General features: G+C 47.3%; 4 protein-coding genes across 6 annotated transcripts; 2 read left to right on the forward strand and 2 right to left on the reverse strand.

The window, feature by feature from the left end:
- The first annotated feature begins 11,784 nt into the window (after nucleotides 1-11,784).
- On the forward strand, nucleotides 11,785-60,867 carry GOLGA1 (golgin A1). Of its 3 annotated transcripts, none has more exons than XM_083160984.1 (24): nucleotides 11,785-12,073; nucleotides 21,222-21,514; nucleotides 21,695-21,785; nucleotides 23,972-24,046; nucleotides 27,857-27,954; nucleotides 28,948-28,980; nucleotides 29,434-29,562; nucleotides 30,872-31,041; nucleotides 31,571-31,682; nucleotides 33,267-33,362; nucleotides 34,602-34,727; nucleotides 36,600-36,695; nucleotides 37,103-37,198; nucleotides 38,666-38,761; nucleotides 39,138-39,290; nucleotides 40,132-40,227; nucleotides 42,304-42,393; nucleotides 43,210-43,312; nucleotides 43,634-43,794; nucleotides 50,325-50,477; nucleotides 51,946-52,005; nucleotides 54,255-54,410; nucleotides 54,633-54,719; nucleotides 57,262-60,867. In XM_083160984.1, exons 2-24 carry the CDS (start codon nucleotides 21,380-21,382, stop codon nucleotides 57,340-57,342), a joined length of 2,493 nt encoding a protein of 830 aa, XP_083017110.1. In that variant the 5' UTR covers nucleotides 11,785-12,073; nucleotides 21,222-21,379; the 3' UTR covers nucleotides 57,343-60,867. The 3 variants fall into 3 exon arrangements, with proteins under 3 accessions (XP_083017110.1, XP_083017111.1, XP_083017112.1); XM_083160985.1 differs by having other exon boundaries at nucleotides 11,785-12,051; XM_083160986.1 differs by lacking the exon at nucleotides 23,972-24,046 and having other exon boundaries at nucleotides 11,786-12,073.
- Nucleotides 60,868-64,795: 3,928 nt separating this feature from the next.
- ARPC5L (actin related protein 2/3 complex subunit 5 like) lies at nucleotides 64,796-78,737 on the reverse strand. The gene is made up of 4 exons (XM_083160987.1): nucleotides 78,254-78,737; nucleotides 69,003-69,074; nucleotides 67,791-67,967; nucleotides 64,796-64,982 (listed from the first exon to the last, which is right to left on the reverse strand). The coding sequence occupies exons 1-4, from the start codon at nucleotides 78,398-78,400 to the stop codon at nucleotides 64,920-64,922; spliced, it is 459 nt and encodes a 152-aa protein (XP_083017113.1). The 5' UTR covers nucleotides 78,401-78,737; the 3' UTR covers nucleotides 64,796-64,919.
- A 25,128-nt stretch (nucleotides 78,738-103,865) lies between these two features.
- On the forward strand, nucleotides 103,866-110,904 carry RPL35 (ribosomal protein L35). Its single transcript, XM_083160988.1, has 4 exons — nucleotides 103,866-103,989; nucleotides 106,159-106,295; nucleotides 108,160-108,241; nucleotides 110,720-110,904. Exons 1-4 carry the CDS (start codon nucleotides 103,987-103,989, stop codon nucleotides 110,867-110,869), a joined length of 372 nt encoding a protein of 123 aa, XP_083017114.1. The 5' UTR covers nucleotides 103,866-103,986; the 3' UTR covers nucleotides 110,870-110,904.
- Nucleotides 110,905-113,340: 2,436 nt separating this feature from the next.
- WDR38 (WD repeat domain 38) lies at nucleotides 113,341-134,247 on the reverse strand. Its single transcript, XM_083160989.1, has 9 exons — nucleotides 133,988-134,247; nucleotides 131,032-131,152; nucleotides 129,378-129,494; nucleotides 125,363-125,460; nucleotides 123,705-123,785; nucleotides 119,563-119,685; nucleotides 118,554-118,703; nucleotides 116,348-116,395; nucleotides 113,341-114,859 (listed from the first exon to the last, which is right to left on the reverse strand). Exons 1-9 carry the CDS (start codon nucleotides 134,054-134,056, stop codon nucleotides 114,770-114,772), a joined length of 897 nt encoding a protein of 298 aa, XP_083017115.1. The 5' UTR covers nucleotides 134,057-134,247; the 3' UTR covers nucleotides 113,341-114,769.
- Nucleotides 134,248-144,179: the final 9,932 nt, after the last annotated feature.

Here is a 144,179-nt window from a genome sequence, read left to right on the forward strand (position 1 = left end):
TTTGTAGTTTTATTTTGTAGATTGTAGCTAATTAAACCATATACTGTGTTCATAAAAATTGTGGCAACCTCATCGCTAAGTTGACCACCATTCATTCACATGCCGGCCGTGCAATTCAGTCATCACTATAGCAAGCACCATAAGCCAAATGTACTAATTGATATAGGCCCTTATTCTGATTGAGTCGGACGGCTGCATGTGCGGTCGGACGGCCGATGTTTGGTGTTTGCGCATGTGCAGAGGTGTTTCTGCGTATGTGCAAACACCTCGCACGTCCGAACACTGTGTGAGTTCTGCGCAGAAAATGATCGGTTGGAACCATCACAACAGGGGGTGGAGAGGGGCGTGAAGGAATGTTTGGGCTCATTAACATATGCATACGCATCGCGTTTCATGGGCGGTCCCATGAAATCGCTGGGCGTACGTATGGTAATCCGGCCATGACGCACGTGTGGCGGGCAGACAGCTGAAATAGCCGGATGTCAGCTGCCCGCCCATATCCCTGCTTTTGCACGGAGAAATGTCCGAGTGGTCTAGAGCACTCGGTGCTGTGTGACCGCTCGGTCCATCATTCGATGGTCGGCGACCATCGGAGGATGGGGGAGGTTCCCACAGATGGGGGAGGTGTTCACATGAAACATCCACTCGCGGTCCGTTCGCTTGGCGTCTTACCGCATCTTGACGGTGTGAGTGATCCGTATGGTAGGCGGGGCTAAGAACACTCTGTTCCTGTCCAAAAAACGCATCCGTCCGTATCAACTAGAATGAGGGCCAAAATGTACAGTTATAACCCACCAGCCAATCAGCTTCTAACTACTATGTTGCAGGCTGTTTCTGAAAAATAACATGTAGCAGCTGATTGGTTGGTGGGTTATCACTCTACATTTTATCACTTTTCAAGGCTTCATACATCTTGTCCCACGTCTGGTGAAAGTGCCACTAGTGAGATGTGATGCCATGAAAAATACAATTCTGATTCAGAAAGTAGCAGACAAATATCCTGTATGCATCACTTGATCTGCATTCCGCTCGCCATCAGGAGTATATACACCTGATTTATTCGAGCCACGCCTCGCAGATGTGTCCTGCTCACGCCTCTATCTTAAAACCTTTCTCTGAAGAACGTGGCATCAATTAAACTAATAAACCTAATTACCCATCTTGTGTGCACAACAAAAATAAATAAGAGGTGATTAGATATTGGGGGCTATACACCAGGCAGAAATCAGGGCAATTCGACGTTCTGTCGAGGGGATTGGTTATTTATGCACAAATCTTTATTAGTGGAGTGATTACAAACAGCCAGTCACAAGCTGTACAATCAGCACTGTCCTAATCCACTGTTTGCACATGCCGTCACCACCGCACCACATACTGTACCTTCTTCACTCTGTCATTCATTCATGTGATAGGAAAAATACTTCTGTAGACAGGAGGTAGTCAGAATCCCAGCGGTCACGGTTCCAATGGCCAGAATCCTGGCAGCAGTATCCGGACTGTCAACATCCCTGATGGCAAGGGTTAGGATTAGGCACTAGGGCAAGGGTTATAGTTGGAGGGGACAGTTAAGGTGCATACACACTATACAATTTTTTTGACCAATTTTGTTGAAAGACATTTCCATTGAACCCAGTGTCCTGGACGAAAGGTATTGAAGACAGACGAACGACGAATGATGATGCGCCAGTTGTTCAAGATTGTTCGTCAGCTGGGCCTGCAGCTCAATTTGGATATCTTTCAAAAAGAGCCTATAAACTGTAGCTAGATCTTTCGTCTTTCGTCAATATCTTTCGTCATCGTCTTTCGTCCAGGACACTGGGTTCAATGGAAATGTCTTCAGCAAAATTGGTCAAAAAAAATTGTACAGTGTGTATGCACCTTTGGAGTGAGGCTGTGGAGGAGTGACTTAAGGCCCATACACACTGGACATCTTTGAGCTAAAAGTAGCTCAGTTTTGTTTTTTTGAGCCGCTTTCGTCTCAAAAGCCACCCAGTGTGTATGTGTCAGCGGTGGGTGCTGATGTGCGCTCCGGCATCATCGCCGGCCTGACGCTCGTCTGATTGTATTACCAGCAGCTGAGTGACAGGGTGGATGGCTTTCCATAGCGTCCTGCTATAGAACGTCGTCCACCTCCGGGAAAAACGCTAAAATGGGCAAAAAATACATTTTTCAGCCCAGCGATTTTCTCCATCATCGGTCAGCATACACGCTGGGCAAAATCGCTCAGTGTGTATGGACCTTTAGGGTTACAATAGTCAACAAAATTCATCAGGATTTTGACCATCAGGATAGAGCGGTCTCCAGTGTGATATCGTACAGTATTCAACCCTTGCAGACTGGGAGCCTGGATGATTATTTTCCTTATCTGTTGTTAAGGTGCCCATACACGTTGCGATAAACAGCGTGCAATGCGTCGCGCGCTCCTGCGGGCATCGCACAGTAAAAAAACTATTGTGCTTTTTGTGCTGCCCGCATATCGCATCGCACACAAATCGCATGCAAAACGCACGCATGCGATCTGCCCGATAAAGCGTCGCATTGTACGCTGTTTATCGCAACGTGTATGGGCAGCTTTAGGCTACTAACATTTTAAAGCACAATATTTAATCTAAATAAGATCTTGCAATCAAGACACAATCTGCACAGAAAAAAATTATCAGAAAATCTAAACATCACTCCCTTATGTGTTTGTAAAACATCTCATTCTAATATGGAATATATCCTGTTTTAATCTAATAACTAGTTTTTTTATCCTCAGATTTTGCCATCGTCCTTGGTAACTGACCAGGCAAATACCTAGATACAAACTACACCTTAAAAATCAGTCATTTACATAAACTGCTACAATCAGTAGAAGAACTGCTTCAGTAATGTTTTTGGCTCTCGTCACATTGCTAACTCCAGCCTCAATGAATATACTGCACACTCCTCCGACTGATAGTAATCAACAAGTGAACACGTTGTTAAACTACACATATGCTGCTTTCAGACCGCATAACTGGCTTTGACCCTGTATTTGGAAACGTTTCCAAAAACGGGTCTGCCAGATAAAACCCCTTTCACACCGCAGCACTTAAACGGTATATTACCGTTTAAGTGCCGATTTTTTGACACTGGCAGACCCGTTTTTGGAAACTTTCCAAATACAGGGTCAAAGCCAGTGCAGCCTTCAGCCCTCCCCTCCGTGCAGCTCCCCCCCCCCCCTCGCGTGTCGACCGAGAGCATGTCGACGCCCCCCCGCGCATGTCGACGCCCCCGCGCATGTCGACGCCCCCCGCGCATGTCGACGCCCCCCACCCCACCCCGCGTGTCGGCGCCCCCCCCCCCCCCGTGTCGACTTACCCCGTGCCGGTACCTCCGTTGTGGACTGCAGCTCAGTATGCTCGGAAAGCACTTATGAAAAAAGTGTCTTCCAGAAAATGGCTGCCCCTTAGGAAACCCTGTTTAAAAAAACTGTCTTCCGTATGGGGGGCAGCCATTTTCTGAAAGACACTTTTTTCATAAGTGCTTTCCGAGCATACTGAGCTGCAGTGCCGGGAACCACAACGGAGATACCGGCACGGGGTAAGTCGACACGGGGGGCGCGCCGACACGCGCGGGGGGGTCGACACGCGGGGGGCCGTCGACACGCGCGGGGGGGGGCGTCGACACGCGCGCGGGGGGTGTCGACACGCGCGGGGGGGGGGGGGCTCCAGTGCTGTGAATACTTAATGAGCGCTCATTAAGTATTCACTGTGCTGAATTTAGGACCCAGCTCATTGGCTGGGTCCTAAATACCGTTTCTGAGCCGATTTTTGCGCTAAAATACCGGTTCAGAAACGGGTAGGACCCTGCATTTTAACCGGTTAGAAAAAACGGCATTTTCTAACCGGTTAAGTGGGACTGGACCTTTCAGACCGCACACATTACCGTTTTAAAACGGTAAAAAAACGGCAATTTACCGTTTTAAAAGTGCGGTCTGAAAGGGGCATTAGTTACTTACAGCAGTTTGTGAGGTTGAAAAAAAACAATTGTCTATTGAGTTCAACCTACGATAAATATACATGCGGTAAGTGAGTAACTTTAAGCCATACAACCCCTTATTAAGTTGCCAACTGACCTGTCCCCTTAATGTACAATACCCTGAGAGGTGTAACCCTGTATGGTTTATTTTCTATAAATTTGTCTAGCTTAAATGTAATTATTGAGTCTGCCACTACTTCTGGCAAAAAAAAAAAAACCCTTTAACTGCCCTAACCGTAAAGAATCCTTTTCTACGAAGGTTACGAAATCTCCTCTACTTTAATCTCAAAGCGTGTGTCGTATGCAGTGTCCTCAAAGTAAAGTACACCACGTATTATGTGAGACACACCACCGGCCAGTATTAAGCTATTAGTTGATCACCTTCTTCCTAATTAATGCTTATATCCACCGCTTATATACTAACCTATTGATGTGCAGTGTCTAGATACACTCACAGTAATGTTGACAATTTTGTAAGGGAAATACACATTTACAAACAGGAGGAGCAGTAGGTAATACTTCCTACTACCCCTCACAGCACTTAAGCCCCATACACACTAGATGATACATGGTTAACGATATGAACAATAACGATATCATTAACAATATATTGTTCACATCGGTCAGTGTGTACGGCTAACGAAGAAAAAAGTAGCCGAGTTTCATCGTAACACTGCGTCGCGCACCTGCATTTATGGCCCATATACCTGCGCAGTATATTGGTAATGCATCGCCGTGCAAATTGTCATCCATCTGAACAGATCTGAATTGGGCCCTATGCTGGGAGGCTTTGTGTAGCTCAAAATGGAAAATATTAGGATACTAGTGAGCCCGCTGAAAGCAAATGCTTCGAAAGCTAGTCTGCTACCTTGTGATAGCCTCTGTGTTTGTGCATGTGTGAGAGAGAAAGAGGTGTAGTTTCACTCGCTGCCAACAGATGCTACCCCGCACCCCATATTGGCAGCCACCACTGTCTTTGAGGGCACCCGTTCAAAGGATCGCCATTTGTTTTGTGAGGGCCGGGCACACGCCATATATATATATATATATATATATATATATATATATATATATATATATATATAATTAGGACGGAGTGAAAAAAACTGAAATTGAGAAATTCAAAATCAGCTAGTGTGGGAAAGTTGTGACTTGACCTGAATAAGAAACGTGCAAAAGCTTTTTGATCTGAGTCAACATCTTCTGTTCCGGCAAGAGGCCTGACGTTTCACTTTTTTGGTGAAAATGACGAAAACTATGAAGATGCTCCGATCTAGTTAAAATTATGTCATGATGTCTTAGAGTGGTTTATTAATATACTTTAGCTTAGTAAAAGAGAGTACGAGCTTGTCCTAGTGCAAAGTGACTGACTTTGGCGGGAGAAAAAATCCCTGATAAATGACCCATGGTTTCAATTGTGAATATGGTGTTTTCTCCGGCACGTGTTTTTTTTTTTTTTTGGGGGGAGAGGATGCTCTGTAATTGATGTGATCAAGAAAAGAAACTTGGTGAAAAAAACACCCAGGGTAAATCTCCTTTTGTTTGCCTTTAATCGAATAGTGCACACCTGTGTCTTTTAATGTCCAACAAACTCTTTACTGAATGCTCCAGTAAGCTCAGTACACGGCACATTACACTCTGTTCTTTAGGTGCAGGATTTAAAACACTTCTGTTTATTGTCTTTACTTGTGGCAGTTTATTTTAAACATGAATTGGTCTGAAAAACAGTTTTGCATCCCCTATGCTGGGAACATGAAAGGGCTGCATTACGGCATATAGTTATGCCAAAGATAAGCCAATATATTAACCGTTAAATACGATTTTGAATTACTCAATTTCAGTTGAAAAAAACAACTATAACTGGGCAAAACCATGTTGCACTGCAGGTGGGAAAACCTAAATTGCAGTGTAAAAATAAAGCGGCCAGTATTTACCCTGCACTGACAAATATATAACCCACCAGATCTGCACCTGTGGTGCCGCACGGCTTTGCCCAGTTGTGTGTTATTTTTCCTTTGATAACCATGCTGAATAAGGCCCCTGTGTCCGTATGTAAGGCAAGTACATCTATTTGTATAAACCACACATTCAGGAGTCACCTGCAAATCATTCATTTATAACTAGTTTTACTTTCACTTTGAACTGTGACAGTTTTTAGCCTGCAAACTCTCCACCACACTCCCAGTCCCTACCTGCTCCGTCTTCACAGCTCCATCGCCCCATTTCCAGCAAGCTTGAAAGTGAAAGCTTTTTTTGCAGGGACACCGATCTGTTATGACATCTTATAGCACACACAGGAGTAATTTGATATCCATTGAGTGGCCTCTAGTGGTCACAGGGGGTACTCTTCCTCATAGAGATGAGAGCAGTAGAAAGTCCCAATCATTTGTTAGGTGATACACAATTTATGCTAACAGTTCTCTGGCTTTGTACCATACATCAGTAAGTGACTTGATAAGTGTGTGTTGGGGGGGGGGGGTTGCATATACCAACCAGTTACCCTGGGCATGTATGTAGTAAATTTATGGGTAGTTATTACAGTGCACTTGCTATGAAAAGTCCACTGCCTCCAATAGTTGCAGAATATTTGAATCACGCCCATATAACGCTGTTGACTATTTACCCCCAATCACCTGGCAGCACTTCAGATGGGTTTTATTGGAAACGTTTCGATGCTCTGATTGTTTTCTTCATGTACTACAAGTTTACAGTTTAACAAGCTCATAGTGAGATGTACGAGTTCTATGCAAAAAGAGTTCTATCATTAGAAACCAGATAAGCACACAACCACTTATGGTTCCGTTCAATGACCGCCTATGCTCCTTACTCAATACCGAATATCCGTGTACCATTATGTCTTTCATGCTCTGTAGCCGCGAGGAAATGGTTGGGATATTGCAGAGTTCTTCTCATTAGCACACTTGTACATTGTGTAAACTTCTACAATACAAAGTTATTTTGTGATTTAGAGGATTTAGCATCGATGTTAAATCTTTGTGATCGGTAATTTGTATGCGTGTTTTTACAACCGTGACATTTATTTTGTTAAGCTACGTGTTCATATTTAGTGCTGTTAGATCTCAGTATGGAATATTCAAATTCCATTAACTTGTACCTATCGCCTACACACAAAACAGCCAACTCAACGGTGTGTCGATGACAGGTACAACTTTTTTTTTTCTTTGTTTAATTTTTTTTTTTCTTTTACGAAATTCAACAAAGCCTTGACAGAAAGCCTCATGATTTTACTTTGTGTTTTTGTGCCGTGAAATGTGGAATTAACAGTCTCGGATCAAGAATCGGTCTGATTGGGTTCAAAGCGACTGCGTTGACCGTTCTTGCAATAAAGGGTTAACTGATACTGTCAATTACTGTAGATAGTTGTGCCTGTATACTGAATATCAGTTTAGCTGATGTTTAAAGCCAAATCTTTTTAGGAATAATGATGAGCATTGTGTCAGACACTTTATCTTAATAAAGCTTGGTATGTTTTAGGTTTTATTTCTTTCCCCCCCAATTATTGTTGCAGTAGATTGATATGAAGTTTGTCTTTGTCCGTTTGTTTCATCCTGATTTAGGAGTCTCATGTCCTCCGTCCTCTCGCATGTTCATGCTACAGGACAGCACAGATTGTAAGACTTTAAATACTCCTAAACTATTGTAAATACTACTCATAACTGGTTTGCTTGGGTCATGTTGTAAATGTCGTACTGCCTGGAATTTGAAGGCTGAAGGAGAAGAACCTCATGAAAATGTTGTTTCTTAAAACCGAATATAATTTGCTTGATGTTCGTGGTTACTTGTGTGAGCATTTCTCCTTCAAAATAAAGGGTTTTTTTTCCATAAAATAATCATTGTGTTTTTTTATTTTTGTTTTGGTTTATGGCTGTAATTTGATTGGTTGTCTCAAGAATTGATCAAAGCTACTGTACGGTGGAAGCCGATGTGTTGTCTTTCCTGAACTCAATGGTAACTGCTACAACCAGGGATCTCAGGAGGTTGTTTGACCTCAGTTGGGTGGCACAAGTAAGTAGCCCTAGATCTACTGACACATACACTGTGCACCGGTTAAACCCCGTAACACACTGGACCTGCGCTGTTGCCGATATCCTTAACTATATCAACCATGGGTGAAAGAATTTAGCATACACACTGAATGTTCATTAACCACTTGAGTGGTATGCCTGGAATTTTCTCGGGCTCAGCTGCGCTGCCGCAACGGGCTGTCCCAGAAAATTTCCTGCCATACCACTAAAATGAAGGTGTGCGCCTGTGGTGTCCAGGTGTGCACCACTGGCATCCTAACATGCAGCTCTTTTTTTTGGGGGGGGGGGGGGGGGGGGGATATCCAAAAGTGCAATTGTTTTAATTTGGGGAAACTTTATAACCATAAGAATCTGTATATACATATGGGAAACATATTTATAAGGGGCTATCAATGCTTCCAAGAAAAAGAAAAAAAAAATGTATACATCCAGTACGCCTCTTGTCTACACAGTCTATCGAACCGATCCCCACCCCTAGGGGTTCCAGTCATGTGTTCAAGGCCTAAGAGGGTTAGCCCCTCTGGGTTACCGGCATGTACTTCATGAAAATGAATGGTGGTAAATATACCTTTTCCTGTCCCCAATGAGACATATCTTAACAGATCAATAAGGTATTCAGTATTACAATTCATAAACAACCATGGGGTTGTATTCTTTTTCGTCTCCATCTGTCAAGTAGTTTCCTGGCTGAGTTCTAATGTGGCTACAGGTAATGCGTCTGTTCATTCCACATCGGAAAGTAACATTGGGTTTGGGTCCAAGCCAGGACAGGGTGGATGGTTCCTTGCTGGTTTTAATCTCTCTTGGCATGCTAGGTGCTAGTTGATTTTTGGGTGTTTTGTTTCTCTTGAAGACCAACAGAGGTTTAGGGGGGCATAGCATCCTTTAGTCGGTAATCTGATTTTAAAATATTGAAATTTTTTGTAATAATCTTTTTGATAAGGGTGGAGTGGCTTTTGTAGGTAGATACATACATAGCTTGAGTATCCCATCCTGATTTCTAAGAAGTGTTTTTCGGGAGTGGCTCAAGGAGTTGATCTCTATTTAGAATTATCACCTCATAGGCCTTTGTTAACAGATAATTAGGGTAACCCCTTTGATAAAATGAAAGGATCATTGATTGTAATGGTCTGCGAAACGCGTTAGTCCACACCCCCGACCGACGTGTAAGCAGTGACTGTGTGCAGCATGGATCCCTCAGATAGCCCCATTCAAATCCAGTGTGGGTGTAAACTGCCTACAAACTCAACATGGCAAAATCACCTCAGTGGTTCCCACTGACTGATACCAGGGGCCACACGCCAATTGGCAGCGCTTATGCACAAAACGGACGGATGCTGATATTACTGACTGCTGCCGCCTCAGACCGCAGACACGTTCAAGCAGGAGATCCTGGCTTCACCGTGAGAGCGGGGCGAGTACAGCGTACCACGCTGTGTCTTCCAGGCAACAGCCGGCCACAGGAGCAACGCACAGAGTCCCGGTCTGACTTGGTGGTAAATATACCTTTTCCTGTCCCCAAGAAGTAATTAAGTGTGTCATAAACCTGTTCACTACTCATTGCTAATTGATTGCATGATATTATTCAATTTGTCAACTTTTGTTGTTTTGTATTCAGTGCATTTTTAGGAGGTCTAATGGTACTTCTGTACTTTCACGGCGCCACTAGAAATCGCGGTCATCGCGGGCATTGAATGCACTTAAAAACGGCCGCGACGCGACCGACGCGATGCCCGCGATTTCCCATAGAGATCAATGTTAAATTTCTCAATGGACCCGATTTTACTGTTAAATGCCTCAATTGACACGATTTTTCCATAGGAAACAATGTTAAATGGCCCACAGAGGCCAATTAGCCACCCTGAAGTGTGAAATGTCCCCCACAATTGTTAACGCCACCCCACGATCAACGCGAACCCGAAGCGTGGCGAGCGCAGCGAGCCCGCAAGGGGCGGCGGTACGCGTCCTACGACCTTTTCATACCCCCACTATCCACGTCGGCGTGGAGTTGAGAATAGAATAGTGTGGCGAGCGCAGCGAGCCACCGAGCCCGAAGCGTGGCGAGCGCAGCGAGCCCCGCGAGGGGACGCGGATACCTTCACAGGTAAACGCGTCCCTTCGCGGGCTTCACAGGTATCCTCGTCCCCTCGCGGGGCTCGCTGCGCTCGCCACGCTTCGGGCTCGGTGGCTCGCTGCGCTCGCCACACTATTCTATTCTCAACTCCACGCCGACGTGGATAGTGGGGGTATGAAAAGGTCGTAGGACGCGTACCGCCGCCCCTCGCGGGCTCGCTGCGCTCGCCACGCTTCGGGTTCACGTTGATCGTGGGGTGGCGTTAAAAAATGTGGGGGCCATTTCACACTTTACGGTGACTATTTGGCCTCTGTGGGCCATTTAACATTGTTTCCTATGGAAAAATCGTGTCAATTGAGACATTTAACAGTAAAATCGGGTCCATTGAGAAATTTAACATTGATCTCTATGGGAAATCGCGGGCATCGCGTCGGTCGCGTCGCGGCCGTTTTTAAGTGCATTCAATGCCCGCGATGACCGCGATTTCTGATCTAGTGGCGCCGTGAAAGTAAAGAAGTACCGGTCTAATTTAATAGAGACCTCCTAAAAATGCACTGAAAATAAAACGACAAAAGTTGACAACTTGGGTGTTAAATTTGTGGCCCAAGACTCGCCCTGTTTATGTGCAACGAGGCTGAAGTAAGCTTCTTCTTTAGAACATTGAGTGGAAGGTGGCCTCTATCAGCTCTGGGCCCCATAGCAGCTGCACTCCCTGCACCTATGGTAATTAAGCTGTTGCAACACATATATTACATAGCACATTACAGTACTGTATGTATATATGTACCGACCGGCTTGCCACTGAAATGTGTGGTGTGTGCAGCAGCTGCCACTGGTAATAAGTGATAAACAATATTATACTCACTGTTAAATAAATCAGTGCACTGATATATTCCTAATGGGGCCTACACACACAAGGCATTTTCCTAGCGACTTTGCTTAGTTTGGCCAAGTGGCTTTGAAAATACCCTTTCATCGGCGTGTGAAGGAGCTACAGCAAAAGTAATGCCTGTCCCCGCGCGTCACTGTCTGAGATTGATAGGCAGTGTCCATCAATCTCTCTAACCTCCAAGGTTCTCCACCGGAGAGCTTTCTAGCTAAGCTAGGTCGGGCAGTGCTGTGCCGCTGTCACTCAGCACACAGCATTGACAGCTAGCGCTGAGCGACAGCGGCTCAGCAGTGCCTGACCTAGCTTAGGTAGGAAGCTCTACACCAGGCATGTACAAACTATGGCCCTCCAGCTGTTGTGAAACTACAAGTCCCATCATGCCTTGCCATAGTTTTTCTATTAGGAAATGATATAACTATGGCAAGGCATGCTGAGATGTGTATTCTAGCCTTTCAAATGTTTAATCAATTACAATTAAATAGGATACAATTCCAAATGCATCTTCTATGAGGGGTCAAGTGTAAAAGAATATATTAATCCTAAAATTAAAAAATCAGCATATCCCTCTTCAGTGGTGTGTGTATGTGTAGATAGATAGATATAGCCTGTTTATTAATGTTTTTTATGCAAAATAAATAACACTGCCAGTAGTGTCCTTTCCCTTAGATGTCACCTCTCTAACTGCGCATGCGGGAAGTGATGAAGTCAAGCTACTCTCCCAGCCAATCAGACGCAACAGCTACGTCAGCGTGACCCCTCTACTCATCCCCAGCTAGCCAACCAGCCTCTGCCTCACCTGACCCAGGCGCTGTGGTGACGTCGCTGGCCACATCCACGGGAGGTAGAGCGGAGGACTCGGGGACTATAACCGGAGACCGGACCGAGTTCATGTTGTCCCAGGGAGTACGGAGCAGCTCTGCGCCAGTCTGCCGTCTGCCTTCTATGGTCCGCTTATAACCGGATACCCTGGCTGTACCAGTGGGAGGGGGATTCTCTGTGTGTCCCCGGTACATGGAACACTGACAGCTCTGGCAGCTGGGGCAATTCCTTACCTGTCACTAGGTAACGCTCAATATGTACCCTGTAACAGTACCTGCCTCTCACCGCTCAACCCTGACTGTCTGTACTTACCCCTGCTCCTCAGTACCTGCCTCTCACCGCTCAACCCTGACAGTCTACTTACCCCTGCCCCTCACTCCTCAGTACCTACCACTCACTGCTCAACCCTGACAGTCTACTTACCCCTGCCCCTCACTCCTCAGTACCTACCACTCACTGCTCAACCCAGACAGTCTGTACTTACCCCTGCCCCTCACTCCTCAGTACCTACCACTCACTGCTCAACCCTGACAGTCTGTACTTACCCCAGCCCCTCACTCCTCAGTACCTACCACTCACTGCTCAACCCTGACAGTCTGTACTTACCCCTGCCCCTCACTCCTCAGTACCTACCACTCACCGCTCAACCCTGACAGTCTACTTACCCCTGCCCCTCACTCCTCAGTACCTACCACTCACTGCTCAACCCTGACAGTCTGTACGTACCCCAGCCCCTCACTCCTCAGTACCTACCACTCACTGCTCAACCCTGACAGTCTGTACTTACCCCTGCCCCTCACTCCTCAGTACCTATCACTCACTGCTCAACCCTGACAGTCTCTACTTGCCCCTGCCCCTCACTCCTCAGTACCTACCACTCACCGCTCAACCCTGACAGTCTACTTACCCCAGCCCCTCACTCCTCAGTACCTACCACTCACTGTTCAACCCTGACTGTCTGTACTTACCCCTGCCCCTCACTCCTCAGTACCTATCACTCACTGCTCAACCCTGACAGGCTCTTCTTACCCCTGCCCCTAACTCCTCAGTACCTACCACTCACTGCTCAACCCTGACTGTCTGTACTTACCCCAGCCCATCACTGCTCAACCCTGACAGGCTCTTCTTACCCCTGCCCCTCACTCCTCAGTACCTACCACTCACTGTTCAACCCTGACTGTCTGTACTTACCCCTGCCCCTCACTCCTCAGTACCTATCACTCACTGCTCAACCCTGACAGGCTCTTCTTACCCCTGCCCCTAACTCCTCAGTACCTACCACTCACTGCTCAACCCTGACAGTCTACTTAACCCTACCCCTCACTCCTCAGTACCTACCACTCACTGCTCAACCCTGACAGTCTGTACTTACCCCTACCCCTCACTCCTCAGTACCTACCACTCACTGTTCAACCCTGACAGTCTACTTACCCCTGCCCCTCACTCCTCAGTACCTACCACTCACTGCTCAACCCTGACAGTCTACTTAACCCAGCCCATCACCGCTCAACCCTGACATTCTCTACTTACCCCAGCCCATCACTGCTCAACCCTGACAGTCTCTACTTACCCCAGCCCATCACTGCTCAACCCTGACAGTCTCTACTTACCCCAGCCCATCACTGCTCAACCCTGACAGTCTACTTACCCCAGCCCATCACTGCTCAACCCTGACAGTCTCTACTTACCCCAGCCCATCACTGCTCAACCCTGACAGTCTACTTACCCCAGCCCATCACTGCTCAGTACCTACCACTCACTGCTAAACCCTGACAGTCTGTACTTACCCCAGCCCATCACTCCTCAGTACCTACCACTCACTGCTCAACCCTGACAGTCTCTACTTACCCCAGCCCATCACTGCTCAACCCTGACAGTCTCTACTTACCCCTACCCCTCACTCCTCAGTACCTACCACTCACTGCTCAACCCTGACAGGCTCTACTTACCCCAGCCCATCACTGCAAACCACTCACTGTTTACCCTTACCCCTCTCTTCTCAGTACCTACCCCTCTCTACTCAACCCTGACAGTCTACTTACCCCCAGCCCATCACTGTTCAACCCTGACAGTCTACTTACCCCCAGCCTATCACTGTTCAACCCTGACAGTCTGTACTTACCCCCAGCCCATCACTGCTCAACCCTGACAGTCTGTACTTACCCCCAGCCCATCACTGCTGAACCCTGACAGTCTCTACTTACCCCCAGCCCATCACTGCTCAACCCTGACAGTCTCTACTTACCCCCAGCCCATCACTGCTCAACCCTGACAGTCTCTACTTACCCCCAGCCCATCACTGCTCAACCCTGACAGTCTCTACTTACCCCCAGCCCATCACTGCTCAACCCTGACAGTCTCTACTTACCCCCAGCCCATCACTGCTCAACCCTGACAGTCTCTACTTACCCCCAGCCCATCACTGCTGAACCCTGACAGTCTCTACTTACCCCCAGCCCATCACTGCTCAACCCTGACAGTCTCTACTTACCCCCAGCCCATCACTGCTCAACCCTACTTAGCCCTACCCCTCACTGCTTACCCTCACTCCTCAGTACCTACCCCTCTCTACTTACCCCTTCCCCTCACTGCTTACCCTCACTCCTCAGTACCTACCCCTCTCTACTTACCCCTTCCCCTCACTGCTTACCCTTACTCCTCAGTACATACCCCTACCCCTCACTGCTTACCCTTACTCCTCAGTACCTGCCACTTACTGCTCTACACTAATCCTCTTTACTCAACAATCCCCAGTTACACCAGCCCACCAGTATTACACATTATACTACACACCATAATGCCGATTACACATTATGACACATACTGTAATGGCCATTACATATAAGGCTACACAATTTGTTATGCCATTACACATTATGACACGCACGCCGTAAAGCCCATTACAGAATATCAAACAATCCTTATGCCCATGACACATTATTATAGAAAATAAAATGGAAGCACTGCGCTGAATTTATATAAATTATATAAAAATAAAAAATATAATAATCACTTTTATGGTGGCTACCAAAATTTAAGACAAATGCATTAATTACATATATTAAATTCAAATAACTTCAAAAAGATACATTTTTTACTTAAAGACATAGCATCAATTTAATATGTAAACTTTTGTAACAAGTCCAATTAGTGCTGTATGGTTATTATGTATATCATACCTATAGAACACAGTCCACAATGTGCCCGGCAAATACTCAAGTAGTGTTACAGTTTACTTGCTATGTAAAGATAATTGCATTTCTGCCGCTGGTATCCACTGCGGTATCGGGCTGACGATACTCACAGCAGGGGTCCCTATTGTACCGACTATTTAGGCAATTGTTTGCGCTGGGTGAGGGGTCAGCAGTGCCCTCTGTTCATGGTATAACATTAATGGGCGGGTGGGCGGTCTTGCTAACAAGTGCAACCTGGCATCACCTGCCTGTGTCTTGCGTGTGTAGATGGTTTTAACAAGCGGCGGGTGGCCAGGACTGAAGGCAGCGGGGTGGTGTCTGGAGTGTCTTCCGCGTCATGATGCTGCAGCGTCAATATGCAAATGACACGGTGGCCACAATGACAGACAGGGAGGTAGCGGGTGGGCTCAGGTTGCGGATTACTGCGGCAAACGTTCTGCACAAAATCGGCCCACAAGGCCATCGGCCCTTCTGGCATTTGCCAGAACTGCCAGATGGCCAGTCTGGTCCTGTCAGCACCTACCACTTACTGCTCAACCCTAACAGTCTCTACTTACCCCAGCTCATCACTGCAAACCCCTCACTACTTACCCCTGCACCTCACTGCTTACCCTTACTTCTCAGTACCTACCACTTACTACTCAACCATAACCCTCTCTAATTACGCCAGCCCATCACTGCTTACCCCTTAGCCTTAGTACGTTGCATTCCCTGCTCAACCTTACCCCAGCTCATCACTGCAGACCCCTCTCTACTTACCCCTACATCTCACTGCTTACCCTTATTCCACAGTACCTACCACTCACTGCTCAACCATCCCCGCTTACACCAGCCCATCACTGCTTACCCCTTAGTACATTGCACTCTCTCTACTTACCCCTACCCATCCCTGCATACCTCTCTCTACTTACCCCTACTCATCACAGCTTACCACTCACTGCTCAACCATACCAGTATCTACTCACCCCTCAGTACCTACCACACACTTCTCAACCATACCCATCACTGCTTATCCCAGCCATTCTGTTCCTACGACTTACTGCTCAATCACAAACCTCTCTACTTACCTTTACCCCTCAGTATGTTCCTCTCACTGCTCAACCATAACTCTCTCCGCTTACACCAACCCACTACTCAACCATATCCATTTTTATCTACCCCAACCCATCACTGCTTACCCTTCTCAGTACCTACCACTCACTGCTCCATCCTAAACCTCTTTTTACCCCTGCCCACTGCTTACCTATACATATAACTACTTAACCCTCAGTATTTACCCTTATCCTTCACTACTTGCCCCTACCCCTCATTATTTAACTCAACATAGATCTTACTCTTGCCCCTTAATAACTATCTAACTCACTACTTACCCTACATCCTCATGACAGTGATATAGGATAGTTTTCCAGCTTCAATATACTATCTTTACTGTTTTCATCTTGCAAAGCGTTTCTATTCCCTCCATTCACAGCTGTAGGAACTCCCCAGAGGAGTCTTATCTCCTGGTTTCCCTTTCTGTCTAGGGGGGTTATTCTGATTCACTCGGAAAGGCACAATCACTCTCTAACGGACAAAACCATGTGCACTGCAGGTGGGGTAGATGTAACATGTGCAGAGAGAGTTAGATTTGGGTTGGGGGTGTACTTCAAACAGTTATCTATATTGCAATGTAAAAATTAAGCAGCCAGTATTTACCCTGCACAGAAACAAAATAACTCGAACAAATCTAACTCTCTCTATACATGTTACATCAGCCCCACCTGCAGTGCATATTGTTTTGTCCATTAGAGAGTGATTGTGCCTTTCCGATTGAATCAGAATAACACCCTAGGTCTCTGCATGCATGTCACTCACAAGATAATATGTTAATCCATTACATAGGCTCTGTACAGGGCCGGTGCAAGGCACCGGAGCGCCCCAGGCGAGTCGGGGTGGGGGCGCCCCGGTGCCGGGGGGGGGTGACGGGGTGATACCTGTGTAAAAAACTTGCGTCCCTGCAGTGCTGGAGCGTGCAGGGCTGTCCGTGCCGCCGGGGGAATCTGCGGCGCTGTCATTATGTATAAGCTGACCGCGGCCGGCGGGGTCCCTACAGTGAATAGAAAATAACTAGCGCTTCCCGCGCCGCCGCGTGCATAGCGCTAGTTATTTTCTATTCACTGTAGGGACCCCGCCGGCCGCCGCCAGCTTTGTACACAATGACAGCGCCGCAGGTTCCCCCGGCAGCACGGACACCCCTGCACACTCCAGCACTGCAGGGACGCCGGGGACGCAAGTTTTTTACACAGGTACCACAGTTCGCTAACCCTCCATGCTGGGGGTGAGGGGCAAACTGCCGCCCTCCAGGTGCCGGCGCCCTAGGCAAATGCCTAGAGCTGCCTAGCGGTGGCGCCGGCCCTGGCTCTGTAAGAATCCTGTACAAACATATATATATATATATATATATATATATATATATATATATATATATATATATCACAGAAAGACCGCACTCACACTTGTTTGGAGACAACTTTTAGGGGTGTTCAAAAGAGGAGACATGTGAACCATGCCCCTCGAATATAGTCCCGTTATCCCTCCACAGTTCTGGGGGGGATTTGAACACTCTCCTTAAGAATATGCAGAGTCATTGGTTTCATTTAAAATAGTAACAATAGTCAAATTTATTTCATTCTCCTCTAGCCCCGACGTTTCGGTCCATATTCAGACCTTTATCAAGGAGCTTTTATGAAGAGTCATCAACGCATATAAAGAGGCAAAACGCCTCAGCCCAGGAGACCGGATCAGCCACGTGGCTGATCCGGTCTCCTGGGCTGAGGCGTTTTGCCTCTTTATATGCGTTGATGACTCTTCATAAAAGCTCCTTGATAAAGGTCTGAATATGGACCGAAACGTCGGGGCTAGAGGAGAATGAAATAAATTTGACTATTGTTACTATTTTAAATGAAACCAATGACTCTGCATATTCTTAAGGAGAGTGTTCAAATCCCCCCCAGAACTGTGGAGGGATAACGGGAATATATATATATATATATATATTATATCTATATCCTTATATCCTGCTGGTGATGCACACAGATCTCCTCTTACCCTGCTTTGTTCTAGCGGATGTGATATCTGATGCATGACGTGTGGACAGCGTTTGGTCATCAGATGAGCTGTACACGTTTCTTATGCCTTTGCTATGTTTCTTGTTTGCAACTCTGCTAGGAATAATCAACTCTGGCTCCTCGTTTGTTGGTAATGATAATTGCTATTCATGAGATCCAAAATATTATTCCTTTGACTTTCCAAAACTCTTACCTTGTGTTACAGTACTTTCTGTAATACGGATCCAGGTGGAAATAATGCTTACTGCTTGCTCTTCCCATGTTTTGGGCAATGGTGTATATTTGTTCTGTGCAAATATCTTTCACTTTTGTGCACCTGACATTCTGTATGAGTTAGCGGCTGCTCTGTCTTTTTTTTTTTGGGGGGGGGGGGGGGGGGGTGATTCTGGTTGGTTTGTGAAAGCAAACTCCTTCTATGGGCAAAACCATGTTGCACTACAGGTGAGGGAACGGTAGCAGGTGCAGAGAGAGTTGGATTTGGGTGGGATGTGTTCAAAACGAAGTCTAAATCGCAGTGTGAAAATAAAGTGGTCAGAATTACCTTGCACAGAAACATAATAACTCCCCCGGAATCTAACTCTTTCTGCACACGTTACATCAGCCCCACCTGCAGTGCACATGGTTTTGTCTATCAAAGAAGCAGTATGCATTTGCGCACCAGCTCAAATCATCCCCCCCCCCTGCATTCATTGGGAAAGCTGCACCCCTAAACTGATTGTCTGAAATTAATGCCCAGAATTCTCCTCTGTTGTATATAATATATGTATTAGTGTTCATTCTAGCACCCGCTATCTTTAAAAACCCATACAGTTCCTCTTCCCTGCCTGGGGTGTCTCTGTCTGCTGTAGTGCTTCTAGCACAGTGTGGTCTGTATATCAGCACTGATATTTCTGTGCTAGAAACACCACAGCAGACAGCGACACCCCTGGCAGGGAAGAGGAACTGCATGGGTTTTTAAAGATAGCGGGTGCTAGAATGAACACTATGTATTTGTGTTAGAATGATCTCAATAGTTCTTTGTCATTTACATTATTTAAGTTGACAATTTTCTAGTTATAGTTATAAATACATCTAAACACTTCTTTGCTACGATTTTTTTCATCCATTTTTCAAACTGTGACGATAGAATAAGGAGCGCAACGTGTTGCAAATAAACATTCATTCCAATGGTATTTTCATGAGCTTCTTTCACCTGCCCAGTAGAGTTTAGTTTGTCCTTGGTTTTAGCCTTTGTTGTGAGTGATGTGTCACTTTTGCTAGCATGTGTCAGTGACTTTGATCTCTGTGTTCATATGTAATGACTTTTAGATTTAGATGTTATTTATTTTGTTTTCAAATACTTCACAATCTATAAAGGAAAATAAATTTTGTAAAATGTAATTATTGAGTAGCCGCAGGCATTGATAAACCTGGCTGTTCTGCTTTGTTCTATAAAGTACGGTACGGCGCCGGTTTTATTGTGATAGTGGGCTGGTGTCTTCAGTAGCTGTAGTGGCACATCATGCATAAAACGTGGTCCTCCAAAATGTAAATACCTGTATTCCCTCCTAGTGTTCGCTCTAGCATTCTTTTAGGGCAGGATGCTGACCACCGGGCCGGGCACTTTTTTTCAATCGGGAGGGCACATTTTATATTATAATTTTAGATGAGAAACAAAAAGTATAAAATATATAAAAAAAATTGCACACTGCACTAGGATTACGCCCAATAAACATTGTCATACTCTGCTTTGCACATTACATATTCTGTCGTAATGACAGTTACACATTATGGCACACACTGTAATGCCTCTTACACATTATACCACACACCGTAATGCCCATTACACATGATAGCATACATCGAAAGTTCTCAGCAGCATATCAGCGCGGTGGGGGATAGTAAAAGGGAGCACAGTGCCACACACAAAGGACAGGGTGCATTTTGAGGTTTTAAAAATGGGCAGGGTGCAGCACCCTGCAAAGAAGCTTAGAGGTAACACTATGCTCCTTACTGATCAGCACCCTGCACCTAGAGTGAACAGGATTTTATATACATTTATTTGTAGATATGTGAATTATATGTAACCTTTTTTTTTATTATAAAAACATTTTAGATTGGTTTACATATGAATGATTGTAGCTAGTATGTTATAGAGCAGATCACCAAGCTGCACAGATCTATCTGCCACGAGGAAAGCCCTGTACACACTGGGGAATAAAATGAGCAATATCGGTCATTTTAGCCCATCTGAGAAATATCGGTCATTTTATCGTCCAGTGTTCATGCTATGGCCAATGCGCGTTCCCACAGGCCGTTAACGCCCCGCTCTATCACCTGTGCATGTACAGGCGAGGGAGGGGATAGTTAAGTGAATTTGTCAAAAATAGGTGTGAAAATTGGCAAGCAAACTTTTCCTTCATCATAGTGATTTGTACTGTTTACGTTATATAGGAAATATTATCTTTTATTACACATCATTTTTTTAATTTGAATTCATATAACAAATGTGAGAGATTCGGGCATATTTTTAGCCGATGTTTTGCACACCAGTCACAGATGTTGGCTCTCAAAGGGTTAACATTCCCCCTCTGCCTCGCCATTCATTGTTCATCACCCGCCGGTATCGGCAAGTGTGTATGGACCTGCCGGGTCACCGCTGCTGTCAATATCGGCCAGTGTGTACGGGGTGGAACTCTCCAGAGGTGGCTGACAGAAAATGTCTAGGTCGAAGTGCACAAGGTTCTGTGTCAGCACATGAGAAGGTAGAGTGTGTGTGTGTGTATATATATATATATATATATATATATATATATATATATATATATATATATATATATATATATATATATATATATATACTTTTACCATCCACCTGGACAAACCTGACCCTTAGCATAGTGAGCGAAGCGATACAATAATTGGGGGTCCGTAGTCTCAGGTGTCAACATTGACAAATAAAAAATAAAGTATTAAAAAAAAAAAAAACCTTTTCATGATTTCACCGTTTCCAACTGATCAGCTAAGTGGTCTGGAAAACATGAACTGTTGGTAGATCTTGATGACCGGTTCGGCCACCCCTGGGTTTAAGGTAATCCATTTTCTTGGCAGATTCAAAATGGAACTGAGATGTCCGCTGTGATCTGAGGCCAGACCGGGCTTTGTGAAGGCCGTCGCTGGGCAGAGTTCCTGGGAACGTCGGAACCTGTTTTATCTCTGATTTCTGGTACTCTCAGCTGGGAGGCAGTAGCCGCGAAAGGAGGGGTGCCATGTTCACCAAGCTTAAGAAGAAGATTGCAGAAGAGGCCGGCATAGCGCCACGGCCTGGTGGGGCTGCACGTATCCCTCGCACCATCAGCAGAGAATCCATCACCTCTGCAGGAGCGGACTCAGGCGATGACTTTGTACGTTTCGGGCGGTATAATCCTTTCTCTACTTTGGTGGTGGATGGGTAACATGCCGACTTGTTTAGCCAAATGAGTTCAGATATTGGGGTGAGGGTGGGAAAGTAATTGCTGTCTTTTGTGTGTTTAAAATACTCAAAATCAGTGACACCTTTTATTTATTTGTTCCTGTTTTTCCAGGCATCAGATGGCAGCAGTTCCCGTGATGATCTGTCTTCTCAGATCTCCCGAAGGAACGAGCAGATCCGCAGACTGGAAGCCAAGTTATCAGGTAATCCCCAGAGCAGGTATACAGGTACGCTCCCCATCTACCTATAGTCCCTGGAGCATCAACTTAGTAATTACTATTACGATTTGATTTGTGTGTCGTGGCCTATCCAGTATACACACTTACTGAACGGACGCTTGATGTGTCATTTAGGACGCCTAGGTGGGCAGGCATTTGATTTTGCTCACCCAGCTGTGATGTCGCGCCCCCCCCCCCACCCCATTAATTGTACAGGCAGTCGACCAACCACCCTCTCACAGCCAGAGCTGCTGATATATCTTATGCTGCAAAGCTGGTGCGATATACAACGTCATTCACTAATATTGGGGGTATAGCTCCGCGTGTACCCTGCTTTAAGGATATTATAAGAAATGTATGTTTTAGTTATTGTCATTATTTGTTATAGATCATCGTTTATGTTCTCCCTATATATAAGCCATGGTATATGTTTTGTGGGAAGCTATGCTTTAAAAAAATATATATGTACATATCATCTGTATATAGGTCTAGTGACCGTGAGTCTCTGAAACACTGCCATCTGCTGGAAGAGAGTGAAACTACATCTTTCTCACATATGCACAAACACAGACGGTAGCAGACTACCTTCTTCTTTCGAAGCTTTTGCTTCAAGTGGGCTTACTGGTGTGTTTTATAATAGTGGTTACTTACCTATTGTGGTCAAAGACATAATATTAATTTCACTTTCCAGTTAATTCATAAAGAAAGTTTACATTTTGCCCAATGGGGTCTGAGTTCTAGAAATGTTAGAAATTTCAGTCTACCTTTACCTGGTAATTGGACAATTCTCAGCTTTAGAAATCTAAAGGTGCCCATACACTGGTGCAATTTGGGCAGTTTTCATCCGATTCCAATGATCGGCCCGATTATATTGGATGAAAACTGGTCAAATCGGAAGTGGATCCAGTGTGCATTCCCATACGCATCAGATCGGAGCCTGAGATCCTACTTGCTTTCCAGCACCTGCAATATATTGCATCTGACTTCCCTTGATCTCCCCGGAGTCCCTTTTTACATACGATAAATCGTGTGCGATTTTTCGCATGTAAACAATGGCACATCATCAAATGCCAAATTGAATGAAGGCCTTCTGGGGAGCTGCTGGGGAATTCAAGGGAAATTAGGTCAGGCTTGTGCCTCAGACAAGTCGGACCTGTGTATCGGGCACTTTTAGTCTGTTTTTCATTAACCTTTTGCAGTCCAATTTTAGATGTTGGACTTGAAAGGGTTAATGTAATTGCAGTATGCAGAATGGGGGTTATTCAATGTGTGCCGACATTTCCTACAGTTGGAAATATTGTCAAACCTCTATTCAATGCAGCCATTTTTTTCGACCACATTGAAACCTGACAGATTTGACTTTCTAAAAAAAATTTAAACGGTGTGATCGAAAACAGCAGCTGGTTTGTCGAATCTAAGGCCATCTACGAATGCATACGCATGTACAGTATTTGCACAATCCACGTGTAGTCCAGTCAGAACATCAAACAGCAATAGTCGAAATTGATGATTGGACATGATTCAGACTATTAGAAACGCTTCGACAGTCGGAATGAAACATTGAATACCCCCAATAATCGGAATTGTAACAAATGTTTTAACCACTCCATTAAAGTTATATTTATCTCCAAAACACCTATTAATGTAATAAAAAGCTAATTATTGCTGTGGAACTCCAGGAACATGTAAAAACACCCAAATATAAGTCACAAGATAATTTGGGATAGATCAACTCTTGCATAGTGTCCACATGGTACGCTCTTCTAGAGCTCGCCTGATTGGTTAGTAATGGAAACTCTAGAGATGGAACATGTCCGTTCATTTTGAAGCATCCGTTTATGAGAAACTTCATTATAAAATGGTCACTACGGTAAAACGGTGCGCTCTTTCCCAATAATATGCTTTATAAGGTTCAGTGACCTTTAATGTGACTTTTTAGAAAGCCAAATGTCGGTATTAGTTTTCCTCGAAATGACCATTCCTTGGTAGTGATTCCCAATAAGTAATGCTGGTAGCGCTACTCTTCCTGCCCTTCTCCCATTCGTGTGTTGATGTTATTTTTTGTTTTTGTTTTTCTCCCTCTGTTCGATCTTTTGTGTTGGCCACTCGCTGCCTCTCCCACTTGTCTTCTCCCTGTTCTTCCATTCTGTTTGTCTCCTTCACCTACCAAGATTACGCAGAACAGGTCCGAAACCTACAGAAGATGAAAGAAAAACTTGAGCTTGCTTTAGAGAAACACCAGGATTGTACGTATTTACCTAGTCCGCTTGTCTCTTAACCCATGTCCTGTCTCTTGCCCCCACCATCCAATCTGTCATAGTTCTATATATTAATTTTCTACTTTATTTTTGTTACAAACTAACAGCTTTAATAATGGTAGAAACCATTTCATATTTCTCGATATTCAACAGCATTTAATTTTCATCCATTAATTATAATTGCTCTTACTTTTCTGCAAACATTGTATAGTAATTTTTGGTCTTCACCAATTAACGAGATAAATGTTGTGTGTGTGTGTGTGTGTGTGTGTGTGTGTGTGTGTGTGTGTGTGTGTGGGGGGGGGGGGGGAGGGGGTTATTAATCTACTAAGGTGATTTGCAAAGTTATTCTTGATTTTATTATGTTTGTTTTTTTCCCCATGATGTACAATTTAATTACTTAATTATCTTACGAGTATCTCTATGGAACACAGGTAAAAAAATTCACAATGTTACACCAAGAAAAAATCTAAAATTTGATATGTTACTGGTCCCAAGCATTTAGGATATAGGAGACTCAAACTGTGCTATACTTTTCAAACACACCTTAATAAAGGGCTGAAATAGATAGACACAACTTTAAAACATGTCTCGTTTTTTTCCAGGAAGCAGTAGAAAAATAAATAGCAATTTACAAATATTTTTTTCCTATGGTTGATATACTGAGGATAACTTTTTTTTTTTTCCTTTTAAGTTCTCAACATTTCCATTGTAAATTGGAATTTTAGCCATATACAGTTGTGTTCATAAATTTACATACCCTAGCAGAATTTGTGATTTTCTGGCCATTTGTCAGAGAATATGAAAGATGACCTCACAAACTTTTCTTTCACTCATGGTTAGTGGTTGGGTGAAGCCATTTATTGTCAAACAACTGTGTTTACTCTTTTTAAATCATAATGACAACAGAAACTACCCAAATGACCCTGATCAAAAGTTTATATACCCTTTTTATACAAGTTGACACAAACAGGTTTGAATGGCTACTAAAGGTAACCATCCTCACCTGTGATCTGTTTGCTCGTAATCAGTGTGTGTGTATAAAAGGTCAGTGAGTTTCTGGTCTCCTGAAAGACCCTTGCATCTTCCATCCAGTACTGCACTGACGTGTCTGTATTCTGTCATGGGGAAAGCAAATGAATTGTCAAACGATCTGCAGGAAAAGTTAATTGAACTTTATAAAACAGGAAAGGGATATAAAAAGATATCCAAGCAATTGAGAATGCCAATCAGCGGTGTTCAAACTCTAATTAAGAAGTGGAAAATTAGGGTTTCTGTGGAAACCAAATCACGGGTCAGGTAGACCAACAAAAATTTCAGCCACATCTGCCAGGAAATTTGTTCAGGATGCAAAGAAAAATCCACAAATAACTTCAGCTGAAATACAGGACTCTCTGAAAAAAAGTGGTCTGGTTGTTTCAAGATGCACAATAAGGAGGCATTTGAAGAAAAATGGGCTGCATGGTCGAGTCGCCAAATGCCCCAAAGCATCCCGCTTACAATACTCCAAACAGCACAGAGACAAGCCTCAAAACTTTTGGAACCAAGTCATTTGGATTAATGAAACCAAAATTTAACTTTTTGGCCACAACCATAAAGCTACATTTGGACAGGACTCAACAAGGCCTATGATGAAAGGTACGCCATTCCGACGTTTTGGGGATGTGTGACCTACAAGGGCACTAAAAACTTTGTCAAAATTGATGGCAAGATGAATGCAGAATGTTATCAGAAAATACTGGAGGAAAATTTGCACTCATCAGCCCGGAAGCTGCGCATGAGATGTACTTGGACGTTCCAACATGACAATGATCCAAAACACACGGCCAAGTCAGCCTGTCATTGGCTACAGCAGAATAAAGTGAAGGTTCTGGAGTGGCCATCTCAGTCTCCTGACCTCAGTGTCATTGAGCCACTCTGGGGAGATCTCACACCTGCAGCTCATGTAAGACAGCCCAAGACTTTACAGGAACTGGAGGCTTTTGCCAAGAAGAATGGGCAGCTTTACCATCTGAGGAAATAAAGAGCCTCGTCCACAACTACCACAAAAGACTTCAAGCTGTCATTGATGTTAAAGGGGGCAATACACGGTATTAAGAACTGGGGTATGTAAACTTTTGATCAGGGTCATTTGTGTAGTTTCTGTTGTCATTATGATTTAAAAAGAGTAAACATAGTTGTTTGACAATAAATGGCTTCACCCGTCAACTAACCATGAGTGAAAGAAAAGTTTGTGAGTAATCATTCATATTCTCTGACAAATGGCCAGAAAATCACAAATTCTGCTGGTACGGTGTGTAAACCTATGAGCACAACTGTATATCTTTAATAACCTTAATAAAGGCAAACGGACAAAGCACGTTTGTTCATTACGAGAAAGCTTGCGGTCAGCATGAGACACTAAAAGCAGATGTGAGAGGGGACAGTTGTAGGGTAAAAACAAGAAGTCATGTTTTGCGGATATGAAAAGATAGAAGTTCAAATTTAGAGGTTTAAAACACAGGTTTCCAGCTAGTTTATCTTATTAACCCTGTATGCAGGGCTGGATTAAGCCTTCAGGGGGCCTGGGTCACTTTAGACAGGATGGCCCTCTCCCACTTGTCATTACTACCCGCAAACTGCACAGGAGAATATTACACTGTTAAAACACAGAGTAAAGGCAGTTTGGTCAAAGGGTAAAAGCATGGGGGATATTAATATAAATAAAATACCACATGACAAGCCTGTGTTTCTCGCTGTACCTTACTCTGTAGGAGCCCTGACAGGTTCAGCACTGCCTCTGATTAAAAACCCTCCCATGACTAGGCCGCCGCCGCTGCTGCTGCTGTCCTCCATGGTCTTGAAAAGCATATGATGAGCTCCACCAAGCAGAGCTCAGCACAAGCCTCTCAGCCTCTGACCTCTTGAGCAAAGTCTTGTGAGTCCCATCCCAGCATTCCTTGCCATAGTTTTAATAATCCCTAATAGCAAAACTGTGGCAAGACTTGTAGTTTCACAACAGTTGGAGGGCCATAGTTTGGACATGTCTCCATTAAGAGGACCGTTCACCTTTAAAAATATGTTGTTAAAGCAATCATATGTTTTTGTTTCAATGCCGCTATATTATTATTGTTCTTGCGATTTTCTAAAGGCTCCTATCGCAGTGTGTGATGCAATGCGCGCTCCCACGGGCATCGCACAGTACAATGTGGTGTACATACTTTTTGTACTGCCCAGGATTGCATCGCACGCAAAACGCATGCGTTGCAATCCAGTCGATATTGCATTGCATTGCACGCTGCTATCGCCTTTAAGCTGATTTTCAATTTTTAAACATTTAAAGTGATCTGTTTGAAATGATGAGCCAATGAAATTTGGATAACAGAAACTTTTTTTGTCATTTTTCTTTCCCTTGACGCTTCATAGTTTTCTTTTAGTTCTTTTAAATTACATTTATTTCCCATTAGTTTCCCCAACGTAACAACTTAAATAGAGGGACAAAGTCATTTACCACTCTTCTATGCTATGAAAATGCAAAGTTATGAGTCAAATAAAATATATTGAGTTTAAACAATAACTTGCATATTGAGTGAACGTATAGAAAGTGCTGAAGGTTTAGTTTTACGTTTGTCTTTCAGTATATGTTTATACTGTAGATACAGATGAAATTGCTTTGTCACTGGTGTGTCACTGAATAAAATCTTTTGTAATCTCTATATTAAACCACCTATAACATCAGGATCCTCTAGTATACGCAGAAACATTGCCAGTCATTTCTCTGATGGTTTATTTTTTGTGTGACCTATGTTCTTATCCCAGCATCAATGCGGAAGTTTCAAGAGCAGAATGAGATGTATCAAGCCAATCGAGCCAAGATGGCAGAAGAGTCGGAGCTGGCACTTGAAAGGAGAGATCAGGTGGGTAGTGACTGACAGGGAGTATTTGAAGGAGGTAACTGGAGGGGTGACGCGAATGCAGGCATGTCATGACCATTTAATTAGTGAATCGCAGCTTGTGGCTATGTTCCCAAATGCAGGTACTAGTTGAACCCGCATAAGGGAGATACCTTTTTAAGTCAGATTAAACATGCCGTCCGTCCCTTGAGATCTCACTTAACCAGCTTTGACTGTGTGTGTATAGATAGATAGATAGATAGATAGATAGATAGGCACGAGATGGACCGGCACTCCAAACACACCAAGCACAGCTACTGGGGTGCAGACACTCATGGGGAACAGGTAGGTACAGTAAGAGAGGCCCTCGCACGGCTTTCCAGATACATTTCTGAAGACCTGAACAGGTCAATGGTGTAATGACCAACAATGTTTATTGTTACAATAGTTTTTCTAATATGGGGAAATACATCCCATCAGGTGGGATTGGTATGTAATCCCGGCATTCAAAATCCCGACTGCCGAAATCCAGACAAGGGGGATGTGTGTGATGTGGATCGACCCCCCCCCCCCCCCCCCTTTGCGGGCTCGCTACACTCGGCACAGTGGGACAAAGTGCAGAGATTCCAGCGTCGGGATTTTGCCCGCTGGGATTCCGACCACCAGGATTGTGACTGCATCCCCATCAGATCACATCACATCAAATTGTTATAGATGGTCTCAAATGTAGAAAACCAGGTCCCGATAGATTACTGAAGGTATTTTACCAACGTAACGATACGCAGAGAATCTGGGTGTAGCCCACGTATCTTAGCTGATGAAGCAAATGAGGTCCTTGGTGAGGAAGGTGAAAAGCGATGAAGAAGGTGAATCCGATAAACAAATTCCCTTCTGTATAAAACGTGTCAGACAGTGGTGACACAAGATGGGAACAACCTATGAAAGGGCTTTTGTGTAAATATGATTTTATTAAACCTACGCATGAGTCTAACTTCTACTTGTATGTTCCGGTTTTAGGAATGGATGGGAAAGCTTGCAAATCTCGAAGAGGTAAAAACGTTATTTCTGAACTTCTAGTAAGTGAGATAAAACCCTCCAATTGAATACCCTTATTTATTGCTATGTGTGGAGGTAATATGTTCTATATTCATTTTTCTGCTGCATCTGCCGCCGTCTCTGCTTTTGATGATTGCGAGGTGCCAGCCACAATGATATATTGAAGTTGCATTTGGTTTCCATGCCGAATGCTAATTGTAATTATTAATCAAAAGCTGTGTGGCTTTTTCATTGTGGAGAGACGTATGTTATATAGATACCAAGCATATTGAATCTGCACATGTTTTCGCTCATCCCCTATTCAAAACAAACTGTGCGTCTCATAGATGTTTAACATTACATATGCCTTAGGCAAGCTCCCAAATCTGTGTGAGCAAGCCCTTAGGGAACAGCGCCGTCGTGTGCGATATAACATGCACAAACTTACACTGTTGTCCGTAATCCCAGGAAAAGCGACAACTGTCCAATCAGGTGGAAGAAATGAAGAAACAGAATCTCTCTATGTTCCAAAAAAGAGAAGATCTGGATGAGCTGGAAGTGTTTCAGCATCAAGAAATGGCAAAAGTCAAACACATGGTGAGCAGGATATTGGGCTTTTCTTTCTCTACTGCCTCCCGGATAATAATTAGTAATGATAATTGTATTTATATAGCGCTCTTTCTCCAATAGGATTCAAGGTGCTTAACAGAGAGAATGAATGTAATACAGTACAGGAACAATGAAGTACAGAAAAGCTTTTCATAAACTATACTTAAAGGAATTTTAGAAATGCTTGAGTAATCAGGAAAGTTCAGAAGATTCTCTTAAAATGCCACTTATATTAGTTTTAAGCATTTCAAGACCACACGGTTGCTGTTTATGTCATTTTGCATCAGATTGATTCAAGCGGGCATAACTTTTTTTTTAATGTCTTAATGAATTTCCTTTGATAGCAATTCAAAGGGATACTTTGCCAAAAATCCTGGGTGAAAGCAGCCAATCTGTTCTTAATTAGGCTCCCATCTTAATCCTTCTCAAGATAGGTCAATTATCACAAGGTTTAAATGCACAGTGCTGCTCTTATCTCACTATATACTTCTAGGTAAAATCCACAATAGTGGTATACAGGATTAGTGACAAACCAACGAGCTTTAAATGTCTTCATTTGCTGAGCTTTGATTTAAAAAGAAAAAAAAGAGAGAGGGTCCTGGTTCAGCAGGAATCTGATGCTGGGCTTGCCCCCAGCACAGCGATCGGCGTTCTTGGCGCTTGGAGATGATGTCATCTCCAAGCGCTGCCCCCATTTACACTGCAAGTTGGCACTGCAGTGTAAACTGCAAAGACTGCCCGAATTCCCTTGCTAGCATTCAAATGGAGGTGTACGTGCACACATCCCCTTACATACAGCGGAGCGGGAGAGAAATCCTATTGGCACATGAGCAGGCCACCAACATCGAAAACAGGGCCTAATTCGGACATTAATGAACTGGTCCGAATTAGTCCCATAATAAAGGAGCCCATACACGCTCCGTTCTGTGCGTCCCTTCTGTACTTTTTAAGTACACATCGTATCGCATTGCATGCCTTGTGCATGCAATGCGATACGATGTAAAGCTAGTACAAAAAGTATGTGCAGCACATACTGATGCGCGGGAGCGCGCAACTCCTAGTACAGAATAGACGGCGCAGAACGGAGCGTGTTTGGGCTCCTTAAGTCTGACTTAACTATCTGAATTGTGGATCTCCGTAACATCTGGACTGTAATAGTAAAGTTTTGGAAAAGCTGATTTTATACTGTTGTAATTCTCCTTAGGTGCGACTGAGATTTAGCGGTACCTTTTTATATAAATAAAATATAATAATTATCATAGAAAAGCCATTTTTAACTATGGGCTACAACGTTCAGCTGTTACAGAAAGAAGAATTACTTAGCAAAACAGAGCGTGACTTGTCAGTACAAAGGACCGAGGCAGAGGCGTCACGGGCTGAGCTTCAGGACACCCAAAAGTCTGCAGCTAAGCTGAAGAAGGATCTTCGGCAACTGCAAGAGGAGAACTCCAACCTGACGCAGCAGAAGTGAGTAGCATTAATACCTCGCCTGTATACAATACGAGTACATGGATTGGTAAAACATTTCTCAAAGTTTTTATGACTCTTTTTTTTTTTTTTCTGCCAAATAATTGCGTAATGCAAGGATCTGAGATCTGTTGGCAGTAGTTAGGATAAGAAGTGCACATTAAGACTAAAGTACACCGTGATCTCTATATAAAAGAAGGCTTGAGGCGCGGTTATGGTAATTAAAGATAAGTGATTGTCTGATTTATGCTTTTGCATTTTTGAAAATACAATAAGCAATGTATTTAAAGGAGAAGCACCTTTAGAGTAAACCTACAATTTTGGCATAGTGCCATGTGTTCATATATCACCCTAACAGTGCCCACGGACCAGAGCTCCTTCATCTGCGGGCACTGTTTGGCAGGTACAGGTGGAATTAATGTGCTAGTATCATGTACAGACCAGTAGCTGACATGTCAGTGGAGTTCTCCAGAAGTCTGTTCTCCAGTGGAAGAGTAACCATGCGTAACGACATCTGTTGGTCACACAGGACAGAATTGTCAGCGGCTCAAGAAGGAGCAGAGATAAAGATTACAGAGCTGGAACAGCGGCAGCAGGACCTTCAGGACTTCATTCAGCGTCTCTCCTTAGACTTGCAGAAGGTCAGTCACCATCACGTGCACTGCGTGTAGGCTAATGCCGGGGACTCACAGTATGGCTAAGATCCGCCCATTCAGGGCTCACGCCAAACAGACGAAAGTCTCCCAGCGTTACCATTCGTACATGTGAAACCAAAAAAAAAAAGTTCAAATTGTCAGTCCTTTAACCACAGCATTTACCGGCATACCCGATAGGGATCTTCATTTATACTGATCAAACTATTGTCAATTGTGGAGCTTCTTGTGGGACTACAAATTGCAGCAACTCCAAGTATTCATTATTACAGGCATTCTAGAAGATGGTTGTTTATATAATATATGTGGATGGACAATGGCCGTTTATATAATATATGTGGATGGACAATGGCCGTTTATATAATATATGTGGATGGACAATGGCCGTTTATATAATATATGTGGATGGACAATGGCCGTTTATATAATATATGTGGATGGACAATGGCCGTTTATATAATATATGTGGATGGACAATGGCTGTTTATATAATATATGTGGATGGACCATGGCTGTTTATATAATATATGTGGATGGACAATGGCCGTTTATATAATATATGTGGATGGACAATGGGCGTCTATATAATATATGTGGATGGACAATGGCTGTTTATATAATATATGTGGATGGACAATGGCTGTTTATATAATATATGTGGATGGACAATGGCCGTTTATATAATATATGTGGATGGACAATGGCTGTTTATATAATATATGTGGATGGACAATGGCTGTTTATATAATATATGTGGATGGACAATGGCCGTTTATATAATATATGTGGATGGACAATGGCTGTTTATATAATATATGTGGATGGACAATGGCCGTTTATTTTTTTAAAATTAAGAATAAAAAATATTTATATATTTATGTCCGACTGTTGGAGGTTTCTGCTGCCGCCTTGATCCGTAGAACACCTATAGGGCCTAGTCTAAATATTGAGACCGTGCAGTCTCAGCCGCTAAGGAAGCTTGCAACTTCTATGACATACGTAATATCTCAGTAATTGGTTAAAGCTGACCATGTGATGATGAGGATGATGAGGATGTCGCCTTACTTGGAGTTCCACATACACATAGGGCCTATTCAGACCTGCTCGCTAGGCTTCGTTTATTCGGAGGCTAGCGAGCAGGTTAACGCTGCCCCGCCAAACGCAATCCCCCCCACCCCCGCTGCCCGAATCCCCTCGCTATGCTGTGTACGTTTACACATGCGCCCGCTCAGACGAAAGAAGGAGGAGTTTTCCTTTGCACGCAGCTGAAATGAAGCCCAGGGCTTACTTTGGGCTGAGTGCTTTTCCCCGAATTAGGGGGTGGGTGCTGACGTCAGCCACACGCTCCGAGCAGGCAGGGGAATGCCTACGTTCCCTGGGGCCTGGCCAGTGTTTCTATGGCTGCGCCCACCAGTTTTATGGACACGCCCATGAAACTCCAGGCGTCAATCAGGCAGCGAGTGCCCTGTCAAATTAAATCTAGACCCCACCATCGACAGAGGTGTCCGAATTCGCTGCCCAACAAGCCGGTCTGAACCAGCTCCGTAGTGTACGACTCTGTTTTGTCTTTAGAGCCAGTCTGCAGCCTCCAGTAGTGAGAAGAGACTGACCGAGATCCAGGAAGACTATGACGCTCAGAAGCTGCAGCACGAACAGCTGAGATCTAAGGTACAGGACCCCTGGATTTACCTACTTGTATATTGTGAGTCTATGCGGCCACTGATGATGGTTTCCTAAGATGATCAAATGTTTTACATGACAGCAGTGTATAAACTAGAATGTCCCATATATACGGGCACCACTGGAAATACTCTGTGTTCAATATGGCCATTGGCTTCCTGGGCGCTAGAACGCACTGCACCTCAGCCCCATCCAACTATAGACTGCCAGCTAACCGCAGCCAACTGTGTCTCCAGCACTGGAAGGTCTAGTAGCCGGGATAGCCCCCCGTTACCTGCTAGGCCTCGGCACATTCACCCAATCACACTCTATAGCCCCACTAACTGGCAGAACCATTGTTTGATCCCAGACTGCGTGTAGTTTGCTCAACCGACAAAACCGTCATTGACCTCTATAATAAGTACAACAACATTTACTGCAGAACAGTCACAATTTCTTCACAGGCCGCAGCAACTTGTATAACCTGCTTATAAATGGCACAACGTTCATGTTCTTTTTATATATTCTATTATTCTTGCATTCCGAAGTACTGTGGGCACGTTTGACGTTTTTGGGGGGTGGGGGTGGAGGGCTGGCAGTGTCTAGGTTGACATTGACAAAGTCAACAGGGCACTCGCCATCAACATAAAAAGGTCGACATGCATTGTGTTTTTTTACTCATTCATTCTTTTCCTTCCATGTGGACTGCTCGGGGACGGTAAATCTTGCCTGAGGAATGGCGAGCGCTGGACAATAATTTGGGGTCCATGTGATCAAATCTACATTTGACACCCAATAAACATGAAAAAACACTAATGTCAACCTTTCATGTGTCAACCATTTCCATGTGTCAACAATATGTGTTGACCCTTTTCTTGCATCGACCTTTTGTCTATGTCGATCCTGTTTGTATTATACCTTATTAGGTCCATTCGCAGTTAGCATATGGGAACGCTGATGCTGGGCGTTCTCATGCTGATGGGGCCATGACGTGGGTGCGGGGGTAAGGCAGCTGACATCACAGGTTTCATCTGCCCGCCCATTTCCTTCCCAGCGTGCACGCATATGTAAGCCTGCTCAGAGCAACCGTACATGTGCGTGCACCTTCCACATCTTTGCCTGTGAATCCAGCTTGTGAATGGGTGGCGGCAGCCAGAATAACCCCCCACTGACCATTTGAAGTTGACCGTTGGCCCGTTATACCATATTCTGTTGTGAGTTTTTGCTGAGTGTGTTGTTCTACACCAGATGGCTGCAGAAGTGAAGGAAAAGGACGTCCTGATTGTCCGTTTGCAAGAAAAAGTCGGCTCGCTGGAGAAGACGCTGGAAAGTAGTTTCTCTGGAGAGGAAGGCTTGCAGGGGATGCTGAAGGAGGTGAGCAAATGATACAAGTGCTTCTAATCTGAGCTCAATATCTGGTAACGTGACAAACCATATTGGTCACCAAGGCTGCAGTCAGTAAGATACTTAAGGTGCCCACACACGATTTTTGGGCCGATTGGCCGATTTCCGATAAATCGGCAGATATATCGTCTGATGTTTAGCGATAATCGGTCGAAAATCGGCCAATATCGGTCCGATGCGCGCTCCTGTGGATCTTTAGATGAATCTTCTGATCTTACGTGCTGCACGAAAGATCAGAAGATTTAACCAAAGATCCATAGGAACGCACATGGGATCTTAAAAAAAAATCTTTGGTGAAGCCGTGCGCTGGCCTGAAATCTTCTGTCCAGAACGGAAAAAAGATTTCAAGGCTCATTTATGCGCACATCTTAAGCTGGGCATACATCAAGGCGATTTGGTCCGATTTCGGCCGATTGCGACCAATCGGCCCGTTAAATCGGACCAAATCGCATCTCCCTGACATGTAGTCGGGTCCGATGCGTGGTCCCGTGCGCATCGGACCCGACTTGGTGGTCGGACCGGCTGGCCGTCTGACCACCCGTTCTGGGACGGGCGCTAAGCAGTGACGCATGCGATTCATCACAACGGATCGCATGTGTCCCTGCGGCTTGCAGTCCATCGGGTGTCCGTACACTGCTGCGAGACGTCGCAGGCAGTGTATGGGCAGCCTTACGATCGCAGATCTTTCTAGTGTGTGGGCACCTTTACACTGTTCTATTATGAACAGTGCAGAGATCTTGGACATTTCCTGCACTGATATAGTCTGACTCACATTGTCTCCTACAATTTCAAAAATTACAACTTATTTTATTCACCACTTTCCACTTTGTTTTCCCTGAGATTAAGTAGGTAATTGCCCTGAGCGTGCCGAATTCCCGCGCTTAAGCCACATTGGGTGCATTTAACACAGGTTTTTCCTCATTGCATCAGGAGCTGCAAGAAAGAATCCACATTAAATGCTCCCCCTGGTGCTTCTTGCAGGTTTATTGTGCAATCTATGGGTTGGACCCCATTAGCCGCAGGATTACCATGTGGGGAAAATGCATAATAATTGAATAGCTGCAGGCATTAACCCAGGACTCTTCGTGCGCAGTAAACACTGCATCCAATTAAATCTGCCCTGTCTAGAGCACACGCAATTCTTAAAGGGTATTTTAGTCCTATTTAGTCATATGAAAAGGTCCAAACAGCTCGTCCTAAGCCCAGTTACTGACTGCACCGGGCTGCATTTCTGTCCAACCAGTTCTGCGCTAGAAGCTGTCCTCAGAATGGACATCATTCTTTCAATTTGCAATCTTGCTGGTAGTTTCTGCCCAAACTCCATGGGATTCCTAACCTAGAACAAGGTGTGTGTGTTTTCTTGCATAGCAACTGTATCTAACAAACTATAGATGCAGACTGCGCAGGTAAATGGCTCAATCCCAACGTGCTGATCAGGACACAAGCTGCAGAAATCAAAAAGTGTACTTTATCCATCAAATACTGCAGACATTGATTTACACTAGGGCCAAACGTGACCAGAAAGTGACGTCGGGAAAAAATAAAGTTACATTATCCAAAAAAAGCAAGTTACATTATTTGTAGTTATGGAAATTGTAATGGTGGCTCCTGAAATCAGATCTGTTCCCAGCTTTACAAGTACATACACAAAGAAGACTGAACACGCAGAGCTGGCGTAACCATGATCTATATGGAAACTATATACATTTGGGGCACTTATAACAAATAAAAGCCTCCAATGAGAAACATGCAAATGTGTAGTTTGGTCATTTATTCCTTAAAGCCGTTGTATTTGGTGGATTTGCCCCCTTCCAACACACAGCTTGGTGTTACTATCTGCAGAAAGATGCCCTGGAGATGCAGCTGGGGGAGACCAGACAAGAGCTGCTGGAGACCAGGACGTTGCACTTGGACACAGTCGCGCAGATGGAATCCCAGGTACGTTTTCAACAATACTAATTTTGGGACCAAACGTAACACTTAATGTTTGTAATCTACCGTTTAAATATTTCTATGTGCGTGCCCATTAATCACTGGGTGTTCCCCTGCCCTCCCATACTGGAGTGGATGCCCCGGCAAGTGCACATACGCAAACCCGCACCATTGGCCGGGGGACCGCATTCGGCCCCCAATGAGCAGGTCTGAATAACCCCCTTATAGCTTAATTAGCATTGAATAGATTCGTTTTAGGCAAGATAGTGTGAAACTATTGATTCCAGCATGCCCCGCCCACCGTTCCAGCATGCCCCGCCCACCGTTCCAGCATGTCCAGCCACCGTTCCAGCATGCCCCCACCAACGTTCCACTGTCAGAGCCTTTCATTCACCCCCCCTCTCTTTTTATAGATGGCAAAACTAAACAGCCGGCTACAAGAGACACAAGACCTATTACAACAGAAAGAAACCGCATTCAACCAGTACAAAGATGAAAGCTCCTTACAGGTCAGAGTGTTGCACTTTTGCATTTTTCTTTTCAGAATGTATTTTTTACGTGTGTATGTATAGTTACATATCTAGAAATCGGCTTTCCTGATTGGTGCACGGCTCGTCTTGAGTCCTGTAAATGTCGCCTCCATGACAGCGATCATTCCAAACGTCAGAAAGATGCCATTGTGATTATACAGACAAGAAGGACACTTTACTGTGTGACTCTGTACTGGAAATGCTCCATATAGATGTGTCTGTGACATCCTGGTGTTCTGCTTCAGGGACTTTCCAACATGAGGCGCTCATAAAAAAGGAAGGGGTAAATTTACCAAGATGGGATGTTGCGCATAGCAACCAATCAGATTCTAGCTATTCTCTGCTAAATAAATAAGCTGTAGAATCTTAGTAAATTTACCCCAAAGTGTCACCAGTACTACAGTATAGCCGCACACCGGAATCAGACAAAGTATAATGTGTGCATCAGAATATAGTTTAAAAGTCCAGTTTATCTAATAGGAAAAGTCCCGGAAGTTTAAAGATGCGATCGATGTGATTCGTCCGGTCAAGACTTCATCAAATGGGCTTCCCTAATGAATACGGACTATATACTGCTTATGTGCACAATAACATATATATATATATGGAAGACATTAACAATATATATATTATGCGGATCGAGTCAAACTCCCGGCGGTCGAAATACCGATGCCGGAATCCCGACCGCCGCAATGCCGGCAATTTCTCCCTCTATGGGTGTCCACGACACCCATAGAGAGAGAATAAAATAGTGTGCCGAGCGTAGCGAGCCCGCACGGCCCCCCTTGTCGGTATTTCGGCGGTCGGGATTCCGGCGTCGGTATTTCGACCACCTGGATTCCGACCGCTGGGATTTCGTACCGAATCCATATTATGTATACTATGGCGTTATTGTCCTCCATCGCATGCAGGAGCTGTGCGGAATGCAGCATGGCCTCCGCCACCTCCCATAGTCTTAGTTCACTGTGTCATGCTGGGTACTCCAGCTGTTGGTGAACTACACAACCCAGCATGCCCTGCATCAGTTTCAGCTTGGCCAAATAGTAAAACTGTAGCAGGGCATGCTGGGATGTGTAGTTCAACAACAGCTAGAGTGTCAAGGTTAGCCATCACTGGTCTAATGTGTACCTGACATTTGGGATTCCAACGGTCGTTTCTCAGATATAAGACTGTCAGGATCCCGACAGGGGTGAGCGCATTGAAGCCCCTTGCGGTTTCTCCAAGCTGCGGTCCTGGTGGTCCCCAACAAGGGAAAATATCCCATATAAGTTGGGACTCCTATGTCTGAGAAACGACTGTCGGAATCCCGCCTGTCGGTCACTCATCAGATATATAATCATATAATATGCTAATAAACGGGTGCTTAGGTTTAATCTTTTCGAAATGACTGTTTCCTTGAGTTAACAACACAGCCGGATAACACTTCTGGTTTGATTTTTCTATCAGCTGAAGGATCTGGAGCAGACATTGCAGAACGTCCAGGAGCGGCTACAAGTTGAAGGGGGGAAGCTTAAGGAAAAAGAGGAAGAATTGGGTTTATGTGTGCGTATCTATGCTTCTCTTGTCTATCACAGGCTCTCACCATTGCCTCTAATCTACATTCAGACGCATGAGCACATAACTGCATTACTGATGGCGCAGAGGGTCTAGTAAAGGAACTAGAGTTTATTTTTAAATCCGTTTTTACCAGGCAGTGAATTTATGTACTGTTTTGTACCCGCTTTGTTTGTCCTTACGGCACGCCATTGTGTGATTGCTTATTGTGGGTTATCCGCACATTTCCTCCCTTCAGGATACATCTTTGGTTTGCTTTATATTGGAGGATAAATGATGCGGAGGTTCCACCACGATGATGATATGATTGCTACCAATGTAAAATTGTCTGTTTGTTTTCTTGGTGCCTGGACTCTGCATTCAGCAATCCGAGATGAAGTCTGAGACGGATAAACTGACTCAGCAACTCCACCTCGTCAGACAGCAGTGTGCGGAGAAGATGGAGAGACTCGAGGCCCAAGTCTCCGCTCTAGAAAGTGCCAGAGATTTTGATAGGACGTCCACTCAACACAGTATTGTAAGCCATGTTTTTTTTTCTGGTATTGAATCTCTTATTACAAATGTACAATAACCATAGATGTCAGGAAAAAAAAGATTTTCTTAGAGCCCATAGGGGGCACAGGGAACACTGGGTATATTCTGGAGTCTGTGCACCTAATAGTTAATAGTTCTTCAGTCCACTAGGGGGTACAGGGAACACTGGGACATCCTAAAGCTGTTCCGTAATGGATGGGCGGTGCTGAGAATTGTGCGTCTGAGTGTGAAACGAATAAAAACAGAGGAAAGAGTGGGAGAACCTCGCTGAGATACCCTAGAAACCCCCATTGACCAGGTGGAATGAGCTATCACCATGCCAGGGGCAGGAGAAGCCACCACAGAGCAAGTAGAGCCCCCTGGTCAAAATCTTATTGAATCTTACTTATGAAGCTGGCCAGTGCCACTTGTGATCATACAGGACAAAGCGATAATCAGCCCTTGCGGACTTCCTTGGTCCTTTTCCTCGTATATTTGGTCCACATCGGGGCTTCGTCCTGCAAAGTGTTTGGAGCATTGATAAACCGTAGCACTATCCCTTGGTTGATGGGAAACAGGACTCATTTGGGTCACTTACCCAAGGTGGTGTCTCTAAGGACCGCCCAATCTGTTCAGAAATTCAAAAAGGTTAAGCACCACAGTAAAGGCGCGCAAGTCGCACACAATGGCAGATAAACTCCCAAGCAAGCAAATGGCCACCCTAAGCTGGGGCTCGGAAGGAGTGGACTGGATTGAATGCAACATCGAGTCATAGTGGCATTTTGGAGGGCTGTGTTTACCATTGGATTTAGGGGGTTTTTCATGGGTTCTGTTATCATCTGCAGAGTGAGCTGGAACAAGAAAACGAATCTCTGAAAGAAAAGAACCAAGGCCTGGAAACTGTCCTGAGGAAGCATGAAGCCGATCAGGAGAAGTTAAAGGTGCGTTCAGGCGGAGTGAGATCTATCGTTCTGTATCTAGTGCCTGCCTGTGTCATAAATAACAGCCCCCCCCCCAACACCACACCATATCGCTAGTTTATAAAGTGGCTGCTTTTGCAAGTTGTCAAAAGGTTTGATCTGGAAATGTAGATTGGCGCTTAAAATTTCCAGGTCCAACCCATCCCACATTGAAGCAGCTGCCTTCAAAAGACAACACCTTGTAAATCTAGCGCTCAGGCCCCCATACACTGGGTGATTCACCTGCAAAATGGGATCTTTTCCCACAGTTGTGGTGATCAATCGAAGGAAAAGAGCCCAAATTGCAGGTGAATGACATCAGGTCCGATGTGATGACCAATCCCGTGCACATTGCACCGGGCCTTCCGAGTCACCCCGGCTGGAGAAGCGATCTGCTGGGCAAGCTTGGCTGGGATTGCATGGGATATATCTCATCCGTTCCTGACACCCGGGAAGCTCCTGGGCGGCTCAAGGGAGCACAGTGTCCGGAAGGGGAGAAGTGTCTACAGTGTATTGGGGGCCTTTAGTCTCAACAGTCGCTTAAGAACAGCCAGTGAAGTTATCGGCACCTAGCTACTAACTTGGGTTGAAAATGGCAGAGATCCATAGTTTTGTGGATTTTGAATTATTATTATTATTATGAATTCTGATTGTACAGTACGCCATTTATGTGTTTTGAAATGTTTTTTTTAAAATTGTTATTGTCCTTTTACCCCGTTCCCAATTAAATGTAATGTTTTTTTATCATTTTAATCATTCGGCGTCCCTCACAATATATAAAGAGAGCGCTTGGTGCCCATGGTTTGTGCCTATAATATTTGCTTGTATTGTAGGAAGGGGGTATTTTTTGGGGACCAGCGCTCACCTCTTGGGTTGGTGATGTATAGTAGGGAGAGATAATGTTCTGCTGTATGGTAAAGGTCAGGTGTGTGATCTATAGCTACTCAATGAAACCAGGGAGTGAGATGTCGGTGCAACAAAATTTTATTGGATAATGCACAGTGGATACAGTGTGCAGATATGCTCGGATTAATTAAAGGGTTGGTGGGTGGGTTCCAGCTTCTATAGTTCATGAATTGGGGGATTAAGAGTCAATGTCAGGAGCTGGCGTCCCAGTCTCCTTCTGCAGTGACTTACAGTGTCCGTGGTTCAAAACGGTCCCTTGTTGAAACTCAGTCCCTCGGTGCCGCTTCCCCGTCGGGTGATTGGGGTGTCTGCGGAGTCTCAATGGGCTGTGGTGGTTGAAGGAACCGGGCTCAGTGGCTGGGCTGCTCGAAGTTCAGACCGAGCTCGGACGCTCTCTGTCTGGCGGGACTCCCTCAGTGTTACTGCGTGCAGAGGCTTCCGGCAGACGGGGCGCCTGATGATGACGTCACCGGCTGCACGGAGCTGCGGCAGGGTCAGTTCGTACGGGAGAGTGGGAGCTAAGCCCGTTTCTGGATGTTGGATTGTCACTGCAGGCGGAGGAGAGACGTCTCTGTTCCAAGGGTTGTGGCTGTGCGGCGTAACGCAGGTTTACGGTCCTGCGTGTTGTCGGGGGTTGACAGACGAGGGATTGGTCTGGATATGCTGAGTAGGTGTGCTGGGTGCTTTCCAACGCGTTTCGGCCCCTGGGGGCCTTTTTCAAGGATATGTAGTATTTGAACCACGGACACTGTAAGTCACTGCAGAAGGAGACTGGGACGCCAGCTCCTGACATTGACTCTTAATCCCCCAATTCATGAACTATAGAAGCTGGAACCCACCCACCAACCCTTTAATTAATCCGAGCATATCTGCACACTGTATCCACTGTGCATTATCCAATAAAATTTTGTTGCACCGACATCTCACTCCCTGGTTTCATTGAGTAGCTATAGATCACACACCTGACCTTTACCATACAGCAGAACATTATCTCTCCCTACTATACATCACCAACCCAAGAGGTGAGCGCTGGTCCCCAAAAAATACCCCCTATCAACATTGTACCGGGCTTGGACCACCCAGGACCAGCTGCACCCTCGTCCAATCAGGTATCCAGAGCGCTCCAGTCCCATCCCAAATATTGTATTGTAGGAAGAATTGAGCAGCAGGGAGACCGTGAGCGTGGAAATCGCTAAAGCTCTGGAGGAAATGCGCAAGCAGAAAGAGGAACTCCAGCAACAAGTGAGTGCGTGCACACGGGATATGGTCGACAGAGCTTAGGTAGACTCGCCTAAGGTCGACACAAGCATTTGGTCGACAATGAGAAGGTCAACATAAATTTTTCTGTTTTTTAAAAACAGGCGATATTTCATACTCTGCTATCCACTAGGGCAGGGGTGGGGAACCTTTTGGGGTCTGAGGGTCGTTTACATTGAGGCATAATGCCTCGGGGGCCATTTAAAAAAAAACAAAACTTACAAATCGTCCTGCGGCAGCCGTCCCACGCTCCGGCGGCTGCCGCAGGTTACAAGTCGCTGGTCTGTGTGGTCCGGCGGCTGAGCAGGGAGTCTCATACAGGGGAAATCTCAGGGGAGATTATCCCTTTATTAGACCCGCTGTACAGCCGTCGGGAGGGTGGACGGGCCACAAAAACCGGCTGTGGGGGTCGTATATGGCCTGCGGGCCGGAGGTTCCCCACCGCTGCACTAGGGCATGGAGGGAATATATAATAATGTGGTGAGGAGCCGAAGCGCGGCGCGCCATTCCAGGGGATGCTTTACACTGTTAACTTTGACATTCAGGACCAAAAAATAAAATGTGAAAACCTTCCAACCGTGTCAGGCTTCGGCCTGTAAAACCTTTAGTGGTCTATATATTTAAGCAAGCTGGCCCCGTATATAGCAGATGTTGGTGGATACAATGACATTTGTCCGTGATGCCCCTTTAGCAGACATAAATCAGCACATCGTGTGCATTCAAATGTTATTGGTCAGCCATTTATTAAGCTGATTCCGAGAGATGCGCCGTGTAATAAATGCATTCACTGCTTACATCCAGGTGGCAGATTTGACGGCTGTAATCGGGGGGAACGCCCAAGAGATCTCCCTGAAGAATGAGGAGCTAGTGAGAAAGGCTGAAGAGGCGGCCATGCTGAAGGGAGGTGAGCTGTCCTCCCGCAGTACAAAGAGCCTTGTTTTGTCCATTTTAACATGATTTTATTTAATTTTTGTTAGTTGTTTTTTACTGGAATTGACCCTGGTGATTGTGTGTCCTGATATAACGCTTCTGCTCAGTCTACTTTCTTTCAAATGCATTGAAAATCTCTGGATACTTTCATAAGGCCGGATTGTACAAATATCCGAATGGATATCCAGCGGAACGTTCAGGGTTGCTGACTGGGCGGAGAACGGGTAGATTGGTTTGCCACCTTGTTCTGCGATCATTTCCCATGATGAATTCTCTTTAATTGTTTTCTTTTTAGATTATGATGTTATCGTATTACGAATGCAGCAGCTGCAGTCCGAACTGGAGACCTACAAAGCCAAAGTCACCCAGAGTGCGGAGACTGCGGAGAAGCATGCCAGTGCTGTGCGGGTGCAGCTGCAGGAGCAGAAGGAAGCTCTGCTGGCAAGCGAGTCACAGGTACGGCCGCACTAGCTCAGGACAGATGTACTGACCTCATATGGCAGGATCAGAACGTTGTACATCCACCTACTGTGTTACCCTGTATTGTGCTCACCAGAAGGTGACCGGACATCTGTGCTTGTATAGAGACCTAATAATCGCTGTAAAAAGCAGAATTGCGCCAGTTTCCAACTGCTAACAATTCAGCGCTGGCATCTGCATTGTTGCGGCTCAGGGCTGTGTGATGCTTTGGGGGTGTGGCTCAGGGCTGTGTGATGCTTTGGGGGTGTGGATCAGGTCTTTAGGGGTGTGGCTCAGGGCTGTGTGATGCTTTGGGGGTGTGGCTCAGGGCTTTGGGGGTGCAGTTTAGGGCTGTGTGATGCTTTGGGGGTGCGGCTCTGGGCTGTGTGATGCTTTGGGGGTGCGGCTCAGGGCTGTGTGATGCTTTGGGGGTGCGGCTCAGGGCTGTGTGATGCTTTGGGGGTGTGGCTCAGGGCTTTCGGGGTGCGGCTCAGTGCTGTGTGATGCTTTGGGGGTGCGGCTCAGGGCTGTGTGATGCTTTAGGGGTGCGGCTCAGGGCTGTGTGATACTTTGGGGGTGCGGCTCAGGGCTGTGTGATGCTTTGGGGGTGTGGCTCAGGGCTTTGGGGGTGAGGCTCAGGGCTGTGTGATGCTTTGGGGGTGTGGCTCAGGGCTGTGTGATGCTTTGGGGGTGCGGCTCAGGGCTGTGTGATGCTTTGGGGGTGCGGATCATTTGGTTGACCACAGGAAGGTCTACAGGCGTTAGGTGGACACATGGAAAAGGTTGACAGGGTTATAAGGTCTACATTGGGAAGCTCTACATGGGGTTTTCGCTTTATTTGGTCCCGAATGTCGACACTATGGACATGAACACCATATCGGTGCAAAGCGTCCCCTCGCTTGGCTCGCTTGCCATGCTTTGGGCACGGTGCCTCGCTACACTGGACACACTATACTCTTCGCCCGCCATGCTGTAGCGGGCATGAAATACCGCATGTCTACCTTCCCAATGTTGACCTAATGCTTGTGTCGACCTAAAGCCATGTTGACCTTTTGCCTGTGTCAACCTTCAGTGGTCAACCGAATGCACATCGACATTTCAGTGTCCACCTAGTGACTGCGTTCCATGCTTTATTGGGGCAGTGTGACTGGTCCTGACCAAGCGATGTAGCACAGTCTGTACCAGAGACGCCGTGCTGCGACTTTAACCACACCGGAATACATTTTAAATAGTTAGGAAGTTCCAGAGGAAGCACAAGGGAACGTGGTGTGAGAAAAAGCCACGGCCGATGCGTTCTAGCACTTCATATACAGATTCGGACTCCGATGTACACCGGTTACTGGCGTCTCTAATTATAGTAATCGGTGCCGTCTCTTGAAGTGGTTCTATCACCTCATATTGCGGCACATGTGAGGAATAAGATGGTTGGCGCGAGGCTGTCTGTAGTGCGTGAGGACACATCTGTAGGTCTGTAGTGCGTGAGGACACATCTGTAGGTCTGTAGTGCGTGAGGAGCATCTGTAGGTCTGTAGTGCGTGAGGACACATCTGTAGGTCTGTAGTGCGTGAGGACACATCTGTAGGTCTGTAGTGCGTGAGGACACATCTGTAGGTCTGTAGTGCGTGAGGACACGTCTGTAGGTCTGTAGTGCGTGAGGACACGTCTGTAGTGTGTGAGGACACATCTGTAGGTCTGTAGTGCGTGAGGACACGTCTGTAGTGCGTGAGGACACGTCTGTAGTGCGTGAGGACACATCTGTAGGTCTGTAGTGCGTGAGGACACATCTGTAGGTCTGTAGTGCGTGAGGACACATCTGTAGGTCTGTAGTGCGTGAGGACACATCTTTAGGTCTGTAGTGCGTGAGGACACATCTGGAGGTCTGTAGTGCGTGAGGACACATCTGGAGGTCTGTAGTGCGTGAGGACACATCTGGAGGTCTGTAGTGCGTGAGGACACATCTGGAGGTCTGTAGTGCGTGAGGACACATCTGTAGTGCGTGAGGACACATCTGTAGGTCTGTAGTGCGTGAGGACACAACTGTAGGTCTGTAGTGCGTGAGGACACAACTGTAGTGCGTGAGGACACATCTGTAGGTCTGTAGTGCGTGAGGACACATCTGTAGGTCTGTAGTGCGTGAGGACACATCTGTAGGTCTGTAGTGCGTGAGGACACATCTGTAGGTCTGTAGTGCGTGAGGACACATCTGTAGGTCTGTAGTGCGTGAGGACACATCTGTAGGTCTGTAGTGCGTGAGGACACATCTGTAGGTCTGTAGTGCGTGAGGACACATCTGTAGGTCTGTAGTGCGTGAGGACACATCTGTAGGTCTGTAGTGCGCGAGGACACATCTGTAGGTCTGTAGTGCGCGAGGACACATCTGTAGTGCGTGAGGACACATCTGTAGGTCTGTAGTGCGTGAGGACACATCTGTAGTGCGTGAGGACACATCTGTAGGTCTGTAGTGCGTGAGGACACATCTGTAGTGCGTGAGGACACATCTGTAGTGCGTGAGGACACATCTGTTGGTCTGTAGTGCGTGAGGACACATCTGTTGGTCTGTAGTGCGCGAGGACACATCTGTAGGTCTGTAGTGCGCGAGGACACATCTGTAGGTCTGTAGTGCGCGAGGACACATCTGTAGGTCTGTAGTGCCTGAGGACACATCTGTAGGTCTGTAGTGCGCGAGGACACATCTGTAGGTCTGTAGTGCGCGAGGACACATCTGTAGGTCTGTAGTGCGCGAGGACACATCTGTAGGTCTGTAGTGCGTGAGGACACATCTGTAGGTCTGTAGTGCGTGAGGACACATCTGTAGGTCTGTAGTGCGTGAGGACACATCTGTAGGTCTGTAGTGCGTGAGGACACATCTGTAGGTCTGTAGTGCGTGAGGACACATCTGTAGGTCTGTAGTGCGTGAGGACACATCTGTAGGTCTGTAGTGCGTGAGGACACATCTGTAGGTCTGTAGTGCGTGAGGACACGTCTGTAGTGCGTGAGGACACATCTGGAGGTCTGTAGTGCGTGAGGACACATCTGGAGGTCTGTAGTGCGTGAGGACACATCTGGAGGTCTGTAGTGCGTGAGGACACATCTGGAGGTCTGTAGTGCGTGAGGACACATCTGGAGGTCTGTAGTGCGTGAGGACACATCTGTAGTGCGTGAGGACACATCTGTAGGTCTGTAGTGCGTGAGGACACAACTGTAGGTCTGTAGTGCGTGAGGACACAACTGTAGGTCTGTAGTGCGTGAGGACACATCTGTAGGTCTGTAGTGCGTGAGGACACATCTGTAGGTCTGTAGTGCGTGAGGACACATCTGTAGGTCTGTAGTGCGTGAGGACACGTCTGTAGTGCGTGAGGACACATCTGGAGGTCTGTAGTGCGTGAGGACACATCTGGAGGTCTGTAGTGCGTGAGGACACATCTGGAGGTCTGTAGTGCGTGAGGACACATCTGGAGGTCTGTAGTGCGTGAGGACACATCTGGAGGTCTGTAGTGCGTGAGGACACATCTGTAGTGCGTGAGGACACATCTGTAGGTCTGTAGTGCGTGAGGACACAACTGTAGGTCTGTAGTGCGTGAGGACACATCTGTAGGTCTGTAGTGCGTGAGGACACATCTGTAGGTCTGTAGTGCGTGAGGACACATCTGTAGGTCTGTAGTGCGTGAGGACACATCTGTAGGTCTGTAGTGCGCGAGGACACATCTGTAGGTCTGTAGTGCGCGAGGACACATCTGTAGTGCGTGAGGACACATCTGTAGGTCTGTAGTGCGTGAGGACACATCTGTAGTGCGTGAGGACACATCTGTAGTGCGTGAGGACACATCTGTAGGTCTGTAGTGCGTGAGGACACATCTGTAGTGCGTGAGGACACATCTGTAGTGCGTGAGGACACATCTGTTGGTCTGTAGTGCGTGAGGACACATCTGTTGGTCTGTAGTGCGCGAGGACACATCTGTAGGTCTGTAGTGCGCGAGGACACATCTGTAGGTCTGTAGTGCGCGAGGACACATCTGTAGGTCTGTAGTGCGCGAGGACACATCTGTAGGTCTGTAGTGCGTGAGGACACATCTGTAGGTCTGTAGTGCGTGAGGACACATCTGTAGGTCTGTAGTGCGTGAGGACACATCTGTAGGTCTGTAGTGCGTGAGGACACATCTGTAGGTCTGTAGTGCGTGAGGACACATCTGTAGGTCTGTAGTGCGTGAGGACACATCTGTAGGTCTGTAGTGCGTCTGTAGGTCTGTAGTGCGTGAGGACACATCTGTAGGTCTGTAGTGCGTGAGGACACATCTGTAGGTCTGTAGTGCGTGAGGACACATCTGTAGGTCTGTAGTGCGTGAGGACACATCTGTAGGTCTGTAGTGCGTGAGGACACATCTGTAGGTCTGTAGTGCGTGAGGACACATCTGTAGGTCTGTAGTGCGTGAGGACACATCTGTAGGTCTGTAGTGCGTGAGGACACGTCTGTAGTGCGTGAGGACACGTCTGTAGGTCTGTAGTGCGTGAGGACACGTCTGTAGGTCTGTAGTGCGTGAGGACACGTCTGTAGGTCTGTAGTGCGTGAGGACACATCTGTAGGTCTGTAGTGCGTGAGGACACATCTGTAGGTCTGTAGTGCGTGAGGACACATCTGTAGGTCTGTAGTGCGTGAGGACACATCTGTAGGTCTGTAGTGCGTGAGGACACATCTGTAGGTCTGTAGTGCGTGAGGACACATCTGTAGGTCTGTAGTGCGTGAGGACACGTCTGTAGGTCTGTAGTGCGTGAGGACACGTCTGTAGTGCGTGAGGACACATCTGTAGGTCTGTAGTGCGTGAGGACACGTCTGTAGTGCGTGAGGACACATCTGTAGGTCTGTAGTGCGTGAGGACACATCTGTAGGTCTGTAGTGCGTGAGGACACATCTGGAGGTCTGTAGTGCGTGAGGACACATCTGGAGGTCTGTAGTGCGTGAGGACACATCTGGAGGTCTGTAGTGCGTGAGGACACATCTGGAGGTCTGTAGTGCGTGAGGACACATCTGTAGTGCGTGAGGACACAACTGTAGGTCTGTAGTGTGTGAGGACACAACTGTAGGTCTGTAGTGCGTGAGGACACAACTGTAGTGCGTGAGGACACATCTGTAGGTCTGTAGTGCGTGAGGACACATCTGTAGGTCTGTAGTGCGTGAGGACACATCTGTAGGTCTGTAGTGCGTGAGGACACATCTGTAGGTCTGTAGTGCGTGAGGACACATCTGTAGGTCTGTAGTGCGTGAGGACACATCTGTAGGTCTGTAGTGCGTGAGGACACATCTGTAGGTCTGTAGTGCGTGAGGACACATCTGTAGGTCTGTAGTGCGTGAGGACACATCTGTAGGTCTGTAGTGCGCGAGGACACATCTGTAGGTCTGTAGTGCGCGAGGACACATCTGTAGGTCTGTAGTGCGCGAGGACACATCTGTAGTGCGCGAGGACACATCTGTAGTGCGCGAGGACACATCTGTAGTGCGTGAGGACACATCTGTAGGTCTGTAGTGCGTGAGGACACATCTGTAGTGCGTGAGGACACATCTGTAGGTCTGTAGTGCGTGAGGACACATCTGTAGTGCGTGAGGACACATCTGTAGTGCGTGAGGACACATCTGTTGGTCTGTAGTGCGTGAGGACACATCTGTAGGTCTGTAGTGCGCGAGGACACATCTGTAGGTCTGTAGTGCGCGAGGACACATCTGTAGGTCTGTAGTGCGCGAGGACACATCTGTAGGTCTGTAGTGCGCGAGGACACATCTGTAGGTCTGTAGTGCGCGAGGACACATCTGTAGGTCTGTAGTGCGCGAGGACACATCTGTAGGTCTGTAGTGCGTGAGGACACATCTGTAGGTCTGTAGTGCGTGAGGACACATCTGTAGGTCTGTAGTGCGTGAGGACACATCTGTAGGTCTGTAGTGCGTGAGGACACATCTGTAGGTCTGTAGTGCGTGAGGACACATCTGTAGGTCTGTAGTGCGTGAGGACACATCTGTAGGTCTGTAGTGCGTGAGGACACATCTGTAGGTCTGCAGTGCGTGAGGACACATCTGTAGGTCTAGTGCGTGAGGACACATCTGTAGGTCTGTAGTGCGTGAGGACACATCTGTAGGTCTGCAGTGCGTGAGGACACATCTGTAGGTCTAGTGCGTGAGGACACATCTGTAGGTCTGTAGTGCGTGAGGACACATCTGTAGGTCTGCAGTGCGTGAGGACACATCTGTAGGTCTGCAGTGCGTGAGGACACATCTGTAGGTCTGTAGTGCGTGAGGACACATCTGTAGGTCTGTAGTGCGTGAGGACACATCTGTAGGTCTGTAGTGCGTGAGGACACATCTGTAGGTCACTAGAGGGGTCTGTAGTGCGTGAGGACACATCTGTAGGTCACTGGAGGGATCTTCCGCGCTCTTGTAGTAGATTGGCCGGAGGAAAATAAAGCTTTGGGGAATTTCTCTGTATTGTCCAGGACACATACCCTGTGATTTATGCATCTGTTCCCCCCCCCCATATCACTAGGTATCCACCCTGCAGGAAGAGGTGTCCACTCTGCATGACCGTCTGCATGGTACAACCACTCAGGAACCTAACGGAGATGTGACCGTGGGCGACATTGTGCAGCTACAGAAGGAGAACCGAGAGATGGAACAACAGATTGCTGAGAAAAACAAGGTGAGGCCTGCCGGGAATTGGCGGCTATCCCGCGCGTCTGCTCAGCGGGGACAGAACGACTCCTCGGTCTGAATTTAGTTTGGGATAAGATCCTATTCCTAACCATCCCTAGATTTAACGTTGGCTTTCCTTTAGCCAATGAGTGACCTGGACTGACTGATATGGCTGAAAGGGCACTCGCATAAATGGGCCACATACAAACCATTTAGGGAAGCTCCAGTCTGTGTCCTGGGACAGGAGGTTCTGGAACAAGCTAAACCTAGTTGTCTTCATATAAAGATGTGAAGTCTCTAGTTTCCTCCTGTGGCGGTGGCACCAGTAGTTCTGGCAGGTGGAGGAACTCCTTCACTGCCATCGTGCGGGGCTTGTAGGAGATCATGTACCCTCCATTGGGTGTGAGGTTCGGGTGTTTGTCTTGCCACCACAGCAGCATGACTAGTGTCCGTTGTCCAGAACTGCAGGGGGTGTATACTAAGTTTAGCGGACAGGTATACAGACCACTAAGCCCTTATTTGTTTTTCTATACAGTATATATTAAACATATTATGATACTTTGGGAACTTTTCTTGATATTTACACCAGACAAATTGTCTCTACATCTGTGAGGACATGCAGCATTTTACATTTGTAATAGTCTTAAAAAAAAAAAAAAAAATTTAAAGACTACTTACTTATATTGGGCCTAATTCAGACTGGATCACACAGCACTTTTTTTGTCTTTTGAGCACAACCACGCTGCAGGTGGGGCAGATGTAACCTGTGCAGAGTGTTAGATTTGTGTGTGTGTGTGTGTGTTCAAACTGAAATTTAAATTGCAGAATAAATGCAGCCAGTATTTACCCTGCACCAAAACAAAATAACTTCCCCCAAATCTAACTCTCTGTACGTTACATCTGCCCCACCTGCAGTGCAGCATTGTTTTGTCAATTGGGGAAAACATGTGCTTTGCGTTCCAGTCTGGTAGTATCTTACATGTGATGTTGCTATGGGCAACCAATCAGATCCTGTCTACGACCGGCGGGAACGAGCATCGGATGGGAATCGCATTTCTGCTTATTTTACATACAATCAGTCGACATTACATCAAAATTGGGGAAATGTAGCCCAAATCGTTCTGGTCTGTACCCAGCATAACCCCTCCTATAAGGACATTGAGATGAGACTATCCGTTTCTACCCTAGTACTTAATCAAGGCCTCATTAGTGTTACACACAAGTGTATCTGTGTAGGATATGTTGTTATTTGCACCTCTTTGAAGCAGATCTGCCTCATTGAAGTGTAAAAGTGCATTATACTTGGGACATATAGATGACCTTCGCCAGTTGTGGGGTTCATCTACCTTTTTATGAGCTGGATTTATTACACATCTACGCAAAGTACAAGTTTACGAGTTGACGTCTTTGCTCTAGACAACTTTAATAGACGGTCACCAGAAGAGCTTACGCTCACATGATTCCTTCTCCCGCAGACCATTAAACAGCTTCAGCAGAGGATGGCCGAGCTGAAGAAGACTTTGCAGAAAGAGCTGGTGAGTAGGCGGCTCGATCACCTGGTGCTTTGCGCTGTGGAAATGACGCGATTCTTAACGATCCTTTCTCTATTTGTGTTTCTAATAACGATAATTAGATTACATGTCTGGGGCCCCCGTCCCACCAAGTTAAATGATCTTTGAACGCATAGGCTAATTACCTGATTAGCGGCAGACAGCTCGCCCCCACGTACGGCTCTTTATCGCTTCCTTTTGTTTCATTTCAATACAGCCTCGGCGAGTGGGCGCTGCGCATAATAAGTAGTATATAACAATTACACAACATGGAGATAAAACAGGAAGGAGAGTGTTTAGGAGAAGGTTGTGTTCTGCTTTGTGTGCAGTTCGCTACGTGTGTAGACCCCATTAGGATCTCGTCCTCTTCTCTGTGTTTGACAAGTTTCTTTATATACAGATAATAAGGGCACTTAATTAAGATGCAAGTTAAGCGAATACAATAAGGAATGTTGGAGGATGCACTAGTATATGTCAATGGTCATGTACTTTATCCTCATTGTTTAGCTGGTGCTTATTAAATTCAGTCCTCACGTTTTCAGGATTCTTTTAGCATGCTCAGGTCTACTTAGGTATGATAATTACCAAAAAGCCTCTTTCCTGAGACAAAAATCTGGAAAACGTGAGCTGTTGCGGGTTACAGACTTGGAGGAAGGGTTGGCAAAAAAAACCCCCCACAAATTTATATACAAAAAAAAACCCATTCTTCTCGCAGATCTGTGAAGAGTGGCTCCTGATAATATAATTTCCCCATTTCAACACGTTCAACAGATAAGGATGCTGGAGTATGTTGCACCCCCAGAAGGCAGGGTTTATGGATGTTGTTTGGACCTCACTCCTAATGATTACCTTGTCTCTGTGTTGTCAGATAGGTGCTTAATATTGAGGCCCATAGAGGGGATGTGGTCAGTTTCCCGGCGGTCAAAATCCCGACCGCTGAAATTCCAGCACTTTGTCCCTCTGTGGGTGTCCAGGACACCTATAGAGGGAGAATAAATTAGTGTGCCGGGTGTAGCGAAGCACCGGGACCGCTGGGTGGCGAGCGATCCACGTCCCCCCCCCCCTTGTTGGGATTCCAGCGTCGGGATTTTGACCACCGGGATTCCATACCGAATCCCCATGGAGAATCTTGCTCTTCCTATCACTTATAATGGGTTGAGTAGAAGCAGGTTATCTCCAGGTTGTACCATAATCCAGAAGCCTTTGTGAATTCCTGGTTTTGCTTGAGGTGGCAATGTACCATGAATGCAATGCAGGGAAGCAGGTGGTAAGTGGCCACAGAGCTTTCTAATATACCAAAAGGGGCCATGACAGGGTAAACACTGGAAGAGCGTGGGCACTCTAGCAGTGGCAATTTGCACCAATTGCCTCTGGCTAGAGATTGATCATTGGCAAGTTGCTCAGTATCTCTGCCCATTTGGCGATGACCATATTTCTACATAGCCGAGTCCAGTTCCTGACATTGTGTGTTCTCGCCTTTCCGTTTCTCACAAGTGGTGTGGCGGGCTCCACTTTTGCTGCAAATGCATCTGTGCCAGAACCTTTGTGGTGCCCATTGCAGAACTGCTCTTTGGTAGGAAGCACAATTAAAATCACTTGAGTTGCTTTCAGTAGACCAGTCTGTTCACTACTTTATCAGGACAGTGTTTTGGTGTTGGACATCCAGGCCCCAAAGGTGATTAACCAACCTCCTTGTTCCCTATCTTTCCCTAGAACAGCTCCTAAACTGTGTTACAGGATTGAACCCATAAAGATAAAAAAAAAAACCCTTTTTTTTTTTAATCTTATGAGTTGACTCCTGATGGTCGATTCTACTAACACCAAATGGTGCAATTTGCCGTTTGAGTGTTATTTTCAGCATGAATAAACCTTAACTCGCACCCTTTGCAGGGTCGAATTGGCTGAAATTTGCTCGCACCCCTATATGGAGGTGCGAAAACTTTTCAGCCAATTCGTCCGGTGTCGCGATGATTCGCACTCAGCGATAGGATCGACCCCCATGTGCGTGTGACTTCTTCAATCCTTGGTGTATCTTCTCAGAGCCATGGATGTGTAAGTGGATTGATATCAGAGCACAAAGAGTAGACCAACTCTTCGTGCTTCATCAATCCACTTACACATACGTGGCTCTGTATTCTGTGACCTTCTCCCTGACTCTAATTTTGGTTTGAAATTTTTGTACGTAGCACCACCAGCTTTTCTCTACTCTTCCAACCTACATGTATTATTTATAGAGACTTAAACCAGATGCAGAGGAGAAGTTGAGCCCCGATCCACCAGCGCCTCCTCTCACCGTGACCAATAACGCCGACCTAAATGACTTACGAGAGATAAACTTTGAGTACTTAAAGCACGTTGTGTTGAAGTTCATGTCCGCGCGGGAAGCAGAGGTGAGACTTCTTTGAAAATTGATATCTCATATATAACTGCAAGCGATGTTTTTATACTTTTCATTTTTAAGACCCGAGAGTATGAGAGTAATGTCCCGTATGACTCCCGTCATACAGGAAAACTTTGATGTTTTAGTCCACGCCCTAAAATGATATCCGCAAGCTGAGAAGATTCCACATCGGATACCGTTACACAATGCGTTGTTTCCTTTCTGTCTCCAGGCTTTTCATCTCATCAAAGCTTTGTCAGTATTGCTCAACTTCTCTGTGGAAGAAGAAAATCTGCTTAAAGAGACTTTAGAATATAAGGTAAAATATTCTTTCATCTCCTGATTTCTCCCTTCCTGTAATCTCCTGGGATTCCCTGTAATACAGAGCAGGTAACTAGCTGCGGTAGGATATCAGATCTGGGTTATGCCACTGACCTGTCCTGCAACTGTGAGTGTTGCAAGGAATAACTGGCCGGAACATAGAGCGAATGTCCCGGTTTCTGGAAGAACATAGATCATTTATGAGTAATAGGTGGCTCACAGATTGGGTCAGTACCCAGTACCTGGGTGTTCATCTGTATTCCCAGGCTCATGTCTGTTTATGCCCCTATGCTGGCTGGAGTGTGGATCATTAGGTCTCTGGCATGTTGGTCGACATGCAGGAAGGTAGACATGGGTTAGGTTGACAGGGTCATTAGGTCGACATGGGGGTAGATCGACAGTCATGGGGTTTTTCACAGGGTTTTTTTTTGTCCCGAATTTCAACACAGTGGACATGGACACTGAAACGTACCACCGCGTCCCCTCGCATGGCTCGTTGTGCTCGCCATGCTTCGGGGACACTATTTTAGTTTCCCACTACGCCCTAGTGGATGGTGGGGCATAGGGATGACCATCGTTGCCATTGCCATCGATGGCAATTCTGCAACTGGCCATCGATAGTGCTTAACTATGCAATGGATGACCATCGATAATTTTACATATCGATGGTCATCCATTGTGTTTGATTGATTGGCCTGTGGGACAATCAAAACACGGGAACGGGGCTTCGCGGGTGTCGGGGGCGGAGCTATGTTCAGTGTCCCGGCACTTTGAAAAAAAAAAAAAAAACCCATCGTTTTGCTATTCCATCGATGGAGGTAAACCATCTGGTTCTCCCCCATCGATGGCAAAAGTATTTGACATCGGCCATGAACCATCGATGATTTAGAATCATTGATGGTCGATGGCCATCCCTAGTAGGGCATGAAATACCGCATGTTGGCTGAAAGAAATGTGAAAAACTCCATGTTAACATTTTGACTTATCAACCTACCCCCATGTCGACCTAATGACCCTGTTGACCTTAAAGCATGTCGTGCTAAATGCATGTCCACCTAATGACCATTTCCCGCTGACTGTAGGTCAGGGCGCAGTGCCGGTCGGAGGCGGGGGCGCAGTGCCGGTCGGAGGCGGGGGCGCAGTGCCGGTCGGAGGCTGGAGTGCAGGAAAGTTCCCAGTCATGTTTCTTCCTCACTTGGGCATCGTACGTCCCGAATAAGTAGCAATCCGTCATATTAGTGGCCATTAGTAGTGAGGACAAGTGGAAACATTTGAAGGAATATTCGGGTTACCTGTGGGGCATATGGTCCCTTTTGCCTTTTACAGAAATGATAAATATTTCTATCATTGTCGCGATGTACAGATAGAAGACGGAGCGTTCGCTCCACATGCTGCACACCAATAACCAGCCCGTCATTCATACCAAATGCCACAATACACGAGGGATTGTCGCCGGGGGAACAGAACATTCATCTTTCAGATGCCGTTTAGTCCGTTGGGTTTATGTTCAAAATGTAAAAAAAACCTGGAAGTTCTGCTGCAGAATGTGCTCATGGGAGATCAGATAAACATCCAGGGCACAGGAAACAAAACTGTGGACCTGTTCGATAGGCTGCCTATGTTCGCACTGGGATACGGTCACTAGGTCGACAGGGTCATTGGGTTGACATGGGGAAGGTCTACAGTCAAAAGTTCGACATGGGGTTTTTCCCTATTTTGAGCCGACATGTGCCGACAGGCGGTATTTCATGCCCTACCATCCACTAGGGCGTGGTGGGAGAATAAAACTAGTGTGCCGAGTGTAGCGATGCACCGTGCCCGAAGCATGGCGAGCTGACGCGGTGCACTTTTTTAGTGTTGACCTATTGACTGTTGACCTAACCCCATTTCGACCTAGTTGCTGTTTATCCAATGATCCATACCCGTTAGCACCCTAATGACCAGTTGAACACTGCCCCGACGAAGCCCCCCCCCCCGTAAAAAACACCGTTCCGCTCCCCTGCTTCCTCCCACTTCCTGCTCCTCCTGAAGCAAAAGGCCCAGTGAGTGGGAAACTCACCAAAGATGGTTGCTCCCTGGGTTTGCACATATTTGCGCATTGGAGACTGGGCCGAAACTCCTTCCGAAATGGTCTAAATTGGCTCCTATGTGTCTTGTTCTGAGTCGCATGTAATGCAAACACAATTCTAGGAGACAGCTGCGAGCAGAACGATATCGCAATGATACATGTACGATGCGTCCTGTGCCATCGCCCGTACCAGTCCTTGTTCTCCTCAGCATGTACACCGACCCCACACTACACGACGGGAATCTGTCTCTTATCATAGGCAAAGTATCCTGTAACTTTGGCTACACTCCCGCATCACTGTTCTCTGTGCGCATTAGTGCTGCCCAGTTACAACCGATTAGATGGATACAGCTCTGATCAGATTGGCGCTGATGTGGCTGTAGACAATCGATGACGCGGAAGCATTCTGTCTGTCATGTGTCCTGTCCCTATGAATGCCCACAATTCATTTGATAATTCTGTGTCATTGCAGATGTCCTGGTTCGGTTCTAAGCCAGCTCCAAAGGGGACAGTTCGTCCATCTATCTCCAAGCCAAGGACACCCTGGTCTTAAATGGACGAGTATGTAGACAAAGAACTCTTACGACCGCACTTTCTATGATAAGGAACATTAACCGCTGGAAGGTCTTGATGTGTTCTAACCACTTTCTCTACTGTGTGTTCTATGAGCTTTTCCAAACCTGTTTACAATCCGGGTATCTCGGTGGTGACTTGTTTTGGTTGGAGTGGATGTCCGGCCCAGAGACATGACGACCTTTAGCATCTGTACATATGATCCTATGCAATGGAAGACTCCTGTACTGTCGCTGTGAATGCAGTCAGGTCGAGCATTTTGACTCTTAATATGAATCGGTTTTCAGTGTTCCGGAGCTTCTGTCTCGCGTTACCTTGCCAGCATTCACTTGGTACCGCGAAGCCTCCGATAAAGTGATCTCATCCTCTCGCTTCATCTTTTTTAATACACTTCCAAGGGCTTTTAATAGAACAGGTGAGATCCCATTCCCAGCACACTAGCATATTACAAGCCGATATACGGTACAGCAGGCGTTAGGCAGCATGATTCCATTTTAATGATGTACTGTCCAATAAAGGGGGTAATTATTGCAATGTCAGGTTTGTATATTTAAATAGAAGAGTTAGCGTTTAGTGAATTAACATGGATATTTATAGGATTCTTGGCATCAATTAAAAGAATCTTGAATTGTAGTAAGTGACCTTGCATTCCCTCTTCCACTTCACCGGGGACCATAGATATAGTTGTAGCCACTGACACAAAGATCATCTGATTAGTTTATTAATTATTTAAATATTGGGTATAATGATGTCACTATTATAGTGGGTACAGCGGGTGACATTTTGGATTTGATTTGGAACAAACAAACGTCCAAAAAGATGATGATTTCTAGCGCAGACCTCTAGAGCCATATTAAACTAAACCGATCAATCACAATTCATTAATCCATGGACCACGTCGCACATATGTGGTTATTGTTTGTTAGTGTTCGTAATCAGTATTTTTTATCATTTTTGGAGTCACTGTGGACATTAAGTCGCCCCTTGGTGTTGGATTTACACTCCATCATAAGGTCTTTTATTTTTATTTTGTTAATGACATTTTGAGTTTATACAAAGTAATGAGGATAAGGTAAATTATAGGGGATCTAGAGATGGGAAAATCAAGTATAATCGGTAAAGTAGACATACAATCCCATCTAGACATCTTAGTTCTTATTGGAGCATTAGTGTATGTGATAATTAATGAACTTACGGTATTACGGTGATAAGTGCCTGCTGTTCACCTATCAGCATTGCTGCTCACGCACATACAATCTAATATTGAGGTGGAGAGTGAGAATTTCCCAACCAATCTGCTCCAAACTATCCTCTTTCAGCTCCACGATTGGCTGGTACTTGAACTGTCATGTTACAAACTGTGTTTGAAAAAAGACTTTAGAGCTGATTGGTTGGTGCTTTATCTCTCACTCTCCAAGACTTAGGGGCGTATTCAATGGTCCCAGCCCGCAATGTCCGTATTCACCTGACCCCCTGCACACGCTGTTTCCACGTTGCTGGGATTTTGCAGCAATGTGAAAATGGTGTGCACAGCCAATAAAACAGCGAGCTCCTTGCATTAGCCACAAGCCTCACTGTTACAGGGAATACTCGCTGTCCTCTGACGGTGAGGGTTTCCCCAGAACATTGAATAAGGTGAGCGGCTGATGTGGGGGTTAAATGACGAGGGTTGCTTGTTTTCGGCGATCCCCGCCGTTTAACCCCCTCGCCGGCTGCATTGAATATTGCCCATCAGCGTGTGTATGATATAATGTATTTAGTAAAGAAGATTTAGTGCTGGTTTGTTGCTCGTCTTTCTCCTCCTTAGTATTTGGCCCACGGAGAGCATTAATCACACACTAAACCTCAGCTTCAGCATCCATAGCAACAGGCACTTATCAAACCAGCATCGGCCTATCACAGAACAGGAAATCTACATTCAGTTATTTATTGTTTGCAAAGCTCATCATTATTATTATTACATATATTAACAACTGAAGATTTCACCAGCTGCTGCTCTGATACACTGCACACAATGATTATTTAGCTCCGCCCACCACATTCACAGTGTCATTCAGCTGTAGGAACCAGTTAGCGTCCGACGATTAATAACCAGCATGCCCACCGGAGAACACTGGCCCTGACAGATCGTTCAGCACACAGCGCTGACACATTGCTGAGCGATCTAGCAGCGCTCAGCAACTCACCGTGTGTGTGGGCCCCTTTACTGCAGCTTTATTAATGCGGCCTCTGCCAGAGCTAGGTCAGGTCGTGGAACGCAATAGTGCTTTATATGCTTACAGATTTACTATGTGATTCTAATATCTGTAGAATTTACCCCAGGGTTTTATATTTCCCATGGAAAAAAGAAATAAAGTAATCAGCCCCTTGGTTTCCGATCCTGCAAAAGATTTGTCCCAACCTGCGGGCAGTTGTCACCGTTTGTATCCAGCTTTTGATTGAAAACCATGGGGCAGATATATTAAAAAGCCCTTTGCGGTTTGAAAAAAACGGGTATCGGTTTTCCTGCATAATGTGGAGAATCGGGCACCCGTATCGCCGCAACGTATTATGCAGGGGGCAGCCGATAAGGAGAGCCGTTAATTCTTGTCTCAGTGGCTCTTTATCGGCGCCCTGGGCATGCACCTTTTAAATAAGCAACCCCCCCCCCCCAAATGCATTCAGATCACCATGCTATGAAATCAAATGGCAAGCTGAACACATTTGATTTGGACTATATAGTCTTACCTGTAGTCTATTTTCTATTCTATTCGATAGAACCGGCATCAAATGTGGCTGAAACTGTTCGATTTCAATTTTGACTATATTTAAGCAAAATCAAATTGAAGGCAAGGCGGTATCGTACCATGTGTAAGGGGCATTGGAGCTATTACAATCTATGGCGAACCCGCTAAATTATGTGCAAATGAAAATATATCTGCGCACACAACTTTTATTTTTTACTCTCCATTTCCTAAATACGGTCAGTATTTTAAAGCAGGGACTGTTAACATCCCGTAGTTTAACCTGGTTTCTGCAGTATTCCATTGCTACCCTAAGGAGAGACTACACTATTGTGTGACTATCAACAGCACAGGCAGCCAACCACTGGTGTATTTGAAATACTTAATTTTATACAAAAATTTGTGAAGAAATAAATTATATTTCCCGTTCAGAGGTCATTAGATGGAGGTCCTGTAGAGGGCGACGGTGAGAAGAAATATTTTGCAAGGTTCTTAAATTAGCAACAGTATTTCAAGCCTACATCATGTAAAAGGTGCAATAGATATTAAGCTGTGTGGTATAGGGTTCCGACAGTCAGACGTCCGGCACCCGTATAAATGCAAATAAGGAGATTGGTTTAATGCATTATTAATGTAAATTCTGCTCCATGGACGGCGTTATATAAAGCATTCACTATATCCAAACACTGTATATAGGCCTTGGATTATGTACATAGTCTATTAGTTGGTTTATTTAAATTGCAGTGCGCTGTGGATTAAATAACACTGCTGTTTCTGTTTCACTTGTGGCTGTTGTGTCATTTATAAGGCTTACATTTTTTCATTTCGTTCAATTAAGGTTTCTAGATGTGAGTGTTGTTTGGGTGTTTTAAGCAAACGAGATTGTCGATGCGTTGCCATCCGCCCATAAAATTATAGCCCTACTTGTGGGTGGGAACAGAAACCTAATACATTGTAAATGGTTTGTGCTGTTACTTGCTTTAAATGAGTCACAGTAACCGAGAGTTACAGCAGTGCGTGCACGGACACGAGGAACATGTTCTACACCAGAGGCGCACAAGCCGATTAATGAATAGTAAAATCCACAACCATTACCATGAATCAAACATCAAATTAGAAATCTGTTCCTGTGTTACACTGGAAGATCAATGATATGAAAGTACTAGGAAGCTTGCGGAATTATTACACACAATCCGCGGACTAGGAACAGGTGGAGCAACTTCACACCAGTTACTGAAGAAACGAGCAGCACGTTGTGAATCAGAAACAAATTATCTGGGACAGGTCAATTGTAGAACTAGATTTTTTATTTTAGGTGGGGCTCGTTTTTACGGAACGCTCCACCCAGAAATTAAAGTGATGTAATACTGTAACAAATACCTGTGTGTCAAGCTGGCGGTAAAAAGAAGTGAGCCATTACAACATTAGTCTACAACTTCCCTACATGTATGAACAAACGGGCAACAGTAATATAAGTAACGAGCTTGCATAAGGGTTTTCTTGTTTCTTCTTCTTCAGGAAGCAAGTTGTGAAGTTGAAGTCAGTTAGGCGTTCTATTTATTACACATGAAAACCTTTTCTGTGCTACATATCATTACTCACGGCTAGATTTGTACATTTATGCTTATGCCATTCAATGTCTATCCATGGGCAGGAAAGTGTTTAATCGCAAGCATATATAGGTTACCGTAATTGCATAAGAACCCAGTGAAAAGACTTCATACGGACAACATAACACCGCCCCACATATTCCTGATATAAATGTTCATTTGAAAAAAAAAATAATAATAATAAAGCCCTTAAGCTGCGTACACATGGTGCAATAACGGCAGACAACGATATTGTTAACTGTATCCCTCGAACTCCCCCATGAACGATATAGTGCATACACACTGAATGATGTCAAACAATAGGGTTGAATCTCCCCTTCATCTTTATCTGCTATTTCTGACAGAAAGGATGGTAGTTTCCAACAAAGCAGATCTGACTTACAAGTCAGATCTGTTTGGTCAGGAGCATCCATGGATTGTCAATTGTCCTGGACTTTTTTTTTTTACAAACCTCTGACCTTCTGAACGGAACAAAACGAAAATGGGCCGGGACGATCACAGTCAGAAATCCGGATTGAATAACCCCCAAAGAGTTTGCTTTACCATCCCCCGTCTTGTGTTATCTTTCGTGCACACTGGAGGAGGTAGCCAAAGTTATTAGTACACACAGAACGATATGCACAACAATCGATAATGTAATGATATAGTTATCGTGTATATCGTCTGCCTTTATCGCATAGTGTGTACGGAGTTTAACGTTTCAAGAGGCAAAAGATATTATTTTCGGGAGATTAAATGAAACCAGTATTGCTTGGTCGGCTCAAAAATAAGGCAGGGTCATAAAGTTGTGTCATCTGATCCTACAAACTAATGTGTTTCGATATAATAAATAGGACAAAACAAAAGAGAGATTGGGAGCGAGATGTTCTAAGCTTTGAAAAGTGGTAAATGGAGAATGATAAACAACTAATCAGCCAGCAGCTAATACTCTTATCAAACTCCGCCTGTAACATGACAGTTAGGAGCTGATTGGTTGGTTGTTTATCACTGACTCTAACGTTTTAAAAAATCCACCAGTAACCAGGAAAACCGGAACTGTCTGGGTGGGGACCTAAGGACTGAGTTTGAGAACCTGTTATCTATACAGAATAATTATATAAAACGGTCTTCAAATTAAGCAACTTCCCAACGATGGTATTCCAGGGTCTAATCTGATGAATTGTTCAGGTTCTTCTTAATGCTGCCCAGAGTCTTTGGGGGGTATTCAATCTCCTGCAGCCATTCCCGACGGGATATGGCTGCGGGGCCCTATTCAATGCGGTCTTCCTTGACAGCATTGAACAGGGGATCTCGGCAGAACGAGCCCAACTTCACAAGCCGTTGGCTTGTTCTGCCGAGAACGGCCGGGAATTGAGCTCCCGGTTGCTTCTCACGGCCACGCCCCCTCGCGACCCACGGCAGACGGGACATTGAATGCCGCCTGCAAAATCTCGGTTGAGCAGAATGAGAACGGGACAGGGGCACGGCTGTCGGGCCGCCCCAACATTGAATACCCCCCTATATCTCTGGAGAAGTCACCAGGCTGAGGTTAAGGCGGGTACAGTGGGGGACGCTGGAACAAGGAACCATGAATTAAATGTCTGAGAAAAGAGCCGCTTTAATCTCTAGGTAAAGGAAAGAATCTAAAAATAAGGACACTGACAAACATACAGACATAACGCAGCTTACAGTCGATGACGTCATGAAGCCGGTCTGGAAAACAACTTAACATATAAGACTGGATTGACATGGGTTATTTTAATTACATATTTGTGATTAATACAACAATTTTCTTTCTGTGGGCCAAATATTTAGACTTTAATTTTAACTTAATATAACACAAAATGACATGTCGCAGTAACAATTAAACCTTTCTATGCGCACCAACCAAACGGAATATCGTTCCTACGTGTTTACTCCAAACAATACCATTTGCAATCAATGATCCAAGAGCTTTATTGATGTAGCAGGCACTTAACAGATAATCCTTCTCTGGACAACAAACCCACATTGAGAGTTTTATGACGCAGAACTGTCCCAACGGGTGGTATAGCGCCCAGTCGTCAGATATATCGGAGCACACAGTTCTAAGGGAATACCCCAAAGTCTAACCCCCTGCTACTAGATCAGCAACATTGCATGTTTACCGGGAAAGGGCTTCTTTTTGGAGAGTATGCAAGAGGTCCTGGGGCTGCTTAGTAAACCTTGCTGATTACGGTCCCTCTGGCCTCCTGCGCCGACCAGAGTACAGAAGCTCTTGCGGCACAATACTGCATCGATGTATTGTTAGGTTGCAGAAAAATAAATATTCAGTGTATGAGTGAAACATGCAATGTTGCTTTAAAAAGTAAAAAAAAAAAAAAAACACAGTCTCAACCAGTAACACAAAAATAAAACAAAGTAATTTCATGACTTCACTCATGGAAGCTGTCAGTTTAATAACGTTTACAGGTATCGGTAGAGCAGCAGTCACGGCAGGAGAGTGTCCGTCTTTCTCCAAACGCCACGGTTGGGACAAAAAGAAAAACAAACAAAAGAAATATATCTATATATATATATATTATACCAAACCGCTCCCAGTGACACTGCAGGTTTAACTTCGAGACAGCACAAACAGCCCCCATATCTCCCCCCCCAACCACCACCCCACTACAGGTCTCCACCCTTCCTGTGCCAGAGAGGCTGGCACCACAATGTACTGCTGGCCGCTATGGCAGAGAAAGGGTTCAAGTTCTTTCAAGTAAGACCAAAATCAAGGAACTTCTAAAATCCTGTATATACAAGTTAACAAATAAAAAGCTACCAGTCCTATTTCACTTGAACAGGTCATCTCTGCGCCTATATACTCACATGTATTTTTAGTAGAGAATGGTTACGTTTGTAGAGGAGGGTAGAAATGCCAGCGTTGCCGTGATCACCGTAGGGGCGAGCTGCCGCTATCGGCTAGGATTGTGATGGATTCTTGGCATGTAATCAATTTCACCCCCCCAAATTCCTCATCTTAGCCAGTTATGTGGCCTGGCCTTGCTGACCAGGACTGGTGCTCGGAACAAAATATACCTCATTAAAACAAACATACATTCATGTCTCGTCCACAGTCAGTAATAAGAAGCATTCCCAATTGAATTTTCCAAAACAGTTTAATGTATAGCAGTCTTCAGACAGTCGGGCCTCTGTATCCACTCCTCCTTCACTGCGCTGGAGCCCTGGAACGTAAAACGTCTGGATTCGGCTAGTACAGTCTTTTACACAGTTTTCCGTGATGTCAGAACTCGGACTATGGAGCCAAGGCCACCTATTACTAATGCCTGTGGGAGAGAGAGAGAAGATGTGAGTTACAGGATCAGGGATCACACATTATTCACATTACCAAATATACTTCCTCTGCAAGGAAACCGTTTAAATGCATCTCCTGACAGTTAGAAACGTTTCGACATTCCAGACTTTTTTTTTTTTAAAGTCGAATCCGCACCTGCTAATGTGGTTGAAAACGTCTGCATGAAATGGCTGTGTGCCGATTGTCAGAAATATCGGCACACGTTAAATACACCCCATAGAATTTAATAGGATACTCACAATAGATAAATGGATAGAATTGTACAGCAATAATTATGCTTTATTTATAGAGCACTACGACGTGTCGGCAGCACTTCACAAAGTGCATAAAAAGTACAGGTACTTGTGTATTATCACGGCGCCCCCCGATGTAGGTCGCGCGATGTTTTAATCGCATGCCATGCACCCGATGGCATGCGATGCAACGCGATTTTTGACCGCTATGCGATGAAAGATTGTATAAGCACCCTAAAGGGTGCTTACAATTTTAAATGCACCCCCACGCCACCCCCCCACTATAAACGTGAACCCGAAGCGTGGCGAGCGGCCGCGGTACGCGTCCTCCGACCTTTTCATACCCCCACTATCCACGTCGGCGTGTAGTTGAGTATAGAAAGTGTGGCGATCGCAGCGAGCCACCGAGGCCGAAGCGTGGCGAGCCCCGCGAGAGGACGCGGATACCTTCACAGGTATCGCCGTACCCTCGCGGGCTTCACAGGTATCCGCGTCCACTCCCCACACTTCGGGCTCGCTGCGCTCGCCACACTTTCTATTCTCAACTCCGCGCCGACGTGGATAGTGGGGGTATGAAAAGGTCGGAGGACACGTACCGCCGCCGCTCGCCACGCTTCGGGTTCACGTTTATAGTGGGGGGGCGTGGGGGTGCATTTAACATTGTAAGCTCCCATTAGGGTGCGTACACAATTTTTAATCATATACAATGACATACAATTTAAAAATTGTATGCCATTGTACAACATTGCGCGATATCGCATCACATACCATCGCATGCCTTATGGTATGCGATGCGATGGGCGCCATGATAATACACAAGTACCAAAGTACAGTACAACTTTAACAGAACAAACCGTATATACACGGTACAGCTATATACTGATGGTGATAAGATGTGGTTGGTGTTGCTAGTATGCTCTATATGGTAATGCAGCAGGAGGCTTCTATTATATGTTAGTAGTGATCCAACCTGCATCCTAGACACTCCCCCTCATGCAGCCAGTGACAGCCACGGTAACACGCAGGTCACCCCATAGGGATTCAGTATGAAATCCCGAATGGGTCAAAATCCCGACATATAGAATGTACAGGTGAAACAGTCAACATGACTTTCCGTTGATAGGTCGTAAGGTCGACATAGGTTTTTTCACTGTTTTTTTTAACCCAAATGTCGACATGGACACAGTTGGAGGTGAACCGCAGCCCCTCGCATTGCTCGATTTGCTCGCACTGCTTCGGGCACGGTGCCTCGCTACGTTCGGCACACTATTTTATTCTCCCCCCACGCCTTAGTGGATGGTAGGGCATGATATTCCGCCTGTCGGCACATGTCGGCTCAGAAAACAGTGAAAAAACCCACGTCACCTGTACATTCTATATGTCGGTATTTTGATCCTGTCGGGATTTTGACCGTCGTGATTTTGACCGCATTCCCCCATAGTCCTATAAATACGCTATGTCGCTTATCTGCTGGTAATACCAGATGAGCGGCCGGGCCAGCGATGATGCGGGAACATCACCGCTGCCCCGTACACACTCGGCGGGTTTTCCCGCTGAAAGCAGCTCAAATGAGTAAACTTTTGTTTTTGGCTCAAAGTAGCCCAGTGTGTATGGGCCTTCACAGATATTTGGTGTTCCCTGTAGGAATTTGGACATACTGAGCTATTGACCACGAAGTCCTTGTTGGAAAATATCATGTTAAAAAGAGAAATCATTTGTAAATTAGGATGCTTCAATGTAACAGATTTCCTATTCCGAATGCCGACATTGTGGTCAGTTCTAATGCTGTACTATCCTGGTCTTCCTCAAGGTTATAGTTTTCTATGTGCGTTCTCATTACTCTTTAATTCATAATTTAAAATGATTACTGACAGAGGACGGGAAGATAAGCCGATTAACGATTGGAGCTTTCACTAATGGTAAGAGATGCAGAGAGTATTTACCCGGCTAAGCTGTAACATTGCTAGTAACCAGAGTTCGGCCAGCAGCCGGGGTGGGTGGAAGTGCAATGTTACTTTATGACCTGTAAAACATTTCCACCGAAGTGCAAAAGACTAGCGTAAATACAATGGCAGGTATTCAATGCGGCCGGCGAGGGGGTTAAACAGCGAGGATTGCAGAGAACCTCGCTGTTTAACCCCCGCGCCGGCCGCTCGCTCTATTCAATGTTCTGGGGAAATCCTCGCCATCACAGGATGGCGAGAATTCCCCAAAAACAGCGAGACCTGCGGCTAATGCAGAAGACGCGCTGTATTTAGCCGCGAGTCTCGCTGGTTCAAAAAAATGCCCCCAAGGTTGAGATAATTATCATCAATCGGGTATGTCCACTGAAGGGGAGAACAATAGTTAGGATCGATCGCACAGGTGAGTGACTGAGGATACCCGTATCCGGCCAAACCTGGTATAAAAGGAAATATTCTATACATTTTAACTTTTACACCTGGTCCGCTCTGTCCTCTATACACTGTTCTGGTTCACTCGACGCCCCGATCATTAGGTTAATTTTGCTGCACATCTTGGACCCGCGCGGTTCCAGTCACATTTACCTTTTCGTGCCACTGTAGCAATATTGCGCTGCTGTTCTCTGTGGGCTTTTCGAACCCCTTGTAAATGTATTTCATAAGCAGGTCAATCCCACTTCGGTCCAGTGTTTTTACTGCTTGGTCAATCTCATTGCTTTTAAACGACGTCAGGACCTTGAGTGCAACAGCTTGGGTTCGTTCCTAAAGTTGAATAGATGCGAGAAAGGCAAAGACATAAGAGCTGTGACAACTATTTACACACAAGTACAGACTACCCCTCTGGGTCATTTGTCTTCAGGGGCAACCTGATGATTTTACTGTAACGCCCCCATACACTGGTCCGACTGAGGCACAAGTCAGACCCGATTTCGCTTGAACATTCCCTGTAGCTCCCCATTGTTATATGCGATTTAGGAATTTATCCCATGTACAAGGACTCCCTGGGAGCTGCCGGGGGAGTTCAAGGGAAATCAGGTGCAATACATTGCAAGTGCGCACCCGATGACCGCACATACTATTTATCTTATGTTCAGCACGTTCAACCTCTGACCTGATGCGCACAGGAACGCACATTGGGTCAGATGTCAAACAAATGCGATTTGGCAACTTTTCACTCAATTTCTCGGCCTGATCCCTAGGAATCGGCCAAATCCTACCAGCTTAATTATTCCTCTCATTTAGTAAAGTTAGTGTTCCCGCTAGGCTGTTTTAGCGGGGCGCTGCGCCTTGCCTGATTTTAAAGGGCAAAATGCGCCCTGCCCCGTTAGCAGCGCCCCACTAAAACAGCCTGGGGCCCGCCCCAACTGCTTGCACGTGGAAACCCGACGCCGCCTTACACGGTGATACCCGGAGCTTCCCCGGCATCATGGCACCTTCGGCAGGGCCGGGTCCGCCCCCTTTAGTGAAGGCGGCGGCTGGGCCCGCCACTTTACTGAGGGTGGGTACGCCCCTTTTCATCGAGTCACAGCCCAGGCACGCCCCTTTTGTGAAGTTGGTGGCCCGGGACCGCCCACAAGTGTGACGCCGGCGGGCCCGGTCCGCCCAAAAGCCTAGAGTGAACACTAGTAAAGTCATTTACAGGTAAGAAATTCTTGTGTATGAAACAATGTAGGTGCCCATCTCCTATCAAACCCAAAATACAATAAAGTCGGTGGAATACGAGACGGACGTACATCTCGGTAAGAACCCGGTTATACAGTGTTGGTGCAGGTGAGAAATAAGTCCGCACGCCCTTACCTTCACTATTTGGTTTTTGGAGGTGACAGGAGAGTTCCGGAAGACAGCGTGGAAGGCACGGAGCAGGTCCCCTGTGCAGTAAGCAGTTAAGGATAACACAGTACGTTACGCCTGCTACTAATGACCAACTAGGGATTTTAGATCTACAGCTCTCTAGACAAAATGTTGACATTAGCAAAGTCTAGACACAAGCGGTTTCCATTTAGGGCCTCTCCAAAGAACGTTAGTTTTATTAAATATACAGGCCTGCATAATCCACTCCTTACCCTTGTCCAGGATATAGTCTAAAAGGGACATTGAATGAGGAACATTGGAGGGGACAAAGGGTGCTATACAACAACACCATTTCATACACGCGTCTTAACACAGAAAACAAGGGCAGGGTGGTTCTCCAGCTGCTGATCTATAGCAGCTAGGGAGGGGGACATTGCCTAATACTGGACAGAGGTCCCTGATCATATGTACAAAGCAGCTATACAATATATAGTGTATTAGGTGCGGTAGAACTACGCTGAGCACACGGGTTACATATCTGTACAATGCAGTATGTGACAGGTCAGAATCCATTGTGTAGGAATGTCTATACCAGCAGACAGAGCCGAGATATCAATTGTTTACAGAGCTCAGGAGTCCCAGGTACGTCTTCCAGAACACTGGTTATAAAGGAAACATGCCTGCGATAAACAGTGATGGGACAGCGTGACTTGATATGGAGATAAGGGACACAGTACAAAGGTGACACGCTGAGACATACACATGCTCTATAGGATCACATCGAACACGGCTAGTTCTACCTATTAGACACTTTCAGATGTACTGGGAGAAATGTTCAGCTGCCTCCACTATTTAATATCAGAACACTGCCAATAAGTCATATTACCAGCAATATCATTGTGTTGGGTAATTCAGGAATTAGTGCATTATGGAACAAAAATACTGGGTACACACCCAATCACACCACACACACACCCAATCACTATACACACACACACACACACACACACACACTGTTCTTTGCCCCAGCTGCCACCCAAGAGATCAATTCAAATGTTTTAACAGCTGGGTGTGCAGCCAGCCAGGGAAATGAAGGAGCCCAATCTTTTTGGGTACCCACTAAAAAACAATTTAATGCGACATATTGGGGGGGAAATCAATCCTGGCAGATATTTCCCATCCTCAGGAAAATCTGCCATTTTTGCATAGAATAGACTTTTTTTTTTTAAGACTTTTGGAAACATTCTGAAAAGACCTGGATCGACGGATCCACAACTTTTTCTGCAGAAACGGCCACTAGCTTGAAAAATTGTTAATAGGAATTATCCTATTAATTGTCTGAATGACAGTTTTTGATTGACATTTGCTCCCATTCATTACCAGATTCTTATTCCAACCATCCAACTAGTTGGATGAACGCTGGGCTGGTACACGGCTGGGATTTTGCTTTGCACCCAGCTCAGAATTATGCCCCATGTGTCATCCATCTCCTGAGAACTCAAGTCCCAGCACGTGGGTAAGAAACTCTTCATTTCTATGAACACGTCTAAACCTATACAAATCTCTGAAAGTACACACAGAGGAAAAGTGAATGGATGGAAACGATAACTGTGTTGTGAATGATACTGATATCGGTCAGTGTGTGTGCCCCATATCGTTCTCCCACGGGCACCTCTGATACAGTTCACTATATCGGCAGATCTGAGAATTGCTCCAGTGTGTACCCAGCCTCAGGCTCAGAGTATCCTACCACTGATCGCAGGATGGCAGTGGATTACTATTAATCTTGTATATTAAATGTATATCGATAAAAACTAGGTGCGTTCCTGATCACGTATGTCCCTATGTTTTACCGAACATTTTTGTTAAAAAAAAAAAACGAAAAAAAAAAAAAAAAAACATTAACCCTCCAGTTTCAATCTGCGTCCGGAAACTACAGCAACAAATCAAATTCACCTCAACAGGAAGGATGTTCTATGTGGTTCCGGAATGGCACACGGTGGCTGCCGGCATTGCGAGTTCTCTCTCACACCCCATAGAAGTGTGATGTTGACACTACCATTTCTGGCAGATATGTGCACAACCGGGTGTCACACTCAAATTCCCCCAAAGGCTTTTATAGAAGTTAAAAAATCTTCCAAGAGATTGGTTAAAAACCCGGCATGGACTGGCATTAGCAAACAGTCACGACACGTGCCAAGTATGGCAAAATTCAGGCCCCATTTACCAGGATTTCTATACATTTATTTTTATTAACAGTTTCTTATATAATCGCAGCAAATTCTCATGCGCTTTACAATTCGAAACAGTGATCTACAAAACTGGGTAGTTACAGACAGTCAGGGAGGGGAGGATGCCCAAATCAACCAATTAGATTGTGTCTATCAACTCTCTATTGCATCCTATAACATGATAGACACAATCTTATTGGTTGCTATGGGAAACATCACCTTTTGTAGAACCTTTAAATTTACCTCTCATACCGCATTCAGACCACAAATGCACGGTCACACCGGGACTTTTAAACGGTTCAGTCCGGTGCGAGCCTGCATGTGCGGTCTGTTCTGATCGCATCAGTGAACCGGCAATATTGCTGGCTCGCTGAAGTCATGTGGGGACACGGCGGAGTGTCTCCGGGGGTGGAGGCAGCGCTTAAGGCTGACGCTGCTCCAAGTGCTGCCTCCTCCATAGTGTGAACGGGAAGCCCGATTAACCCGTTCACACTGCACAGCAACTAACTGGTAAGAACCCTTCTTTCTTTTAACCCGGTTCTGATTGCCGTGTTGCTACCGGTTAGCTGTAACCGGTAATCCCTTTCACATCACACCAATTACTGGGTCGAACCGGCGAGAAACCGTCATGAACCCGGTAATTTTGTGCAATGTGAAAGGGGTATCATAGAGGTAAAAGGGCCCTGCTCACAAGCTTACACTCTACAGGGAAATAGGCTTTATGCTGAATAAACACATGAAATACACAACAATATGTTGTATATTTGCGCAAAACAAGGTTTGTGTCCTCTCTCAGGCACTGAATCTGAATGGCAAGCAATCATTTTCTTACACATATTGCGTGCCTGTTACATACAGTGTCACGCCCCCGGCAGCGCCAGCCACATGTCCCGCCCCCGGCAGCGCCAGCCACATGTCACGCCCCCGGCAGCGCCAGCCACATGTCACGCCCCCGGCAGCGCCAGCCACATGTCACGCCCCCGGCAGCGCCAGCCACATGTCACGCCCCCGGCAGCGCCAGCCACATGTCACGCCCCCGGCAGCGCCAGCCACATGTCACGCCCCCGGCAGCGCCAGCCACATGTCACGCCCCCCCCCCCCGCAGCGCCAGCCACATGTCACGCCCCCCCGCAGCACCAGCCACATGTCACGCCTCCCCGTAGAGCTTTTAGCAAAAAATTTAAAAAAAAGTACATTCTGGAAACTATGGTTTTGAGAGTAATTTGGATAACACATATTTGGATAAACTTGTAATGACATGGAGCGTGTGAGGCTGGATTGGAGCCAGTGGAAGGTCAGAGGTGTGTTGTGACCTTCCACTGGCTCCAATCCACGTCAGGGATCGATGAATGTAGAGTGTTCATTCTAGCACCCGCTATCTTTGAAAACCCATGGAGTTCCTTTTCCCTGCCTGGGGTGTCGCTGTCTGCTGTAGTGCTTCTAGCACAGTGTGGTCTGTATATCAGCACTGATAGGCAAACCAGACCTGTGCTAGAAACACCACAGCAGACAGCGACACCCCAGGCAGGGAACAGAAACTGCATGGGTTTTCAAAGATAGCGGGTGCTAGAATGAACACTAAATGTACAGTAGGAGTTGCAGCCTTACAAAGTAAGGGTAAAGTACAACTAAAGAAATGTCAGAATGCAACTGGATTTTGACAACCATCCCTGTAACACCAGAGCAGAAACCGCATCATTACAAGGCTTCTCTGTAATGCATTAGATGAAAGCCAAATAAGCTGAAGGGACATTTTCCATGTCTTGCGTAGCAGTGAACGGCTGCACTGAATCACTGTATACCAGCAGGCATTATACTTCTCACGGGAATCCAAATGTCACATCAAACTGGGCGCCCAGTCACAAATTTATTTATAGCACCTATATTCAGTGAACTTCTAAAATAGGGAATTTGGAACAAAACTTCGATCTGACAGCACAGCGGGTTATGTATAAACCAGAGCACAGCCAACGATGAAATAATAATTCACAATGGGCTCTGAGCACACGGAAAGAATGCAATGAAACTGTGCAGCGCGTGGTGGGACTGAGAGCAGATCCTCCACGCACAGTGACAACACTAAGTAAACGTGTGTGTATAACATCAGACCATTGTCAGCACAGCGAATCAGATTCATTTACACTCAGAAGATCAGACAGCAGAAGTACAACATATCAAGCTCTACCCTACTCGCCGCACATGGTTATGCCATCGATGCCATGATGTCAAAAATTCTCCCGAGTGCCAAGACTTGATTATGCGATACGCATTAGACCGACTATTCCGCACTATAATGAGCATTAACCGCTGTAAAAATAAATAAAAACAACAATTCACTGCGTAGGTGTTACTTTTTATCCCCCAAAAATGGCAAATTTAATTTGGCAAACTGCATCCAAGGGCCCACATAACAGGCATTTACCGATGACATCACAAGTTTTCCTGCATACCTCTAAGGACGGCATGTCCAAACTGTGGCCCTCCAGTTGTTGTAAAACTACACATCCCAGCATGCCTTGCTATAGTTTTAGCATTCCCTATTAGCAAAACTGTGACAATGCATGATGGGACTTGTAGTTTCACAACAGCTGGATGGCGACAGTTCGGATATATGCCTGCTCTAAGGGATACAAGTGATGGCAGCAGGACAGGAAGTACCATTCCAGAACAATACCCCAATATCTGGAATTGATGACCCCTTTCCCCAGTGCGATTCTTTTTTTTTTCTAATGCCTATATCCAGCTCCACTTTTAATGTGTCTCGTTGGTAATTGTTCACATCATACGAAGAGATTTTTTCTCTAATGGACAAAACCATACGAACTGCAGGTGGGGCAGATGTAACGTGTGCAGAGAAGGTGTGTACACACGGTGCAATTTTTGCTAGTGGCCCATTTTGACTAGATGCACTCGTTAACATGCACAGACAACGGAAGTGGACATTAACGACCCGTGGGAGATTAGCGATATCGCTCATTTTAATCACCCAATGTGTATGGGGTGATTAAATGGTGAGGATCGCCACAAATGCAGTGAGCCCGTTGCATTTGGTGTCGAAACCTGTCATTGAAACGGTCACACTCGCCGATTCCACCTCGCTGAAAAGAATCAGTGAGGTGGGAACGGCAAGTGAAGGGGACGACGTTGAATTCTCTGACGGCGAGCTATCGGCACTGCTCGCCAGCAGAATATACCCATCTGTTATTTTAAACAGTAGTAGTACGTTTATTTATAATGCTGTCCGTGCTCTGATAATTCTCACCTATAGTTAATTGGAACAAAAAATGCAGCATATGTTAATGAAGCCAAGTCAAGAGTTTCATCAGTGGCCAGTAAATAAAGGTGTCCATGCGCTAGTCCGATTTTACCCAATTCCGACAGATTGGGCCAAGAAATTGGTCCACATCGGTTGCGTTTGACATCACATCGGGTTCAATGCATGGTCCCGTGCGCATCCGACCGGGGTCGGACATCACCTCCAACTCAGACCCCCTCCAGCGGCGGCGAACAGGGTCGCGTGCCATATATCACAATTGAAAGGACAACATGCGATACATGCAACGGTCCTGGGCAGGTCAAGGGGGAAAGGATGGCCATACACTGCTGGGAGACATTGCTGTAGTGCATGGGTCTTCAAACTGTGGCCCTCCAGATGTTGTGAAACTACATGTTCCAGCATGCATTTCCACATTTTTTCCTATAAGATCATGCCAAACCTGTCAGGGCATGCTGGGACATGTAGTTCCACAACATCTGGAGGGCCACAGTTTGAATACCCATGCTGTAGTGCAGGCATGTCCAAACTATGGCCCTCCAGCTGTTGTGAAACTACAAGTCCCATCATGCATTGCCATAGTTTTGCTATTAGGGAATTCTAAAACTGTGGCAAGGCATGCTGGGATTTGTAGTTTCACAACAGCTGGAGGGCCACAGTTTGGACATGCCTGATATAGTGTATGACCAGCTTAAAGCTATGTACACACACTTCCTTTTGCTTTTCTATTAGATTTGGCATTAGATCTGTACTTTTGCATTAGATATCTAATTCGATTTACATTCATGGTACATTGTACATATTCAATTTACTGGATCGAATTTCGATATTTTCTTGCCTGCACAGTCTATTTTACTTTTCGATTCTGAGAAAACGGGAGCGTGAATTGAATGCAGATCGAAAGTGTCCTAAAAACCATTCGATGTGGATTCGATTTTGCTTCTATAAGCAAAATCGAAAACAGGGAAAAATAACTAACAAATCGAAGTGTGTGTACACAGCTTGTCTCATTGGCACATCCAATAGATGTGTATACACAACAAGTAAATATATACAATAGTATACCATAGTCACAGATGATCCATAAACCAAGGAGGAACGTAGCTCTCCCTCATTACTAATACAACAGTGCTTTACAACCCTTACAAGACAAACACAACCAGGGTGTGGTGGGTGAGAGCCCTTCGTTCCTGAAGTTACTCCCATGCCAGTGGCATACAATAACATCTATTAAGTGGCGATACAAGTGAGCGTATGCGTCTGTATACAGCGGATAGATCTAGTGCAGCTGTTCACATTGCCGACGATGGTCCCCAATTCCTGGACTTAGACGTTTTACAGCTTATTGCAATACCATCTCCGCACCACAAGTATTTATAGCACCATAAATAGTCTGTAAGTCAGCATGGAAACCAGCTACAGCACATAACGCATTACCACACACTCATCGCCACTTGTCCCACACACACAAAGGAGAAATCTGTCATTTTATCATCTGTCCACAATCAAAAAATTATATATATATATATTTTTTTTTTTTGCACAAAAGTAACACTTCAGAAAACACCTAGACAGATGTCTCTTCTGACGCCAGGGACCCTCAGCGTCCAACATGCCCCACCAGCAGTTGCTGGGACTTGTAGTTCCACAACAGCTTGATAACCAATACCTCTCTCTGCTTAAGGCAGTGAAGAAAGATGAACCAAAAGAACAAGCTATACACAGTGGGGTGTATTCAATGCGGCTGGCGAGGGAGTTAAATGGCGGGGATCACCGAAAACAAGCCACCCTTGCCGTTTAACCCCATTCAACGTTCTGGGGGAATCCTCGCTGTTAGAAGACGCAGAGAAGTCCCCCAAACAGCGAGGCTGGCGCATAATGCAGGGAGCCCGCAGCATTTAGCCACGAGTCCCGTTCTGAAAACCTAGCAAGGAGCTCGCCCCCGGTATTGAATACTGCCCTGTGTATTCCTGCAGCAGACACATTACACATACAGTAGCCATTACACGGGTGACGTCCCAGCTGTACAGGACAAGGTGACTGGTCACAGGCGACCTGTATTAGTGACCTCATGTACAAGCCACCCAGCATGACACTCAGACACAAAATCACCGCTGTCACTGTGTTCCCAAACCCACTCCTCCACAGTCCAGATATCAAGGATATCCATGTTTGAGCACATGTGACCCCAGTAGTAGCTCATTCATTCTTTATTGAAGCCTCTATGCTCAGCCATGGATATAATGAAGGGTCTGATGCATCATATTGTGTGTGGGAGCTGTCAGGTGTGTGGGTATAACCTGCCCCGTACCCAGCCCCCACCCAGTGACAGCCCCATGCACCAGCCCGGCAGGGCAGCCCCCCCACCCAGTGACAGCCCCATGCACCAGCCCGGCAGGGCAGCCCCCCCACCCAGTGACAGCCCCATGCACCAGCCCGGCAGGGCAGCCCACCCAGTGACAGCCCCATGCACCAGCCCAGCAGGGCAGCCCCCCCCCCACCCAGTGACAGCCCCATGCACCAGCCCGGCAGGGCAGCCCCCCACCCAGTGACAGCCCCATGCACCAGCCCGGAGGCCCCCCACCCAGTGACAGCCCCATGCACCAGCCCGGCAGCCCCCCCACCCAGTGACAGCCCCATGCACCAACCCGGCAGGGCAGCCCCCCCAACCAGTGACAGCCCCATGCACCAGCCCGGCAGGGCAGCCCCCCAACCCAGTGACAACCCCATGGCACCAGCCTGGCAGGGGCAGCCCCCCACCCAGTGACAGCCCCATGCACCAGCCCGGCAGGGCAGCCCCCCCAACCAGTGACAGCCCCATGCACCAGCCCGGCAGGGCAGCCTCCCCAACCAGTGACAGCCCCATGCACCAGCCCGGCAGGGCAGCCCCCCCAACCAGTGACAGCCCCATGCACCAGCCCGGCAGGGCAGCCCCCCAACCCAGTGACAACCCCATGCACCAGCCTGGCAGGGGCAGCCCCCCACCCAGTGACAGCCCCATGCACCAGCCCGGCAGGGGCAGCCCCCCACCCAGTGACAGCCCCATGCACCAGCCCGGCAGGGGCAGCCCCCCACCCAGTGACAGCCCCATGCACCAGCCTCCCCAACCAGTGACAACCCCATGCACCAGCCTCTCCACCCAGTGACAGCCCCATGCACCAGCCCGGCAGGGCAGCACCCCCACCCAATGACAGCCCCATGCACCAGCCCGGCAGGGCAGCACCCCCACCCAATGACATCCCCATGCACCAGCCCGGCAGGGCAGCCCCCCCACCCCCCCACCCAGTGACAGCCCCATGCACCAGCTCGGCAGGGCAGCCCCACCCAGTGACAGCCCCATGCACCAGCCCCCCCCCCCCCGCCCGCCCAGTGACAGCCCCATGCACCAGCCCAGCAGGGCAGCCCCCCCACCCAGTGACAGCCCCATGCACCAGCCCCCCCACCCAGTGACAGCCCCATACACCAGCCTCTCCACCCAGTGACACCCCCATGCACCAGCCTCTCCACCCAGTGACACCCCCATGCACCAGCCCGGCAGGGCAGCCCCCCCACCCAATGACAGCCCCATGCACCAGCCCGGCAGGGCAGCCCCCCCACCCAATGACAGCCCCATGCACCAGCCCGGCAGGGCAGCCCCCCCCCCACCCAGTGACAGCCCCATGCACCAGCCCCCCCACCCAGTGACAGCCCCATACACCAGCCCCCCCCCCACCCAGTGACAGCCCCATGCAGCAGCCCCCATCAGAAGGATATTGCCTGATCAGTCCGTCCACCTCCCCCTCGTCCGGTCCCTGCGGCTCCGCCGGCTCCTCCTGCAGCTGATCGTCCACGAACTTGTTCTCGTCGTACTCATCGATGTCCACCTTGCGGAAACGCGACGACAGGGTGTTCTTCGCCATGGCGGGGAGCCGGGCGCAGCCGGGTGCTGGGGGTGACACCTGGCGGGGGAAGGGGAGGGTGATGCGGGTGACAAGCCCTGCTGCTGCCGCCGGGAACACTGCAGCAGGGACCGGGTGACAGGTGATGGGGCGGGTGCTCCGGCAGAATGGGGTGACCTGAGTGACGGGGGGATGGGGGGGTTTGGGGTGTCACGGAGGGAGGTGGCGGCTCTGGTGGCTGTCACGGGCTTTCCGTCCCTGTCCGCCCGGCTCCCTCCGCTTCCGGTGACTCCGGCGGGCGGAGAGTGCAAAGGAACCGGAAACGCATCAGCGACCCCACAGTGGGAGGGAGAAGCAACATGGCGGAGACTTGTTGCCTAGCAACTGCGGCCTGAGGGGCTGACATGTCGGTTGAGTCTATTTTATAGTGGGCTAAAGGACCTTGTCCCTCCAGGCACTATGATTTAGCCCACTCAATACAAATAGGCTATATCCTAGTGGGCTAAAGGACAGGTCCTTCTGTTCACACTGATTTAGCCTACTCAATAAAACTAGGCTATTTCTTAGTGGGTTAAAGGACCTGGTCCCTCTATCCACTTTGATTTAGCCCATTCATTAAAGTTAGGCTATTTCCTAGTGGGATAAAGGACCGTTCCCTCTATCCACTTTGATTTAGCCAATTCAATAAAATTAGGTTATTTCCTAGTGGTCTAAAAGACTCACTTAAAGAACCAGGTCCTTTAGGCCACTTGATTATAGCCCATTTTATATAAGTAGGCTAAATCCAAGTGGGCAAAGGGACCCGATATTTTATGAGCATCTGGTGTAAAGGACCAGGTCCTGTAGGCCACTTGATTATAGCCCATTTTATATAAGTAGGCTAAATCCAAGTGGGCAAAGGGACCCGATATTTTATGAGCATCTGGTGTAAAGGACCAGGTCCTGTAGGCCACTTGATTGTAGCCCATTTTATATAAGTAGGCTAAATCCAAGTGGGCAAAGGGACCCGATATTTTATGAGCATCTGGTGTAAAGGACCAGGTCCTTTAGGCCACTTGATTATAGCCCATTTTATATAAGTAGGCTAAATCCAAGTGGGCAAAGGGACCCGATATTTTATGAGCATCTGGTGTAAAGGACCAGGTCCTTTAGGCCACTTGATTCCAGCCCATTTTATATAAGTAGGCTAAATCCAAGTGGGCAGAGGGACCTGATATTTTATGAGCATCTGGTGTAAAGGACCAGGTCCTTTAGGCCACTTGATTCCAGCCCATTTTATATAAGTAGGCTAAATCCAAGTGGGCAGAGGGACCTGATATTTTATGAGCATCTGGTCTAAAGGACCAGGTCCTTTAGGCCACTTGATTATATCCCATTGTATAAGTAGGCTAAATCCAAGTGGGCAAAGGGACCTGATATTTTATGATTATCTGGTGTAAAGGACCAGGTCCTTTAGGCCACTTGATTATAGCCCATTTTATATAAGTAGGCTAAATCCAAGTGGGCAAAGGGACCTGATATTTTATGAGCATCTGGTGTAAAGGACCAGGTCCTTTAGGCCACTTGATTATATCCCATTGTATATAAGTAGGCTAAATCCAAGTGGGCAGAGGGACCTAAAATATTTTATGAGCATCTGGTCTAAAGGACCAGGTCCTTTAGGCCACTTGATTCCAGCCCATTTTATAAAAGTAGGCTAAATCCAAGTGGGCAGAGGGACCTGATATTTTATGAGCATCTGGTGTTAAGGACCAGGTCCTTTAGGCCACTTGATTCCAGCCCATTGTATATAAGTAGGCTAAATCCAAGTGGGCAGAGGGACCTGATATTTTATGAGCATCTGGTCTAAAGGACCAGGTCCTTTAGGCCACTTGATTATATCTCATTGTATATAAGTAGGTTAAATCCAAGTGGGCAAAGGGACCTGATATTTTATGATCATCTGGTGTAAAGGACCAGGTCCTTTAGGCCACTTGATTATAGCCCATTTTATATAAGTAGGCTAAATCCAAGTGGGCAAAGGGACCTGATATTTTATGAGCATCTGGTGTAAAGGACCAGGTCCTTTAGGCCACTTGATTATATCCCATTGTATATAAGTAGGCTAAATCCAAGTGGGCAGAGGGACCTGATATTTTATGAGCATCTGGTGTAAAGGACCAGGTCCTGTAGGCCACTTGATTATAGCCCATTTTATATAAGTAGGCTAAATCCAAGTGGGCAGAGGGACCTGATATTTTATGAGCATCTGGTGTAAAGGACCAGGTCCTGTAGGCCACTTGATTATAGCCCATTTTATATAAGTAGGCTAAATCCAAGTGGGCAAAGGGACCCAATATTTTATGAGCATCTGGTGTAAAGGACCAGGTCCTGTAGGCCACTTGATTGTAGCCCATTTTATATAAGTAGGCTAAATCCAAGTGGGCAAAGGGACCCGATATTTTATGAGCATCTGGTGTAAAGGACCAGGTCCTTTAGGCCACTTGATTATAGCCCATTTTATATAAGTAGGCTAAATCCAAGTGGGCAGAGGGACCCGATATTTTATGAGCATCTTGTGTAAAGGACCAGGTCCTGTAGGCCACTTGATTCCAGCCCATTTTATGTAAGTAGGCTAAATCCAAAAGTACATCACATTTTACAAGACACTTGCGTAAAGAACCAGGTCCTTTAGACTACAAGTTTGTAGCCCATTTAGACATAGCTAGGCTAAATCCTAGTGGGCAAAGGGAGGGTGTGTTGTGTGCCCAGGCACGCCATAAATGTCCGAGACCCCCCCACACACAAACCGTGTTTTCTTTTCTAATGTGAATACATCAGACTTGCAGAAGAGAAGTGCGGGGTGAAGCTATCAGCCACACTCCTCTAGGTGGAGAACTTGTGGGCGTAGTTGGATTTCTCGGGCCAGTGGTGTCAGGGGGTGGGAGGAAGGATAGTTACTACAGGGTGCCACTGCCAGCAAGTGTAGATCCATGGCAGGAACCGGTTATGGGACTAGCTTGGTTCTCACAGATGAGGAGAAGCGAATCAGCTGTACTCATGGGTAACCAGTGGGACACTGAATAGCGGGCAATTGGTATGCACTGACTGAAGCACCACAGATCAGAGAATGGAACAAGCTGTGGGTGCTACTGAAACAGATGAGGTTGCATACAACAAGTGGTGGGGGCAAGGGATGGAACATAGATGCGAGAAGAGAGGGAGCGAAATAAAGACAGGATAATACAAAAAACAGGAGAGGATACGGAAAGGAAAACTGGCTGAAAGGATACATATATTGGCACATTTAGGTAGAAGGGGCACAGACAAAGGCTCTGAGAGCCAGAAGAGGAACAGATAGTCATAACAGGGCACAGTCAAGGCCCCCATACCCTATGTGATTTTGGCCCGATTTCACTCGAATCTTGCCCAAATTGCATGTGAATGACATCTGATCCGATGCGCGGTCCCGTGCGTTCAGGTCAGAGCTGGAGAGCATACATACATACACACACATACATACAGCAGATAACCCTTATGTGCAGCCGTCAGCGGCACATCGAGGGTGCTGCTCAGCATCCACAATGTATCACATCCGATGTAGGGGGAGGGGGGGCACTAAGAGCCAGGCGGATGAATGAAATTAAGAAACCTCCGCCTGCAGCTTCCAGGGATTTATAGTATGTGAGCTCTCCCGAGGAGCTGCCAGGGTAATCAGGTCAGACTTGGATTTTAGAGGCACAAGGAGGCAGAATGGGGGACGGATACAAAAGGAACTATGGGACACAAATTGTGTAACTGATTGGTTTAGGTGGCACAATAAATTACTTAAAAGTTGTAAATGGGTCACTTCACAGATATATATATATTTCTAAATAAAAATGGTATAAATCCAAGTGTGCCTATACACAGAGGTTTGAATCAGACATCTGTCAGTTGTGGGATGGCACCTTCAGGGACGGTGCAAGGCACCGGAGCGGCCCAGGCGTGGGTGATGCATCCGCCGCCGCCACGTTGCACCACAGGGGGGTGTTATAGGACCGCGTGGGGGGGGGAGGGTTGTGATGCAGTTGCCGCATTGCTCCATGGGAGGGAAGGGGCTGGCAGTTGATGCGGCGAGGGCAGCTGTGTTAATCCATGGGGGTAGCAGGGGGTGGGGGAGAGTTGCACTGCTTACCTTGAGCCAGGGGGGGGGTCCAGCGCCCAAGTGCCGCCCTCCAGTGGGCGGTACCCCAGGCTAATGCCTAAAGTTGCCTAGCGGTGGCGCCTAGCCTGGCCAACTTGTGGGGTTACGTGATCTCCTAATTGGTCTTTTCAAGCCTCCTTTAACTGTTATTTCAAATGATGTATACAAACGAAGTCCATACAATCATTTTTATTAGTCTTTTTTTTTTCAAAAAGTAGAATTCAATGAAGATTTTCAGTGCACAATTGATGGTTAAAGATGGAGTAAGTGTTTTTTAGGGAGAGAGGCTGCACCAGGTGGAGAGGGGGAAGAGAGAGCCTGTCAGAGGGAGAGAGAGGCGAGCAGGGGGAGAGAAAAAGAGGATGGACAGAAGGGGCGAGAGGGTGACTGAGGGTTGGAGAGAGAGAGCATAGGCTAGAGAAAAGAGAACTGGTAGAGAGCAAGAAAGAGCAAAAACATGGCGCAGAGGGGTGGTGATGGGGGTGAGTTGAAGAGGGCGATGGGAAGTGGTAATGTAACAAGGGGCAAGGTGAAATGGATTGAGGTGACAGTGGGCTAGAGGGCTGGGCAGTGAGATGATGTGAAAGGGCGATGTGGGAATAGAAGGCAGATCTCCTTTTACCAGCATCAATAGGTATCCCATACATTAGCGCTGTGCTCTCATGCAAGTAACCATCTGCCTGGCTCCGCTGCTCCCCATCTCCCTAACTGCTCCTGCATGTCTCCCTCCCCTTGCCCACCATTGCCAGCTCATGTCAGGGTCAGAAGAGCTCGTCCCCGGGGACCCTAATTTTCTTTTTAAAATGAGTTCCAGGTCACAATTTAGGGTCAAATACTACATGCTATAGCAGGTAGGATGTGCAGGCTTTGAGGGACATGCCTATGATTGTGAGAGCAGGAAGGGGTGGTGGGAAGGAGGCAGAGACGGATTTAGGCTCAATGGGGCCCTAGGCAAGAAACCGGTTTGGGGGGTTATCCAAACAATCCATAGCTCTATATTTCCATTCAAGCTCCCCTCGTTATTTTATTATTATTAATGACCCTTAAACAATATGCCACACACAAAGTAATGCCCCTTACACATTATGCCCAACACCGTAATGCCTCTTACACAACCAGTGATCGTGCTAGGTGCAAAAATGTGTGGGGCCCAGGTACCCCTCACTTTATACAGTTGGGACCCCACTTCACTGTTTATGGGTTCCATTACATAGTCTGCCTTTGATCTACCCAATCTACCGTCACTACAATGCCTCTTAGGTGGGGCAGAAGAAAGAGTAAGTGGTTTGATAGACAAAAAGGGTGTCTGGGAAAGAGCAAAAAATTGAGAGGAGCTAGAAAGAGGGAGAGGGGGATTCAAGAAAAGCGAAAGGGGAATATCAAGATAAAGGGAGGAGTGCGAGCAGAGAGAATGTCAATGAGGGAGAGACAGAAAGGAAAGACAGAGGGCCAAATGTAATAGGTTGAAAGCAGAGTTCGCAAAATTTTAGCCCTAAACTGAGTGGGTCCCCAGGGATGCCTCGCGCACTGCTGCAGCTGGTGTATAAGGAAAACTGATAAATCCCCCCCCCCCCCCCCCAGTGTCCCATGTGGGAAGAGTGCTGCAGCCGCCATCCTGTGCTCTTGTGCCCTGATCTGCAGCATGGCAGAGCCGGACACCCACGCTGCTCCCCAGGGCCTGCTGGAGCTCTCCTCCCTGGGCCAACCACTGCTGCCAGAGCTCTGCTCCCTAGGTCTCTCTGCCGGAGCACTCCTGCTCCCTGGACCACCCGCCACTGCTGTCTGAACTCTCCTCCCTGGGTCATCCGCTACTGCAACTGGGGGCCTGCTGTCGGAGTACTGCTGCTCCCGATTCTACCTGCCACCAGTGCTCTACTGCTCCCCAGTGCTGGCAGCTGGTGCTATTACAGGTATTATTGATGCTGGAGCAAGACCTGCCTTCGCCTCACCCCCTCCCCTCACCCCATCTCTTTACTCTTTTTCTATCTCTAATGTCCGGCAGTGACCACATTTGAAATGTCTGCTAAGAGGGGAGCAGGAGCGTTGCTATAGGGCAGAAGTATCAACCAATGTTAACTGGGGGGATTACGTTTTTTTATATGTATTAACAGCACGCCTAATGGGCTCTAGGGACAGCCTGAAGAGTAACGCTCGGCGCGGCTGTCCTCTGTAATCCCCCTCAGCAATTAGCGGCCGGGGCGATGTATTAACAGCCGCTTCTTCAGCTTAGGGCTAGTGTTGTCCTTTCCCCACTGTGGGGACAGCACTAGCCCTGCTGCTGGCTGTGGGCTGCGCTGGAGATCTTGCGATAACAAAATCTTGCGCATGCCCACATAGCCGGCCAGGGGAGGTTTTTTTTTTTTTACAATGCGCTCGCGCAGTGCTGCCTGGCCGCCAATAAGGAGAGCTGAGGAGACAGGAAGTAACATCTCTCCTTATCGACAGCCGCCTGCATCATACATCAAAGTTATAAGCGTGCCCACTTCTCTTCGTTATGCAGGAGAAGCGGGACCTGTTATTTTAAACGTATATAGCCCCATTAATAAATCTGCCCCTATGTGGTGGAACATTTGTGGACATTATCTGTAATGGCGTTACTTTAGGAATTGTGTGTGTGTGGGGGGGACACTACTGGAGGCATCATACAGTATGTATAAGCAGGAGTACTGGGGCACTACGGTGTGTGGCATAAATTGTGGGCATTACGGTGTGTGGCATGTTGTGTTATGGGCATGACTGTGCGTGGCATAATACCTAACAGGCATTATGGTGTGCGTAACCCTGGCTCAGTGTGTCCAAGTGGTTCTAGCTGGTGTAGTGTGATTAAGTGGCACTACTGTGTGGTGTAATGTGAATTTGTACTATTACGCGGCCATACCCTGAATCTAAAAAAAAAATGTCGTGGGGTTCTTCTCCTCCTGCCCCCCCCCCCCCCCCCCCATGACCAGCCCAGAGCTCAGAGTGGTCCTGATTCCCAAGATATGGAGGACACGCACCAGGCTCTTGAGCCGGCCCTGGTTTCCAAAATACAGGGGACAAAATGAATAGGGGTCCCCCGTATTTTGGAGACCAGCACTAGGCTCCACTAGAAGGGGGTGTAATGCCGTAGCCAGGGGACACTCTCGATGGGGTCCCATGGCCAAAACATTACCCACCCTAACTAATCAACCCTGGCCTGGGCTGAAGCCCGAGGCTATCCCCTGCACCCCTGAGCGGTGGGTGCAGGGTTGATAGCTTGTTTAAACCGTAAAAATAGGAATTTAATACCTACCGGTAATTCCTTTTCACAAAGTCCTTATGGGATACTGGGCATCGTCTTAAGACCTTGGGTATTAGAGGGTACCCGCAAGGTCTGAAGACTTTTCCCAGTATCCCACTTGGGAGAACCACAGGTACCAGCATGTGGGGCATTAATGGCTCACCGGTACCCAGTGGCGTAACTAGATACATGTGGGCCCCATAGCAAAAGTTTTTAAGGATCCCTATTTATCATCTAATGCTGAAAAATGTATACAGCACATGATACTTTGACAGGCAAAGTAGGCCCCATAGCAGCTGCACCCCCTGCACCTATGGTAGTTACGCCCTTGCTGGTACCTATAGCCCCCCTGTAAAGGAAATATAAAAAAAACACAGGTTTTTAAATATTTTATTAAACTTCATCTTGTCTTCACCCAGGGGGGCTCCTGCCCCCCCAGGGCTTTTGCGGAGTCTTCACCTGGGGCAGCTCTTTTGCATGGCCTCCACCACCTCTCAGGGATTGTTCTTCTGGAGCTCTTCTCTGCTCCCCCTCCGCCATCGGACTGGCTGCCCCGTCTTGAATTGGTTAATATAGCCAGCTCCAGGGGTTGGGGCAATGACAAGCCATGATTGTCAGGCCGTGGCCATTTTGAATTTTTATTTCCTCCGCACCGCTGGATGAGGGAGACCAAGACCACCGCTGAGACAAGGCCAACACAAGGGTCAGTTTATTTAGGGTGAGGAGGGGTTCGGAAGTGCCACGAGTGGGGGCGGAATTGCCGTGAGTGGGGAAGGGGTCCGGGTGCTGCATCTGGGCATCTCAGGGTGAGGAGGGAGCTGGGCATCTTGGAAGAGGTGCACAGGGCATCTTAGAGGTAGAGGGGTGCTTCTAGCGGTTAGCGCTAGCGGGCAGGGGATCCCTGTTGCGTATGAGAAGTCACCACGGAGTCCCTGCGGCAGATGGGAACTAGTAGTTCCCATCCGCCGCAGGAACCCCGCCGCTGATCTCACATAAGCTGCAGGGTCCCCGTCGCTGATCTCACATAAGCTGCAGGGACCCCCTGCCTGCTGGTGGGTGGCATGCAGCGGGGTCTGGCAGCACAGGGTCGGGTAGCGCTGGCGGGCAGGAGGTCCCTGCAGCGTATGTGAAATCAGCGGCAGGGTCTCTGCGGCAGATGGGAACTAGTAGTTCCCATCCACTGCAGGAACACTGCTGATAATCTCACATACGCTGCAGGGACCCAATGTCCACCAGCGCTACCCCGCCTAACCCTGCGCTGCCAGAGACCGCTGCATGCCACCCATCAGCCTCCTGGGACATGCTGCAGAGTCCAGACAGGAAGTTACCGCTGGTCAGAGCTTCCTGCTGCAGGCAGACAGTGAGAGGTGGGTGGCCAGGTACCTGAGACATTATAGGAATGAGGTGGCTGTGTGACCGGCCGGGCTGACCCCTTCAGTGATCACTCAGAAGCCACCACACAGCAGAGATGTACAAGGCGTTCTGAGTGATCACTTTAAATTTACAGGCAGGGCTGTTATTCATCGGGGTCCCGCGGGGCTGCGCATCCATATCGCTTTGTGGGTTACACACACAGCGATATTCAGCCACTTTCTAAGCGGTTTAGTAAAATTATGTAAAATCCCTCAGAAAGTGGCTAATTATCCGTCCGTGTGTAGGGCCCATTAGTTCAGTTGGCAGAGGCAGCAGTGCCCCACTCACAGCCAGCAGTGGGGGAGGAACAAGAGGGAGAAGCAGAAGTGCCCCACTCACAGCCAGCAGCGGGAGAGGAATAAGAGGGAGAGGCAGCAGTGCCCCACTCACAGCCAGCAGCGGGAGAGGAATAAGAGGGAGAGGCAGCAGTGCCCCACTCACAGCCAGCAGCGGGAGAGGAATAAGAGGGAGAGGCAGCAGTGCCCCACTCACAGCCAGCAGCGGGAGAGGAATAAGAGGCAGCAGTGCCCCACTCACAGCCAGCAGTGGGAGAGGAATAAGAGAGAGAGGCAGCAGTGCCCCACTCACAGCCAGCAGCGGGAGAGGAATAAGAGAGAGAGGCAGCAGTGCCCCACTCACAGCCAGCAGTGGGAGAGGAATAAGAGGGAGAGGCAGCAGTGCCCCACTCACAGCCAGCAGTGGGAGAGGAATAAGAGGGAGAGGCAGCAGTGCCCCACTCACAGCCAGCATTGGGAGAGGAATAAGAGGGAGAGGCAGCAGTGCCCCACTCACAGCCAGCAGTGGGAGAGGAATAAGAGGGAGAGGCAGCAGTGTTTTATGAGTGTCAGAAAGGGAAAGAGCGGGAAGGAGAAAGACTAGGGGCAGAGAGAGAAATAAAGAGGAGATGTGAGATATTGCTGACAGAAAGAGAGGCGCAGGGGAGAGAGGAGAGGCAGTAGGGGAGCGACAAGCGAGAGCACATAAGAGAAGGGGGGGGGGAGAGAGAAAAGGGGTTGAGGAGTCAGCAAAAAAAGGAAGGGAGAGTTGACAGAGGCGGGTGAGAGAGAGGGGATAGGAGGCAGTGTTGGGGAGGAGAAGGAGGGAGGAGGGGAGGCAAGAAGGGTGGTGAGGGAGAGTAGGTGTTTGTGTTTCGAGGGGAGCCCCCCCCAGTACAAACAGTAGTGTAGTAGGTCTCCTCTGCCCAGGCACCGATGGCGCAGGTCTCGTGTGCCATCATCCTCACTAGTAGTGCAGGGTCTCTTGTACAGCCACTGAAGGGAGGGGGCAGGTAATTAAGGGGGGGGTTGGGCAGTCGGTTGGCAGAGCAGCCATGCCCGATCGGCAATATTAATATAAAAAAACACCTGGAGAATAAAAAGGGTGCAGGGGATTGCCTTCCAGGGTCATGGGGCCCCCCCAAGCGGCCGTGACCCATAGCGGTGCCATCCCCCTGTACCCTCTGTAGTTATGCCACTGCTCAAAAGCGTTATGTGATGGGACCCAAAAACTGTGGAGTAGGACCTCAACTTAACAAAGAGGGGTCCCGGGGACACATACTTTTTTTTTCACTGAGTGCGATTACTGTGACTAGGAGGGAGGGGGGGGGGGGACACTGCTGCCGAGTAGGAGACCAGAGGTGAGGCACAGTTAGGAGAAGGGGGGGACAATGCAACTGGGTGTGAAGCTAGTGGGAAGGGGAATGAAACACTGGTCGGTTGTGATAGGGTGCAGTCTCTTGGGTGGGGGGGGTCAGAAGAAAGAGTGAGTGGAGTGATGTCAAAGAGGGTGTTGGGGAAACACAGCAAAAGAGGAGCAAGAAAGGGCAAGGGGTGCAAGAAAGGGAGAGGGCTTCTTGGAAAAAGTGGTGTGAGGGGTAGGGTGTCAGAGAAAGGAAGAAGAGCAAAAGAGGGACAGAGTTACAAGCAGGAGTAAGAACGTCAGGGAGGGAGAGAGAGAGAAAGATGGGAGCAAGAGTGAGCATGTCAGGGAGAGAATGGGGAGAGAAGGTGCCTGGGAAAGAAAACGAGAGAGTGTCAAAGATGAAGTAAGAGATGGTGTCAGGAAGAGAACGAAAGAGACAGCGCCAGGGAGAGAGAGGAAGCGTGGTGAAAGATGGGGAGGAAAGAGACAGACTGTGGCAGAGTGAGGGTTGAGAAAGAGGGGGCAGGGGTGAAGAGAGCAGAGGAGAGAAAAAAAAGTCAGCAGCAGGGAAGAGAGAGAGGGTGAGAAAAAGAGGAAAGAGGGAAAAAGAAGGGTGAAGAAGGCAAGAGGGGGCAACACAAAAGGGGGAGAGGAGGCAGGTCTCATTCTCACCAGCATTGGTGGGTTCCCTTTCACCAGCGCTGTCCCCTGGGCTCTCCTGCTTTGCAGCTGGGCAGAACACAGTGCATCCCCGAGGACCCCCGCACAGCTGGCCCCTGGCTCTTCTGCTGTGCTATAGAACAGCGCATCCCGGGGACCCACCAATTTTGTAAAAGTAAGTCCCGGCACTCTTTTGGTGTGAAGGCTGCTGGCACCGGGTGTGAAATGGAAGGAGAAAGGTTGCTGGTGCTGGGTGTGAAATATGGGAAGGACGCTGTGTGTGCAGGCTGCTAGCACCAGGTAGGAGATGAATGGAGGGGCAGGGTGCAGGCGCCGGATGGAGGAGGAGGGAAGGGTGCAGCTGTTGGGTGTCCAGGGAGTGAGAAGCGGATGGGGGTGTGCCGCCAGGTGAGAACGGGGAGTGCCACACAGGTTAAGAACCAGGCGGGTTTGGGAGAAGCTTGCCACCGGGTGAGAAACAGGAAGTAAGTGGTGGGGGGTGCCCACCGGTTGAGAAGCTGGGGGGTGCCCGCCAGACAGGTGAGAAGTGGGGGTTGGTGGGAAGCAGGGAGTGCAAGGGGGGTATGCCGAGTAGGTGAGAAGCAAGGGGTGGTGCCCGGGTAAGCAGGCAGGGGGTTTGAGATGCCCGCTGGGCGGGTGCGGGAAGGGGGGGGGTGTGTGGGGAGTTGAGAGGCGGGGGGATGACCGGGTAAGTGGGGGGTGGGGAGGGGGTTGTGAGTGTCCGCCAGATAGGTGAGAAGCGGGTGGGGGGGGGATGTGTGTGGTGAGAAGCAGGAGGGGCCACAGGGTAAGAACAGGGGACAGGGGGTTTCACCGTGTAGGTGAGAGGCAAGGGGGTGCCTGGGTAAGTACAGTAGAAGCAGAGGGGGGATGATGCTGGAGGGGAGATAAGCAGGGGGTTTGGGGTGCCTAGGTAAGAAGGGGGGGGGCGCCGTAAGATGGGTGAGAATTGCGGGGGGTGGCCGGGTCAGGAGATGCTGTCGGGTGAGAAGCGGGTATGCCAGGTAAGAAGCGGGGAGGGGGTGCCCGTCGGGCCGGAAGAAAGGGGTGCCATAGGATAAGAATGGGGGGGGCGTGGGGGGTGCTGCCCGGTGAGAAGCTGGTGGGGTGCCAACCGTACAGGAGAGAGGAAAGGGGGGGGGGAGCCCCTGGCCGGGCGGGTGGGAAGGGGGTGGTGGCGAAGGGTAAGAACGGGAGTGGAGGGTGCAGACGGCCTAGAAGGTGCCCGTCGAGAGGGGGGGGAATTGTGCCGCCGGGATAAGGAATGGGGGTGGGTGGTAAGAACAGAGGTCAGGGGGGAGTGCCCACCGGGCGGGTGGGAAGGGGGTGGTGGCGAAGGGTAAGAACGGGAGTGGAGGGTGCAGACGGCCTAGAAGGTGCCCGTCGAGAGGGGGGGGAATTGTGCCGCCGGGATAAGGAATGGGGGTGGGTGGTAAGAACAGAGGTCAGGGGGGAGTGCCCACCGGGCGGGTGAGAAGCATGGAGGAGGGGGCACCTGGGTAAGTAAGGTAGAAGCAGTGAGGGGCTGCCCCCGGATGGGCGAGAAGCAGGGGGTTTGGGGTGCCTGGGTAAGTAGGGGGAGTGTGCCGCCAGGCAAGTGCGGGGGGTGCCGCCGGGCAGGAGGTTCCATCAGGCGGGGAGGGGGCACGCCAGGTAAAGTGGGGGGTGGTCCGTCGAGCGGGAAGAAGGGGTCGCCACAGGGTAAGAAGGGGTGTGTGTGTGTGCTGCCGCGTGAGATGCTGGTGGGGATGCCGTCAGGAAGCATAGGATTTTGGGTGCCTGGGTAAGTAAAGGGGGGAAGGGGTGCCGCAAGATGGGCGAGAAGCTGGTGGTGTGCCAGCCAGACAGGACAGAGGTAAGGGGGGGGGGGCATGCCCCGGTCGAGTAAGAAGCAGGGAGGATGACCAGGTAAGTGGGGGGGAGGGCGGGGCTCAGGGGGTGAGCAGCCCGTGGGACTTATGGCAGTATGCGCAGGGGGGAGACAGTGTGGGGGCAGTATGCGCAGGGGGGAGACAGTGTGGGGGCAGTATGCGCAGGGGGGAGACAGTGTGGGGGCAGTATGCGCAGGGGGGAGACAGTGTGGGGGCAGTATGCGCAGGGGGGAGACAGTGTGGGGGCAGTATGCGCAGGGGGGAGACAGTGTGGGGGCAGTATGCGCAGGGGGGAGACAGTGTGGGGGCAGTATGCGCAGGGGGGAGACAGTGTGGGGGCAGTATGCGCAGGGGGGAGACAGTGTGGGGGCAGTATGCGCAGGGGGGAGACAGTGTGGGGGCAGTATGCGCAGGGGGGAGACAGTGTGGGGGCAGTATGCGCAGGGGGGAGACAGTGTGGGGGCAGTATGCGCAGGGGGGAGACAGTGTGGGGGCAGTATGCGCAGGGGGGAGACAGTGTGGGGGCAGTATGCGCAGGGGGGAGACAGTGTGGGGGCAGTATGCGCAGGGGGGAGACAGTGTGGGGGCAGTATGCGCAGGGGGGAGACAGTGTGGGGGCAGTATGCGCAGGGGGGAGACAGTGTGGGGGCAGTATGCGCAGGGGGGAGACAGTGTGGGGGCAGTATGCGCAGGGGGGAGACAGTGTGGGGGCAGTATGCGCAGGGGGGAGACAGTGTGGGGGCAGTATGCGCAGGGGGGAGACAGTGTGGGGGCAGTATGCGCAGGGGGGAGACAGTGTGGGGGCAGTATGCGCAGGGGGGAGACAGTGTGGGGGCAGTATGCGCAGGGGGGAGACAGTGTGGGGGCAGTATGCGCAGGGGGGAGACAGTGTGGGGGCAGTATGCGCAGGGGGGAGACAGTGTGGGGGCAGTATGCGCAGGGGGGAGACAGTGTGGGGGCAGTATGCGCAGGGGGGAGACAGTGTGGGGGCAGTATGCGCAGGGGGGAGACAGTGTGGGGGCAGTATGCGCAGGGGGGAGACAGTGTGGGGGCAGTATGCGCAGGGGGGAGACAGTGTGGGGGCAGTATGCGCAGGGGGGAGACAGTGTGGGGGCAGTATGCGCAGGGGGGAGACAGTGTGGGGGCAGTATGCGCAGGGGGGAGACAGTGTGGGGGCAGTATGCGCAGGGGGGAGACAGTGTGGGGGCAGTATGCGCAGGGGGGAGACAGTGTGGGGGCAGTATGCGCAGGGGGGAGACAGTGTGGGGGCAGTATGCGCAGGGGGGAGACAGTGTGGGGGCAGTATGCGCAGGGGGGAGACAGTGTGGGGGCAGTATGCGCAGGGGGGAGACAGTGTGGGGGCAGTATGCGCAGGGGGGAGACAGTGTGGGGGCAGTATGCGCAGGGGGGAGACAGTGTGGGGGCAGTATGCGCAGGGGCGGACAGCGTGGGGGCAGTATGCGCAGGGGCGGACAGCGTGGGGGCAGTATGCGCAGGGGCGGACAGCGTGGGGGCAGTATGCGCAGGGGGGAGACAGTGTGGGGTATTATGTGCAGGGTGGGCAGTGTGGGGACAGGATGTGCAGTGTGGGGTATTATGTGCAGGGTGGGCAGTGTGGGGGCAGTATATGCAGGGTGGGCAGTGTGGGGGCAGTATGTGCAGGGTGGGGTATTATGTGATGGGTGGGCAGTGTGGGGTATTATGTGCAGGGTGGGCAGTGTGGGGACATTGTGGGGGCAGGATGTGCAGGGGGAGACAGTGTGGGGGCAGTATGCGCAGGGGCGGACAGTGTGGGGGCAGTATGCGCAGGGGCGGACAGTGTGGGGGCAGTATGCGCAGGGGCGGACAGTGTGGGGGCAGTATGCGCAGGGGCGGACAGTGTGGGGGCAGTATGCGCAGGGGCGGACAGTGTGGGGGCAGTATGCGCAGGGGCGGACAGTGTGGGGGCAGTATGCGCAGGGGCGGACAGTGTGGGGGCAGTATGCGCAGGGGCGGACAGTGTGGGGGCAGTATGCGCAGGGGCGGACAGTGTGGGGGCAGTATGCGCAGGGGCGGACAGTGTGGGGGCAGTATGCGCAGGGGCGGACAGTGTGGGGGCAGTATGCGCATCGGACAGTGTGGGGGGGGCAGTATGCGCAGGGGCGGACAGTGTGGGGGCAGTATGCGCAGGGGCGGACAGTGTGGGGGCAGTATGCGCAGGGGCGGACAGTGTGGGGGCAGTATGCGCAGGGGCGGACAGCGTGGGGGCAGTATGCGCAGGGGCAGACAGCGTGGGGGCAGTATGCGCAGGGGCGGACAGCGGGGGGCAGTATATGCAGGGTGGGCAGTGTGGGGGCAGTATATGCAGGGTGGGCAGTGTGGGGGCAGTATGTGCAGTGTGGGGTATTATGTGCAGGGTGGGCAGTGTGGGGACAATGTGGGGGCAGGATGTGCAGTGTGGGGTATTATGTGCAGGGTGGGCAGTGTGGGGGCAGTATATGCAGGGTGGGCAGTATGTGCAGGGTGGGGTATTATGTGATGGGTGGGCAGTGTGGGGTATTATGTGCAGGATGTGCAGGGGGGGACAGTGTGGGGGCAGAATGTGCGGGTGGTGGTGCAGGGTAAGAACGGGAGTGGAGGGTGCTGCCGGGCGAGAAGGTGCCCGTCGAAGGAGGGGTGGGGGGTGTTTTGTTCCGCCGGGTAAGGTGGGTGGTAAGAGCAGGTGACGTAGAGGGTGCCCACCGGGCAGGTGAGAGGGAGGGGGTGCCGCTGGGTGTACCTGATACCTGGGATGTCTCACACCCAGTCCGCAGCACATGCTGCTCCTGCCTGCAGTAGGAAAGGAAGGAGGAAATGGAACTCAGTGTACTGACTCCTCCCACTGATCACTGCGGGTCACGTGGGTGTGATGTCATCACAGGTCCTTTAGCCCACTATAATTTAGCATCTACCCTGACATGTCCGAGATTCTTCCTCCCCCTCCGACCTGTGCCTCCTTCCCCTTACATGGAGCAGAGGGGGACTCAGCTGTGATCGTTATTTAGTAACATCAAATTATCATAGCAACCAATCAGATTCCGCCTTTCATTTCTCCACTGCAGCCTAGCAAATAACATAGAATCTGATTGGTGTCTCTCTCTCCTGTATATGTCATACCTTCTAACTAACCCAATTATTGTGGGACAGCACCATAGCCTCTCACTGTACCGATTTAACCCCCTGTACTCATTGTACCAGTTTTTAGGGTACTTGTGTAATATCTGGGCACCCGATTTTTTCATCGCATGCCACTACTTAAGGCATGAGATGGGACCCGATTTTTGGGCTTTTTAGACGATCCTTGTACAATGTAAAAATCGATTGCATGCCATTACAATGGCATGCGATGCGATGTGACGCGACCGACCTGATTTTTACATTGTACCCAATGTTAAATGGCCCCCCAGACCAGATTTTTTATTGTATACCCACCATGATGGTTAATTATTAGGTAAAATGCCCCCCCAATGTTATCGCAACGCCAACCCGAAGCGTGGCGAGCACGCGACGGTCGGTGGTACGCGTCCTCCGACCTTTTCATACCCCCACTATCCACGTCAGCGTGGAGTTGATTTTATATAGTGTGGTGAGTGCAGCGAGCCACCGAGCCCGAAGCGTGGCGAAGTGAAGTGAAGTGATTTATTATTTATTTATTTATTAACAGTTTCTTATATAGCGCATACAAATTCCGCAGCGCTGTACAGAGCATAGTTATGAGCAAACACAAAACAAAATTACATTACAGGACAGTTTAGGACAAGTCCATGGTTAATACAGATAGTTACATCAGGGGACAGGACACTGAAGCAATTATCAGGGTGGCAGTGGTTTATATATTCTAAGAAAGGCACATGAGGACAGAGGGCCCTGCCCGTGAGAGCTTACATTCTAAAGGGGAGGCTTAGACAGACAGGTATAACACAGAAGGGGGAGAGGTGGGCATAAACAGGTTAGGATGAGAGATGGTCAGGTTTTATGCAGGAGTGATGAAGTGATGCGCGTTTCCTCGCGGGGCTCGCCACGCTTCCGGCTCGCTGCGCTCGCCACGCTATATAAAGTGAACTCCACGTCGACGTGGATAGTGGGGGTATGAAAAGGTCGGAGGACGCGTACCGCCGCCGCTCGCCACGCATCGGGTTGGCATTGATCGTGAGGTGGCGTTAACAATGGGGGGCATTTGACATAGTCATTACCCATCAGGGTGGGTGCACAATCAAAAATCAGTTCTGGGGGGGCATTTAATATAGGAATCAGGCATCTGGGTGCCTTTACAATTAAAAATCGGGTCCAATCGCATCGCATGCGATGCGACCGATTTTTGGTTGTACAATGACATAAGATGAAAAAATCGTGCGCCCAGATAATACACAAGTACCGTTTTTAGCTGCAACCAGGCATGCGGCCAGACCACCAACTAAGGGCTGTATTCAATGTGGACGGCGAGGGGTTAAACGTCAGGGATCGCCGACAACAATCCATCCTCGACGTTTAACCCCCGTGCCGGCCGCTCGCCCAATTCTACGTTTCCGGGGGAATCCTTGCTGTCACAGGACACAGAGGATTCCTGCAAACAGTGATGCTTGCGGCTAATGCAGGAAGCCCACTGCATTGCTGCGAGCCTCGATGTTTTAGCTGCCGCACGCGCCATTTCCCCCTTGCTACTAGCGAGGGGGAAACGGCGTGTGCAGGGCGTCAGTTGAATACTGACCCTGCAAGCAAAAAACATTGAATACACCCCTAAGAATCACCTGTGTGTTCCTCCTTGTTGGAATGTGCAGGGCGGAGTAGGGGTCCCGGCCAGGTTGCCTGTTGGTTTGCGTGTCCACAGCAAACAGACGCAGCACATGTGTACTGGAAGTAGTCATGTTATCCCATACCTCCCAACTTTAGTGCAGCAAGAAGAGGGATGCTGCCGAGCACTGAAATGTTTGGGTGTGGCCTTGTGACCAGGACCATGGCCCATGCTAACATGAATCCCACTAGGCCACACCCCGTTTTGCAGCTCTGGGGTCATGGCCAGCGCTGGTCATGCCAATCATAAACGGTACTGGTGTAGTTTCACGGCGCCACCTGATATCGCATGCGATTTGCATACGATTCGATGTGCGATGCAATTTAGCACGTGTTCCTACCCCCACTATCCACTACGGAATGAGGTTGTTGTTATATAGTGTGGCGAGTACAGCGAGCCACCGAGCCCGAAGCGTGGCAAGCGTACACGGATTGCGTGACATGTATTCACTGAGCCCGAAGCGTGGCGAGCATGTCCCCTCGCGGGGCTCGCTGCGCTCCCCACACTATATAAAATCAACTCCATGCCGTAGTGGATAGTGGGGGTATGAACATGTACTAAATCGCATCGCATGCAAATCGGATGCAAATCTCATGCGATATCGCATGCGATTTACTGGCGCCGTAAAACTACACAAGTACCGTGAAAACATTGGGGGTGGATCACAGGGGTTATGGTATAGCGGGACGATCGGGTGTAGATCGACCATATTATAGCCAACCACCCTTAGTCGATCCCTCTAAGTTAGACGACTAAAGATAATCGGCGGACGCTAGATCAGCAGTAACACTAGTTAGACGCCAACGGGTGATCGGTGGGACCATGGTAGGCGGTAAAATAGTCGACAGCAGTTTTTTCTTTTGGTGCCGGTCATGCTTCAGGCACACTGTTCCGTTCTAACTCTATGTCCACTTGGATAGCAAAAGTATGATCCAAGTGGACCGGCACCAAAAAGTCCTGAAAAATTCCTGTCAACCTGATATGCTTAAAATGACTCACAATCGATCAGACATTGACCTCGCCATCAGATATCACCCTATGGTTGTTTAGAATGTCCATCAGATCAGTGGAACTGCATCTGGCAGAACAGTCCCCAACACCGACATGGCTACTGATACGTGACCTCGCCCCTTCCCCGTGAAGTCTTGCCCCTAAATATTTGGCACGTTCCTTCTGAACACACAATTCCCTTTCTGGCACAGGGAACCAAAATGTCTAGTTACGGCACTGGCTGCTGCCTTGGAAAGAGTTGGTCTGTCAGTTATAAGGAGCATGCAGCTGTACCCCTGCAGCTACTACCACAGTCAAATCTTGTTGTTTTTTTTCCATTTAAAGTCACTCTACACCCAGGAGATGTGGCTTACCCCCTGCCTCTTCTCCGTACCCTGTGTGTGTCTACCCACCACCACCCTCCACTATCCCCTCTGGCGGCTGTGGCCTACTTCCTGAGTCTCCACACTCCCCACATACTTCCTTTCTGCCCCCCACATCTGCCTGTCGGTTGGTGTATATGTGTCAGTGTCTGTGTGTCAGTGTGTCATTTGTCTATCAGTGTGTCAGCATGCTAGCATTTGTCTGCATGTCCGTGTGTCAGAATCCATCTTTCAGCATCTGTGTGTCAGTGTCTGTGTGTTAGCAGCTGTCTGTGTCAATATTTCAGCATATATTTGTTAGTATCAGCATCTGCATGTCAGTGCGTCATCATCAGTATGTGAGCGTTGGCATGAAGAGAAGTCTGATGGCATATAAGTGGCATGAGGAGGAGTCTAATGGCGTGATAATACAATTTGGAGAGGTCTGATGGCATAATAGTGGCATACAGAAGAGTCTAATGGCATTAAAGAGGCATGGGAAGGAGTTAGATGGCATAATAGTGGCATGTGGAGGAGGTCATATCATATGTGCTATAACAATCCTTGGCATGTATGAAAGCAGATAACATAGGGGGTTATTCTGGTTCACTACTTCTGGCAAATTCCTTCTTAAATGGACAAAACCATGTGCACTGCAGGTGGGGAAGATGTAACATGTGCAGAGAGAGTTAGATTAGGGTGAGTTATTTTGTTTCTGTGCAGGGAAAATACTGGCTGCTTTATTTTTACACTGCAATATAGATCTCACAACAAAAACGGTGGGCGCACCCATAGAAATGCTGCCCGGCCCCAATCCGGAGAAAAACATGCAGCCGGAAAGTAAGTCCTTAATCATGGAAGGATTTTTCCTCTGTGTGGGCACTTATACACATACGCCTGGAATTCGGGTAGGGGGGTACGTTTGGAGGTGCGGCTTTAACCTAAATATACAAAGCCTAGCGAGCAGGACTGAACAAGGCTCTTAGGTGGATGGGGGAGAGAGGGAGGGGCCACTTCCTGACAAGTAATAGGATGAGAGATTGAGAAAGTGAGAGATTTGGTAAGAAATCCCCAGTTTTTTTATTGTTGTTAAAGCGGCGATCATTTACACTGCAAAAACAAATTGGGTTTGCAGTGTAAATGATTGCTGCTTTAAAAAAAATAGAGATTTCTTCCCATATCGCTCTCTTTCTGAATCATCCTATTACATTTACCGTACCCCCTGATGTCAGAACCCAATCCCTATCGAGAGGACAAATCTCCCATGTTTTACAGAATCCTGGGGCTAGTCGTTTCTTCTTCAAAGAAGTTTCAATCCAGTCTATGTTTTGTTTTGTTTTTATCACCGTTGTTACAGACAATAGAATTGGGAATATGACAATATTCAATGAGGATCAATCCACAATTTTCTAAATTTTCCAGAAATAATCAACATATATTATAGGTAAAGTAAAATATAATACAAAAGCCATGGCGACAGGGGGGGTCAAGGGGGACAAGTGGAAACTTCGGTGATGATATAACAATAAATTAGACAATGATTTATAAAAAACTATTGGGCCTTATTCTAGTTCACTCTTTCTGACAAAATCCTTCTTAGATGGACAAAACCATGTGCACTGCAGGGGGGCAGATGTAAAATGTGCAGAGAGAATTAGATTTGGGTGAGTTATTTTGTTTCTGTGCAGGGTAAATACTGACTGCTTTATTTTTACACTGCAATATAGATCTCACTTTGAAGTAAAACCCCACCCAAATCTAATTCTCTCTGCACAAGTTACATCTGCCCCACCTGCAGTGCACATGGTTTTGTCCATCTAAGAAGGAATTTGTCAGAAAGAGTGAACTAGAATAACCCTCTATATCGTGTGTAAAGGATATTGCGATTTTTACTAAGGAAAAAGAGAAGTTGCCAAAAATAATTAGTAAAGCCTTAGCATACAGAACAACATGCAAACCACAAAAAAAAAAAAAAAATACTAATTCGATATTACCTAATAGATATCAACTTCGAGATATCCAAATAACTAACTAACTAAATAACAGTCCGCTCCTCGTTCCAAGCCATCTACCCATCCATGGACCCATCCAGCCATCCAGCAGAGAATACAAGGGAGAGAAAGAAAGAGGGGGGAACAGAATCTGGAGAAAGAGTGCACAAATAGAGGGGGTCTCAGGAAATATGATATCTAAATGGTGACAGGGGTCTTATTCTGGAGGAGTTGTAGTTTATACCATACTTGCCGACTTTTAAAATATCCTATCCGGGAGAAGCCCGGAGAGGACAGCCGGATCTCCAGGGCGGGGACGGGGCTGATGACTCAAAACACCCGCCCTCAATCCATGGAAATGCCGCTATTCGCGGGTCGGAGGCGGGGCTAAAATGATGCAAAATGACACGATTTGCATCTTTTTAGTCCCACCCCTTGCCGTGGACCCATGGACCCGTGGAACGGAAGGTGGTGCAGGGGCTCCCAACACTAGAATAGGGCTGCGGTCATAGATTCCTTGTGAAGGGACGTCTCTAGCCAATCCATAGTAAATAGGAAGAGCAGCCTATATGTGGCCATCTCCAGGGAGGGGGCTTGGGTGTGAATCCACTGCTGCAGAATGTCTTTTCTGTCAACAGCTGATGACGTTTTTTGTCATGTTTGGGGACAGAGGACTGGTCCGCAATGTATTCAAACAACGCCCGAGCGTCATTGCTCATATCCAGTCTATGTTAAAAAAAATGTCTGTAACTATATTTTTGTTTATATTTCTTTTAATATCTTTTACACATAATAGTAAGTCATATGCTATTGTAATATTACATGTTGCAGAATTACAAAATCAGTTTTAGTGATGTTCATGTATTGGAGTGAACGGTGTGTACCCAGTGACAACAGGATGGAGTAACAGCTGCATTCGGCAACATGGCAATATTTATTTATCAACAGTTTCTTATATAGTGCACACATAGGCCCTTATTCAGATCTGATCGCAGTACAAATTTGTTTGGAAAATGGGCAAAACCATGTGCACTGCAGGTGGGGCAGATGTAACATGTGCAGAGAAAGTAAAATTTGGGTGGGGAGTGTTGAAACTGAAATAAATATTGCAGTGTAAAAATAATGCAGCCAGTATTTACCCTGCACAGAAACAAAATAACTCACACAAATCTAACTCTCTCTTCACATGATACATCTGCCCCACCTGCAGTGCACATGGTTTTGCCCATTTTGAGAACAAATTTGTACTGCGATCAGATCTGAATAAGGGCCATATTCCGCAGCGCTGTACAGAGAATATTAGAACATCAGTCCCTGCCCCAGTGGAGCTTACAATCTATATAACCTAGCACATGTACACGCACACACAGATATTCTATGGTTAAGGTTGTTGCATACCTCCCAACTGTCACGATTACAGCGGGACAGTCCCGATTTTCGGGTCCTGTCCCGCTGTCCCACCCGCGGCAGGCATTGTCCCGCTGCGGGGGGTGGCAGTTGGGAGACCCCCCAATCTAGTAGAATAGACGCTGTGCGCATGCGCACAGCATCTATTCTCGTATGAAAATGAGGTAGCGGCTAATTAGCATAAGCCGCACCCCCTTTTCGGGCGCTCACGCGGCTTCGCCGCGCGAGTGTCCCTATTTCATCTGGACTGTTGTTGGGAGCCAAATAACTAACTAGTATATATTTTTGGGATTGTGGCAGGAAACCGGAGTACCCAGAGTAAACCCACGCAAGCACGGGTAGAATATACAATGCCAATCCCGGGTCATTTTTTAAATCCCGGGATTGGCCACACTAGTTGTAGGTCTATGAAAATAGTGAAGAGATGTGGCGCCCTCTAGTGTAGTATTTAGTTAACAAATGTAATTAATACACATTTTCTAATTCACATCTACCACAAAATATAATTAATTGTGATTTGAAAATAATCACTCACTGTTTTCTTAAACAACAAGTGGTTATTATGTGCAAAAATAGTGTTATACTGATAAATAATTAATGTATAAATGAAGTACGTGCTCATCAATGTGCTAAAGATTCCGGTACTTGTTTCCTAGCACGGCGCCCGTCGTACTCCATCTCATACCTTAAGTAAAGGTAACTTAAGGTGTGCGATCAATGCGATGGACGCGATTTTCTGTTAATTACCGAGCTTTATTGCCGGTAATAAGAAAATCGCGTTGATCGCGTCCATCGCATGCCATTATAATGGCATGCGATGCGATCGACGCGATCAACGCGATTTTACATAGGAAACAATGGGAAATGGGCCAATGTGCCCAATTTCTCATTGTATATGCACCCTATTGGTTTTTAGGTATGTGAAATGTCCCCCCATTGTTAACGCCACCCACTATTGACGCCAACCCGAAGCGCGGCGAGTGCAGCGAGCCCGCTAGGGGCGGCAGTACGCGTCCTCCGACCTTTTCATACCCCCACTATCCACGTCGGCGTGGAGTTGATTTTATAAAGTGTGGCGAGCGCAGCGAGCCACCGAGCCCGAGGCGTGGCGAGCGCAGCGAGCCCCGCAAGGGGACGTGTATACCTGTGAAGTTATGCGTGTCCCCTCGCTTCGGGCTCGGTGGCTCGCTGCGCTCGCCACACTTTATAAAATCAATGGGGGTATGAAAAGGTCGGAGGACGCGTACCGCCGCCCCTTGCGGTCTCGCTGCTCTCGCCACGCTTCAGGTTGGCGTCAATAGTGGGGTGGCGTTAACAATGGGGGGATATTTCAGCAATATGGGGGGGATGCAATTAAATTTGGTTGCATGCGATGCGATCAACGCAATTTTTTCAGTCCCTATCCTTGCGATAAAACTAAATGAATTGCTGACTTGGCTAAGGGTTTGATCGCTATTGTGCAATCCGTTCAATGATCAAATGGCTGCGCATGCATACATATCACAGCACGCATGCGTACATATCACAGCACGCATGCAAACAGATCACAGCACGCATGCGTACAGATCACAGCACGCATGCGTACATATCACAGCACGCATGCGTACATATCACAGCACGCATGCGTACATATCACAGCACGCATGCGTACAGATCACAGCACGCATGCGTACAGATCACAGCACGCATGCGTACATATCAAAGCACGCATGCGTACAGATCACAGCACGCATGCGTACAGATCACAGCACGCATGCGTACAGATCACAGCACGCATGCGTACAGATCACAGCACGCATGCGTACAGATCACAGCACGCATGCGTACAGATCACAGCACGCATGCGTACAGATCACAGCACGCATGCGTACAGATCACAGCACGCATGCGTACAGATCACAGCACGCATGCGTACAGATCACAGCACGCATGCGTACATATCACAGCACGCATGCGTACAGATCACAGCACGCATGCGTACAGATCACAGCACGCATGCGTACAGATCACAGCACGCATGCGTACAGATCACAGCACGCATGCGTACAGATCACAGCACGCATGCATACATATAATAGCACGCATGCGTACAGATCACAGCACGCATGCGTACATATCATAGCACGCATGCGTGAGCTAAAATAGCGACAGAAATATAAAAGCACATTAATTGTAGCTACTTGGCTGCGCAGCTGCAAAGCCAGTCACCGGACGATGGCCATCGACCATCGATGTTTAGAAACATCGATGGTGTGTGGCCGATGTCAAATAGTTTTGACATTGATGGGGTAGAGCCAGGTGGTTTCTCACCACTGATGTCAATCCTAAACGAATAGTTTTGTTTTTTTCCTGGGACACAGAGCAAACCCGCCTAGGACACCTGTGAAGCCCCACCCCCCTATTCTGATTGGCCCACGGACCAATCAGTCAAAGACAATGGATGACCATCGATATGTAAAAAACATTGATGGTCATCAATGGCATAGTTTTGCACCATCGATGGCCAGTTGCACTTCTGCCATTGCAGCGAGCCCGCAAGGAGCTTTGTTGCGCTCGCCATGCTGCCTGGGTCCGGCCAGTCGGGATCCCGACTTCGGGCTAATGACTGTCGGGATCCCGACTGTCGGACCCCTGTACCACACCCCCCGGGCAGTGGATCCCACCCAGATTGCATTGCAAATGAGGTCCTATGGTAAATGGGCCCCCATGTCTTAAGTCAAAATGGGGGGGAAAAAGAAGCATTTTCATTTAAGAAATCACTAGAGATATTGTTAAATTAAGACTCAATCCATGCCAGTGAGGATCTTGGTAATAATAATAATAATAATAATACTACACTCCTAGTATTGTGCTGTGATCACATTGCATTATATTACTGATGTTCTCTTCGGAATGTACCATCGCACAGTCTCCCCCCCTCCACCCCTCACAGCGTCATTCTATTGGGAGCGGCCGTCACCCGGAAGTACTCTGCAGCAGGCTGCCCCCTCCCTTTCCTCTGGTAGCCGGCGGTGATAATGGTGAGTGAGAACCTTTGCTCTGGGACAATCCGCTTCCATCCTCGGGTCTGGGGGTCTCTGTCTGACGGTAACATACCGCCGGGCTGGGGCAGGGAGTGTGCGGGGTGCGGCGGGGTCTGTATTGCTCCGGTACAGGGTGGGGATTGGGGGAGGAATGTGTGTTTATAAGGCCTCCCTATGTATCCGTGTAAGGCAAGGGTGTCATGGCCGCTGACGTAGTGACCCCGTACTGCTCGGTACCTGGATCCCATGGTGAGGTGTAGGAGCTGGGGGCTGGGGCAGCTGTATGACCACACGGAGGTGCTCAGTACCAGCAAGCCCTGGCAGAGCTTGCTGGGCTGTGTAGTGCCACACAAGGTCTTCCTCTGCTGTAGCACTACAGATCCCAGCATGGCCTGCCCCTTCTGTGTGTGATGTGTACGGTTGGCACTGCGTGGGGTTACCGTTGCCCCATCACACTGTATGGACATAGTAGGTAGCTATGGTGCTTGGAAACCGTTAGTAAGGAGTCAGCCCCACCACATCACCTGGATTCTGATGTTATGTAACCTATAAGGGGAATAGATTGGGGCAGTGGTTTTCCAGTCTCTCTAGCTACAGTTCTACAGCACAGGTCACTTAGTACCTCGGTCAAGTGGATTTAACCCTTTGAGGGCCAAAGGAATTTGTCAAAATAGATGTGAAAATTGGCAAGCAAAATTTAGTAAAGAGGCTCTTCTTACCAGCAGACGAACGGCTTTCCCGGCGATGATACGGGAGCGCGCAGCAGCGCTCGTCGCCGAGCCGTACGCACTGGATGGCTTTCAGCTGAAATCCACCCAGTGTGTATGGGCCTCAAAACTTAAATTAAGCTAACCTTACACGAGGTCCAAGTCTGGGAACTATGGCACCAGTGTGACCCATTTGGTGATGGGTTGTCAGTGAGATGCTTAACTGAAAAAGGTGAGCCCATTGTGTACTCTTGGGCCACATTGTGTACACATGGACAGATCACTTAAGGCCCATACACACTGGGTGACTTTGGGTGACAAAACAGCATGTTTGAGCGGCTTTCAGCTCAAAGCCGCCCAGTGTGTATGGCCCGGCGATGAGCGCTGCTGAGCACTCCTGCAACATTGCCGGGAAAGCCGTTCATCTGCTGGTTATGCTGATGTCCCCCCCTCCGTCGGCACCAGGCAGGGGGAAAGCCGCCCAGTGTGTATGGACGCTCATCTGCTGGTTATACCATTTAGTTTGTAACTAGAAGCCTACATGTTATAACACCTGTTATTGGTTGCGTTTAATTGGATGGGAAAATATAAAGAATATTACATGAAACTGTACTGGTTTCCTTTTTGTGTATTTAATAAATATATTTATGTTCTATCACTTGCTACAAATGAGTGCAACAGTTAAAAGCTCAGCTTTCATGTCACTAAGTACATTGTGAGAAGTCAAATGAGGCCAATCGCACCAGTGGACATTGCAAGCTTTCCCTTGCACCCCATATCAATGCACGGTTAATTTTATGTCAGTGGTAGTGTATATGGCTGTTTGTAGCCAAGCATTGCGTGAGACCCCCATATACCTAGCTGAGGTATCGCATGTGACACCTTGGCAACTAGGATTGCATACGATGTATCCTTATGGCAGTCAAGACGATCTCTGGACATTGTGTATGGGACTGTGCATCGGCTTGCAATTGGAAGTAAGTAACCACAGCCAGCTTGAAGAACACAGGTTTTCGGGAACTGTAGAGCCAGACCCCCGTTCTCACTGCTAGGCAAATTCCCAGGCTGTAGCAGGGTTGGAGACCTGGAAATTTCGACATGCGTCGAACCGTTCATGCTGAGAAAAAACCATGTTAAAAGGCAAATTACTGGGTTGACATACCTGACCCGGGAATTCGCTGAGAACGGGGTATTGCATACGATATAACACTTTTGCATGATTTATCGGCCCGATGGGTTGCATTGCTCAAAAGAGCCAATATCGTACTAGTGTATGGGCCTTTAGAATTACTATGACTAGTATTTAGCCAGATGCATATTTAACAAAGGCTGTAAACATTTCAGTTTATTATATACACTTGTCTTGCATTTAAAATACATTGCCTTCATTTCACTGTTCAGGATGGGTGTTATTTTACTTAATTGAAATGTTTTTTTTTTTTTGTTTAATGTTTTACAGGCAAAAATTAAGGCCCGAGACTTGCGCGGTAAGAAAAAGGAGGAGCTGTTGAAGCAGCTGGATGACCTCAAAGTAGAACTGTCACAGCTTAGAGTTGCTAAGGTGACAGGAGGTGCAGCCTCAAAGCTCTCCAAGATGTGAGTATCTCAATGGTAGACCTTGCCTTAGCTTTCTGAATTGTAGTCATTGGCTAATTTCTTATATGCACCTGGTATCTGTAATGGCCTAAGCTCTTATCTCTGAGCTGGTAGTCAGGTAACCCTCTCTGCTATTTAGCCAGTGGAGGTTCATATAGGCAGTTACTGCTAGAATTACCTATATTAAAAAGTTGCCTGTGGCCATTTACACCCCTTCTCCAGTTACCGCCATGTGGTGATCTCTACACACATTTTACAGCTGGTACAATAGGGACACTGAATGCTTATGGTAGCTACAAACCATTGGGGCTAATTTCCTCCTTAATACTACCACTAGAGGGTGCAAAAAGGAGTCATTAAATTGTTGCTCCATTTAGACACCAGTTGGCCAGAGATTACTTTTTCTTGCAGCCTCCTGAGTTAGAAGAACACGTGTGTAAGGTCCATGGTTTGGCTGTTCTAACCATTGCTTTTGATGGATCTAGCTGTTTTGAGCAACGAAACCTGGAGAGGGAGGGGGGGTGTGCACAACCGCTGCTTCTGGGGGGGGGGGGGGGGGGCGGCTTGGGGGGCATACCCGCTGCTCCAGCGAGGGGGCGGTGCAGGCAGACCTGCTAATCATGGGGATGTGTGTGTCATACGCACAGCTCAAGGGGGGGAGGAGGGGGCTTGGGGGGCATACCTGCTGCTCCAGCGAGGGGGTGGTGCAGGCAGACCTGCTCATCCAGGGGATGTGCGTGTCATACGCACAGCTCAAGGGGGGGGGGGGGTTGTGCAGGCATACCTGGCGGATCAGCAGACGATGAGCGTCTTGCTAGGAAGATCAGCCTAGCAGCAGCATTTAAAATGGATTGTAGTGTCGAGAGTCTGTTCTTGGGAAGACCAGTTAGGAGACTATTGCAATAATCAGTGCATGGATAAGAGATTTAGTAGTGTCTTGTGTGAGATATGGTCGTACTTTGGATATGTTTTTTAGATGCAAGTAACATGATTTGGAGACAGATTGAATGTGGTGAAGAAAGGACAGTTCAGATTCAAAGCAACGAGCTTGTGGGGTAGGGTAGATTGTCGAGTTGTCAACAGCGATGGAGATATCAGGATGGTAACTGTTCTTAGTTGGCGGGAATATAAGTAATTCCGTTTTGGAAATATTGAGTTGGCGAGAAGACATCCAAGATGAGATGGCAGAGACATTCAGAGACTCAGCCCAAAACCACTGGTGACAACTCTGGGGTTGATAGATTTGAGTATCATCCGCATATAAGTGATACTGAAATCCGAAAGAGCTGATTAGTTTGCCAAGAGAGGAGGTATAGATTGGAAAAAGCAGAGGACCTAAGTCTGAGCCTTGCGGAACTCCGACTGACAGAGGTAGAAGCGAACAGTGAAAGAGCGGTCAGATAGGTAAGATGTGAACCAGGAAAGGGCTGTATCATTAAGACCGAGGGAGTGTAGTGTTTGTAAGAGAAGAGTGTGATCCAGTGTCACACAGCAGAAAGATCTAGAAGAATAAGTAGTGAGTAATGGGCATTAGACTTAGCAGTTACCAGATCATTCACCACTTTAGTCAGTGCTGTCGCAGTGGAGTGTTGAGTGCAAGCCTGACTGAAGCGGGTCTAATAGGGTGTGAGTTAAAGTTTGTGAGGCGAGAGTAGACAAGTCTCTCCAGTAGCTTGGAGAGGAATGGGAGCTGAGATACTGCTTGTAATATTGTTTCATGTACTTATGAATAGAGTTTTAGTTTGGTAAATGACTGAGCGGTCTGTGTCATAGTTGCCTATACCGAACCACACAAAACAAAAATTGGTTTTAATTCTTTGTGAAGCTTACATTTATGCCTCTTTTTTTTTTTCTCTCCTTTCAGTCGTGTTGTCCGCAAGTCCATTGCCAGAGTCCTGACTGTAATCAACCAGACACAAAAAGAAAACTTAAGGAAGTTTTACAAAGTGAGTGTTCATTTTGCCTCTTTATGATAAAGTGCAAACTCTCATTTACCTGTAAGCATTGCCCCAAAATACCCATAATCACAGCAGGATGTGTCACGAAGTGCGATAGTGGAACAGTTCTATTGGTTAAGATGTCTTTGCTCGTGCTGAGAAAGCTGTTCCCGCAAATGTATAGCACTGTCCTTATGCTGTCACTGCAGGATGCAGGTGTGAACATGAGCAGGAAAGGGATCTTCAGAGCGAAAAATAGGTTTTGGTAGTTGGATAAACTGCACAATTAGTGTCCTCTCCCATTATATGGGAACAGAACTATGCTGCGGGCTGTAAGAATTCATATGCACTTCGGTATTGTGTATTTAGTGCTACGGCTGAAGTTATGACGTTACCGAAACAATTTCATCTTTGAAGAATAAGGTTACACAATTTGTTATTGTAGTGTAAATTCTTCACGTGATCTGTAAATATAACCTTTGGTACTTGTGAGTTATCCGGGCTCCCGATTTTTTGATTGTATGCCTTAAGTTAAGGCATACAATCAGATGCGATGCGATATCGCATCGCATCCGACCATCGGATGCGATGACCCGATTTTTCCATAGGAATCAATGTTAAAATGGACTGAGTCCATTTTAACATGGAATTCAATGGGAAAAAGGGGTCCTTTTCATACCCCTACTATCCAAGTGGGCATGGAGTTTGATATAAATCTGTGGCGAGCGTAGCGAGCCACCGAGCCCGAAGCGTGGCGAGCGAAGCGTGGCGAGCGAAGCGAGCCCCGCGAGGGGACTGTATTCCGTGTCCCCTCGCGGGGCTCGCTACGCTCGCCACGCTTCGGGCTCGGTGGCTCGCTACGCTCGCCACAGGTTTATATCCAACTCCATGCCCACTTGGATAGTAGGGGTATGAAAAGGACCCGATTTTCCCATTGAATTCCATGTTAAAATGGACTCAGTCCATTTTAACATTGATTCCTATGGAAAAATCGGGGCATCGCATCCGATGGTCGCATGCGATGCGATGTCCCGATCCGACCCGATTTAAAAATCGGACGCCCGGATAACTCATAAGTACCTAACCTTTTAGTGTTCCTGTACACTGTCGGCAAGCGCTGTATTTGGTTTTGAGGTGTCGCAAGACAGTCACCCAGCGCTGCAATCTTTGTGGCTGCAGTGTGAATTAGTTCTTGCTATAGTAACGTACACCAGGCGGCGGTCTACTCTCCCCTGTGTAAAGGTGTGTAACGCTGCTTGGTGAATACATTGTGTAACTAATGCAGTATGTTCCAGGTGCAAATCTTGGCTATACCTGACTATGGAGGAGATGTATGATGCGGTGACAGATTGGAGAAGCTTTATATACTGCACTTGATAAATTGTTACTGCAAAGCTGACTAGTTGCTACTGGCATTTCTCCACAGCTTCATATGTGCCTCCACCCTAATGGTGGCAGTTTATTTACCTTTTTCATGTCTGTATCAACCTTCCAGTTTGATTGAAACCTTTCTTGTGGAAGTTGCATATTTCTGTTGTGGATATTTGTACATAAATATTACAAGCCGGATACGTGCAGAAAGGGGACAAATGTAGAAGTGACTAATTCGGCGACATGTTCTGAAGAGGTTTCCTTCCATTGGATGCAAGGAAGGCCTTTGAAACAAACCTATGCTTCTCTCTCTCAAATGCGTGTGCTACCGCAATGTATTGTAGGGAAGTGTAGCGATGGTCATCCTATACGGACGTGCCAAGTCATGCGATAGCAGTATGTAAAGGCAATCGTAGTTGGTACCAATATACTGTGATGTCTTGGAAAAGTACAGAATCGCATCATCTCTAATCTGGCTCTGTTGCTCATGGCAAGGTGAAGTGAATTACAGTACATTAGTGATTGCTGATGGGACATTCAATTTCCAAAGTTGTACAGACATTCAACGTTCTCTATACCATACCTCCCAACATTCTTGGAAAGGAAGTTGTGATTGCTCCGTGCCTTCCTGAAAAGGGGTGTGACTTCAGGTGAATGCATGTGATCATGAGTCACGCCCAGTTTCCCATCAACCTTGGGTGCTTATTGATCGTGACCATATACCAACACAAAAGTGGAGTATTTCAGCACGATAATGTACAATGTCATTCGTCCCAGGAGCTGGTTTGAGGAGTGTTCCACTGAATGGTGCGGCCTTACCATGTTTGCCTGGACCCAATTGTGTATTTGTGATGTGACAGAGCTCCATTCACACCCAAGATCCTGCACCTACAAATATTGTCACTCTGGGAGGGCATGTGGCAGTTTGGTGTCTGTCTGCTAATTAAGCTTAATAAAGCAACTAAAATGTTTTTGTAACCCCTAGCAACCTTTGTGTTTCACCTCTTCCCTGAACCGATGATGGTGACCTAGATAGAGGCTATGAGCGATAGTTCTTACAAGTATCTGATATTTTCCAGCCTTCACAAAAGTGTATAACTGATTCTTTCTTAACAGGGCAAGAAGTACAAGCCTTTGGATTTGAGGCCCAAGAAGACCAGAGCACTCAGACGCAGGCTCAACAAGCACGAGGAGTCTCTCCGGACCAAGAAGCAGCAGAGAAAAGACCGTCTGTACGCCGTGCGCAAGTTTGCTGTCAAGGCATAAGCCATGTCCTAAATAAAATCTTTTCGCTAACTGAATCGCTGTAGTCTTTCAATGTAAAAGCCTCAGAATCGTCTGAGGTCGATGAGGAGGTGTCTGGCACAAAGCTGCTTTGGAGTTATTTGCAGTACAATCAATCACGTGACTAGATATATTATCCACTGTAATAAAGGCTGAGGGAGGAATCGGTGCTCTGCCTGCTGATAGTCACTAGGTTTTACGTTTCTTATACAGCGCAGCAAATTCCGTTGTTCCTTACAGTTGGACATACAGATTAAACAAAACTGGTTAATAACAAACGGTAATAGAGGTAAGAAGGCCCTTTAAGCTTGCAATCTATAGCTCCCCGACAAAGCACTTTGAAGTGTGGCAGTGTTCGGCTGTGCTGACATTACATTTGTGATCTGTTATTTTGACAGGCCAATAACTAGTGACGGAAAAATCTGCCAAAATGTCAGTGGAGGTTATATTGAGGATTGATAATGCGGCCATATTCCGCTATAGTAAATATCCTTTTGTGCACCTGACAAACCGTGGCAGGCTTGGCTGTTAATATTGCAGTAGGCTGGCAGTAATGTGAAAGCGATATGTCCCCCTCCTGCTGCCTGGAATCTGTAGACATAGTGCATCTAAAGGTGGGCATACATCAAGCCTTTTTGGGCCGATTGCGATCAATCGGCCCGATAAATCGGACCAAATCGGTTCTTCGTGACATGGGGTCGGGTCCGATGGAGGGAGGCCACTGATTGGCTGAGTGCTCTATCTCAGCCAATCATTAGCCGGGCAGTCATTTGACATGTTATTTTAGAGATGTAATAGCTGCGGCTGCGCGCCCACTACAGCGCTGGACACGGACAGTGGAGCGTGAGACTGATGGTCACCGCCGCCCGCCCCAGCACTGATCTGGTAATGCGCTGCTGCCCCACTGCTTCCTCCCCAGCCGCCCGCCCCCACTGCTCCTCACCACCCTGCAGCTCCCTGTTATTTTTTTTTACATGTGATAAATCGCATGCGATTTATCACATGTAAAAAATGGCACATCAAAGTCCTAATCGTATGTGAGCCTCCCGGGGAGCTGCTGGGCGGCTCGGAGGAGAATTGGGTCCGACTTGTCCTTAGGACAAGTCGGCTCTATGTATGGGGGCCTTAACACAGCAAAGTCTGAGAGACACTAGGGCTGACTACTGCAAGATTTGGTTTTAAAATGTGAAATACTAAATTTGTTTCCGACATTCCATTGTTTGTTGTATTACAATCAGTGCTGGTAGAAAGTGCAGCTGGCCGGGTGAAAACTGCAACAAGGCCCGAGTGCAGGACTTTAAGCTCTTGCTGAACATCTCGATGAGTTCTACTTCTAGAGAACAGGATTGCACGGTCAGGCATTGAGTAATCGTAAGCTGACATAAGTGGTGTTTGGGACACAGACCTATTGGGAGTATCATGAAAGCTTGCAGTGGTTTTAATCTTCCCTGTGAACTGCTTTGAAATATAAGGTAGCACTTTCTTTTTTTTTTTTGGTTAAATCCTTCCATCAAAAGTATGACAGCTTAGTTCAATGCCATCATGCTGTATTGCTATTACAGATAGGTGACATGTCTGTAATTGAAGTACAAATATTACTTGTTCTATTGCAGAAGGTGGCTTAAAATGTGTACTTTGACATTCCATGATTTTTTTTTTTTTTCCCTATTTGAATTAGGAGTTTAATTTACCTTGCTGAGCTCCTTTGGGTTAACATACTGATTATTGCTGCAAAACACTTCACCGTGCATAAGACTTCCAGATCCTACACCCAGAAATCCTTCTATCGGAAAGGAAAGCTCTTACCATGAGCGGTTTCTTCAGGCATATGGCATTAATACACATAGTTATGGTTGTCTTGACTGGAGGATGCAACACACAATGCAATGCTTGATGCTTTATTTTATTTACAAGGAGCCACAAGTTGTCTGCAGCGTTGTACATATTGCAAACATAATACAGTGCACACAGAATTAAACATAACAGTATCTCTCAAAGCTCAGGTTAGTTTTTCAGTGAAGTACCAGCCAATCAGCTCCTAACTGCTGTTATAGATGGCTTCTAATATTATAGGAGCTGACTGGTACTTTATCTCTAAGGGATGAAGCATGTATGTATGCCCTCAGGTCTCTATATGGTACTTGTTTCCTAGCACGGCGCCCATCGCATACCATAACCCAAATGATGCGATGTTATACAACTTTAAATCGTATACCATCGCATTGTATGCCATATAAAATGGTATACGATTTAAAATTGTATAAGAACCCTAATGGGTGTTTTCAATGTTAAATGGGCCCCCTATAAGATTATTAATTGTACAAGCACCGTAATGGGTGCTTACAATGTTAAAAGAACCCCCACGCCATCCCCCACTATCAATGCCAACCCGAAGCGTGGCGAGCGCAGCGGTACGCATCCTCCAACCTTTTCATACCCCCACCATCCACTTCGGCATGGAGTTGATTTTATATAGTGTGGCGAGCCACCGAGCCCGAACAGTGGCGAGCGCAGTGGAATACATGTAAAGTAATACGCGTCGCCACACTATATAACGTCATCTCCACGCCGACGTGGATAGTGGGGGTATGAAAAGATCGGAGGACGCGTACCACCGCCCCTCGCAAGCTCGCCAAGCTTCGGGTTGGCGTTGACAGTGGGGGTGCATTTAACATTGTAAGCACCCATTAGTGTGCTTATACAATTAAAAATCGTATAGAGGGGCCATTTACCTTTGAAAATTTGTCTCAAACCTGTACCATTGGGATTATTTTCACAAAGGCAGGCCAAAAAATCAACAACTCCTAAATGCTGTTCTTTCATGATTGCGGCTGGGAGTAAGCATGGTTGTGGGCACTTGCCATGGGTCCATGTGTTTTTACTTGAAAACTGGCCATTTTCAGTAAAAACAAAATGGGCTGCAATTGAAGTGCCTGATTTACAAATTGGGCAAAAACTAGTTTTGTTTTGGCACAAAAAATTATTGGTTATAACTGATATTTCACGCTGATCTGACTTCTTCCCTGAAGTGTTACCAGTGGTCTGAATTGGTAGGAGCCCAGGGTACAGAGAAGTGTGCTCTGGTTCTTTAATCGGTAATAACCCTTTCAGACCTGCGACCTGGCATCCTGAGTGCCGGGTCATTTTGCTGGGTGCACCCTGACCTCCCCTTTCACACAGAACACCAAATTACTGGGTTAAAACTTCAACCTGATAATTTACTGAAGAACACTGGTATGTATTCAGTGTGAAAGGGTCAAACCAGGTCTTAAATCCCGGGTCACTGACTACTCGAGCAGGGTTGGTTATCCGGGATTTAAGATACTTTCACACTGAAGAAATACTTCTGTTCAGCAAATTACCGGGTTCAAATTTTAATATCGCTAAGTGGCTGCTTGGTGTGAAAGGGGTATTAATGAAACATAGAAAACATCCTTGACCAGTACCCCATAGGTTACTATAGGGTGGCACATCACAAATTTTGGAGCTTAATAAATCCATTTGTGGTTTGTAAATGGAGGGACTGCGGCACATAACGGAGATGTGTGCTAAACTTCCGTCATGGTAAATCTTCACAATCCTTAATATGTGCAGCTACCCCCTCCAAATAATGTACAAAAACCAGTGTGGATATTTGTGTGTGCAGGGCCGGGTGTTCCGTGCATTGCCTTTCGCCATGGCTGCTGATGTCGACATTCTTTGAAAAATGATTGATCCATCCGTTCTTTCAGTAGCAGATGGCTTAAACACAGCAAATTTCCTCTCTCAGCCAAATCCAAGCATAAGAGTCTTCTCCAAAATGCTGGTCACAGCTTCAGCAGCGATCTCCAGTGGTGCCCGCCACTACTACACCGCGTACCTCCATTCAGCACGGAATGTATTTCACTGTGATGAGTAGGTGCCCATGGCTCCAGCTAGCAACAGGGTGCCATTAGGTGAGAAGGTGCAGGAGTGTGCCAGCTCCAGCATTCCCTGCAATAGGAAACTGAATGGGTTATTAAAGGGACTTCTCAGATCCTCATATACTGTACGTCTGCCGTTTCTTTATTCCATTCTAAATATTGTGTCGTGTTCTCAATGTTGGTTACATAAAGGCTATTTATTTCCCCATGGGTACCATGAGCGGTCAGCAAGTCCCAGCTTCTGGAAGAGGTGAATATATTACCATTGATGACTATTGCAAGCCTTAAAATATATATATTTTTTCATTGTGTGAGTATTAAAAGATCAACAGTCAATAAGTCAACTCCACGCAAATCATGTATCGTGCAAATGGTTGTCAATTATTTTGTTTTTAAACTCATATCCTGACCCTAACATTTCCCCCAGTGAATAAACCCTCCCCTGGTGCCTGGCCCTAGCCATTCCCTCCTGAAGCCTAACCCTAGCCGCCCCCCTCCAGCCTAACCCTAACAGGATACGGACGCAAGGTGCATTATTTTGACCACTAAAGGACTTAGGTCGACATGAGTTTTTTTCCTTTTTTGTCTTCTCCAGAACAGCCAGTATTTCATACCCTACATCCACTAGGGGGTGCCGGATGGGGTCCCTACAGTCATTATCCCGACTTAAATACCGACGCATGGGTTCCCGACGGCCACCGGCTATTCACCCTCGTGGGGGTCCACAACCCCCATAGTGGGAGAATAGAATGGTTGGCGAGCGTAACGAGCCTGCAAGGGGCTTTGTTGCACTTGCCACGCTGTCTAAAACCAAACAGTCGGTCTAATGACTGCCAGAACCCTATACCACACCCCCACTAGGGTGTGGAGGGAGAATATAGTAGTGGGCGGGATGCAGCAAGTCACTTTAATAAGGTGTAAATTTAAAGCCATCCACAGTAATGCTGACTTGTATATGTTTTGCCGAAACATTTATATCAAATGCATTATTGTGATAAATGGGTAACTACCTTTTATTATTATTATTATTAAATATATATATATATATATAAAACATATATGAACACATATTCTGCAGCGCTTTACAGAGAATAGATGAACACATCAATTCTTGCCCCAGTGGAGCTTACAATCTATATTCCCTACCACATGTACACGCACACAGACATTCTAGGGTTCATTTTGTTGGAAGACAATTAACCTACCAGTATATTTTTGGAACCGAGAAAACCCACGCAAGCACAGGGAGAATATACACATTTAGGGTCATGGTGGGGATAGATCCCATTACCTCAGCTGTGAGGCAGTACTGCTAACCACTACACCGTCCGTGCTGTACTGTAAATAATACACATTAGAACCTTTAGTAAGAACAACATCTCTTCACATTAGGTTCTGACTAAAGCAATAGAGGTCTTGGATTCATGACTGCGGTAAAGATTGCTCATTCTTTTCTTGAAAAAAAACCTTATACAGTAGTTTGGGAAAGCCTTAGTCAAGTCTTATTTGCAGAGATGTTTCCGTAACATATAATGATTTATATAGGTTTGTACCTTACCTTCATCACTTTTATACACTTCCCATGTTCGCAGTCCCAGAGTCTGATCTGATAAATGAATAAATGATATCACTGGGTTATTATTATACACATTTGATGCTAGCACACAACTTGAGAACCGGGAGGCAGAGGGTTACAGTACTGTACAGTATTACTGGGTTATTATTCTACACATTTGATGCTAGCACACAACCTGAGAACCGGGGGGCAGATGGTTACAGTACTGTACAGTATTACTGGGTTATTATTATACACATTTGATGCTAGCACACAACTTGAGAACCGGGAGGCAGAGGGTTACAGTACTGTACAGTATTACTGGGTTATTATTCTACACATTTGATGCTAGCACACAACCTGAGAACCGGGGGGCAGATGGTTACAGTACTGTACAGTATTACTGGGTTATTATTATACACATTTGATGCTAGCACACAACCTGAGAACCGGGAGGCAGATGGTTACAGTACTGTACAGTATTACTGGGTTATTATTATACACATTTGATGCTAGCACACAACCTGGGAACTGGGAGGCAGATGGTTACAGTACTGTACAGTATTACTGGGTTATTATTATACACATTTGATGCTAGCACACAACCTGAGAACTGGGGGGCAGATGGTTACAGTACTGTACAGTATTACTGGGTTATTATTATACACATTTGATGCTAGCACACAACCTGAGAACTGAGGGGCAGAGGGTTACAGTACTGTACAGTATTACTGGGTTATTATTATACACATTTGATGCTAGCACACAACCTGAGAACCGGGGGGCAGAGGGTTACAGTACTGTACAGTATTACTGGGTTAATATTCTACACATTTGATGCTAGCACACAACCTGAGAACCAGGGGGCAGAGGGTTACAGTACTGTACAGTATTACTGGGTTATTGTTATACACAACCTGAGGACCGGGGGGCAGATGGTTACAGTACTGTACAGTATTACTGGGTTATTATACACAACCTGAGAACCGGGGGGCAGAGGGTTACAGTACAGTCCATGTTTCCTTGTTCCGGCTTCTTCCTACTAATCGTAAATCCGCAATGCTGTGAAGTGAATATATGTAACCAATATCTGTATTTCTACTGTCATATAGGATGTCCCTTTAGGTCTCATTATTGGTCTTAATAGTGTGCTTGGCTGTGTTAACACTATGGGGGTAATTTGCTAAGATGTGTATTCTACTTCATGTGATGTTGCTATGGGCAACCAATCAGAATCAGAGAGCTAACACAGATGCTTGACTAGCAATTAGAAAGTGTATAGTCTTCATATATTCCATGCATGATAATGTACAGTGCGCTCTAGAATATACACCATAGTCCTGTGCAGTGTAATGTAACATATGTATGACTTATAATTAGTCTGGAACTTCATCCTTAGAGGAGGGGGTGGGCCTTCAGGCAGTTGGACCCACAAGTAGGAATGGCCATCGACCATCGATGATTTGAAATGGCCGATGTCAAATACTTTTGCCATCGATGTGGGAGAACCAGATGGTTTTCCTACAACGATGGCAAAGGAGGATAGATTTTTTCAAAGTGCCGTGACATAGAGCATAGCTCCACCCCTGACACCCGGAAGTCCTGCCCCCGAGTTCTGATTGGCCCACAGGCCATTCCGTCAAATATAACAGTGACCATCGATAGCTAAAACTATCAATGGTTATCCATCAAATAGTTTACGACTATCAATGGCTGGGTGCAGAATCGCCATCAATGGCAACCATCGATGGCGTCTGCACCGATGGCCATCCCTACCCACAAGGGCACTGGTGTAAAATCACTGGGAATATGGCTATTTCCTGATGACCTGCGGCTAGAGGTGGAGGCCCAGCCCAGACAGAGTCTGCACACAGGCCTCACCCCCCCTACCCCTGTGGTTTGATCTTCTCTGGCTGATGTAGAGATGAATGTGAAGATGCCACAATTGCCTGTAACAACAGATAATTCTGCATCTTGTACAGTGTTTCAAGGTATCTTTGCAAAATTGCAGTAGCAACTGGAACAAAGATGAGAAAATCGCCACCAACGCCAAAACATGCGCCCACTTTATGTCATAACAAATGTATTTCTTTGTGTGACTCATAATTGTATAAAACCATACGCAATGTATTTACGCAGAATTTAATTCTGCCATTACAAAGGCTGAACATGGCAACAGAGAACAGCCGCATACCGTAACCGTTATTACCGTCTTATCGTGTCCCGTGGACGCCAGCAGGATGCCATCGCGAGAGAAGGACAATGTCCTCAGCCAAGCCGCGTGTCCGTTCAGTAGGAAGATCAGGACGCCACTGTGCGGGTTCCAAACCCGTATTGTTTTGTCCCATGAGCCAGAAGCCTAAAATGATCAATGAAACATCTCTGTAATCGAACACTTGCCTACAGAACCTTGTGTCTCCATATTCATTTGTCTTTATGAATTATATGACCCTGCTATAGCATTAGAGGAATCTGCAGGATGAATGAGTCCAGCGTACAGTAATACCGCTACCTCCGTAAATAAATGCAAAAGTCTTCTGTCAACCTCAATGATAGAAGTAGTAGTCACTTCTGTGTTACACTATTACAGGGGCAGTATTGGGGTAATACTAGTGATGCTGCGGAACATGCACCAAAAGCGCTTTATTGCACTTTGACAAATCATATGACATTTTTTTCACGTTTTTGGTGTTTATGTCGACATAGACATACTGTAAGTGTACGGCGTTGCCCCCCCCATAAGTGTACGGCGTCCCCCCCTCACTGCGCTCGGCACACTGTTATATTATCACTCCATGCCCACTTGGATAGTCAAGTATGAACCAAGTAGGCCTACAAAAAAAAAGTTTGTGTCGACCATATCCGCGTCGGCATTAAGCTTCTGTCAGCATCCATCAATGCCGATCTATGGTATGTCAACCATTTCAAGTTGTAGTGATTGTTGACCAAGGGAAATAAATAACAATGACATGCTGAGTACCCCTCTCCATGGGGTGTGGTACAGGGCTCAGACAGTCGGGATCCCGAGAGTCATTAGTCCGACGTCGGGATCCCGACTGGCCGGACCCAGACAGCATGGCGGCCAGGCTACCGTTCGCAAGGCGGGGGTTTGGATGCGACATACACACGACATGCGACATACACAACATACACACGTAAGGTAGCCACCGTGCCTAGCTCCCTGTGAGTACACACTGGTTGTACACATGTTCACTTACCAGCATCCCAGACACCGAGAAGCTCACACAGCTGACATTGCCCTTGTGTCCTCTCAGCACTTTTGTGTTTGCGTCACTGCCCACACTCCATACTCTGACGGTATAATCCCAGGAGCCTGTGGCCTACAACACAACACAACACAAAGAGTCATTAATACAACACACTTAGGGGCTGATTCAGGATCGCTCACTCTGATCCGAATTCGGCCCAAGCCCTGATGGTCAGTGATGCCTGCTTGGAGCACGCGGCTACTTCGGCGACCAGCGTAAGAGTCCGTATACACGGACTCTTATTACCGAAGGGTGGCGTTTATGGGCTCACAAAGCAGCAAATGTGCGCTAACTAGCGAGCTAACCTGAATCAGGCCCTGAACGCACGGTGTGGGCTTGCAATGTCCGGCCATGTCATTTATCAATAAATCAATCATCAATATTTGGTACTTATGTAATATCTGGGCTCCCGTTTTTCTTATGAGACCGCGTCCCCTCGCGGGGCACGCTGCGCTCGCCACGCTTCGGGCACGGTGGCTCGCTGCACTCGCCACACTATATAAAATCATCTCCATGCGTAGTTGGATAGTAGGGGTATGAAAAAATGGGGTGCACTTAACATGGGAGTCCAGATAATACAAAAGTACCTATATTTTTAGCTAGCTGTCGATATCCAATTATTTCCCTGTGAACAAATCACACTCACCGATGAACAAGCTCATATTTTATTGTTGGAATATTTATTTATTAAACGTTATTGATATAGCGCACGCCTATTCCACAGCGCGTCACAGGAAATAATTAGTAATTCGCATCAGTCCCGGCCCCGTGTAGCGTGTAGTCTGTATTTCCCACCACATGGACACGGACAGATACGCACTAGGGATAATTTTGTCAGAAGATAAATTAAGTTACCTGCAGATTTTTGAAGTATGGGAGGAAGGTGGAGAACTTGAAGGAAATCCCCCCACCCCCCCAATGAAGAGAACATATAAACTCAACACGCCGGAAAAGATGGTATTTTGGAGACATATGTTCATAATGGTCATTTTTTTCGGGAGGGGGTGCAAAAACAGGGGGCCTAATTGGGTAGGCTGAAAAAAAATTGCTGAGATATAAAAAAAAATTCAAGCGCTCCACTTTCCGCATCAGATTTTGGTGTTTTATTCCCCGCTAGTCACCGGGATCGTAGACAATAGATGGCTTAGTCACATCTGACCACCACCCCACCCGTCTCTATTCCCTCCTTCACTACTAGGGGCCAGATGTACCAAGCTTCAAAAAGTGATAAAATGGGGGGTGATAAATCAGATCCCAATTGTCATGCTACAGGCTGGGATTTGAAAAATGACAGGTAGGAGCTGATTGGCTGGGTGTTTATCACTCTCCACGCTATCACTTTTTGGAAGCTTGGAGAATCTGGACTCTTCTACTCTTCTCTTTCCGCCGGTGCTCTGGACTTGCCCCCCCCCCCCAGACTAAAAGTTTCCAGCCAGCCCCTGAGGAGGGGGGTTGTTAGGTGATTGTTGGAGGCGGGGAGGGCTGTTGGAGGTAGACATACGGACCTTGTTAGATGTTATCCTATTGTTGCTGGTTGTGAAGGGGCCTCTATAACAGTTCAAGATTCAGGGTCTAGAAAAAATGTAGGTTGCCACTGACTTGTGGGGGGATTGGTACTAAATCCTGGCGGTCGGAATCCAGGCGGTCGGAATCCTGACGCCGGAATCCAGACTGCCGAAATCCCGACAAGGGGGGACGTGGATCGCCCCCCCCCCCCCCTGCGTGCTCGCTGCGCTCGCCACACAGCGGGCCGGTGCCTCGCTACTCTCAGCACACTAATTTATTCTCCCTCTATGGGTGTTGTGGACACCCATAGAGGGAGAAAGTGTCCGGATTTTGGCGGTCAGGATTCCGATCGCCGGGATTCTAACTGCATCCCTTTGTGGGACATATGAATTTTAAGTAGTGTTTATGGTCAAATTAGCATCAGGTAATGTAAATATAGATTTCTGACCGCAAATTTAAATATATAGATGTAGCTGGTAAAGGAACCCACATCATTTTCTTGTTTAATAGTTTGTGTGTGTGTATGTGGCCCTTATTCTGATTGATGCGGACTTTACCGCATTCTTACGGATCGCGTCTTTTCGGCGTCTGCGCATGCGTGGAGAACGCAACGCGCATGTGCCACGCCTAGACTCCGTACCAGTTCGGCCAAATCCCGTCCAAAACTGTTCCCCGCAATCAGTCGGGAAATCTGGGCGTATTATGGGCGTCATGCGGAATGGCACATGGGCGTAGTTTCAAAGTGGGCAAAACGGGGCGGAAACATGGGCGGACACGGGGGAGTACACTTATGTTGGGGGGCGTACATTCGGATACCACTCCGAATGCACGCGATGAAAAAGGGCAGAAATGTGCGGTGTCCACAAGTGTACTATTGCTTTGCGGACACCACTCGTTCATGCGGTAGGCGAACGTACGCCTAATGACTACAAGCTTTAACACCTGAACCCAATAGAATCTACTCCTTTACTCATTACTCACTAATAGGCCGCTTGTCAGTGCTTTAATTGAAACCATTGCTGCTTCAAGGAACCCTTACTAAACACCCACATATCCTGTACTTGTCAGACACTTTAAAACTGCTAACAATGGACATGACAGAATATTAATACTAGCAATACACATGTGTATTCGACATGTACTCATGAAACCACACATTTTTGGGTAAAGTAAAAAAATTTATTTCGATACATGTCACAGTCAATGCCACTGTGATGCAATGACCAAAAAATACAAAATCAAAAAAAATACTTCATAGTGGGTTGTTTGGCGTAAATACTCCGCTTACGGGCGGTAGCACCGCTTGGCTCCCGTTCGGATGCGGTATTCCCGTGCATACTCTGTAATACTCTGTAATACCGTGCAGAATCGGAGTGTTTCTCCCGCACACGCATGGTTTGTATGTCGTCCGTAAACACGCCCTGTTCTTAAAGAGTGAGTCCGTCCGAATGCGGAGGACACGTGGGCGTTTCTACGGACGATGGCCGCATGCGGCAAAACACCGTGGCGTGCGGACCGCTCCGTAAGAATGCGGGAATATCCGCACCAACCAGAATAAGGGCCTGTGTGTGTATCTGTGTGCATGTGTGTGTTTTCTTTCCCTCTTTGTTGAAGCTTTTTGAAGGTTTGTTACTTCTGTGAGCAATATAGGCCCTTATTCAGGTTCATTCGTTCGCATGCACACATGCACGCAGTGTTACACTTGATAACAGCACGTACGCATCTTGCAGAGTCACGCCTATAGGGCTTGCGAACTCATGCGTTCGCACCCATACTAAAAAGGGTGTGGCCTTTCATTGCGTGCAATTAAAACTGCTCACACGCGCCAACACATTTTCACACGCACACGCACCACAGTGTGCGTGCGAACATGCTCTTGTCCCTAATGTGTTTGACAGTGCAAACATGCTACACATGGCAGAGTGAAAATGTACATAAAGGTATGTTATATAAGGGCAATTAATAAATGTGTTAAGTGCATTTGCATTTGTGGCCTACAATTCACCTTACCATAATAATTTAAATGTGTCTGCTAACACTTGTTTGGTTTTGTGATGCAAACTGAAGTGGAGCAGAGTTAAATGATTGTCACAATCAACCAATAATTGGTCACAATGGGGGTCAGGTGCTATTGATTTCCCCATTTCGCTACTGTGTTTTAAGCGTACGAATGAGCAGTTCACAAGAAGTATGGTGTGCGAAACTGAAAACCTGCTTTGAGCTTGCGAAAGTTTTGGAGTTTGTGTGGGAACAATCCCTGTTGCAGTCATGCGAAACCAAACCCACCACTCGAAGTGAACACCCACGTGTACGCCCATGTGTACGCCCAGTTTTGCTCATTATACTGGACGCGCCCATACAAACGCCCACATCACGCCTACTGGCTAAACCTTCGCTCGGACGACAGAAACCGCTTGGAAGATTGCTTGCGAATAGGAATTTCGCAGTTTGCACATGCGCAATGGGAGCAGTTGGGTGATACATGCGAATTCGCATGCGAACGTGTCAATGTGAATAAGGGCCATAGTCTGTATTTCCTCCCTTGAACCTCCGCATTACTGCCATGTACGGTGTGCGGTACTTACAGCGTATGACCCGTCTGTTGAGAAAGAGCTGCACTGGATGACATCTTCATGTCCGAGGAACGACTGCAGTTTCTCACCAGCCTGGTAAACACAGCGCATATACGATAAGATGGTTGATAAATGTACTACTGGGTTAGATCATGTAATCAGCTGATTTAATCTCACATCTGACATTGCTGTACCTGTGAGTTTTCATGGTAGAAACAAATTTTTGCCCATTTTGCTTGATCTTTTTGTTTGTATATGTGTCCATTGTTTGGCAATCCCCGCTCTTTGATTGGGTCCCATGTTATATCATATGGTTATTTACTGAAAGACTGGATCTGACAATATTGCCATGTATCTTAAGCCCCATACACACTAGAGAATATGGAATTCGGTCATTTTGTCTACAGCAAGTTGGTCGACAATCTTTAGGTTGACACCATTATGTCGACATGAGTCAAGGTCGACATGGGACAAGGTTGGCACAAGCATTAGGTCAACATGGTCTAGGTCGACAGTCGAAAGGTCGACATGGGGTTTTTCACTGTTTTTTTGAGCCGACATTTGCCGACAGGTGGTATTTCATGCCCTACCATCCACTAGGGCGTGGTGGGAGAATAAAACAGAGTGCCAAGCGTAGCGAGCCATGCGAGGGGGCGCGGTGCACTTTAACCAGTGTCCATGTCGACATTCGGATCAAAAGACAGTGAAAAACCCCATGTCGTCCTTTTGACTGTCAACCTAGCCCATGTTGCCCTAATGCTTGTGTAAACCTAATGACCTGTCGACCTAGAACCATGTCAACCTTGTCCCATATCGACCTATCCCCATGTCGACCAACTTGCTGTAGACCAAATGATCCCATTCCGAGGATATAAGGCTTTCTGAGCGATATATTTTGCTATATCTTCTAGTGTGTACACTCAATATCTTTAATGATGAGCGCTCCCGCGCACCGTTAATTGCTCCTGCCATCGGTTGAACATGCAGGTCAATTTGGATATATAGCTAATGACGCGCATGTTCAGAGGGTCACGTCGATGTCACTGAACGATATCGTTTACCGATATCGATCAGTGTATACACTCAATATTGGTGACCCATGGCTATATCGTCTGCGGACAGCTTTGCATACTGGGAGATCACTATGGACACAGATCTGATCAGATTGCATTTGCATTGCATTATGGATGCACGGAAGAATGAATCTTATTAATATTATTATTACTTATTTGCAGTTATCACATGAAACCATCTGCTTTTGGGGAATAAGGCGCAAATATTGAATGATAAATATACTTTATAATGATTCGGATCTGATAGATGTAAATAAAGTCAGTCCAATGTAGGACATAAGACGGACTTGAGGTTTAGCTTTTTAAAGTTACACACAAACCAATCTGACACGGCACAAGCACAACAGTTAGAGCAGTGTCCTGGGTTGAATGAACACACACGCACACACACACGCACACACACACACACACACACAACAATAATAACACAATGTCATTGTTAAGGTCCAGTTTGGTAACATATTGGGGCTGATAGAAGTACGGTGTGAGCATATCTTGCCTCCAGTCCCAGTTGCTGCACACAGTCGTCAGCCAGATGCAACTGTACAAAATGAGAACTTTTTGTGTGTTACTGATCTGTAAATGTGTCCTCAATACCTGTACATCCCACAAAATGACGAGGAGATCCCACCCGGCGGACAGTATACTCTTACTATCAGGGCTGAAACAAACGGTCTCCACACTTTTACTGTGATCTAAAGGACGTGGAAGAAAAGGAGCAGAGAGTCACCGCAGCATCACAGCGTCCATTACTGTATGTCATAACAAATCACAGTCCTTCAGGGAACACCTTCACCATCCATACTGCCTGAGCTAACACATAATGCATTCATACCTCACATAAGGTAACGCCTTTACCATCCATACTGCCTAAGATAACACATAATGCATTCATACCTCACATAAGGTAACGCCTTCACCATCCATACTGCCTAAGATAGCACATAATGCATTCATACCTCACATAAGGTAACACCTTCACCATCCATACTGCCTAAGATAACACATAATGCATTCATACCTCACATAAGGTAGCGCCTTCACCATCCATACTGCCTAAGATAACACATAATGCATTCATACCTCACATAAGGTAACACCTTCACCATCCATACTGCCTGAGCTAACACATAATGCATTCATACCTCACATAAGGTAACACCTTCACCATCCATACTGCCTGAGCTAACACATAATGCATTCATACCTCACATAAGGTAACGCCTTTACCATCCATACTGCCTAAGATAACACATAATGCATTCATACCTCACATAAGGTAACGCCTTCACCATCCATACTGCCTGAGCTAACACATAATGCATTCATACCTCACATAAGGTAACGCCTTCACCATCCATACTGCCTGAGCTAACACATAATGCATTCATACCTCACATAAGGTAACGCCTTCACCATCCATACTGCCTGAGCTAACACATAATGCATTCATACCTCACATAAGGTAACGCCTTCACCATCCATACTGCCTAAGATAACACATAATGCATTCATACCTCACATAAGGTAACGCCTTCACCATCCATACTGCCTAAGATAACACATAATGCATTCATACCTCACATAAGGTAACACCTTCACCATCCATACTGCCTGAGCTAACACATAATGCATTCATACCTCACATAAGGTAACACCTTCACCATCCATACTGCCTGAGCTAACACATAATGCATTCATACCTCACATAAGGTAACGCCTTTACCATCCATACTGCCTAAGATAACACATAATGCATTCATACCTCACATAAGGTAACGCCTTCACCATCCATACTGCCTGAGCTAACACATAATGCATTCATACCTCACATAAGGTAACGCCTTCACCATCCATACTGCCTGAGCTAACACATAATGCATTCATACCTCACATAAGGTAACGCCTTCACCATCCATACTGCCTGAGCTAACACATAATGCATTCATACCTCACATAAGGTAACGCCTTCACCATCCATACTGCCTAAGATAACACATAATGCATTCATACCTCACATAAGGTAACGCCTTCACCATCCATACTGCCTAAGATAACACATAATGCATTCATACCTCACATAAGGTAACACCTTCACCATCCATACTGCCTGAGCTAACACATAATGCATTCATACCTCACATAAGGTAACACCTTCACCATCCATACTGCCTGAGCTAACACATAATGCATTCATACCTCACATAAGGTAACGCCTTCACCATCCATACTGCCTAAGATAACACATAATGCATTCATACCTCACATAAGGTAACGCCTTCACCATCCATACTGCCTAAGATAACACATAATGCATTCATACCTCACATAAGGTAACACCTTCACCATCCATACTGCCTAAGATAACACATAATGCATTCATACCTCACATAAGGTAGCGCCTTCACCATCCATACTGCCTAAGATAACACATAATGCATTCATACCTCACATAAGGTAACACCTTCACCACCCATACTGCCTGAGCTAACACATAATGCATTCATACCTCACATAAGGTAGCGCCTTCACCATCCATACTGCCTAAGATAACACATAATGCATTCATACCTCACATAAGGTAACACCTTCACCATCCATACTGCCTAAGATAACACATAATGCATTCATACCTCACATAAGGTAACACCTTCACCATCCATACTGCCTGAGCTAACACATAATGCATTCATACCTCACATAAGGTAACGCCTTCACCATCCATACTGCCTGAGCTAACACATAATGCATTCATACCTCACATAAGGTAACACCTTCACCATCCATACTGCCTGAGCTAACACATAATGCATTCATACCTCACATAAGGTAACGCCTTCACCATCCATACTGCCTGAGCTAACACATAATGCATTCATACCTCACATAAGGTAACGCCTTCACCATCCATACTGCCTGAGCTAACACATAATGCATTCATACCTCACATAAGGTAACGCCTTCACCATCCATACTGCCTGAGCTAACACATAATGCATTCATACCTCACATAAGGTAACGCCTTCACCATCCATACTGCCTAAGATAACACATAATGCATTCATACCTCACATAAGGTAACGCCTTCACCATCCATACTGCCTAAGATAACACATAATGCATTCATACCTCACATAAGGTAACGCCTTCACCATCCATACTGCCTAAGATAACACGTAATGCATTCATACCTCACATAAGGTAACGCCTTCACCATCCATACTGCCTGAGCTAACACATAATGCATTCATACCTCACATAAGGTAACGCCTTCACCATCCATACTGCCTGAGATAACACATAATGCATTCATACCTCACATAAGGTAACACCTTCACCGTCCATACTGCCTAAGATAACACATAATGCATTCATACCTCACATAAGGTAACACCTTCACCATCCATACTGCCTAAGATAACACATAATGCATTCATACCTCACATAAGGTAACACCTTCACCGTCCATACTGCCTAAGATAACACGTAATGCATTCATACCTCACATAAGGTAACGCCTTCACCATCCATACTGCCTGAGCTAACACATAATGCATTCATACCTCACATAAGGTAACGCCTTCACCATCCATACTGCCTGAGCTAACACATAATGCATTCATACCTCACATAAGGTAACGCCTTCACCATCCGTACTGCCTAAGATAATACATAATGCATTCATACCTCACATAAGGTAACGCCTTCACCATCCATACTGCCTGAGCTAACACATAATGCATTCATACCTCACATAAGGTAACACCTTCACCATCCGTACTGCCTAAGATAACACATAATGCATTCATACCTCACATAAGGTAACACCTTCACCATCCATACTGCCTGAGCTAACACATAATGCATTCATACCTCACATAAGGTAATGCATTAATGCTTCATGAGTGGTAGTAATGGTAATGTGATATGATAATGGCTCAGTAACATTAAACAGTAAAGTTATATATTTATGGCTAGAGACAGTAAATGGTGATACATACGGATGACTGGTGGTGGGAATGCCGGTGTTCAGAATACTAACCTCAGCATCCCAACAGGGGTCAGGTAAGTATACTTACCCTCCCCCTGCCCCACTCCTAATTTTAACCCTCCTTGCTAGTGCCTAACCCCTGTACCATGCCGCCTAAACCTAACTTCCCATGGCCCGCATCGTAACCCTTTCACCCTTCTAAGTGCCTAGCCTTCCCTCCCCACAGCCTAACCCTAACCTCCCACCTGTAGCCTATCCCTAAGTCTCCCCTAGTGCCTGCACCCCTTCCCCTGCCTAACCCTAACCTGCAGCCTAACCCTAACCTCCCCTAGTGCCTGCACCCCCTTCCCTTGCCTAACCAGAACCTCCCCCTTGCAGCCTATCCCTATGCCTCCCCTAGTGCCTGCACCCCCTTCCCTGCCTAACCCTAACCTGCCCCTCATACTTATGTTCAGCATACCTGCAGTCATGATTCTGCCACCATCACCCTCATTGATGTCAGAATACTGTCTCCAGTCTCCTGGCGGCAGTATTCTTGTACCATGGTTTGGAACAGTGAAGTAGCGCCCATAAAAAGAAATTCATCATGCCATTATACCTTTATATATTCTTCTAACACACCTGTCAGTATATGGAGACATTCTGCTGTGTCCACAGTCCATATCCGTACAGTGCAGTCGTGGGATGAGCTAGCAAACAGCGAACCATCTGGAGAGAAGCAGCACGACTTTACTGGGCCTAAAGAAGACACAGTATGGGTCAGTGGAAGGTTGGACCTGCCCTATCTTCCTCACATTACTACATAGGACCTCAGAGTTGTATCCACTTTCACAACTGGACTTCTAATAAATGTTATATTCTCAAATTGAGACTATTTGCCCTAACAACAGAAAACGGAGACTGTATAGTGGGGGTGTCACACATAAAAAGGAGAAGACCATATAGTGGGGGTGTCACACATAAAAAAAGGAGGAGACCATATAGTGGGGGTGTCACACATAAAAAAGGAGGGGAGACTATATAGTGGGGGTGTCACACATAAAAAAAGGAGGAGACCATATAGTGGGGGTGTCACACATAAAAAAGGAGACCGTATAGTGGGGGTGTCACACATAAAAAAGGAGGAGACCATATAGTGGGGGTGTCACACATAAAAAAGGAGGAGACCATATAGTGGGGGTGTCACACATAAAAAAGGAGACCGTATAGTGGGGGTGTCACACATAAAAAAGGAGGAGACCATATAGTGGGGGTGTCACACATAAAAAAGGAGACCATATAGTGGGGGTGTCACACATAAAAAAGGAGGAGACCATATAGTGGGGGTGTCACACATAAAAAGGAGACCATATAGTGGGGGTGTCACACATAAAAAGGAGGAGACCATATAGTGGGGGTGTCACACATAAAAAAGGAGGAGACCATATAGTGGGGGTGTCACACATAAAAAGGAGGAGACCATATAGTGGGGGTGTCACACATAAAAAAGGAGGAGACCATATAGTGGGGGTGTCACACATAAAAAAGGAGGAGACCATATAGTGGGGGTGTCACACATAAAAAAGGAGGAGACCATATAGTGGGGGTGTCACACATAACTAACGACCTGTCGAACTAATGATCTTTCGACCTAGAACCATGTAGGCCTTTTTCTATGTTGACCTAGACCCATGTTGACTTTTTCCCATGACGACCTAATGGTGTCGACTGAATGACCGCATCCCGTTAACATTTTTTAACTTACATCATTACATATATGTGCCACAAGGTGGAGCTCTCAGCTTCCTATTCCAACTGTTTTATACAGTAATGCCAATCCCGGGCCATTTTTTGTTGCACTAATGACATTTAGACCTAGAACCATGTCGACCTTTTCCCATGTCGACCTAATGGCTGTCTACCATCATGCTGTAGACCAAATGATCCCACCCCCAGACAGGCGAATGTGGTATAGGGTTCCAACAGTCGGGATCCCGACTGGCCGGACTCGGACAGCATGGCGAGCGCAACAAAGCCCCTTGCAGGCTATTCTCTATGGGGGTCGTGGACCCCCACGAGGGAGAATAGTGTGTCCGTCAGGAACCCGTCTTTCGGTGTTTTAACAGTGGGGATCCCGATGTCGGGTAAATGACTGTCGGGACCCCGTCCAGCACCCCAGACAGGCTGTCATCAACCGCTGTCATCCTGGAGCTACTGTGTATATAACAATCTGTGTAATGCACTGTGATGCTATTAATGAGAGGAAATGTTTTCTGTCTTACCCCAGGGCACTTACCTCTGTGACCTGTCACTTTATGCCTTAGTATGCCACTGTCTGCTTCCCACACGTGGATCCGACTGTCATCAGAACATGTGACGACTAGCTGGCGGTCTGGAGAAATAGCGCATGAATTCACCTAAGAGAAGGACGAAGATTCCTGTTGCTTTAGCGACTGCAATATAATCCTATATTAGCACATTCCTGGGGTACTGGCAGCAGCAGGGTCCGAGAATGAAGATGAGGGATGGATATCGGAAGCCCACCCCCAAATGATGGCGGGGTATCCGACATCAAATCTCTCGATGCGATGATAACTGACCATCGCATCAAAAGACTCAGATAGGAAAATACATTTCATATAATTTGCTCATGTACAAAACTTCTGCAGTGTTGCCCATCACATCCAAGCCCCGGAATGTAGAGCATTCAAGGCTTGGTGCCTATGGGAGCTGCCACCAAACCTCCGAATGCGGCATTTTCGGAGGTTTGGCCGCATTTTTTCCTTTGACGCATCTTGCCCATTGTCTGTGTTACATTTGGATACTTGTTTCTACATTTAAAAGGTACTTTGCAATGGCTACATACAAACTGTGTGAGGAACACTGTGGGGCAGTGGCGTAGCTACGTTTTGGGTGCCCCCCCGCCGTTAGGGGGGGGGGGCGCCCCCCCATCGCCGCCCCGCCAAGCACCCCTACCCCTACCCCGCCGCCCATGCAAACCCCCCCTCAATCCCCCACAGTGACAGCCTTACCTATCGCGCTGGTCCCGGCGGCTCCGTTCTTCTGCTGAGGACCACCAGAAAATGGCCGCCCCCATACAGCAGACAGTTTCAGAGAACTGTGCGCTATATGGGGGCGGCCATTTTGTGGTGGTCCTCAGCAGAAGAACGGAGCCGCCAGGACCAGCGCGATAGGTAAGTCTGCGGGGGATTGAGAGGGGGTTTAACTATAGCACCGCAGCCCCCGGCGCCCCCACATGCACGGTGCTATAGTTACGCCGCTGCTGTGGGGTAAATTTACTAAGATGGGAGTTGTATTGAAGATTTTAGGTTGCCCATAGCAACCACTCCGATTAGGGACCAGATGCACTAAACTGATAAAAGGGAGAGTGATAAACCACCAGCCAATCAGCTCCTGCCTGCCATGTCACAGGCTGTGTTTGAAAAATGTCAGGCAGGAGCTGATTGGCTGTCTGTTTATCACTCTCCATGTTATCACTTTTGAGGCTTTGTGCATCTGGCCCTATATTTGGTGTTTTCTACTAAGATGTGAGTTCTATTTACGTGGGATGTTGCTATTGGCAACCAATCAGATGCTATCTATTATCTCCTAGAAGGTACTAAATAAATAAGTAGATTCTGATTGGTTACCCAGAGCAACATCCCATGTGACATAGACTTCCTATCTTAGTAAATTCCCCCCGTAGTATCTGATTGGTTGCTATGGGCAACTCCCATCTTAGTAACTTTACCCCTGTATGTTTACATTGGATCATACTTGCCTACACTCATAGGGGGTTATTCTGATTCACTCTTTCTGACAAAATCCTTCTTAGATGGACAAATCCATGTGCACTGCAGGGGGGCAGATGTAACATGTGCAGAGAGAATTAGATTTGGGTGAGTTATTTTGTTTCTGTGCAGGGTAAATACTGGCTGCTTTATTTCTACACTGCAATATAGATCTCACTTTGAAGTAAAACCCCACCCAAATCTAATTCTCTCTGCATAAGTTACATCTGCCCCACCTGCAGTGCACATAGGGTTACCACCTTCCCCTTTTATTCCAGACACATATTAATTACACAGGTTCTGTGGCTGGCTGACTTCAAGACTCCATATCATCTGGTTTTAAACTTCCACAGAACCTGTGTAATTAATATGTGTCCGGAATTAAAGGGGAAAGATGGTAACCCTAAGTGCACATGGTTTTGTCCATCTTATGCAGCCCACACACGCACCGATCCAGGCGTGCGTTGTGGGCTTAACTAGCACACATAGCATCGCATCGTATGCCTTGTGCATACGATGTGCATGCGATGCGATGCTGTGCTAGAAAAGGCTAGTACAAAAAGTATGTGCAGCACATACTTTTTGTACTGTACGATGAGGTGCCGCGGGAGCGCGCACCCCATCGTACAGCATCGCACCGCCCGCATCGGTGCGTGTGTGGCCTCCATAAGAAGGATTTTGTCAGAAAGAGTGAACAAGAATAAGGCCCATAGAACAGCCGGGAGGTTCCCAAAAAGTTGGTAAGTCCCCCAGCCAGCAGCAGCGTCCACATCCCCCGCAGCGGGAGTTCTGATGATGCAATTTGCACAGAATTGCATCATTGTCAGCCCCTCCCCGCTCCACTAGGCCATGTGTCATAGAGTGGGGCCACAATAACACAATCTCACTGTTGTGCCATGTAAAGAACCCAATAACGGACATTGCTGAGTGGAAGGTTCCAGATCGTATAAACAGTATACATGCATATATATAAATACATTTAAAAAAAAAGTTTTTTTAAGCAGTACAGTCCAGTAGCCAAATAATATCTCAGGGGTTACACGTAACAGCTCCTCGTGGAATTTCACACCCTCCAACTGTACCGTTATAGCTAGTATAATGCCATTTCCTATGGTCTGTACCGGCAAGCAGGGGCTGTGTACAAGGAGCAGCGTTGGATATCTATAGCAGCACCGCAGGGACTCTCACAGCGCTGCTCACTGACAGACAGCTATCTCCATCCTTCTGGTTAATAGTAGCCGGCCAGCACTGGCTGCCCCCAGAAACAGCTTTAAACAATCAGCGCAGCCACAGTCAGACTTCTTATGCCGCCCCGTCTACCCATGGCCATGCCACATTTACCCGTAGCGGCACAACCTTTCCCCGTCTGTCCCGTTTATAAACAGAGAAATGTTGGCGGTATGATGTGGATTAAGATAACTCAATGATTCATTATAAGTTACATTAGCTCAGTGTTCTCACCTCGCCTTTATGCCTTGCAAAATATTTGACTGTGTTTGTGGCTAAATATTCTGAAGGATTCTTCCACATCTTCAGTGAACCTTCCGAGAATACCGGGGAGTTTCAGGTTGTGTCATTTAGCTAAGGCCTTGTTGTATACAGATAGCTTTCCCCGTTGCCACGGTGATAAATGGCCGCTGTGGTAGGTCGGACCATTGTTATTTACATTCCATTGCAGAGCTTAGCTGGTCTAGTATTTACCATCCAGTCTGTTAACTCATGTGTGTCCAATTGCAGCCTGCAAAACACTTTTCTATCTGTAGCAAAGGGGCCTACACACGTAGCGACGAGCGTTCTGAGCGCTATATCGCGCAGGACACAGCGCTGCACACCTGACCTCAAGGACTAATTGTGCATATGATTAATATCCATCGTGCTTTCTATACTGTCCTGCAGAGCTGTAAACAGAAGGATGTAATTAATATGTGTCCGGAATTAAAGGGATGAGGTGGTAACCCTCAACCTGCTGGCTATAACAGAAACATGGCTCTCACAATCAGACACAGCCTCCTCTGCAGCCCTGTCACACGGTGCTCTCCACTTCACACACACACCCAGGCCTGGTGACAGCAGAGGAGGTGGGGTTGGAATATTACTATCCCAATCCTTCACATACAAAGTTATACCACAGGTTCCATCACTCACATTCACATCATTTGAAGTACATTCCATCAGAACTTACACTCCTTTCTCGCTGCGTGTTGCAGCTATCTATCGCCCACCTGGGCAGCCAACACGATTTCTGGAAGATTTTTCTGCCTGGCTCCCTCACTTCCTGTCTGCTGACATCTCAACCATCATCATGGGTGACTTCAACATTGCTATTGATAGCCCAAAATCTGCTGCTCATGCCTCCAAACTACTCTCTCTAACCTCCTCTCTCGGCCTCTCCCAATGGACTGACTCCTCTACTCATCGGGATGGCCACTGTCTTGATCTGATATTCACTAAGCTGTGCTCAGTGTCGGAATTCACCAATTCTCCTTTCCCTCTCTCAGATCACAACCTTATCACCTGCATGCTGTCCTCTAGTACTTCTAACCCAAAAACACAGAAATCCTTTAATCCACCTCAAGCCCGCAGAAATATTAATGATATTAATTTTCAAGTACTCTCCTCCTCACTGCAACAACAGCTTGCTCCTATTTCTGCATTCACTACTCCTGAGATGGCGGTATCACACCTAAACCTAACCCTCAAAACAGCCCTGGATGAAGTGGCTCCAGTTACCCACCACACTCCACGTAGGCCTAGACGCCAACCGTGGCACTCTAAATTAACGAGACACCTACAAAATATCTCACGCAAAGCTGAGCGTAAATGGCGTAAATCTCACAGTCCAATGGATTTCTTTACATATAAGAATATCTACCAGTACTATAGTTATGCCCTGGAAACTGCCAAACAAACATATTTCCAAACTCTCATTTCTGCTCAAGCTTCTAACCCAAAACGACTTTTTAATACATTTAAATCCCTTCTCAACCCTCCCTCACCCAAGCCACCAACCACTATACATGCACAAGATCTTGCCTCCTACTTCAGGGATAAGATTGACAAGATCAGAGATGAATTGGTATGCTCCAACTCAGTTGGTGATATGCTCAATTCCATACCTGAGCCCTCTGAAGCATTTGCTTCATTTGATCCCACAAATGAAGATGAAGTATCTGCACTTTTCTCTGCCTCCCACTCTACTACCTCTCCTCTTGACCCTATACCCTCGCAAATAAGTAAATCTCTGTCTCCTGTGCTCATTCCAATCTTAACTAAAATCTGTAACCTCTCTTTCTCTACTGGTGTCTTTCCTTCATTGTTCAAACAAGCAGTTATTACTCCGATTCTGAAAAAACAGAATTCGGATCCAAGCTCTCTCTCAAACTACCGTCCCATTTCTCAACTTCCATGCACCTCCAAACTACTTGAAAGACTTGCTTATACTCGCCTCACACACTTTCTTAACTCGCACAACTTAATGGACCCGCATCAGTCAGGCTTTCGTGCCCAACACTCCACAGAGACAGCACTGACTAAAGTTGTGAATGATCTGGTCACTGCTAAGTCTAAAGGCCACTACTCACTACTAATTCTTCTAGATCTCTCTGCTGCTTTTGACACTGTTGACCACACACTTCTCATACAAACACTACAATCCATAGGTCTTAAAGACACAGCCCTCTCTTGGTTCTCATCCTACCTCTCTAACCGCTCCTTTAGTGTTCGTTTCTCTGATTCTACCTCCTCTTTGCTACCTCTTTCAGTTGGAGTACCTCAGGGTTCAGTTTTAGGTCCCCTGCTTTTCTCAATCTATACCTCATCTCTTGGCAAACTAATCAGCTCCTTTGGATTTCAGTATCATCTGTATGCGGATGATACTCAGCTCTACCTATCCTCCCCGGACCTGTCGCCATCTGTATTGAAGCGTGTCTCTGAATGCCTTTCTGCTGTTTCATCCTGGATGTCATCTCGCCACCTCAAACTTAATATCTCAAAAACAGAATTAATTATATTTCCGCCAATAAATAGTAGTTACCAACCTGATATCTCTATCACTGTTGAGAAGATGACAATCACTCCTACCTCTCAAGCTCGCTGCCTAGGTGTTATCCTTGACTCAGAACTTTCCTTTGTACCCCACATTCAATCTGTCTCAAAATCATGCCACATGCACCTAAAAAACATATTTAAAATTCGCCCTTACCTTACACAAGACACTGCAAAAACTCTAATCCATGCTCTCATCATCTCACGCATTGATTATTGCAATAGTCTCCTTATTGGCCTTCCCCAATACAGACTCTCACCACTACAGTCCATTATGAATGCAGCTGCAAGGCTAATCTTCCTAGCCAGACGTTCATCGTCTGCAAAGCTACTCTGTCAGTCACTTCATTGGTTACCTGTATTCTACCGTATTCAATACAAAATTCTTTTACTTACACACAAAGCCATAAACCAAACTACACCAACATACATATCCTCTCTTATCTCAAAATATCATCCAACACGACCTCTACGCTCCTCCCAAGATCTGCGTCTCTCATCCACACTCATTACCCGCTCCCATTCCCGACTGCAGGACTTTCTTCGGGCTGCACCCACTCTGTGGAATGCCCTCCCAAGCACAATAAGACTCTCCTCCAGTCTCCAAACCTATAAGCGTTCCCTGAAGACTCATCTCTTCAGGCAAGCTTATCAAATACCAGAACCAGTCATAGAACCTTGCGTTCTGGTGGAATCGATGCAATAAAGAATACAGTATCTATACTTATGTATCAATGCCTATTTCCCTATAGATTGTAAGCTTGCGAGCAGGGCCCTCCTACATTTTGACTGTCTGTAAATACCCTGTTTTGTTGTTTCACTGTCTGCTATTGTAAAGCGCAACGGAATATGCTGCGCTATATAAGAAACTGTTAATAAATAATAAATAAATAAACCCTACCCCCCCCCCCCTTCCCTTCCCCAGCCCACTAACTTCTGTTCTTTCATCACCTCTTCCGTTGAGCTTCAGCCCGAAGGTCACGGAGCGCAGCCTTCTTCAACTCAGGATGCCGGTGGCCAATTAAAATGCAGCACTGGCTAGTGAGCCAATCAGAGCTCGCATACCGCTCTGATTGGCTGCTGGTACGCAAGCTCTGATTGGCTCAAAAGCCGGTAGAGCATTTTAATTGGCCACCGGCGTCCGGGTTGAATAAGCCTGCGATCCAGGACCTGCTTTGTTCAGTACACTGAGCCCAGAACAGTGGAGACAGTTGGGAGTTATGGTGGGCAAAATGAGCTGCCCAGGCCCTTCCAGAGGCCAGGGCCAGTGAAAGCTGTACCCACAGCACCCCCAGGGGCGGGCTGGGCCGGGGGGCAGAGTGCCATTTGCCCCCCGGGCCGCTTACCCACCCACTGGCTGCGGGCCGCACTGGATTAGCTCCTCCAGCGCTGGCCGCGGCTTCCTGAACACGGCCGCGGCTTCCTGAACACGGCCGCGGCTACAGGAAAATGGCCGCCGGCCTCCTGCACAGAGGATGTCCTCAGTGCAGGAGGCCGGCGGCCATTTTCCTGTAGCCGCGGCCGTGTTCTGGAAGCCACGGCCAGCGCAGGAAGCCGCGGCCAGCGCTGGAGGAGCTGATCCAGTGCGGCCCGCAGCCAGTGGGTGGGTAAGCGCTCCCCCCCCCTCCCCGCAGCATATGTGTTTCTGGCACTCTGTGGGGGCATATGTGCCTCTGGCACTCTCTGGGGGCATATGTGCTTCTGGCACTCTGTGGGGGCATATGTGCCTCTGGCACTCTGTGGGGGCATATGTGCCTCTGACACTCTGTGGGGGCATATGTGGCTCTGGCACTCTGGGGGCATATCTGGCACTGTGGAGGAATATGTGTATTTGGCACTGTGGCGGAATATCTGGCACTGTGGGGGCATATCTGGCACTGTGGGGGCATATCTGGCACTGTGGGGGCATATGTGTATTTGGCACTGTGGCGGAATATCTGGCACTGTGGGGGCATATCTGGCACTGTGGACATCACATTGTGCGGTGTAATGGGCATCATGGTATAGGGCGTAATGGGCATTACGGTGTGGAGAGCATTGGGTAATTGCCATCACAGTATGGGGTGTAATGGGCATCAAGGTGTGCGGCATAATGTGTAATTAGCATCACAGTGTGCGGTGTATTGAATAATTAGCATCGCAGTTTTGGGCGTAATGTGTAACTGGCATCATGGTGTTCAGCATAATGTGTAATTGGCATTACGGCATGTGGCTTTATGTGTAATGGGTATTACAAGGTTCGCTAAAATGTGCAATCTGCAGGTAGACAATACAATCATGGTACAGGCCACATCCCCTTATGATAGGCCTCGCCCCTAATTTTCCTGCGCGCCTTCGGCGCGCAAAAGCATTCCGTCTACCGTACAGTTGGCAGATTATGGGCCAGTGCTCTGGACTTGCCCCCTAGGCTAAAAGTTGCCAGCCAGCCCCTGAGCACCCCCCTATTGGCTGCCCTGCTGGTCGGTAGGCTGCGTATGTTAGCAGCTTGGCGAACATCTGCCCCCCCCCCTCCATTGAATCCCGTTGCTAGAAAGCAACACATCCCCCTCGCATGTGGCCGAACAGGAGAGAACTCATTTGATGTTCGCACACCATCAAACGCTTTCTTTGGGTGATGCTGCTGGTGCACAGCCGCCATGAATAAAATACAAAGGTGTGACAGACATTTTGTGTTATCAATGCCAAGGATCATTCCTCCTACGCACATTGGGATTAGGAGAGATCATTGCATAATTATCAGAACCAGTCACGGCTCTTTCTACACAGGAGAGTCCCAGGCGAGGCGGTCATCTTGGACGCACTACGTAGGTTACAATGTGCAATTAGCAATACATGACAATAGGACATACAAGGGTAAAATAAAAAGCAACCTATACCCCTTTCCCATCGCACCTACTGCAATTACCAGGTTCATGCCGGTTTCTTGCTGGTTTGACCCGGTAATTGGTGCGATGTGAAAGGGGTTACTGGGTCCCACAAAGCGGTAGCAACATGACAATAGTAACCGGTAAAAAAAAGGGTTCTTACCGGTTCATTGCCGTGTTGCTTTCCGGTTTGAATGGGTTATTAAGGTCGAGCGACCCATTTCCCATTCACACCAATGGAGGAGGCAGTGCTTGGTACAGCGCCAGTTCTAAGTGCTGCCTCCTCCCCCACCTCCGATGATGCTATGCCACGCCCCTGGATGACGTCAACGAACCGTCAATATTGGCAGTTCACTGAAGGGATGTGAACAGAGTAAAATGCAGGGTCGCACCGGGACTGAACCATTTCAGTGGGCGGAGCCTAATCCAGAAAATGGGCGGAACTATGGCCACACCCTGGGTGCGCTACTGGTGCTAGGTCTGAGGTGGAACTTGCGGTAGTACTAGGGGGCACTAGACAAAATCCTGTCCCAAACCGCTACACTAACCCTACTGCCTTATCTAAAATACCGTAAAACAAACTTTTAAGCTAACCGTAATAACTCAACTCCTAACCTAAAACCACCACACCAACCAGTGACGGTCCCCCCCCCCCCCCCCTCCTCCAGTAAAATTTACCACCCTGCTCAGCCTTAGGGAAGCCAGATGCATTCCGGGACACTGCACTGGCTTCACTGTGAATGGCAGTGACTTCCAATTGGTAGACCTACCTGCCAGTCATCCGCAATAAGGCAGTCCCACTGGGAGGCGCCAGTCCGGGCAACAATAGGCAGAGAACTGGCTACCGCCACTCCCTGCCGTGCAGCCCCAGCCAACATTTATGGGCTGCTGCATGGCTCGCTGCACTTGGCACACTATTGTTGTCTAACTCTATGCCCGCGTGGATGGTAAACTATGTTCAAGTTTTTTTTCTTTAAAAAATCATGAAAAACTCAAGTGGACCTATTTCATGTAGACATCTCCCATTTCGACCTTTTGACCATGCCAAATTTTAGTTGTCAATCTTCTGACTGTCGACCCAGACACCATAGAACTAATGACTGTACACCAGTCAGACAGGCAGCCACTCTACAGCCCATCTGAGATTCAAGGCCACAGGGTCAAACAGGGTCTGGAGCCACCTATCAGCACAGAAACGTTATACAGAGCTGCTAAATATAATCAGGGCTGGAGGAGCCGCTGGCAGGGACCAGGAAAGCGCTGACGGCAGACAGACCTTACTGACACACGCGTTAGGTCGACATGGGTTAGGTTGACAGTCAAAAGGTCGACATGGGGTTTCTCAACATTTGGTCAAACCAATGATCCCAACCCGTTAAGTTTTGTACTATTAGGGCAGTACGGATGGTGTAATGGTTCGCATTACTGCCTCACAGCGCTGAGGTCATGGGTTCTATCCCCACCATGGCTCTAACTGTGCGGAGTTTGTATATTCTCCCCGTGCTTGTGTGGATTTCCTCCGGGTTCTCCGGTTTCCTCCCACAATCCAAAAATATACTAGTAGGTTAATTGGCTCCCAAAAAATTAACCCTAGAATGTCTGTGTGCGTGTACATGTGGTAGGGAATATAGATTGTAAGCTCCACTGGGGCAAGGACTGATGTGAATGGTCAAATATTCTCTGTAAAGTGCTGCGGAATATGTGTGCGCTATATAAGAAACTGCTAATAAATAATAAATAAATATATACTGTACTCTTGGCTTTTCCATGTCCGCACTATTATTTTTAGCCACAAGGTGGTAGCAAACAATTGTTTTCATTTAATGCACCCTTGCTCACATTATCAGTGAAAATCACGTTACTAAATAGTGCATATCATCACCAGTGGCGGTTCTTACCTATGGGTCGCAGACTCGCAGCAGAGGCGAAAGTTCATCCCTGTCGCCCAGAGGCAAACTGAAATTTGGTGTCCCCCCTCCCCTTAAAAAAAGGTGTGACAATTGCCCATAGCTACCTACTTTTGGAAACTAGTTTCAGGGAGATTCTAGATGGTGCGAGAGTTTGCATGGCACGCGGATGAAGGGACGTGTCATGTACGAAGGGATTGAGGCCACGTTACACACACACAAAAGGGGTCAGTGGTGCAAGTAAAAAAAAATTCTTAGTGGTACTGGTAACGCGCGCCACAGGCATGGTCACATGTCAAATAGGCATGGTCACATGTCATGAAGGGGCATGGCTACATGAAACTAAGGGAGTGGCTACATGACAATAAGGGCCTGGTCACATTATGCCACACACTGTAATGCCTTTTACACATTATGCCACTCACCCTAATGTTTATTAGACATTACGCTGCACACACCATAATGCCCGTGGGGTGTTGCCATGTCAGAATGGTCAGCGTGTCAGGTATAATAACATTTACTAACCAGTCACAATGCTGGGTTTGGCATAAATGTAAAAAAAAACTACAATCAATAGAAAAATAACATCAGGATGTACAATATAATTAAAACAATGCACACGATATGGTGTGGTGTAGTGAACAACAGAGTAAATCCCCGCCCCTGTGCACACAGGGGGAAACCATTCACAATCACCCACCATTGAATGGTTTCCCCCTGTTCGCTGCAATGGCCGAGGGGAAATGGAGGCTGATGATGATAATGTCATTGTCCCCCCCTCCCAACATCTGGGCGCTGCCTGCATTTTTTGGGGTACTCCCAGCAAACACTGGCGTGCCACCCACAAACGACCACCAGCTGTCAATCACCTGGGTTTGTTTGCAGGGGGCACCCCGAACATGCGCACTGCACACGGTGCACTTGCGCGCCATTAGATAATTGTGCGAATTCGCAGCTCAGCAATCGTGTCTGAATCAGGCCCTATCATTAAGTTTCCAGCCACATGCTGTGTTTTTTTTATTTTTTATCCTCATGTCTTTTTGTTTTGTTTGGGTCTTTAACCCCTTCAGTGGTGTTTTTTTTTTGGGGGGGGGAGCGCTGCCCACTGGGTGAGTTTTTTGATGGGGAGCGCTCCCTTAAAAAAACCCCACCACTGCCTCCCTGGGTCTGGACAGCGCCGCTGAACTGTCAATCAGCGGCTTCCCGGACCTGCGCACCTGCACCCCGTCCCTGTCCCCGGCAGCCGGCTTGTCATAAGCCGGCGCTGGGGACTTCAATGAAAAACCCGGAGGGGAGGGGGAGGAGGAGGTGCGGCGGAGGGGAGGGAGCCGGGCAGCGCCGAAGCTGCCTAAATTCAGTGATGGAACTCAGCAGCGCTGCCCGGAGCTAAACAGTGGCAATCCCGAGAATTTTCCGGGCTTGTCAGACTGGGCACTGAGGCTCAGCCCGGAAATTTCTCGGGATTGCCACTGAAGGGGTTAAACAACAGTGCTAATACAGATTCAGGCCACTATGGGATCTGCAGCCAATAAATATACTTCTATAAGCTATAAATCAGTGCTGTTCTTTATCATGGGGTAGGGATTTAACTCCTATATAAAGATGCCGGTTGGCTGCATCCTATTAAGAAATGATGTCATACAAGAAAGACTGCAGAGTTCTAATGCAGACCAAGAGCCGATCACCAGCATGTGCGATGTTCTAATGAAGACCAGGGGCCAGTGGCCCGCACATGTCAGCCCCAGGCAGTACTGTAGTAAAAGAAAGTACGTGATCAATCACAGTGGTACCGACAATGAGGGGGAAATGTAATAGGGCGAGAGATTCAGCAAGTGAGAGGTTTGGTAAGGTCGACATAAACACCCCAAAAATGAGAAAAGGTACTTGTGTATTTTGGCGGCGCCCATCGCATCGCATACAATAACGCATGCGATGGTATGCGATGCGATTTCGGTGGTTAGTGTACGATGGCATACAATTTTCAAATTGTATGCCATTGTACATGGCATACAATGCCATACGATGCGATGCGATTAAACATTGTATAAGCACCCTAATGGGTGCTTACAATGTTAAATGCACCCCCACGCCACCCCCCCCACTATAAACGTGAACCTGAAGCGTGGCGAGCGCAGCGAGCCCGCGAGGGGCGGCGGTACGCGTCCTACGACCTTTTCATACCCCCACTATCCACGTCGGCGTGGAGTTGAGAATAGATTAGTGTGGCGAGCGCAGCGAGCCACCGAGCCCGAAGCGTGGCGAGCGGATGCGTTTACCTGTGAAGCCCGCGAAGGGACGCGTTTACCTGTGAAGGTATCCGAGTCCCCTCGCTGCGCTCGCCACGCTTCGGGCTCGGTGGCTCGCTGCGCTCGCCACACTAATCTAATCTCAACTCCACGCCGACGTGGATAGTGGGGGTATGAAAAGGTCGTAGGACGCGTACCGCAGCCCCTCGCGGGCTCGCTGCGCTCGCCACGCTTCAGGTTCACGTTTATAGTGGGGGGGTGGCGTGGAGGTGCATTTAACATTGTAAGCACCCATTAGGGTGCTCAAAAGCACCCTTTAGGGTGCTTATACGATTTTTCATCGTATAGGGGGTCAAAATCGCGTCGCATCGCATGCCATCGGGTACATGGCATGCGATGCGATACGATCATCGTACGATGCACAAATCGGGTGCCGCCAAAATACACAAGTACCTGAGAAAATCTCATGTCGACCTAAAGCTTGTGCTGACCTGTCAATGTGGGTTGTTGACCATTCTTAGGAGAGTTAGATCATAACAATACAGGACAGCAGGAGTTTTATGACTGAAACCGGAGCATCCTGCAATATGCG

This window comes from Crinia signifera, chromosome 9 (assembly GCF_055691185.1).
Source record: "Crinia signifera chromosome 9, ASM5569118v1, whole genome shotgun sequence".
In the NCBI taxonomy this organism is placed as follows: Eukaryota; Metazoa; Chordata; class Amphibia; order Anura; family Myobatrachidae; genus Crinia; species Crinia signifera.

Bases quoted from the DNA above. Each gene is read 5' to 3' on its own strand.
- RPL35 (XM_083160988.1), top strand. The intron at 106,296-108,159 runs GTGAGTATCTCA...CTCTCCTTTCAG, and splicing joins GCCTCAAAGCTCTCCAAGAT to TCGTGTTGTCCGCAAGTCCA. The intron at 108,242-110,719 runs GTGAGTGTTCAT...CTTTCTTAACAG, and splicing joins ACTTAAGGAAGTTTTACAAA to GGCAAGAAGTACAAGCCTTT.
- WDR38 (XM_083160989.1), bottom strand. From the start codon at position 134,056: ATGTGGAAGAATCCTTCAGAATATTTAGCCACAAACACAGTCAAATAT. The intron at 131,153-133,987 runs GTGAGAACACTG...TCCTTCTCTTAG, and splicing joins TTGCAAGGCATAAAGGCGAG to GTGAATTCATGCGCTATTTC. The intron at 116,396-118,553 runs GTAATAACGGTT...TTCATTTATCAG, and splicing joins CCACGGGACACGATAAGACG to ATCAGACTCTGGGACTGCGA.
- GOLGA1 (XM_083160984.1), top strand. From the start codon at position 21,380: ATGTTCACCAAGCTTAAGAAGAAGATTGCAGAAGAGGCCGGCATAGCG. The intron at 43,795-50,324 runs GTACGGCCGCAC...CCATATCACTAG, and splicing joins TGCTGGCAAGCGAGTCACAG to GTATCCACCCTGCAGGAAGA. The intron at 50,478-51,945 runs GTGAGGCCTGCC...CTTCTCCCGCAG, and splicing joins AGATTGCTGAGAAAAACAAG to ACCATTAAACAGCTTCAGCA.
- ARPC5L (XM_083160987.1), bottom strand. From the start codon at position 78,400: ATGGCGAAGAACACCCTGTCGTCGCGTTTCCGCAAGGTGGACATCGAT. The intron at 69,075-78,253 runs TATCCTTCTGAT...GCTTACTGCACA, and splicing joins TGGACGGACTGATCAGGCAA to GGGGACCTGCTCCGTGCCTT. The intron at 67,968-69,002 runs GTAAGGGCGTGC...ATTCAACTTTAG, and splicing joins CCAAAAACCAAATAGTGAAG to GAACGAACCCAAGCTGTTGC.